Source organism: Podarcis pityusensis (genome assembly GCF_964106645.2).
Source record: "Podarcis pityusensis genome assembly, chromosome: 10".
NCBI lineage: Eukaryota > Metazoa > Chordata > Lepidosauria > Squamata > Lacertidae > Podarcis > Podarcis pityusensis.
The window spans coordinates 55,647,788-55,769,803 of NC_138035.1; the positions used below are offsets into that span (position 1 = coordinate 55,647,788).

Here is a 122,016-nt window from a genome sequence, read left to right on the forward strand (position 1 = left end):
GCACGACAGGGGCACCGAACAGTATCCAGCTCTCGCCCCCGAAGCACTGGAGCGCCCGGAACCCACACCCGGAGAGGGGGAGGGGGGAAGGGGGGCTTCGAGGGGGGGATGGATGTCATGGGCTCAGGGGCTGAGCCACAGGGGAAGGAGGAGATGGAGAGCGAAGGGGAACAATCTGAGGGGAGCTCAGGAGGGTATGCCAGTGATCAGAGAGATTCCATGAGTCTCTCCAGCGAATCAGAGGATTCCCAGAAGGGGGCCCCCAGAGGCAGGGCAAGGGGGGCCAGTGGGGAGTCTCCAAGCGGCAGCTGGAAATCAGGGGTAGCTTCCCCACCAGAGCGTAGCGGGGGGGAAGAATCCCAAGGATTAAAACAAGAGCCTCCTGCAGGAGGAGAGAGTGAGGCTGGACTGACCACGCCTCCGTCAGAGAGTGGGGGGGGCGGAGGGAAGAGCAGGTCCGGCCAGCCTCCCTGAAGGAGAAAGCAGTGAGGGGAGCAGTGTAGCCGTTAGGAGGAAAGTAGGCGGCTGGGCGCGCGCGCCAAGTTCAAATGTGGAGGCGCGCGGGCCAGCAGAAAACCCGGATTGGGAGCCAGGTCCTAAAGCCCGCCGGAAGGGTGGGGAGGAGTCAGAAGAATCCGCCTCCGAAGAAAGTAGGAAGGAGGTAACCCCAGAGGACAGGAGGACCCGGAGGAGAAAGGAGCAGAAGGAGGAGAGGAAGAGGTGGAGCAAAGCTCGGGTCTTGAACTGGTGTAGGGGAGGGGAGGAGTCAGACGGAGCTTCGCCGGTCTAAGGACTCAGACGTAGCGCTGCGCGCCACGGATGTCAAACCAACAATGAACCACAATAAAGACTTTTGTTTATAAAGAGCAACTGGCGTTGGTCCCCTGTGAGCTAGGACCTGAGGCAGCGCTGACACCTACCCTTCTGCTATTGCTCCCAGTGATATGATGCTGAACTTAGGTTACTTAGAATCATAGAGTTGGAAGGGACCCAAGGGTCATCTAATCCAAGAATAAGAATAATATTTTTATTATTTATACCCCACCCATCTGGCTGGGTTTCCCCAGCCACTACAGTGCAGGAATCTAACCTAAGGCATCCATGACTGACTGCTTAAAAACCTGCAAGGAATGAGTGTCCACAACATCCTGAAGGAGACTGTTCCACTGACGAACAGCTCTTATTGTCAGAAAGTTCTTAGTGATGTTTCGTTGGAATCTCCTTTCTTCTCCTTCAATGGCTGGGTCCTAAAGTTTTGTTGCATAAAATTGGTCTCTTCTCTCATGTTCGTTGGTTTACCTTAACTCTCATCTCAAAATAATTTTGATGCCTTTCACACATCCAGTCCTCAAGAAAATAATGGAAAGCCCTACTATTAACATGAAATTGATCGCTGAGTAGATAGGCTTAGGAATTTGGCCTTTGATGGTTTTTATAGGACTTAGCTAGCACATGCCCCTCAGGGCAATGATTAAAACAAAACAAAAACTTGTGGAATTTGGGAAGTCTAAAGGTCTGATTAGATAACCTTATGTTCTCCCCCCCCCTTTTTTTTAACTCAGGAAGAGCAAACAGAGTGGCAGTCACAGGTGTGCTTTCCATGGTGCCTGAAGCTCAAATCAAATAAATCCTGTTCCTGGTCTCCACAGCAGCCACAGAAGTGAGAAAAACTTGAGGGACTAGGCCTATAATGCGAAATGGAACTGGAGAAAGGCACATACATAATCAACCGTGCTGTCTCTGAGGCACATCCCCTCTTCTTCTCCTGGGGTGGCAAAACTGCAAATAAAGCAGCAACCTGTGAACCAAGAAAAATAAATGTGCATTTCTGATAAGCAAAAAAATCTGCCTTGGGGAACCACAAAGGCTTGCTGCTTTCAAGGCAAAGAATTGCCTCTTTCTAGGTGAATTTATTCAGCCTGCATTTCACAGTGGACTGACCTGATCGGATGCTGCCAAACTTCCTTGAAGATTTTTTCCAAATTTTGCAAGAAGTACACACAAAAATACGTATTTTTTACATATAAATACATATACAAAATGCTTACTTTAAACATGGCTGCATTGAAAATCATTGAAATGCGCCATGTGACATTTAAGAAGCGCATCTTTCATAATAAAATTTGGCGCCAAAATTTGTGCACACGCTTTCAAGAACTTTGCACGAAACAGAATGGCTCAGGCCTATGTTTCAGTCAGGGCCACCCAAGACATTTTGGCAACCGAGGCGAGCCACAAAATAGTGTCCCCACGACGACTGGGTCAGAAAGGGGAGAGAATATCTACATCAGGAACTAGGTAAGTGAAATCAAATCAACTTTACCCAATGGCTGAATTGGGAATCAAAGGCATCACAGAGGAAAGGGGCCTATGCTGAACCGTGCCCAGAAGACCCCACAAGACAGACCCCACTGTTTCCTTCCTAGAGGTGAGAGGAGACCTATTCGCTGAGAGGCTGCTACAGAGGTGGCATTGTGGGCGGCTGCTGAGGAGGTAGCAGATCCAGCCTCTAAGGAGCTTGTGGTGACAATTGGCATTGCATTCCTTGGAGGCTGAACCTGCTGCCCCTATGAATCCTGCTGCCTGAGGAGGTCACCTGACCTTGCCTCATGGTTGGGCCAGCCCTGGATTCTATACCAGTGAGACTTAAATGGACTGAGTTAAGCTGCACAGCCTATCCTTACTCCCCTCTGAACCACTAATGTCACATTCCAATTGAAATAAAAAATTTAAGGTCTTATGTTCATAAATGTACCAACCAAGCGCGTACATAGATATGCAGACCACATGTCTGGAACAGCACAGGAAGACCGTCCTGAAACTGACCAAATGTTTTCTCTGCAAGAAGGGAGGGGGTGAGGGAACCTTCCCATTGTCTCGAATTGGGTAATCACCATCTCAAAGGAATGGCCAAACTACCAGGAAAGGCAATCAGATAAGGCATTATCAGATAACCTGGCAGACAGGAAAAACAACAACATCCAAATCTCTGTTGTAGACCGCCTTTTCTGTGATGTAGGTATGATGTTTGTGGGGGGTGGTCTTGGGTTACATCCTTTCTGTGATGTATGGAGGGGTGGTCTTGAGCTCCAGGGAAGGCAATTAAAAATGTCTATATAAAGGCAGGCACACCTTTGTTCTGTGTCCTCCTCCTTTCTCCTGCATGTGAGGGGAGTACCCTGTTGCAACAGTTCAATAAGATCAGGCTTACTAGCTGCTTTGCTTCTCAATATTCTCTGGTTGAGCTCTGTTATTTTCTTCTACTGATGGATAACCTACAAAGGACTCTATAAGGGCTCTTCTGTCCCCCCCATAAGGGAATAAGGGCAGATTTTGTTTACTACACAATACTTGGAAGTGATGTATGTTTCTCCCCTCTAAATTATAAAACATTGCAGATCTCCGTAGCTCCCGCCCAGAGCACTCTGCACAGAGTAACTGGGGCTGCTCCCTCCTAGGGCTTTTAAAAAGCCCAAATCCTGCTGATTGACTGTTTGGCAGAGAAAAGGTAAGCAGGAGCAGGGAAGGAATCCAGTGCTGCTGTCTCCTCCCAAACGGATGATAAGTGGGGAGTTTTAAAAGAGCAATTTATGTCCAGCCTCAGCTACTGAGTCAAGAGGAAAAATGTACCGTTTCCACCAGCTAAGGATACACCCAGAGAAGTTTCTGATAGTCTGTTACTAGATTGGGATGTGGGTGTTTGTAACCACTGGCAGAAAGTGGTCAGATTCATCTGGCCGTAGGCATTCCTTACGGCTAGTTGCCCTTAGCTACAGATTCCTTCTTGGGGCTTCAGTGTGCACATGGAATTTTATTATGGACTTTTAAAATATTTATATAGCAGCACAGTGCTGTACAAAAAAAAAAATCCCCTCTCCATCTCTGTTTTCACTTCCCCATTCAGTTTAATGGAGAGGGTGAGCAGATTATTAGACAAACTTAGAAATGAATTAAAATACATAGGCCCCTATAGAAGCAGCATTTTATGTCTATTTTTGTGGTGATAGAACTGCATCTCACTGTTGTCAGGTTTTGTTTACCCATTGGTTTTAAATGTTTTTTTCCTACTTCCTTGAAATATTGGCTATGTTTGAAAAGCAGCCTAAATTTACTTGAATGTATAAATGAAAAATGCAGGTCACAATTGTTAATGGTTGATATATGTACTTCTGTCCTGTACATTCAGAAATGACGGTAAAGTATTTATGCTTTTAAAATAGAGCAAATTAAAAGATAATTAATTAACTACAAGCTGGTGAGGACAGACTTTTAATATTGCAAATCCAAGTATATCAGGACAAGTACAGTTAAAGAGACTGCAATTTGCTTTAACACTGTCTCATTTGTATTTATCCTTAAAAAAACAACTCTCCTAAATAGTGCTTCTTCTTGGAAGCACTAACAGAATGTGAATATTTATTAACAGACATTCCAAACTAAGCAAATATGCAGAATATAAATGCTGACCTAAGTGATTCATATGATCATATTAGTTACTTATCTTCCAAGTAGGTTAGATGTCTCTGGGATGGTAGGAAACTCAAAAAGATAAACATATTGCAAAAGCACTAATGATATCCAGCAGAGTTGGTTTTGCTTTATATTCCCTTTTTAAAAGCCTCCTAGTTCAAATATCTGCATGTGTAAAGTTTTTAGTTAAAACCTAACAAGATCAGAATAAATGTCATTTTCCATAGCAATATGGAATTTGAAGAATCTGAGGTAACTTGTAACCTCACTTCCCCTTTACCCACACAAATCATTCCAATAATTCTGTTACAGGATTAGTGGTTGAGTTGGATCGTGGGTCCCAACCAAACCTGTTATTTTATATCTGTAAGATTGTAGTTGGTAGTAGAAGAGACTGTTGAAGAGATGAGACTAGTTTCTTTGTTGTTAATGGCCTGTAAGCACCCTATTTATATGTCTAAAGAGCTGGTAAAAGCATGTGTGTTGTCAGTAGAGACACCTGATTGGAAGGGGTAAGCCACTTGGCTGGATGGTATGTCATCCTAGGGGTCAATATGCCAGGGAGCTAGCTTTTATTTTAGTCTGGGCTGAAGCTGGGAGCTGGAAAAAAGTCACAGAGGCTTGTCTTGCTCCATGCTGAATCCAAAGCTATGACCTTGAGCAGCCTCCCGTAGAGACCTAATGGGGATGCAACATCTGCTGAAGTGTTAATGCTGTGAATCATTCCATCTTATACAGTCGTACATCATGTTGCGTTCCGCTCTTGTTACAGACATTCAGCTTATGAACGCAGCAAACCTGGAAGTGTTTACTTCTGGGTTCACCGCCTGCACATGCGCAGAAGTGATTTGCATGTTTTGCGCATGCGCAGAAGCGATCTGCGCATTTTACGCATGCGCAGAAGAAATCTGCATGCTTTGTGCATGCGCAGAAGTTTTCAATCGCGCCCTGCACATGCGCAGAAGAGGCACTCTAGTTGCGGACTTTTCGGGGTGCAAACAGCACCCTGAAACGGATTAAGTCCGCAACTAGAGGTACCACTGTACTCAGGTTGTATGCATGAGTAAATAAAAACATCCTAAGAACACCACAGTCTCCAGTGACCTTCATTCTAAGGAAACAGAACCCTAAGTAAGTGCTGGTACCCCTGGAGTCTTTTGCTACTCAGAGCCTGGCATGCATGCAATGATATATACTGTATTGTTATGAACTGGGGAGCGGGCAGTAGGCAGTTTGCCGAAACCCATCTAACCCCTGGATCCAGCATATGTTACAATATAAGCCTGGCTAGTTTCCTGGTGAGGTGCTAGCCTAGGTAATGGACCACTATGGGAACAAAGGAAGTGGATCAGTGTGAGACAGCAAACGGGTGGAACCCCTTCCTTCAACTGGCTGGTGGTTAGAAAGGCAAAAGAACAGGGTTGAAAGTTGAGTGATGTGTGCTAGAAGCTAGAACAAAAACTGCAGACTGGGAAGCCCGAGAGATACAGAGTGATACAGATTTCTGTGTGAATCCAAGGCTGCAGCTAAGGGGGAAGCAAAGGGGGTGTTAATGTTGTGAACCTCTCCACCATAGGCTCAGGTTGCGTATACGTAAATAAACCATATATCATAGAGACACCACAGTCTCGGCTGCACCTCATTCCAAAGGAAACACAAATCCTGGGCAAAGTGGCTGAACCCCAGAATCCTGCACCATTTTTGGAGATTGTGCTGGTGTGCAACGATATCCTCTTACTTGTGTGCACTGCAATCCTACAAATCGTTTTTGAGAAGCAAGTCCTGTTGAGTTCAGTAAGACTTACTCTCTAGCAAATGTGTATTGGATTGTCGCCTATAGGAACCGCAATGACTCATGACGCAACAGGTGCTGGACTGCGCCATTTCAGACTGCAGGTGGTGAGGGTCACATATTTGAATGCTCCTCCTGCTATATAAAGGGTGTAAGGCCAAATTTTCTTGCTTGTTCCATTATGGCAAGAACCTAAGCAAACACTCTGGATTGATGGGGACATACACAGAAAGGTGACAGGAGGGTGATGAAGGGCTCTGTGCAGAGACAGGGTAGAAAGGATCTCTCAAGGTAGGAGGCTGGGGGAAGAAACAGAAGGTCCCAGGTGAGAGCTGGAAAGGTCTACTTTTATGTATATGGATAAAGGACATGATACAACACTGATAGTGAGTTTTAATATCTATTTTTCTATTTCTTTTTCTCTCACTCGCCTTTTTATTTTTTGCTTTTTATTCTCTCTTACTTTCGCTCCTCTTTATCTCTTTCTTTTTTAGATTAGATTGGTTTTTATTGTATCTTATGTTGAAAACTTTCAATAAAAATATTTGGAAGGGAAGCAAACACTCTCACATACTGTTGCTGAGGATTTTTCTTTTCTCAAATAATACTTTTTTATTATTATTAAGGAACATAATAGGATGCATCTTCTCCATCTGTTTCCTTCCCACCCAGACTTGCACTGAAGACATCGTCAACCCAATCTTGCAATGACGGTCAGAACAGAAGCGTATTTAAGTTAGATGGACTAAGAACTGGAAACCCATTTGAGACTGTCAGATGCCTTTTGACATACGTCAGTCAGCGAGTGAAGCTGTTATAGCAATGAGTGGTATTTTGTTTTTTGTTTGTTTTTTTACAAAATAGATGTTATAGCTACCACAACCCTTAAAAGCTTGTGTTTGTTTGTTTGTTTGTTTGTTTGTTTGTTTGTTTTGGACATCAACCAATTTACAGTCAAATCCATCTATGATTTTTTTCTAGCTTAATTTCACTTGCCTCATTCTGTGGTCCAGATAAACAATATTTCATATGCCAATTTTGCACTGTTTGTATTTTGTTTGTTAGCCTGGCTTTCAGGATTTGTTGGAATATAGCTTGAGATGGGATTTCCAAGGAGCAGCTGAAAGCTGCAATGTCATAATTGCAGGAGGAGCTGAGAATTTGAAAGAGGAGCTGAAAATTGCAATGTCATCAATGCAGACAAATAGCATCAACCATCCCCTTTCTTAAATCATTAACTAATCCTTGCAAGGTACATGATCAAAAATAAAACAGAATAAAACCTGACCAACAAACCCTGATGACCAACAAACCAAAGTATGTTTACTTCACTCTGTCATTTCATTTCCATCTAGAGTTGTGTACAAATACTCCTTGGGCAGGAGTTGGCGACATTAATAATGCTCCTATGCCAACACTTTTGTCACATTTAATTGCAATTTTATCTCTCACTTTCCTGGTACTAATCCTTGCATAGTTCCCATATATGTTGACATTTTCTTCCTAGAACTAGAAATTTGAGATGGTTTTGGTGGGGAGGGGCTGGGGTCTTAATAAAATCTGAAGTGCTACAGCTACACTCATAAACACTTCAATAACATTCATTCACTGATCCACAAATGGCATGGAATATCTGTTCTGTGCCTGCCTGCACAAGCCCTTCCACTTCTCCCTTACTTATAATAAACCCCAATGCAGGTACTTTCAAAGGTTATTGTGCAACCCAGGGATTCCATAGAATTAAGTAACAAAGTTGTGTTGGCTTGGAATGCTGGGAAGTGGAAACAGGTGGATTTGAGGTTTACACTGTGGGATGAGTGTTTTCTCACGTGTGGTACACCCATAAAAGGAGTGTCTGTGCCACACAGTTTTTCACTCAGTGCTATTTTTCTCGAAAAACTCTACATACATTAAACATAATAGAAACACCGCCACCCGACCCCACCCCCATCCATCTTCCCTCTCTCCACCCCCCCTTTCTTTTTTCTTTTTTTCTTTTTCTTCTCCCCCTAATGCCTCAACAAATGAAACGGATTTGTAAAAATGTTACATGAAAAAAAAAATACGAGGCACTACACTTCTGTAAAACAAGAAAATCCTTAATAAAATATTTATTAAAAAAAAAAAGAAAGAAAAAGAGGTGCCAGAACTCACCACGAACGCCTCCCTTGTTCTCTTATAATGGAAATGGTGCTCACCTTAGAGCTGCCAAAACAGAGTTTTGGTGAATTCCAGCTGAAAAGAAAGCCCTGCATCACAATAAATCTGTTGGGGTGTTTTCAGACCAAAGGGAGAGTTAATTTGAGATATCACATAAATTTTAGTTTACTTGGGGGGCTGTACAATAATTTCAGGTAGTTTTTAAAAAACAATTATCTGGAGGAAATCTGAACCTTGCCTGGTGCTACCAATCAGAGAAGCCCATACGGGGAATTTTCTTGAGGCTAAGACATGCACTGACACCATGAAGTCTTATTTTTCCACCATTACAGTGGTATCTTGGGTTACATACACTTCAGGTTACATACGCTTCAGGTTACAGACTCCGCTAACCCAGAAATATTACCTCGGGTTAAGAACTTTGCTTCAGGATGAGAACAGAAATCGTGCAGCGGCGGTGCAGCGGCAGCAGGAGGCCCCATTAGCTAAAGTGGTGCTTCAGGTTAAGAACAGTTTCAGGTTAAGAACAGACCTCCGGAACAAATTAAGTTCTTAACCTGAGGTAGCACTGTATTGTAAACCCAGTACTGTATGTCTGGATAATAGAGTTACAGATGGGTAGCCGTGTTGGTCTGCCATAGTCGAAGTAAAAAAATTCCTTCCTGTAGCACCTTAAAGACCAACTAAGTTAGTTCTTGGTATAAGCTTTCGTGTGCATGCACACTTCTTCAGATACACTGAAACAGAAGTTACCAGATCCTTCTATATATTGAGAAGGTGGGGAGGGGTATTACTTAGAAGGGTGGTGGGAATCGGAGATTGGCAGATAGCTGAGATGAGCCTGCTGACGACTCTTAACGACTGTAATAGGTCTTACAGGAAAAGGCAAGGGGTGAGAAGGTGAGAAATGGCTTAGTCATGTATAATGAGATAAGAATCCGATGTCTCTGTTCAGACCAGGTTTCTCCATTGTTTTAAGTTTGGTAATGAGTTGTAATTCAGCAGCTTCTCTTTCCAGTCTATTTCTGAAATTCCTTTGTAGTAAAACAGCTACTTTGAGATCTTGTATAGAATGTCCTGGGAGATTGAAGTGTTCTCCTACTGGTTTCTCTGTTTTGTGATTCTTGATGTCAGATTTATGTCCGTTTATTCTTTGGCGTAAGGTTTGGCCTGTTTGTCCAATATAGAGAGCTGAAGGACACTGTTGGCATTTGATGGCATACACAATGTTAGACGATGAGCAATTAAATAGTCCCGAGATGGTATGTGTGATGTTGTTGGGGCCAGTAATGGTGTTGTCCGGGTGTATGTGGCAGCAAAGTTGGCATCTGGATAATAGAGCTTAGCTGAATGTCTGCCCCTTTAAAGGCACACCCAACCTTTTAGGTTGGAAGAAGCCCAAGGCTGCCTCAGTAAGCAGAGGCAATAGGAAAAAGAACAAGTGGGATTACTAGTTCATAATAAACATAGTTTATGTATGTGTGTTGATGCTTCTTTCCTGGAGTGACAATTAACACAAACCATTTTTTCAGACCAATTCCTAGCTGAAAGCAGGATCATGTAGATTAGTTGATTGTGGGAGTAATTTAAATCCAAGAAGCTCAATTACACTTTTTCCACTGTTGACCTTTAATTGCTTAATTAAGAGTAGTTCTTCTGTCTTCAGAGAGGGAAATGTTTGCCATAATCACATTTTCCTTAGATGGCTCCTGCTGTTGTTAATACACAAAACAAACATAGGAGGAAAAAACATGTTATGGTAATATTTGTATCCAATGTTCCTAATAAACACTGTGCAGGTTACCTGGACTCTGCCCCTTGCAGCCATATAAAATAAGAATAATCCTTTGTTGCAAAAAAAAAAAAGGGGGAATTGTAGCATTAATGAGACCTTGGAGGTTTCTTTGTTGCCAATGTCCTTCTGCTTCTTTGCTGCTGCAGCTTCCTATTTCACCTGTACTTTGCCAGAAGACCCCAGGGCAGTTTTTAAAATAGACACAGAGAACATTGTTACTAAAAATCACAGTGCTCAAGATAAAAGATCTCATACAACATAAAGCCCTAATCCTTCACTTAAACATGCATGGGTAACCTCTGGCTTCCTCCTCCATACCATCCTACTGAGATAATACAATAGATATCTGAGAAAATTCAATCTGTGTACTTTCTGCCGAGACTGTCAAAGGTGAACATCTCTCCCAAGAGACCCAGACTTAAATCACCTCATAAACATCATCAAATAGCCATCTATTTGTGGGTATACGGCTCCCAAGAGAAACGGAGTACTTAGATATTAAAACACGTGGGCTGCTCTGCTTGCGACACTCTGTTGAGCTACGTTTCGTCTCGGGATACTGGCTCAAGTGCACCAGTGGTAAAAAAACCTGAAACCCTTGAGATTCGCAATGACAGCCATTTGATAATTGCATCCTTGCCAAGAAATGAGAGGGGTTGGTACAATATTGCATGGGATGGCTTTTAAATTTAAGCTGATATGGAAGGCTTCACTTCCACAGAGAGAAATGTGAAGATGGCCAGAATGAAGGGATGGCAGCATCGCTTCTCAAGCGGTGCTGATATCAATCCAGCAGAAGTTCCCCTCACCCATCCACACCTATTCTAACCTGTCCTGCCCCCCCCCCAGATCCCCCACCATCCTTATCCATAGAAATCTGTAGGAATAGCAAATGACTAACCGCATTATGTGTCAGTGTAAGAATGAGTAACAGCAGCTTGCCTCATATTAAATACCTCTATAGCAGAAAAGATTAACCTTATCTACTGTCTTGCTTCCCCTTTTCCCTGAGTGGTGAGAAGTTTCAAGAACAGCACTGCTTGGGTTTGGCTTGTTTGGGGATAACATTTTGCAATATTTTCAAACAAATATTATGCAAAGAACAGCATAGGCAGAGCTGGAGGAAAGCAATGTGCAACACCTACTAGGCAGCAAATCCACTGTTTCACAACAGATCCTACACTGGCACTGCATGCAAATGTGTTTGCAGTCTTTAGATCACTTTTGGTCATAGCTCTGTGTGTGTGTGTGTGTTTCTGTGTGTGTTTTTCTGTGCAATCCTGTATATTGGCTGCCATGTCACGAGCACTGTATTAAAGACACTAGTAAACGGCTATGAAAGCTGCCAAGAGGATTCCCTGATTGTCACATTTGGGGGTTAAATTTTATGTACGAAAGCTAGTTCCCAGGCTATTTATTAACAACTGCATTTGGGGATCAAATGTATTTGGGAAGGAAGAAAGTACAGGGGAGGGGGTCCCCTGTCCACACAAGACCTTGAGCCAGGCAGTTTACTTTTGGAAACAGTAAAGCATACCAAATTAATATAAACCTATTAATGTCAATATAAAGACCTGTGATGATTACAATGTGGTAACTGAAAATCAGTGGGACTTCCTTGTTCGCAGTACAGCTGCCAGTGCTTGCTTGAACAGGTTTTATGTGATGTGTGGAATGTGGATTTCAGGGGCAATGTGTTCAGAAGCAGTGGGTCTATATGAAAAATTAATCTAGAACATTAATAACTTTTGAGATCATATCATTTTTTTTCTTTTGCAGGGAAAATATTTTATGGGGCTTTGGGGCTGAGTATGACATTACAATCCTCTGCACATTTCTTCAGAAGTGCTCAATGTGGTATCTGCAAATTCACACACAACTGGTAATGCAAGACTAGCTGCACGTGGTAGTCCTATTATTCCAACCTTATTCCCCGGTTTCTCATCTCTCACCAGAAGAGGAAAATAGCACGCCCTCATTCTAGCCTAGACCATAGAATCATAGAATTGAGTCATCTAGTCCAACCCCCCACAAGGCAATAATCTTTTTGCCCAATGTGGGGCTCAAACACACAGCCCTGAGATTAAAAGTCTCATGCTCTACCCACTGAGCTATTGCATGGTTTTCTTCACAATTTTCCGCCAGTGTAGTTATTCACTCTACTGTTCCCCTCCTGAGAACTGAGGCTGAAAGAATGGAAGTTGCTTAAAGTTGGGACTATGAGTCTATGGCACAAGACCCTTCATGAATCTGCAGTACTGTGTGCTGTTAATTCCATTTACAGATAGGGAATTTGTGACGACAGAATAGAACTTTAGCAGGGACAGGCAGTGAATCCATGACAGAAAATAGTTTAATGCATCAGGACATCCCAAGGGGCAAGCAGTTCTAAAGTGGAAGAGTCAACCTCAGAAATTATTGGTATATACACACTGTGCTACCAAGGTACACATTGTTCCTTAACTGGCTGCTTCCCAACCTGTTGCTCTTGAGCTCAATAAATATTGGAAGAAAAGTAGCTGTGACAATGGTTCTGTTTCTGGTGGGGAGATTAGACCAGGTGGAGCAGAGGTAGATTTAGGAGAGGGCGGCCTGGCCTGGGCGCCAAGCCACAAGGGTGCTTCAGCGGGCACTGCAACAATGATGAACAATGGAGGGTGAGAGGCTTGGGGGTGCCAGAAATTGCCATTGCACAGAGCACCACTGAAATTTTAAAGCCCAAAGTCTGCCACTGGGTGGAGAAGGGAGGAGCCGGAGTTTTACATGCAAAAAGAGTAGAGGGAAGTGTTATGTACTGAAGTTCTCACCCTGGGCCAGCAGGGGGATACTGTAGATAGTTTTCACTCAGGTCCACATATGCAAATAAGGGATTGAAAGTGACGTTCAGTGATTGGATAGTTACAGAAAGTGGTTACTGTTGCGTTGTAGTGGAGCTCTATATAAGAAGGCTGGCTGAACCCTTCAGTTCAGTTCAGTTCTGGCCTGTGAATACACAAGAGCTGTTTGAAGAATCGCTGTGTTGTCTGATATGTTCACCCACAACTTAACAGGAAGGAGATTGGCTTTGGTGCTGTGCAACTTCCCCCACCTTCTTCTTTGGTGATCACTTGTAGCTGAGTAAGATTGCCTTCCATAAACACAGTTTTAACAGTGAGTCTGTAAGTGACTGTGGAAGCCAATTCTGGGTCCACATGTCCTTCCACACTCCATCCATGGCTCCCTGTAGCATTTTTAAGTCATAGGAACTAATGGCAACCAGTGATCTCCAGGTAGCCACCGTTTCTCCAGATGCAGCCAAAGTTGTGTGCCCCACTGAAAAGAAAAAAAACAAGGCCCCTTCACTTGGAGTAGAAAAGAGTGTTTCAGTAGATGCAGTTTGCCTTCCCCACAACTATTCCAAGAGAAGGAACTCTGACTTCTTCCTTTCATGTGGCTACTCTAAACCCCAAGGCCACATGCCATTCTGAACTGAGCATAGGAGCCAACTCTGAGGGGCCGTGGTTCCTCCCCCATTAAACATTTGAGGGGGCAGCCCCCAAAGTTAATGGCATTGCCCCTCATATGGTGCGGGTGCTCCCTGTCATGTGATCAGTTATGCAGGGTGGGGCTTGCTTGCCCTCCCCACTATGTTATTCAGGTTGGCACCCCTGTTCAGCAGCGAGGGTTTTGTCACTTACTGCTTTAATACGTGAAATGCACACAGCGAGCCCCCCCTCCCCGCCCCAGACAATGAAAGGCTTGTTAACAATTGAAGCGCTTCTCCGCGCGCTGACGGGAGCTCCTGGGAAACTGCTTTCGTCCTTCCCCTCGGCGGGCCCTGGAAGCCCCGCGTTTCCTCCCGAAGCCCTCCTTCCTCTCCTGGCTTGAGAAGGAAAGGCTCGGGGAGGAAACCACCTGAGGCCTGGCTGGTGTGCTTGGGGGGGGGGGCTGAGGTGAAGGAGCGGGGCGGAATTGGCGGGAACGGGCCCTGAGGCGCGTCGAGCTGCTCTGCCTCTCGGCGCGCCAAGAGAAAGAACTCGCCCCACGCTGTAGCGTCGTCGCTACTGAGCCAGCGAGGCGCGCTTTGCCTTTCTGTGGCGGCGAGCGCCCGCCCCGCTCCGGCTCCACTGGTGAGTCAGCGGCAGGTCAGGAGTATCGCGCGGGAAGGGAGGGGCGCGAGCGGCAGTGGCGGCGCGGATTTGCCGCTGGGAGCCGCCACCAGAGCGAGAGAGAGAGAGAGAGGGAGGCTCGGGCGAGCCCCGTCGGCGAGCGCCAGAGGTTGACTTTGAGGCAGCGCCGGCGGCGTCGCCGCCCTCTCATTTCCCTCCAGGTGGCTCAGGGAAGAGAAAGGAAAAGGGACGCTTGGCGGGGCGGCTCCTGGTGCGCTCGGTGGGACCGTCGGTGGCGGCATCCAGATGTGAGGCAACTCGCCGGCGGCGGAACAGCTGCGCCCTCCCCGCCTTCAGCGAGCAAGGTACGGCCAAAACTACAGGAGAGCCCCGCAGGTTGCAGCGGGGAAGGGGGGGAGAACAGCGGCTGTGTCGGAGCGGGGACACTTGCTTCGGAGCGCGGCACGGCCGGACCTCGGACGCCTTTTCTTCAGGAGCAGGTCCCGCTCCGTCGTGAGCGTTGTGTTTTGAGCGCGCTTTGGGCAGCAGGTCCGATCCTCTCTCGCTCCAATCGGGGATTGATTTCGGACCAGGGAGTTATTGGTATGGTTCAGTCTGGGCGCCTGGGAAAGTCCTGAGAGGTTGGCGCAGATGTGGACGGCCTTTCCTTGCCCCCACCCCCGCCATGAATCTGGATCCTAGGAGCCAACTCCTAGGGGTCGAGGTCCCTTCCCCCCCATAAAATATTTGAGGGGGCCGCCTCCCCCCAAAGTTGATAGGCATCGCCATTCCAATGATGTGCGTGCACTGTATCATGTGATCGATTATGTGGGGCGGGGCTCACCTTGCCCCCTCAATATTTTATTCAAGTTGGCACCCCTGATCCGGATTGAGGAGTCTTCCAGCCTCGCTCCTCCCCACCGCAAAGGATGTGACATTTCAGGGGGGAGGCTTGCTAGGCGCCTCGTTTTGCAGCTCAGCCCCACGGATCTCTTACTCGGGAGGAAATCCCGTGTGACTTTATCACGAGGCTGATTCTCAGGTAAGTAAAGACGGTATATAGGATCAGCCTGGGAGACATTCCAGCGGATTCGAGTTGGGACGGCGGCGCGATTTAAGGCGATTGCACTTCCTCGTAGCGATCGCTGATCCGGAGTAAGCGGTGGCTGGCGAGTGGCTGCTTGATAATAATCGTCGAGGAAATGAGTAGCTGGAATGTTTTTTTGGCTGCCGCTGCTCTTGGAGATCAGCCTGGACTTGGCAGGGCTCAGCCCCCCAGACCTGCGCGCGGTGCCAGAGCTCATTCCGAGAGCATGTGCAGTGAAAGAGATGAGAAGGCTCTTAAGCATGTGCAAGGTGCTTTGCCTCTTCGCCGAGGAAGCGCAGCCAGCAGGAGTGCCAACTTGAATTTAAAAAAATCGAGGGGGGGGGAGGGGAAGCCCCGCCCCACATTATCGATCACATGGTGCAGAGCACACACACTATTTAAATACCAATGCCTATCAGCTTTGGGGGGGCCGCCCCCCTCAAATATTTTATGGGGAGCGGGGCAAAGGTCCCTAGGCGGTGGCTCCTCTGGCAGCCAGCTTGGGTGCATTTGAGATGGTCAGAAACGTCACGTGATATCCAGGTTGGGGTTCTCTTCCCCAAAGTGACCCGGTATGCACCCGTGGGACTTGCATTTGCCTCCTCGCAAGGGATTCATGGTTTAGTCCCCCTCGCGTATGGGATTTAGGGGGAAAGAGCTTCCAACAAGCACCTATTTCTTAAAATCGATAAATGCTATCGCTGTTGCTTGGATCTTGGGCTTCGCGCAAGATGGTCTGAGATCTATTCGGGTCTGGTGCGGTGATTTGATTCCTAGCTGGACTGGAGCGCAACAAGGGAATCTGCGCTTTCTAGAGAGAGAGAGAGTGGGTGGGTGGGAAGAATTGCTGAGCTCACTGGAAGGAACCGAGAGTAAGCCAAAACCTTTCCTCGCTGCGAGGTGATTGAAAGGAGATCCTGGATGATTCAGGGGTGACTCGTTCCTTAAAGGGGGGGGGGCAGAAAGAAGCGAAGTGCCTGGAGGAGGCAGCTTGCAACGCGGCTTGCTTACAAAGAAGTTTTTGAGCCACCCGCAATCTGACTCAGAGCAGAGGCGCTGGATAAGGTAAGCTCACGGAGAGTCCTCGAGGCAAGGTAAAAGAGAGGCTCGCTTCCCTGCACGCCTGTTCCGGCAGCCTTGCCCGGAGGGAGCGATTTCTTCAGCCTGACTGCAGGTGGATAGTGCATCTGTTCACAGCCCGCCTAACTACCGAAGTTCCTCACTTCACCTTGAAATTGTAACTGGCGGTGGGCGGGCTGTCCTGCTATGAATGTAGCCAGCAGTGGTTGCTGGTTGAGCTTGGGTAGGGCAAGCCCAATAGCAAGTGGAGCCAGAGGCAGTTGGGATAGCTCAGTTGGTAGAGCATGAGGCTGTTAATCTCCGGGTTGTGGGTTCGAGCCCCAAGTTGGGCAAAAAGATTCCTGCATTGCAAGGGGTTCGACCTTGTAGTGCCTTCAAAATCTTTGGGTCTAATCTTGTCCCCATCCTCCCCGTTGCTGACTTCTACAAGGGCAATGCTGTGGCTATGGAGGAGGAAGTTTGTTGGGTGGTGCCAACTCCTGGACTGGTTGCAAGTAAGGAAGCAGGCAGCTGGGGGGCACCACCCATCGCTGGTGGTAGGTATAATGCCAGCAGTGGATTGGTTTGAAAACAAATAAATCACCCTTTCTTGTTGTTGTTTAGTTGTGTCCGACTCTTCGTGACCCCATGGACCAGAGCACGCCAGGCACTCCTGTCTTCCACGGCCTCCCGCAGTTTGGTCAAACTCATGTTCGTAGCTTCAAGAGCACTGTCCAACCATCTCATCCTCTTTCGTCCCCTTCTCCTTGTGCCCTCCATCTTTCCCAACATCAGGGTCTTTTCCAGGGAGTCTTCTCTTCTCATGAGGTGGCCAAAGTATTGGAGCCTCAGCTTCAGGATCTGTCCTTCCAGTGAGCACTCAGGGCTGATTTCCTTCAGAATGGAGAGGTTTGATCTTCTTGCAGTCCATGGGACTCTCAAGAATCTCCTGCAGCACCATAATTCAAAAGCATCAATTCTTCGAAAAGCATCAATTCTTCCACCCGTTCTTAGAAGGGCTTTATTCCTTTCCCCCACCCCACCCACATTTTTGGTATTTGCACTGGGAGTCTTCATGGGAGCCAGTTTGAGTGTTATAATTTTGAGGAAGCATAATCTGCCCATGGTACTCTGAATCAAAAAGTGCAGATAACAAATATATATCCTGTGGGTCTATTTTGGAATAATATGCTGCCTGAGACGTGGCTTGCATCTTTGTATTTCCAAGCTATCTTAATCAAAGTTACTTTCTAAGTGATGACCCGGAATACTTATGCAAAGAAACTTGGGACATAGGCAATGGTGTGGCAAGAAATACTATATGAATGCATTCCATCCCATTCTCTTGTGGACCCTATTCCATGCTTTTGAGGGTGGGCTTCTTGTTATAATGCATGCTGCAATGTGTGTGTGCACACTTGTTTTTATGGTCCAAAAAAGACAATATTAGCCAAGACTATGTCATTTACACCACATATTAAAACAGGGGTCAGCAAACTTTTTCAGCAGGGGGCCGGTCCACTGTCCTTCAGACCGTGTTGGGGGCTGGACTATATTTTGGAAAAAAAGAATGAATTCCTATGCCCCACAAATAACCCAGAGATGCAGTTTAAATAAAAGGACACATTCTACTCATGTAAAAACACGCTGATTCCTGGACCATCCGCAGGCCGGATTGAGGAGGCGTTTGGGCCAGATCCGGCCCCCTGGCCGTAGTTTGCCTATCCATGTATTAAAGCATGCTACTGGAATTCATTGGGTTCCAGATGATGCAGAAATTTAACTCTGATCAGCCCCAGCCAGCGCGACCAGTATTATTTATTCATCCATTACCCACCCTAAGGTCTCAATGGTTGGAGTTTATAGCAGTTGTAGTCCAGCAGCATCTAAAGGGATATCTACCCCTAGTGTAAACTTAAAGTGATCCATTAAGAACTTATAGTGCAAGCCTATACATTTCCACTCAGAAGTAAGCCCCATTGAGTTCAATAGTATCAGCAAAGTGTCCTTAGAGCTGCAGCCTTAAAGTAAAAGTGCTATACTACATTGGCTAGAGTAGTGTTACAAATACATTTTTAAAGAGTAAGACTTGGGTTTATAATCTGTACTAGTCAAAAAAGTTCAAGGAAATAATAGTAGTTGCATAGTCACATACTTTAGACCCTTAAATACTTTTTTTTGGGGGGGGCGTTAAGTTCTGTTGAAATCAGTGCTTCCAATCAGTGCAAATAAATGTGTTAGAACTATACATCTGGGGATAGTGGAGGCAGGTGGGAACACAAAATACTGCTCAATTCAAAGTTTAGAAGTGACCAAATTGTTTGCGTACAGCTGTTTGTAATGAATCTGGATATTGCACACTGCTTGTGCATCATGTGACTTGAGTTGATGCTTTGTGATCCTAGTGTGTGAAGGTGGATGGTATGCATGGTTTATGTATAGCATGCTTCAGCAGGTATGTGCAAGTGGTTGCCTGGCCTTCTCTCGTTCTAGTAAACTGATAGGGTGACATATTTTGAATAATTTTGCAAGAGCAGTTAGGAAGCTATGACTCTCAATATATTGTTGGACTCAAGCTCCCATCATCTCATTCCTGACCAGTCCAGCAACATCAGGAGTGCCCCAGGGTCTCCATCCTTGATAGTACGGAGCTGTGCTTCTGGTGTAGAAGTGTGTTTTCTACAAATTTAGTACTGGAGTTTGTTTTTGCGGTGTGAACTTTGCTGATGAAGATTACATTAATGGCTCCAAAATAAAAAAATCCTTCCAGTAGCACCTTTAAGACCAACTAAGTTAGTTCTTGGTATGAGCTTTCGTGTGCAAGCACACTTCTTCAGATACACTGAAACAGAAGTTGCCAGATCCTTCTATATAGTGAGAAGGTGGGGAGGGGTATTACTCAGAAGGGTGGTGGGAATGGGAGATTGGCAGATAGCTGAGATGAGCCTGCTGACGACTCTTAACGACTGTAATAGGTCTTACAGGAAAAGGCAAGGGGTAAGACCTATTACAGTCGTTAAGAGTCGTCAGCAGGCTCATCTCAGCTATCTGCCAATCTCCCATTCCCACCACCCTTCTGAGTAATACCCCTCCCCACCTTCTCACTATATAGAAGGATCTGGCAACTTCTGTTTCAGTGTATCTGAAGAAGTGTGCTTGCACACGAAAGCTCATACCAAGAACTAACTTAGTTGGTCTTAAAGGTGCTACTGGAAGGATTTTTTTATTTTGACTATGGCAGACCAACACGGCTACCTATCTATTAATGGCTCCAGTAGAATGGGTCACAGATGGTGTCTTGAATTAACCCCTCCAGATAAGAAAGAGATAGCTTGCCCTGGATCTTGTGACAGACTTGGGGATTCATAGTTAGCCACCCTGGACCAGAGAGATTCCTAAACTGGAGCCCTCAAAATTCAGCAGCATAGCTAGCTGCTCAGGTGTCCCGGGGCGGCACTCTTGCCCATTTTGGGCAGCAACCCCTTCTGATGGTATCATAACTAGTCTTGGTGCAGAAAGGTGGGGAAGCTTTTGATATTGCTACATGCACTGTAGATGGAGCAAAGTCATGTTGCAGCATGTGTGGGCATACATCAAAACAAAAATGGAGCAGCCTTAGCTAAGCCACTCTTCATCTTCACCCTTCTTTTGAGCTATTCCATCCTACACAGCATGGATTGTGGTGGCATTAAAAAAAAAGTGTTGACCTCTATTTCTTTAACACTGCAGTGGTACCTCAGGTTACATACGCTTCAGGTTACATACACTTCAGGTTACAGAATCCGCTAACCCAGAAATAGTACCTCGGGTTAAGAACTTTGCTTCAGGATGAGAACAGAAATCATGCTCCAGTGGCAGCAGGAGGCCCCATTAGCTAAAGTGGTGCTTCAGGTTAAGAACAGTTTCAGGTTAAGAACAGACCTCCGGAACGAATTAAGTACTTAACCTGAGGTACCACTGTATTACAAATTTAATAATGTAAAAACATGCTGGCAATAATATAGCTCTTTTGAACCTTTGAAAATACTATGTATTTACTGTTACGACACTGATGTTTGTTTTAAATAGATCAGAGATCATTGACTGCATTGTCACCATGCAGTGTAAATTGTATTCTAGTCACCACTTAGTGCGGATCTACATAAGGACTTGGTGGCCTGAATGTTCAACAAGTAGTTGGCTCTCTGCTCACCAGGCATTCAGCAAGACAACAGAGCAAAGAATTCACTGTGCTAAATAATTCAATTCCTTACAATGGACTGCTAATACTGGATCATATGGGGGAATTAAAAGCACCTTCATGGTTAATGTCACCTGTATATATTCTGTAGAGCTTAAGGGATGTGGGATTCCTTTATATCTCACCATGCATTTTTTTTTATAAATCACATTTAAAATTGCTTCTGATTCCACTCTTGTAAAATTATCTACCATTTAATCTTTATCTATGAGGTTAGCACAGCATTCATTTGTACCTTGGTGGGCTGATTACTGCCATCGCTGGTGAGGATTTGGGGGTAGGACATGTTGGGGGTGACAGGGGTGAGATGGCTTTGTAGCTGGGTCTTTATATGAGAATACTAGCAGAAGAGCAGGTTGGAAAACTGTAAACCCCATTAGATCAGGCTCATGAAGCCTGCAATTCTTGCTTACTAGGAACGATGCCCCATTTAGCATAGCAAAACTTATTTGCAAGTACACTTGCCTAGGATACTTGGCTAGGATTGTTCTCTTAGTGTCCCATGATCATTTATAATATGCCTTTGGCAAGAGGATGACACAACTCTTTATCAAAGAGAAAATTAGGAGAGGTGTTGTATCTAACATTGCATTAAATTCAATGACATACTGACAACTGCATTTCATCGCAGTTGTTTCCATAAATCTGACAGACTGCCAGAAGACTTGTTGAGTTGCATCTTTTGGCCTTAAAGAGCTAAGATGTGCAGTTATGCTCCTATTGTTCTCTTTCCAGCTTTGAGAAGGAACATTTTGGAGGCCAGTAGCGAGTTTTTGCCGTTTATTTACCGGCTTGGGTTCGAATGCTTGCTTCTCTTAGACTAGTCAACGAGTGCCTAATTACTTACCTGGGTTATTTGTCCGATGTGACTAGTTTTAAAGGAGGGTGCATTTGAGCAATTGGGAGGGTGATGGACCCAGTTCCCACTCATTCCCAAGCTATGGTAACCTCTCTGTATAACTCTCTGGGTTGGCAACATGAGGGGCCAGTGGTACTTGACAAGGAGGTTGGGTTTGCCTCAGAACCTCCTGTTATTGATTCCCACTGTACATAATTCATATCTGCAACAATCTTGTGTATCATCTTGTTTCTACTGTAAATAGAGAGAAGAATCAGAACACAGTTTGTGCCTTTTGTAATTAATTTCATTCTGGCACTAGTGGATGCAAATGACAAACTGAATCCAGGCACTCACCTACCTGTCAGAGGTGAATGGCCCAGACACAAGGAAATTTGCTGATCACTGAGGATTTGGTTCCATAAGCACAATCTGCCCTTTGATGCTATCTTTAGGTGGGCATTTTGACCAGGTTCACCTGGTTCTAACTAATGTCTCTACCTCAAGATTTGGCAACCATAATCCATGCTCTACTTGATAACTTTAATGTTCGTGTAAGGCAGACACCCCCAAACTCGGTCCTCCAGATGTTTTGGGACTACAGTTCCCATCATCCCTGACCGCTGGTCCTGTTATCTAGGGATGATGGGAGTTGTAGTCCCAAAACATCTGGAGGGCCAAGTTTGGGGATGCCTGATGTAAGGCTTCCCTTGGAAAGTACAGTGGTATCTTGGGTTACAGACGCTTCAGGTTACAGACTCCACTAACACAGAAATAGTACCTCGGGTTAAGAACAGTTTCAGGTTAAGAACGGACCTTCAGAATGAATTAAGTTCTTAACCCGAGGTACCACTGTATTCAGAAGCTGCAGCTAGTACTGCATATGGATCCCCATGTTTTTGACTTGGGAGAACCACAGTTATCTTACAAGTGCTGCACAGGCTTCCTATTGGCTTCTTCTGGGCACATTTCAAAGTGATAATGCTTCACTCTTTAAATCCAGATGTTTCTTAACTACTTGCTTGGGCTGATGGGAGTTGCAGTTCAGCAACATCTGGAGGGCCAAAGATTCCCTAAAAGGTAAAGGGACCCCTGACCATTAGGTCTAGTCGTGACCGACTCTGGGGTTGTGGCGCTCATCTCACTTTTTTGGCCGAGGGAGCCGGCGTTTGTCCGCAGACAGCTTCCGGGTCATGTGGCCAGCATAACTAAGCCGCTTCTGGCAAACCAGAGCAGCACACGGAAACGCCGTTTACCTTCCCGCCTGAGCGGTACCTATTTATCTACTTGCAGTTTGACGTGCTTTCAAACTGCCCTACTTCTGCCTTAAAACCTTCTGTTTGGCTCCAGTGTACCATGGGGAATAGCTCTTGCTTTATAATTGGTACTGTGGCTAGTCCTTTTCTGTATCCATTGTAATGCAAGATGCATCATCTTTGAGCTTAAGAGCAGGACCTTTCTGACAGTATCATCAGGAGAGTATCTATTCCTAGGGATATCTGGGCAGGCAGAACTTTAGACATGTTTCATAAATGGCTGGGGAAAAAGGACATTTTAGGAGGGTATTTGGTCACCCTTCAGTTCTGTGAAATAAGCTATGTATATATTAATTTGCACATTGTGGGACCACTTTGGTTTTAACAAGAAAACAAAAATTGTAGTATTGTGTCAACTCTATGTAGTGTGTCTTCATATTCTGCAAATAAGAATAACCTCTCATTCAAAGTGAGGCTTTCCATTGTGTCTGGATCTTTCTCCTAAACAGCGCTAGGCCTTTTTCCCCTTTCCATTGGCAATTATTTTAAAAGTATTTATAATTCATACATAACAGCTGACACAAGCATGTTAGCAGAAACGCTTTTAAAATCAATTTCTTCACCCAGGGGAAATGTTGTGTAGATGACACTTTAAAGACAAGAATAATTAAGTGACCTTTCTCTTACACCCCCTCCCCCACACCAATTTAAGCACAAATCTGGTCTCCTCTGAGCTCTTTGAAATTCCAAGAACATTCATTACTATGGGAATCTTTAACCTTGTTGTGTGTTGTTTCATATACCTCTTAGGAAATCAAATCAGCATTACAATCTAATTTCCACAGTCATCCCAACACAGAGCATTGGGCTAACTTGTTCCTTTCAGTGTTAACAAATCTTTGGAATTGTCAAGCTATTTGCCTCCAGGAAGGCAGTGTGTTATATAGGGTAATGATTACTGTAGGACCAAATTTCTATGGTCCACGTGAAATTAATTGGGTGTGGGATATAGTCACAGAAGGACTGGATTTCTTTCATTGGGTTGTCCATTTGACTATGCTGGTGGTCGCAAAAAACAAGTGAGCTAAAGTATGGAATGGAGCAAGTGGTATTATGATAGTTCAGTTGTTTAGAGCGTGGTGCTACTAACGCCAAGGTTGCAGGTTTGACCCCCGAATGGGACAGCTTCCTATTCAGGTTGGACAAGATGATCCTCAGGGTCTATGATACTATGATATTTGTATGTCACCAGTGTCAAAGCTTAGCTTTTTCTTTTCATGTTTTAAAGAAATGAGAAGTATTCTGGAGAGGTAATGTTAAGATATTGATATCTACATTTTAAAGTAGTGTATAACTGGCCACAGGGTTACAAATTACTTCTGTGTAAATATATGTTTTACTACCACAAGTCTTCTTCAACAAAGAGCTCATTGTGGAATGGCCTGCTGATGTCCTGTATTTTGAATAACCATTTGTGCTATTCAGAAGTCAGTCTTGTATCCTGTGCGCTAATGAATGGGATCTAAGGATACAATCTATAGGAATGTGTCCAAGCAGTTTCTTATTGATAGTGGTGGTACTGTCCCTATTTTGGGGCAAGTAGCAGGGAAAGTTGCCACCACCCACATGGATTTCCCAGGAGACTTCCTCAGCATATTCTTGCTATAGAAAAGGGGTTATATCCATAGCTGTCAACTTACAGATTTGAAAATAAGGGACCAGCAGCCTCGAAAATAAGGGATCAGCAGCCAAAATAAGGGATTTTCCGGGCACAGGTATGTTCAACTTCTGAGCCCCTCTGAGCCGAAGGCAGAAAGCCCAGCCAGCAGCCAAATGAAGCCTCATCAATAAGGGACAGCAGCGGGACATGGCGCTGGGATAAGGGACTGTCCCGCCAAATAAGGGACACTTGACAGCTATGGTTATATCAATGCCTGAAGAACTACCAGTCTTCTCTAATAGGATGGATAGAAGAATGACTCAAAGCAGGGAAATGTCATGGAATGGTGGGTCATGCAAGAGTTAGAGAAGACTTCCCCAAACTACTGTTTTCCAGTTGCCTGATCCAAAACATTTGGAGGGCACTCAATAGGCTGAGCTAGAGTGATCGTGGAGAATGAGACATAAGACAGAGAGTAAAAAGCTAATATTTTTTTAAAAGGCAACCATTTCTTCTAGTTCAGGATATTAAAGCTATTTTTTACTTACCAAATGGCTGCTTGTTCCAGCTCTGCTATCAATAACAATATTTACTGGTATTTAAATTATGGTGTTCAAGATTCTGGATTAGAAGATCTCTCCATCTCTGCTGACTTTGAATTATGCACTTGAGTAAAGATCATCCTGCTCTCTGTGGATCAGTATATGTTGGTAGCAGACTGCTTTAAGGAATGTTAAGGAAAGTCTGAACTTGGTGGGCCTATTGAACATTTTGGCCAGTGACCTCTAAGGAGACAGGACCCTGGAACTTCACATCCTAAAATTTGGCTGTGAAATACATTTTTCCAGCTTTGGCTTGTACCCTTGGCTGTGAAAGTCTTAGAAAATTGTTCTTCACATGCAAATCTGTAATATAAATATGTTTTGTGTGTTTATGCTTATTGAATTTTAGCTCTCATGAAGCACAAAAAATGTGAAGAAGTGTTCTTTTTAATTGTCACAATTTTCATATTGTATATTAGTCCCACCAACATTTTTATGGTTGCTTCTTTGCATCGTCTTTTCTTTCTCCTCATTGAAGTTTCACCTTATATGCACCAAACTTTTGTGTCCGTCCTGTGTCCGTCCTTTACATGAATATTTACCCCATTTAAGCAGCATAAAGTGCCCCAGAAACATTTTTCTTTCAGATAAGTTGATCCAGACCTATAAATTTTAAGAATTAAGCCTCGTAACTAGATACGTGACATTTATTGAAATTCATTCTTTGCCATTGAGCTCATTGCTTTTAGAAATATTGAGAATAGTACGGAATTGCAAATGCAATTTGATTAAATCTGCAGTTGTTACTCTTTGCCTTCTGAAAATTGATTTCCCTCCCCTGAGCTCCAGTTGCCTGCTGATTAAGAGCTCTGCACTGAGTTGAATAGGTTACATTTTGTTTGTCCCCCCCCCCCCTTTGTGCAAGTTTTAACTGGCTATGAAATGCAATGAGAACCTAATATAATCCTGCCTTTGCTGTAATGTGTAAGTTTACTTAGAAATAGCTGTTTTGTGTCTGAAAACTGGATGACACATCTTTATGTTCCATTGTAGGAAGACAAATACCTTCTTATTGTAGATGTTTCCTGTTTTTGTGTGTGTGCTGTGGCTGAACAAGCCTTCCTTCCCATGTGGACTTTTGTTAAAATTCCTTAATCTCAAAATGGTTAAATTGAATATTTAGCTGCCACATGCAACATGGCATGTTCTGGCAAAAGGGAGCCTGGCTGAAATTACATATTAGATCCATGTCTTGGAGTCTTGTGGCTTCTCTTTAACTCTGGATCTGTGGCTTGCTGAGTCTCACAGTGAAGTTTCCCTTGTGTGTTCATATGAATTCCTAGTTCATACATCCCTTCCTGCCACACACCCTTTATTTTGGACAATCTGCCTACTCACTCTTCTCTGCACTGCTTAGTGAATCTAAAAACCTCAAATCCTAGCATGGCAAGAGTCACTCCACCATAAGTGGCATCCAGCCAGGGGTTTACTTTGTTCTTTCAGTTCTCCTCCATGACATCAGGGCCTTCAGGCAAGCAGAGTGGCCACAGGAAGGGAGATGCAAGTCATCTGGTCCAGGGCTCCCTCAAACCTGGCAGCACCTCTGGCCATAGTGCAGTGATGTCACGATCCCTTAGTGCAGTGATGTCACGATCCCTCAGCTTGGAGCACATTTGAAAATAAATCCCATTGGTTATAATAGAACTTAAGTTAGGTATACTTAGAATTGTACCTCAAGAGCTGACCTACCTGGGAGACAAGCCCTGTGATAGCTGGGGGTTTTAGGGGGTGGGAGATGTGTACACAGTTATGTTTGAAGGGTAGCTAATGAATTTAGTGTGCTGCAAGTGCAAAGACTGGACAGCCAATACTGCTGTTTGATCTTTGGCAATTGCTTGTGGCACAGTTCAGGGACAACATACCGGTAAATGCTTTTTCTTTCACAGAAACAAATGTCACACATAAGCCAGCCCTGATATTTTTATTCAGAATTCCCATACTGGTAACAAAAAGAGAAGAATTTGCCCAAACAAGCCTTTGTCTTTGAATCATTTTCGAAACATTTTTTCGTAGAAGTCTTCAGGTATGTTGTAATTCAGAATTTCCCCCAGGAAGGTACATTGTGTCCTACGGAAGGAGTTAAAATAAAATATTTAAGTGAGTAATTCTTAATCAGATGGGTATTCAAATCTAAGAAAGAGATTTGAAAGTACTGGCAATTAACTGGATCTGTTTCCTGATCCCATTCATGTAACTTAGGCAAGAAACAGAAGCTGATGAACTTAACATTTGATTTTATCCTTATTTTTTAAGAAACATTTTACATTCCGATTAAACAGTATTAAACAATCTTGAATAAATAAATAGCTGCCAAATTCACAATTGATTTTATGATTATTCACAACTGACCATTTCGCGTAACTATCAACTAACAACAAATAATGAGTTCACTTCTTGCTATCTTCTGGAATGTGTTTTTTGCCTTGTAGTGCTAGCTGCAGAAAATCTGGTGAGAAATTCTTGAGTAGGTCACTTGTTGTTCCTGATAAAATGCTGATAAAGATCTTCCAGCTGATCTAGAATTTATTGGACCTTTGGCAAACCTGCAAAGCCTGTTCACTGGAGTAATGTGTTCCCTTTGTTTAGGACTTTTTAAATTTAAAAAATATTAAATTATATAGACGCCTGGTAACATTTAGTAATGCTCTGAGATGATTTGCGGTTATTAGACATGTTAATATATTATACCCAAGATACTTGGTGTTTTAAAGTTGAGAAGCAATGGCTTGTGTTCAGATATTCTGCAGGCAGGTGGCTTGTTCAGTTTTTGTCACTTTGGCAGCAAGGAGATTGTAACTTGATTTCACCAACTTTCCCTTGATTTATGAATTCCTTCCTGACTTCTCGGAATGGTTCATGGAGCAAATAAAGGCATGTCCCAATAAAAGCATGTGTGACCCTAATGAAAGAGGCCTTGGACATTATTTTGAAAATTAAAAGCTTTTATGCATGTGCTTTTTTATTTGTTTTTAAAGTTTACTGTTTTTAGGGGTAGACCCAGTTTTAGGGGTAGACCCAGTTTCATGGCTGGCGCATAGCTTTAGTGGAAGTCTGGAGACAGAGTCAGCCTTTCCATTCTGTACTTTAGGGGTTCCCAAGGAGGCAGGGAAGGAGAATGAGTAAAAGCAGGAACTGGTGTTTCAGTGGTCATATAATTGTAGAGCTTGGAAGGTATCCTGAGGATCATCTAGTCCAACCCCCTGCAATGCAGGAATATGAAGCTGTCCCGTACAGTGATCAAACCTGTAACCATGGTGTTATCAGCACCAAGCTCTAACCAACTGAGCTATCTATGCAGCAATACTTTTCAAAGCATTGGCCCTATTGGGCGCCATGCAGGCTTCACTTCATCCAGCAAAAAGTATTTGACTACCCTGAAGACACAGTGGGAAGGCATACTGTGTACAAAGCTCTGAGCTGCTTGAAGGAAGGTCCGATAACAATTGATACATGTAATTAACCTTATGTAAATGGGTAGAGCGTATACTTAAAGCTATGGTTTTCCCAGTAGTGATGTATGGAAGTGAGAGCTGGACCATAAAGAAGGCTGATCGCCGAAGAATTGATGCTTTTGAATTCTGGTGCTGGAGGAGACTTTTGAGAGTCCCATGGACTGCAAGAAGATCAAACCTATCCATTCTGATGGAAATCAGCCCTGAGTGCTCACTGGAAGGACAGATCCTGAAGCTGAGACTCCAATACTTTGGCCACCTCATGAGAAGAGAAGACTCCCTGGAAAAGACCCTGATGTTGGGAAAGATGGAGGCCACAAGGAGAAGGGGACGGCAGAGGACGAGATGGTTGGACAGTGTTCTCGAAGCTACCAGCATGAGTTTGACCACACTGCGGGAGGCAGTGGAAGACAGGAGTGCCTGGCGCGCTCTGATCCATGGGGTCACGAAGAGTCAGACACGACTAAACGACTAAACAACAACAAATGGGTAGAGAACTGGATCCAGCCAGCGAGTCAGAGACTTGTCTTCCCCACTTCCACTGGACAACTTGGATAGTTGGATGGGAGCATCAACTGTCAAATCACCTGGCATGATAATGACATCAGGTGACTGATACCCATCAAAGGACTCAAGAGGTTGCTGTAACAGCTTTCTGCAGTTCCAGCAACCTCCTTTGAAGACAGAATGTGCCAAAAGGGGATCCCTTTAACTACAGTGGTCAGCTGATTGTCAGTTACAGGGAGCAGTTTTGGCCTCTCTGCAGAGAGGACAATGCTCCTAAAAAAAACCCTGAGTATTTTGCCCTCGCCAGAGAAAGCAATTTAAAAACAGAACTTTTTTATGTCAAGAGGAAGCAGCTTATATGCAAAGTGCTGGAGGAAGTGTTTTGAATCAAAGTAGTTTCCTCTAGCCCATTTGGATGCACTGTGGAGTTCCTAGTGCAGCTGATCCCAACTGATTACTGGGGCTTTGGTTGTGCAGGACGCTCACACCCTGACAACCAGGTGACAGTGGATGCTTCATAGCACCTTGCAAAGAACTTTGCAACCCTGTCTGTGACTTTGCCACGGATAAGGAGCGTCTCCACCCTCATCGTTCAGCCCAGACACTGGGGTCCAGCGCCAAGGGCCTTCTGGCAGTTCCCTCACTGCGAGAAGTGAGGTTGCAGGGAACCAGGCAGAGGGACTTCTCGGTAGTGGTGCCCGCCCTGTGGAATGCCCTCCCATCAGATGTCAAAGAAATAAACAACTATCAGACTTTTAGAAGGCATCAGAAGGCAGCCCTGTTTAGGGAAGCTTTTAAGATTTGATTAATCATTGTATTTTAATATTCTGCTGGAAGCCGCCCAGAGTGGCTGGGGAAGCCCAGCCAGATGGGCGGGGTATAAATAATAAATTATTATTATTAGGCACGTTGGCTGTTGGGAGTGGCTTGGTCAAAATGAGCTTGGTGGGTCAAATGGTGAAGAATGGTGGGTCCAACATTTGACCCATAATGTTGGAATGCTGAGAGAAGACAGTGGTACTGGGATATTTCGCCTTTGCAAAAGGTTCCAGGAACAGCAGTTGTACGATGGGCCTCTACAAAGAAATGCACTTTTTAAAAGGGCAAACTTGCATGATGGGTGTTTGTGTGTGTGGATGGGAGGCATGCCATCATTAGGGTGGCCAAGACATTGCCCACTAGGTGGCTATGGCATTTACAAAAATGCAGGACAAATGGCTGCATTAGCAGTGGAAGCAGCTGCATTTTCCAAACGAGACCATGTTTCCTAGGTGGTAGCTGTTCCAAACAATGTCTATTTGGCTGGGGTTTTTTAAGTATAAGAAACTGATCCCACCCAACATAAATTCTATCTGAATGGAATGAAAACAACCCCACCTTTCAAAAGCAACCCTACACCCTAAACATGTGGCTTTTCCAAGCAATATGTTCCAAGATGCAAGTGGGCTTTAATGGATTTATGATGATGCATATAACAATAGGGATTCATTACAAATGTGATGGTCCTTGGATAAACTGTGGCCAAGAGGAAACATGGTAGTCTCCATTAATTGTACTAGAGATACCATCATGCCAAGAATGAGGTGAGCTGTGAGACAGGATGAATGGCCGTAGTAATTGACAATGTCAGCACCTGGAAGGCAAAACAGTGGTGCCTTGTGCTCAACAAGGTTGTTCAGAAAGCAGTAGTAGTAGTAGTATTTTTTAAAGCCTATTCAGGTCTTTATTTCTGTTCCATTAGAAATCGCTATAATCTTAATTAGAGTTTTAATCATTTTTGAAGGAGGTCGTATCATCAACTATGTACACCAGTCTGATTTTCGTACCAAATATTCCCCAAGAAAACCCTTAAAAATGGAGGTGGAGACTTGCAAGTTAAAACATTGTACATTAACTGAGAACTTTAATATACTGTAGTTCATTATTAAAAGTGTAGTTTGCACACAAGCATCAAATTCTCTCACACAATTCTTGTGATTTATTATTATTATTTTTTGATATTGAGCGTTTGGTATCTCAAGGATTAGCACAGACAAGAGATAAAGCAAAAGTAAAGATATCATATCAAAAGGAAATTAGCTCACCCCCCCTTTTTTTTTTTACTAAAGATAAATAGCACACTAACAACAGGCTCAGTTTAAAGAAATTTAAATCCAGTACAAGTGTTAGAACTTATTCTAAAGCAGGCAGCCGCCAACCTGCAGCCCTCCAGTTGTTTTGGCCTACAACTCCCAGGATCCCTAGCCAACAGGACCAGTGGTCAGGGATGATGGGAATTGTAGTCCAAAACTTCTGGAGGGCTGAAGGTTGGGGATGCCTGGTCTAAAGAATGCCTCTGCAGACATGGGAGAACTAGGATGTGGTCAGGAGAAAAGAAAGGGAGGGAAGGATGTTGGCTGAAGGGATGAAGGTGGCATCGGAAAGGGACAATTGGTGCTGATTACAGCTGCTTGTTTTCAGAAAGAGAAGGGGAGGTTGTCAGAGGAATTGGGTTTTGGGTTTTTTTGGATAGTGGGCCTTTGGGGAAAATCAGAAGAAAGCTGGTGGGAGACCTTAGGGTCAGTGACTGAGAGTAAAATGAGTCTGTTTTTGCAGTAGGTGGGTATGCATAGTCAGGAAATGGGGCTTGAAGGTGAAACAGCCAAGGAGGAAGAACTGGGCATAGCAAAGGGAAGAAAGAGAGCAGGTCTCCTCTCAGAAGAGGGACCTGATTGGGTAGAAAATGAGGGATAGGGGAAGGAGGGCTTCGTCAGCTAATCGATTTGCAGTGGGGCAGGGAGATTTGATACTTGTCCTTGCTCTGTAAGGTGGTGTGTGTGTTAGTGTGCTGGAGGTGAGCGTTCCTGTTCAGCAGCAAAAAAAAAAAGGGATATAGAAAGAAGGGAGAAAAAGGAGAAGGGGGGAGCCTGCAGGAAAGTTCCTGGGCATAAGGTTTGAGGCAACTTGGGTATTCAAAGATTCCTAACTGCTGAGTTGGAAACCGCTACCTCTTGATGCTCAAGTTGAGGTTAAAAATTAATATAAAAACAAATATTGCAAAGCCTCATCTTCCTGTTGGTGGATGGGTGTTACAAATCTTCAAATGGTGCCAGCCAGGAAAAGCTTGTCCAAAACATTTGCGAAATGGCTTCCAGATAGGCATCTTCTGCTGTCCAGGTGAGATAGAGTAAAGAGATTAACATATATTTGGGCTGTTCTGGAAGGAGCCTCAGGCTATTGAAATTTATTTGGATAGTGTTAGTGGGGGGGTGGGGTAATCTGGAAGGAGTGGTGATTAGCTGATACTACCTTTGGCTTAATGCATCTATTCTAGAAGGAGTCTGACATTCTTTTGCTTGATTTAGATTTGCAAATGATAAGGGAGGGACAGTCATCAATGGGTGTTGCAATTCAGTTTGCTTTTGAGCATGTATGCCTGACTTCCTGTAATGGAATCTTTTTTGGGGCCTCTCCAGGCCAGAGTGGAACCTTCCTTTTCAGGTATAGGCTACCATAGCAAAAGCTGGAGTGTTTTCAGGAGTGCTTCTTCATAAGAGGTAGCACGGAGTTCATTGGTGCCAATATCTGCAATGTTAAAGTGCATAATATCTACAAGATAGTGGGGGGCGGGGAGGCTAACTGATTCGACCAGTCATTTGGAAGCATGTGTGGAGACCATCTTGTCACAGATACATGGCCTTTATTCTTAGTATAAAAACTAAAAATGCTGCTTTTCACAGCTCCAGATTTGTAGACAATCAAGTCAAGGGAACTTTCTTGCAAGTCAGGGGAAATTTCTTCCTTCTCCCTCTGCCTTTCATTCAGCGTTCCACCCATTATCAGGTTTTTCTTAGCATTTTCAACAGCGTGCCTTAACTTGTTACAGTTAATCTGGAACTCTGCCTGTTTTGTTTTTCATGTGTGTTGTGTATATGCTTTTAATGTAAGCTGCTCCAGAATTGTTTAGGCAATGAAGAGTGGCTTAGAAATATTTGAAATAAATTTTTTTAAGTGGTGGGGTTTTTTTGAGAAACTGCTACTTCCTGGCCTAGCTTTCAAGCTGCTGGAGCACCTTCTTTCTTCTCATTATCTATACAGTGGTACCTCAGGTTAAGTACTTAATTCGTTCCGGAGGTCCGTACTTAACCTGAAACTGTTCTTAACCTGAAGCACCACTTTAGCTAATGGGGCCTCCTGCTGCTGCCGCGCCGCCGGAGCACAATTTCTGTTCTCATCCTGAAGCAAAGTTCTTAACCTGAAGCACTATTTCTGGGTTAGCGGAGTCTGTAACCTGAAGCGTATGTAACCTGAAGCTTATGTAACCTGAGGTACCACTGTACCAGCATCATAGTCATATGTTTTGGACTCACCATAGCCATAATTTTATTTCTGGTAATGGAGGTCAGATCCTTCCTCACTGGACATCTTCCACTGAATTGGTCCACTAATTGGTCATCAGCTGTAATGTTCTCCTATGGCATGAAGTATTTTGGAAGAGTCTCACAATTGGGGTAAAAATTACCTTGAAAGCAGAACTAATAAGTGCTGCTCATGTTGCTCAACGTGAACGCTGCAAGTTTTAAAAATTCAGCTCTGCAAAGGGTTTTTGTAAGCTCCTGGGATACCATTGAATCCTGCTACCATTTTTAGTGATATTATTAAGAAAAGCAAGGACTTTGTTATAAAACATAGGTTTGAATCCAACATCATGTAAATCCAACCCAAAACCTTGAACAGATTTTGGAGGATTGCAGTGTGGAGGAGAGGAGCTGGAGTTGTGTTGTGGGAGCAGAAGTCTTTTCTGCTCATTCATGGGCACAGTTGAAAGCAATCAGTGGGGCTCAGGATTCAATGGTGATGGTGTTGAGCCCCACTGCTGTAGACCATGGGGTATGGATTGTAGCCTCATTTTTAAAATTTTGTTTGAGTAATCCTATGAGGCAGCCACTGTTCTGTTCTTAATCATGGGAAACTGAAATCATCATCATCATTTAGCTGTTAATTGTCTTCTAAACCACTGTCACAAAGGAATTAGACATAAAGAAAGCCTGTCAGAACTAAAAATGTCTTCAATTGTTGGGGTGCCTGTCTTATTTAGAAAGCTATTTCAGAAGAACAAGGGCAGGCAGCCACACTAAAAGCCCTGCTCTGAGTTATTGCAGAGCAAGCTTCTGAGATCTCTGGAACTCTAATAATTTAGCGTTTCTCTGAAGTATGTGTGAAACTGGTCATGAGATGCTATTTGTTGAAGCTGTCCATTCTCCTCTCTCCTTTCAAGCACCAAACTTTTTTTTAAAAAAAAAGGTGCATTACCGGTTAGATTTCCTAAAGCAGAGCTTGTCAGCTCAGATCCATATATTGATGTTAGTCCCTATTGTCTGCTTTTTACTTCCATCTGTGTTCTTTTGTAAGTTTTGGTTCCTAGGCTTTCTTTTGGAGACTTTGAGCATTTTCAGCTTCCTTATTATGGACTTGATCCTTCAACCTTTAGCTCATATAGCAGCACACTTCAACAAATGTTGACTGATATTCCACATTCTTAGTTTTTAAGCAAAGTTATTGATCTGCTTTATTCTTTTGGAATACTGTGAATATTTTTTAAGGTTCATTTTATACAATCTTTTTAAAAGCCTGTAGTGCTATTCTAGCTCATCACTGCTACTTCCAGAAGCAGCAAAATAAATCTAGTTGTCTGACACAAGCCCAAGAGCTTCCCTTATTCTTATGGGTTTAAAGCACTACAGCAGGTAACAAAGGAGAGGCTATGATTTGTACTGCACTCCAGTCTGCTTGCTGTAAATTATTGTTAAATGAGTAAAAGGAATAATATATTTTCTTCAGAATGGATGCCTGTGTTTAAGAGCCTGTTAATATAAGCCTGGCAAAACAGTTGTTCCATGAAAAGCTGTTGTAAAATACACTAATATATTAGACCTATGAATAGGATATGCATATAAATGAATTACTTAATCGCTAAAATTCTGAATGCATACCTGGTGTTTTTTCCACTGCTCAGCTTAAAAAGAATACACTAAAGATCTTTCAGATGAGCCAAGAAGACTGTAACTTATTGTCAATACTGTTGATGACTCGCCCCCCCCCCCCAATAGCAGGCCAATTGCCTGAATTTATTTATTGCTCTTCCTATCTCCAGTTACCATTCTTTCTTCCTTTCCTATAATATCTGGTTATTGGGAAATGGTCATCATGTATATATTAAGTAACAAGGAATACAAATTTGGTTGTGGATCTTAGACACTTCAACCAACCATGGTTCTTATTGCTAGCAACTGATTTCCATGAGAAACTTGCTGGTTGTCCTCACCCAACTTCTTCAGTTGCACAATGTATTCTAGATTCTTAATGTTGATGCAAACGCATTCATTTTACTTAGTTATGGACTTGATAAGTTTAAAGCTGCATAAACAGTGTTTCTTGGGCTTGATGATGCACTGCACAATGGAACTTGGTAGCCTTAAAGGAGGGCAGCCTTAAATCATTCCCCCACTTGCATATTTAACTCTGATGTGAAAGTTTTTGTGTGGAACCATCTTCACATCGAATTAAGGCTGGTGCCTTTGCTGATGACATTTTGGCATCTTCTTAAAATTGATCCGTGTACCCAGGCTTTTGCTGGTGCTAAGCTCCAGCAGATGGTTGATTTTTTTATTCCTGCCCATTTTCAACTGCATAGTTTTTTGTGGGGGGTTTTCTGCATTGTATTTGTTATTGTTGTATTATATTTTAACTTTGGTACACCATCTCAAGAGCGTCGGGAGAGGCAGTACTGTAGAAAAACTTGTTAATAATAAAGCTGATAATGTAGCATTTATGCAATTAGAGGAATAGATAGCTCTTATTGATACCTCTTTCAAAATACTAGGTTGGACATCTAAGCCTCTTATTTTGCCCTCGGGACTACACCAGTGTGGTGTAGTGGTTAAGAGCGGTAGACTCGTAATCTGGTGAACCGGGTTCGCGTCTCCGCTCCTCCACATGCAGCTGCTGGGTGACCTTGGGCTAGTCACGCTTCTTTTAAGTCTCTCAGCCCCACGCACCTCACAGAGTGTTTGTTGTGGGGGAGGAAGGGAAAGGAGAATGTTAGCCGCTTTGAGACTCCCTAGGGTAGTGATAAAGCAGGATATCAAATCCAAACTCTTCTTCTTCTTCTTCTTCTCCCCAGGCCAGACCCCTCAATGGTCCTGCTCTGTATTGCCCTCTTATGTTTTTTGCCTTTCTGGAATGTGTGTGTGAACTACGGAGGTGTTGAGGGTGTGGAGGCAGAAGTGGGGAGGTGGAATATGTAGCCTGCTATACAAAAATTAAGAATCACATCTGTTAACTCCGTCCACTTTTGCCTCTGGACACCCTGCCTACCAGCGGCATGTGCCCCCAAGACTAAATGGTTCCCTACCTAGTGTAAGTAGATTAATGCTTTCTGGTTCTGAGTCAATATGACTGCTGAATTTTCAAAGTCAGATAGATAACACTTTGCAACAGAATTGACATATTCAACCTGAAATTCGTACCTGAGATGCTATGGTCACACAAGAGTTGGATTAACCCAAAGCACTTCAAACAATTTACAGGGTGATAGCCAATGTTGTCCAGCTAAGTCAGAGTCAGAGTAGACCCACTAAAAGCAACGAACTTCCATTGATTTCAGTGGGTCAGCTCTACGACTTTGTTGATTATCACCCACTATTAATCTGTGCTAAATCGTTGGATAAGGGAACAATTTCTGACACACATGGATACATGATCCATTGTTTTCATTTTTACTAGTATGAAATAGCTTTTATTTCGGTATTTGTTTCCTTGTGTAAATTTTCCTTCCTGCTGAACCTGAATGTCTGAACTACTTGGATTTACAGAGACAGGAGAATGGTACAGGAGTTGCTATGCCTATTCCTCCTTACCAGCTTGTTGAGTGGCTTTATCCTGAATATATTGTTGACCCTACTCCCTTAAAATAGCACAAGAAGCAATGAAGAGCCAATTCTAATATTCAGAAAAGGTGCATAGTGCAACGTTCCTGTAACTTTACTAGTGCCACTGCTAAATGGGAGAAAGGAATCTTTCAGTGCACAGCCCTATGTAAAACATAAAAGCCCCTAATTGCATGTAGAAAATGAGGCTTGTTCATTAGTATGAAGTCTACACGAGTGCAACCCACATTCTCAAGTGATAGTTTCTCAAGGGCTGTTCTGTGTATTTTCTGAATGCTTCCACCCCTTTTTAAATGATTGCCAGCATAATACAAGTACTGGGAGATATTTGTATAATACTGGAGTTTCCTAAATGAAGGTTTGGAGCGTTTCATTGGAGATGCCGTTTAACATACATCCTGTTTTTGGAACACTGCATTTGGGGACAAGATTATTCATTTGGAACCTTCCGATTCTGTTGTTGGGACCATAGGGAATTGCCTTATGCTAACTCTGACAATGGATCTGCCTAGCTTAGCATTGGTGACACTGATTGGCAGTGGCTTCCCAGTAATCTTTCCCAGCCTGACCTGGAGACACCAGAGTTTGAAGCTGTGGTTTTTGTTTTTATTTTTGCATGCAGAACATCTTCTTTGCCAGTGAAACACAGCCTTTCCCCTAATTCTAAAGGGACTGGTTACTGAGCAGAGAGCTCAGTCAATAGATCACGAGACTCTTACTTTCAGGGTTATGGGATCAAACCCCACCTCGGGTGAAAGATTTCCTGCATTGCAGGGGGTTGGACTAGATGATCCTAAGGGTCCCAACTCTACAATTCTGTGATTAAAGAATCATAGAATAGGACATGATGCTATGAGTGGAGTCAAAGATATCTGCAACCTAAATCAGGACATTAAATAAAATAAACAGGCATAAGATAGTCAGCAGGGATTCTGCTTACTTGCAGAGAGAAAATAAACCACACATTTGCAGCAGTGAATATTAGTCAGGCCACGTAAGTTTCCATCATCAGGATATCAGCCGCAACACTTATATTTGCACCTCTTGTAATATGACATGTCATTTCTTACCACACTTGTGGTGCCTGGCTAGTACTCATTTCTAAAGACTCACACTACACGATGCATCTTCCATGAAAGAAAACTGACATCATGCTGGCCAAAAACAGATTTACTGTTGACTTGTTCAGTTTTGAGGTTTCTGTTGTCCTTAACAGAGATTTCTTTCAAGTTCCTTTTATGTTTAATCCAAACTGGAGAAACTTCTACACTGGCAACACTGGTATTGTAGATCTGATTCAGCAGATCTCAGTTGCTCAGCTGTGACTGAATCAAAATGATTTGTTTAGGTAGACCAATCTGATACTGTATTTCACATGACCTTATAAAGAGTTGGGTATTTTCTTTTTTCTTATCTCCTTTCTCCCTATGCATTTTAATTCTGCTTTTTGAGAAATTGAAGAGTTTAGGGCCCAGCACATATTACTTCTGCAAAAACCTCCTGTCTGCACAGATTAATAGCACAAGCCACAGGGAAATGAAATGCAATATTTATTGATCTAAAGCAGTGGAAGGAACACAGCAGTTTCTTAGAAATCAATTACTTTTGAATTCTGTCACAAGTTATCCAAAACAAAAATATGTATTAATCCTAAAAGTATGGGTTGTATTCACAAAACTGCTTCTACAGTGAGGCTTTCCCACCCTCATTCCTTTATCCAGAGAAGCCAATGGCATGCAGGAAAGGTTCAGGTGATGGCAGGGGTTTCAGGCTACATTCCTACGCACACCCCATTGAACACAGTGGATGATGCCCAACAAAGCCACACTTAAGTCCAAGGATTCCAGTGAGTCTGTTCTAACTAAGGCTGCAGCCCTAGCCTCACTTATATGAGAGTAAGCCCCATTGAATTCAAGAGGACTTGCTTCTGAGTGGACATACCTAGAACTGGTTTAGGAGAGGAAATAACACACACACACACACACACAGAGAGAGAGAGAGAGAGAGAGAGAGAGAGAGACTTCTGAGTGATCTGAAGTGCCTTCCATTTGTGCAAGCGGCTCCTTAGATCCAAGCCAATGTATCTTTTAAACAAAAGCTGTGATACTGTTTCTAACGTAGTAGGACTCTTTGTTAACTTTGTTAAAGCCTTGTTGAACATTTCTAGAAATAAAAATAAATAAATAAATGCTTTGAGCTTGCTAGGAGCATTTGTATATTGGTAACAATACTATTCATCTGCAGCTAAATAACATTTCCCCGCAAAATCCTGTAAACAACATATGGCCATGATTCCTTTTGGATTGTTTAATTGTTTTCCTCCAGGGAAACTAAATTTAGCTTAGCAACTGTGCCTAAGTATCAATAGAACAATGTTTGGTGTGACTTAACAGTAGTATAATGTGGAAAACTGGTGCAAAACCCACTTCAACCACAATTCATTTAGTGCCCATATAGTCATATGAGTCTTTTTTTACTCTGCAAACCACATCAGAATGAATACAAAGGAAGAAATTTGCAAGGTTAGGCTCTTCACTAGCCTAATTAGCTTGTCAGTTCTTTGTCTGAGTGTGCTTTTTGCCTGCCTGTGCATTCTAAAGGCTCCCCAAAGTGACTTATTGCTGTGGGAATTAAAAAAAATGAATCCAATTAATCCCAGCAAAAAAAGTCAATAAGCAGAATATGCAGAAAACACATTACTCAAGCAGTGGTGTAATGATCTCCCCCAAATGCTCTTGGCATGTCAAGAACTATAAAAGATTTTTTAAAATTTCCCACTTGGTATGAAAACAAAATACTCTCTTGAAACACACACACACACACACACACACATACACATACTACTATAATAATATTTGTTACATATTGTTATTATGTGATGGGAAAAATATAATGAAGACTGGGTTTCTGTTCTGAGCTATATAGAATTATAGAATTGTAGAGCAGGAAGGGACTATGAGGGTCATCTAGTCCAACCCCCTGCAAAGCAGGAATCTCTTGCCCAATGTGTGGTTCACACTCACAACCCAGAGATTAAGAGTCTCATGCTCAACTGGCTATACTATCCAGGTGTGATGCTAGTGGAAATTCATAAATTTGCCACACTTTAACAATAGCAGTCACATTTTTTTCAAAAATTGGTGCCTTACCTATTTTGTGCATGGTAGGTTCGTTCTAAAATTCACTGAAATGAACATACTTCTATTACAGCAGTTTAAAATGAACTATCTGTTAAATCAAATGGCTGCCTACTATCTACATTTAAAAAAATGTATTCCTAATTGATTTTCTTGAAAATTTTTATCAAACAGTTGAATTAAGTTCCTTGTATTGGTAAGCAACTATGACATAATTAGCTTTAACTATCTATTTATCATCTATCTATCTATCTATCTATATGTGTAAAGTAGCATGTTTCAAGGATAAAGGAACATGAACATTCATTATCAGAAGGGCTTCCTCTTGTTGCTGCTTTTCATCATTTATATTCAATTTTTGGTCACCACCTTGCTATTGTTTGCATCTCATGGTGTTGCCTTCTGATAGAATAGCTAAAGTCTTATACAACTTAGGTGCACATTTCCCTTTGCTGATTGATAATTCGTTCTGTGATTTATTAACATACTGACTTCCTAAATGTTTTTTTGACAGGACAAATCTGCAGTAATGACGAACCCTGCTACTTCTGCCTCCAGGATTATCTTATTTCTGTTGATATTGGTACAGAGGAGCAAAGGTAAATGTAAAGAGGCAGCGTCAAGGCCGGAGATCAATCTGAATGTCAAATACCAACTTCCTAATTTCACTGCAGAAACCCCGATACAAAATATAGTTCTATACAAGCACAACATCTATGGGGGAGCGGTCAATAAAATCTATGTCTTCAATGAAAGCCTTCACAACATATTTGAGTACAAGACTGGGCCCGTTCTGGAGAACCCAGATTGTGCTCCCTGTAAAGAATGTAAGCCTAAAGTAAACCAATCTGATAACATCTGGAAGGATAACATCAACATGGCTCTATTCCTAGAAACATACTACGAAGGCCAGCTCATCAGTTGCGGCAGCGTTGCAAAAGGAACTTGTCAGCGCCATGTCATTCACCCTGATAATCCTGCTGACATTGGAAAGGAGGTCTACTGCATGTATTCTAAAAGGATGGATGAGGAATCAGACCAGTGTCCTGACTGTGTTGTAAGCCCTTTAGGAACCAAGGTTCTGGTAACAGAGAAGGAAAGATTTGTGTACTTCTATGTTGGAAATACTATCAATAATTCATCTCGGCAGGACCATTCGCTGCATTCGCTGTCTGTTCGGAGATTAAAAGAAACCCTGGACGGTTTTGAGTTTCTCACTGCTTACTCTTACATTGATGTACTTCCAGAATTCAGAAATTCCTACCCTATTAAGTACATCCATGCATTTGAAAAAGACCACTTTGTGTACTTCCTCACTGTCCAGAGAGAATCTATAGATTCTCAGGCTTTTCACACAAGGATCATACGGTTCTGCTCTTTCGAGTCCGTGTTGCATTCATACATGGAGATGCCTCTTGAGTGCATTTACACTGAGAAACGGAGGAAGAGGTCAACCAAGCGGTCGAATGAGGTATTAAATCTCTTGCAGGCTGCGTATGTTGGTAAACCAGGCGCAGACTTAGCCTCGGAAATGCGAATCGATGTCAACCAAGATATTCTTTATGGTGTATTTGCTCAAAGTAAACCAGACTCTGCGGAACCAACTCATAAATCTGCTGTCTGTGCAATCTCCATCAAAACCATCGACGAGTTCTTTGGCAAGATTGTAGACCAACAAAACATGAAATGTCTTCAGCATCTGTACAGAAAGGACAGCAAGTACTGCTTGAGCAGGGTAAGTGAGCGTGGTACTAATTAGTTACTTAAATCGGCTAATTATTCACCCATCCCTAGTCTCATTTATATTGTGCATTCCATTATTCAGTGCATAGCCCCATTGATTTCCATTGTTAGTAGTGTGTGGTTTTTTTTTAGGGCTACCATTTTTTGGCTGAAGTCCAGGGCCAATTATTTCAAATTGTTTAAGTTGTCTGTCTAAATAAATAACAATTAGTGCTGGTCACTACCAGAGATGATTCATCTTTGTAAGAAGCGGTTCCTGTAAATTGAATATAGAGGTCACTGGAGAGGCTTAAGAGGATACAGCATCTATTAGAAATAAAGATCCCTTGAAAAGCCTGGATTCATTGAAGACAAGCACCTACTTTGCACTGGACCGCTATGTATTTGTTAGATTTTTATTCAAACTTTCTATTGAAATAGGCTTCAGGGTGGCTTTAAAATACAAAAATTAAAACACTATTAAATAGCGACAACAAACCTGAATCCATTAAGGCAGTGATGGCCAAACTTGGCCCTTCAGCTGTTTTTTGGGACTACAATTCCCATCATCCCTGACCACTGCTTCTGTTAGCTAGGGATGATGGGAGTTGTAGTCCTCAAACAGTTGGAGGGCTAGGTTTGGCCATCACTGCATTAAGGCAAATAAGTGAAATCAAAGCTACCAGTAGGAAAACAGTTCTGGCCATTTGATGTTAACTGCTGTTAGAAAAGAACAGACTTGGTCAGTGGTCTAAAACATGGCAATCATAGCTCCAAGCAAATTTGCCTGAGAGAACACCACTGCTGCGGCACCAGTGCAGAAAAGGTTTTCTCTTCAGAGCCACCAGCCTAACCACTGAAAGGAAACACATCTGGAGCAGGGCCTTGGGTTGCATTTGGGCAGTTGGGAGAAGGCAATTCTTCAGAAACCCTAGCTCCAAACGATCTATGATTTTACAGTTCAAAAATAATCACTGTAAATGGCTTATTATTCTCTTACTATTTTATATAAGCGCCATATATTTTCTTTTATGTTTGTATGATTTTTGTGCTTCCTTTTAATGGGTCTGCGGCTGTATAATAAAATTTAATTGATTTTGATGGCTTTACCAGTCAAAAAGAGTTCTTTAAAGAGGCATGTTCATCACATCCACTTTTATGTGGCCCAGCAAACATTTAAGCTCTGAAGCAATGCACCCAGTTACAAACTTGCAGTGCAGTCCTGTGCATGCTTCCTTCAGAAGGGGCACTGTGTTCAGTGGGGCTTACACCCTAGTAAGCGTGCCTAGGAGTGTAGCCTTAAATTTTCACAGGCATAAGCCTTGGCAACATTACCTCATTCCTCTGCAGCTGCCAGCACTGCCAATGAAGTGATGTAGCATTTTTCATGTTGATGTCATCCCACACCTTAAAGGCTCAACTTGTCTTTGTGTGTGCATTTTATAAGTGAAATGCAAACTTCTCTCTTTTTTTCATTTTTTTGAACAAAAACTCAAATTTTCCCAAATATTTCATGGAGAATTTATGTGCTGCATATCTGTCTGCAGCAGTTCAATATCCAGAGAAAATATATTGCAGACCACTTTACAATTACCTGAGCGATCAGAAATTCTAGCTGTTGCAACATCAGTTTTCTAGATAGGAGGGAGGACTGTGTCTTTAGGAATTTGGTTGTTTAGTTAACATCAGGTGATGTGTGAGATCAGTGAAAGTTCAAGTTGACAAAAGGCTTAACCACCTTTTTTCACAACATAACTTCCTGGTGTTGGGCTACTAATTTAGTTTAAAACAAAACTTGCAGGAGTTTATAAGCATGTCTGGGTTTAACAAGATTTCACAGACAGACTGTATTCTGACACCAGCCTTTTGCACAATGTAGCTAAATCACATAGTTTTGTTTGTTAAATTGACAACATCGTTTTCAGGAAGATTCAGCAACTTCTATCAAAATAATACCAATACTTCCTGTACCCCACCTCTCAGCCCTCATTATTGCAGCACTAAGAAATTAATATTGTAGCCTCTCTCCATCATAGAAGTACCTGAAATAAGGGACTTTAGCACTGTATAAAAACTTTCTGCACATTATTTTTGCAGCTTTTCAAGTACATGCTTGTTTAATTGAATAGTTACCGGTAGTTGCAGGCACTGGAGTGTGTGTGTGTGTGTGTGTGTGTGTGTGTCCAATAGGCAAGGAAATCTCACCAGTTCACTTCTGCAAATGGATATGTTTCACAGAACTGTCCCCACAGAATGTAAATTGGATTATGGAAAAATGAACTCTGTTCATTATTTGTGTGTTCTGAGCTCTAAGACTCAGAAAAAGTGAAAAGCAAGCAACAAGCTTTGCATTAGAAAACAATATATGGATGCTTTTGTTGATTTTTGCTGGACAAAAACCATTAGCTATCAGCTTGTCTAAGACTGTGCTTAGGACACAAAACTAAGCTTTTTAAAAAGTCCTCTCTAGAGCTTACCAATACCAAACTAAGACATTTTAAAATAAAGTGTTTTCATTCATTTTTCAAACTTACCAGCTCAATCAAAAACCTGCTATGCCCAAAGTAGTTTAATTTAAGGTCAGTCTCACTGAGAATGAATGAAGCTCTTCAGCTAAAGTTGTTTGTGGCTTTCACCTGGTGGCCCCTAAAATGTGCTATAAAAATATATATTCTTTGCACTTCTCAGGAATATTTGTAATGTGGCGATTGTAAATTGCTTAGAGGGGTTATTGCAATCAAGCAGTATATAGATTTTATTAAATAACATAAGTAAATAAAATATTGCATAGTCACCTCTTGCCCTTTCCCTCTGGTATTTGGAACAAAATTCTTCTTCATCTTGAAGTTTAATTTCCTTTACTCATTTTTCATTCTAGAAAGAAGTGTTTAGAACAGTTTTCGTCCATAGCAACATATTAGTGTTTGGCCTCTCCTTTTTCTTTTAATCTGGATGTTGTTTTTAAATCTTTTAACTCTTTCAGATCAGTTTAATAGTATTCCCCACCAAAGTATTTCATTAAAATGTTGATGAAATCATTGGCCAGTTTCAACTTATCAGGAAAATGTTGCTTGCTTGAGTATACTTTTCAGATTCTGCCAGTGTTTTGCATATGAATATATTAGGGAAGCTGATGGTTTGATTATCTGAGCAAAATGCAAAATTTCAATAAATGCCATAAGATATGAAATCAGTGAGCAGGCTTTTGATGAATAACACTGATAAGATGAACTATGGAGGAAATAAAATGAAGATATGCTCCTAGTAGTAATTGGGGGAAAATGTGTGTATTTATTTTTCCTGATTTTTACCTCAGAGAAATAAGTGTTGTAAATACTTTTTATTAGAAATCTTAGAAAAAATGCATTGTGAGTTTTCTGAAATCTAACTCATTAAACACCTTCATGCTAAATTGTTGCTAACATACAGGTAGACTTAAATTTGTCTTGGGATACTTAATTATTGCTTTACATAGAGAGGGTCTATAGTCCCTTCAATAAGAGATAGTGTTGCACTGTGCATAGTATTTGTTGGAACAAATCCCCAGAGCTGATTGCTATGAAGTGGGCTTTGCAAAAAACAACAACCCCATCTCTTGCCTTCCATTGTTTGTCATTGTTGCAGTTCCTGCTGCAGCACCCTCTCAGCTTAGCACCCAGTGCAGGACCACTTACACTCCCCTAAATCTGCCTCTGCCCCAGCAAATGCAGTCAGAACATTGCTGTGTGCTCATGTTGAAGCCTACTCAGAAGCAGTGAAGGCAGCAAAAAGGTACAGTGGTACCTTGGGTTACAGACGCTTCAGGTTACAGACGCTTCAAGTTACAGACTCCGCTAACCCATAAATAGTACCTCGGGTTAAGAACTTTGCTTCAGGATGAGAACAGAAATTGCATGGCGGCGGCGCAACGGCAGCGGGAGGCCCCATTAGCTAAAGTGGTACCTCAGGTTAAGAACAGTTTCAGGTTAAGAACGGACCTCCAGAACAAATTAAGATCTTAACCCGAGGTACCACTGTATTTATTTTTCACCTTCACTGTGTCCTCTGCATGTTTTCCAGTGAAGCTTTTTAGGTGCTTCAGGGCCTTTTACACATTGGCCCAAGGAAGGTAATTGAACCATGGATATGATTGATGCTTCTTTAGGAGGAGGAGCGGTGAGAAGCCTTCACTAGACCTGGAATTTCTATACTGGTGTCAAATGATGCAGCCAACCATTTCTCTTGGCTGTTCAGAAACCGCTTCCGATTGGCTGCAGGTGCTTCCTGCATTCAAGTGGAAGCCGTGTTGGACATTTGGCTTCCAAAAAAGGTTACTTACTTACTTCTGAGTTTTTGGCATTCAGGAGCCGATTTGTTTGACAACTAAAAGGGTTTACCCCCATACTGGGCTAGCTCCCCTGTCAGTGAAGTTCGAGGTTCAACATTACCTCAAAACAACAATACATCTACAATCAATAATACAGCAACACACAACCTTTCACCACATGTGTATATAACAATACTGCCGCCAGACATTTGAAATCCATTAAAAACAGACATTAGATTTTGGGATTATGCTCTTTGTTGTAAACACTAGTTTTAGTCTACCAAGAACACTTTTCTATGCAGTCCCTATCAATTTCAGTGGGAACATAAGTGGGAGAAATACTCTTTAGGTTGGACCATTAAGGGGCCACAACCCTTGGTGGAATATTTTTGGGAGGGGGCACTGCAGTGGGGAGGCAGGGTGGAAAAATTAGCTTCTGCCACTCCTGTTATGTATACTTAGTTCTGGATCCAGTCTATTGATTTTGCTCTTTTGCTAGTTCTTATTTTAACTTCAATAGGAAGAGGACAAAGATTCAAACAATACCAGGGGAAAGGTTTAAAAAACCCAGCCACCTTTAGTTTCATTGATACTAGAGCATGGTTAGCAAACAAGCCTGGAAGCTTCTGAATAATTTCTCTGGCATTTTATTTGCCACACTCCTGGTGGGGAAATGAATACGGTGGACTGGGCACAGATTCAATTTTAGTCATTACCAGCATGAAGTAGTCAAATTGAGGATGCTAGGTCTTGCAATTTTATCCAGTACAAAACAGTTGAAATATTTCAAGACATGTGGCATAAACTGTAATTCAAAAAACAGCGACAAAGCCCACTATACAAAGCACCTAGAAGAACTTTTATCTTACTGACTTTTTGCCACACTCTATCATTCTGCCATTGCATGATAAACTGGTCACTATCAATGTCAAATGAAGATGCAAATAGAGAAAGAAAAGATTTAGGAGTGTGAAATGAAGGCAAGAGGCCCCCTGAAATGAAATCAAGAGAGACAGTGAAATAAACACACAATGATATTTCTTTACAAAAGATGATAGATGAGGGGAATTGACTTATGCTTATTTTGTAATGGGAGAAAATAATTACAGCCTTCCACCAGGAAACCACAAAGACATTTATTGATCTGTTGTCCCCTGGATATGTCTAGTAATATTTAATAAAATAGAGACAAATAACTGCTTCAAAGCTCTGTAACTATAATCTCTTTTTTTAGTACAATTTTTTGGCAGGATTAAAAGTATCACATCTCTTGATTGTGAGTAGCTATGTGACTTGTTTTAAACAGACACTCACCTTAAGTAAACGGATTGAACATTACAAATAGATACAAAATATACTACTTTTGTGTAAATACATATTATTTCCCCCATTTTTTCATGCTTTTGCAGTATTGCACAAAACAGTACAACACAAAGTTTCAAAATAAATGTGTTTTTATCTGAAAACAAATGGAACAAAAGAATATAACTGAACTGGTTATATGTCAAACTTAATTATTGTGTACAAGTAATAGGGACGGCATCATCATTAGTTTTTGTTCTTCATTTGTGAAAAACTCCCTCAGAAGGTTTGGACTCTTCTTCATTGGAGGTTTTTAAACAGAGGTAGGATCGTCATCTGTCATGGATGCTTTAGCTGAGTTTCCTGCATAGCAGGGGGTTGGACCAGATGACCCTAGGGGTCCCTTCTGACTCTATGACTCTGACACAGTTGTAGTCTGGTTTGTTAGGTTGACTGTGGTGGGTGTAAGAAGTGTGGTTGGTACTACTTGGCTGCAAGCAACTTGTAAGCACTTACAATTGCTGTATGTCTTAGAGATTAACTGTGTTTTCTGTGCCTTCTGCTTCCCTTAGCCGGAATCTGCCAAAATACCAGAAATGGACAAGCAGCAACATATTCTAACATGCTGTGATCTGCATACTAATTTTGCCAAATGAGTTATGTGAGGCTTGAAAATGTTCACATTCTGTAGCAGTTGGGCCCATATGTATGGTATGTGTGGGAAAGCAGAATTGCTCCCCCACCTGCCCCCTCCCAATGTTGCAGTGGCCTCGCATGTTAGTGAAACACATGAAAGGAGCCAACTTGTAGAGCTCCCCCAACCAATGAATGCCAGAGACCTGCCAGTTGCATAAAGGATCTGTAAGCCAATAGCTCTTTCATGCGTTCTATCAAATACTATTGTTGTCTAAGCTACAATTTAAATATTTCCAGAAACTTGTATTGATAAAAGCACTTGTTTGATCCTAAGTACTACCTCACATAAGGGACGCGGGTGGTGCTGTGGTCTAAACCACAGAGCCTAGGGCTTGCCGATCTGAAGGTCGGCGGTTCAAATCCCCGCGACAGGGTGAGCTCCCATTGTTCAGTCCCTGCTCTTGCCAACCTAGCAGTTCAAAAGCACATCAGTAGATAAATAGGTACCGCTCCGGCGGGAAGGTAAGCGGCATTTCCGTGCGCTGCTCTGGTTCGCCAGAAGTGGCTTAGTTATGCTGGCCACATGACCCGAAAGCTGTACGCCGGCTCCCTCGTCCAGTAAAGCGAGATGAATGCCACAACCCCAGAGTCCTCCACGACTGGACCTAACTGTCAGGGGTCCCTTTACCTTTACAACCTCACATAAATACTTTTAGATTTTATAACAGCTAGCAGCTTTTATGCTTGTGCTGTCTTGAAGCTTAATGCAAAGGAAATGGACAAAATACAAAGATTGCATGGATGCATTATATGGGTATCTGAATCAATACTATTTACTTAGTGCTAATGTACTAACCAGATTACAAGAACTGATGCAGTGGTAATCAATATCAAAAGTGAATAATACCATGAATGATCTCCGAAAAGGAAATGTGCGATGTTTTTAATTTGTATTAGCTAATTACATCAACATTTGTCTCGTTTTACGTTACGTAATGCACCACTAGCATAATCGTTCCCCACCCTCGCTTTATCCGTAAATTAGAATTGGAGTTTCTGGAAATGTAGAATGCTAAATTCATAGCTAATGTTTCTTATTACTGCTATTTCTTTTGACTTTTGAACAATTGTTTCCATTGATTTGAATGACTTTGGATGTCTGATATCTACTGAAATTGGGGCCAGCATTTTCCAGGCACTCCTATTGATTTGATATAAACGTAAATGTTCATAGATTTCATCCTATGTAGTATAGTGGTTAGAATGTTGGATTGGGACATAGAGACCTGGATTCAAATCTCTGCTTAGCCACAAAACTCTCTGAGTAACCTTAGGCTGAGAGTTGCTGACTAGCCCAAGGTACCTCAAATCTTGCGGGTAGAAGAGAGGAAGTCCATTTCACAGGTGGAAGCCCTTGCACTACTGGGACAACATTGTTGGATACAACCTGTCAGTTAAGCTTGGCGGGGGGGGGGGTGTCATACAACTTTTCTTCATCACAATATAAAATGTATGTTATTAAGCCAACAGGTTGAATTTGTGCAGTCCAAGTTACTTATGATAAAAATTTGTAGCTGTTTTCATCAGGTTCAAATATACCCAAATACCACCTATAGTATACAAATCCAAATGCATCCAAAATTCCAAACTGCATTGAATATCATAAACCCCCAACAACTATGGATTGATCACTAGTAGAAAGTTGATTTGCGCAAAGTGGCAAACTCAAGTTTCTATAACTAACTGAAATGTCAGATTCCAGCTTGAATCTATGATGAGAATTAGTCCTCCTATTATAGCTATATTATAGGTACAGTTCTTCTGCACTGCCTGTTCCATGTGATCCGTTTTGATTACTGTAGTCTGAGATCATAGACAAGCTGTCTGAAGAGGGCAGCCACCTCTTGCCCCTTGACCATCTTGACTTCCTAAAGCTAGCTATAAAGGATTGACTGGGTGTGTCCACAGAGTGATTAGTGATTCATTGCCGGAGGGCGAGTTACCATGTCTACCTTGAAAGAGGAGGTGGTGTCATGCATCCCCTCCTTAAGAGGGCCTCCCTAGACCTGGATGTGTGTGAATCAACTATTGCCCAGTTGCAAACATCGCTTTATGTGGCAGTGTGCTCAATATGGTATTGTTGGTCCAGCTTCAGGCAAGCTTGGTGGAGGTTAACTATCTGGATCCATATCAGTCCAACTTTAGGTCTGGTCATAACACTAAAGCTACCTTTGATGACATGCAATGGGAGAGACAAGGAGGGAGTGTGACTCTGCTCATGTTCATTAACCTCTCAGTGGCTTTTGATACTTTTTCATATATTTATTAATTGTTAAATTTATATGCCACCCTTCATTCAAGGATACAATCATATCCTTCTGCAGTGACTCAAGGATGGAGGCATAGTACTTCAGCGGTTCTGTTCCTACCTCCAGATCTGTTTCCGGAAAGTAACGATACTGCTTTGATATGTTTTGCAATTGAGTGGTATATAAATAAACAAATGACTTGGGCCCCAAATATCTGAGAGATCGTCACCTCTTTCCCTACATACTCTCTCAGAGCTTAGAATCAGCAGAGAGAGCACACTTGGTTGTTCCACCACAGCTCCACAAGTGTTTGGTTTTTTTTAAAAAAAAAACAAAACAAAAGACCCACATCATGGTACAGAGTTACTCCAGCTAGCCACAAATTACTGTATGAGCAAGCAAGATACAATTTGACTTCACACTAAGTTCGGACATGGATTAAATAATTGCCTAAACCTCATCGCATTCCAATTCTGATGTACATCAGATACACCCCCCCCCCACCGAATGAGTCACAAATAGACTTTGTACTTTCACTCATGTACATGGAAGAAAGTTGAAATGCCCAGTCACATACCAATAGGGCTCTTGCTGAGCTACAATATTTGTGAGATTTGTCACTGGAATCTGGCGTCAGATATATGAGCATTTAATCCAGAGATAATGACATTTTTCCATATTGTCAGCCAAGTAAATAGTAATTTAGTGAGTTAGAGGTGTGGTTAGGCAAGCTAAACTATGTCCTTAAGAGTTAAAGTCAGAGGTGCCTCTTAAAAATTTAGTAACACAATTATCCAGATTGGCTACCTCAGACATAGGCAAACTCAGCCCTCCAGATGTTTTGGGACTACAACTCCCATCATCCCTGACCACTGGTCCTGTTAGCTAGGGATGATGGGAGTTGTAGTCCCAAAACATCTGGAGGGCTGAGTTTGCCTATGCCTGGGCTACCTGATAAGATTATACAGTATATAAATAGATTTTTGGCCTTTAGGAGTTAGAGGTAGCTGCATTTTTAAAAATTGTTGTTGTTTTAATGATGTTTTTCTCTATTAAGATTTCTAACAATTTCCAAGAAAGAAAACAACAATAATAATATGTAGAGTCATAGAACTGTGGGGTTGAAAGTGACCCCAAGGATCATCTAGTACAAACCCCTGCAATTCAGGAATCACAGCTAAATAATTCCTGGCAGATGGCCATCCACTCTCTGTTTAAAAACCTCCAGTGACGGAAAGTCCATTACTTTCCCAGGTAGTCCGTTCCATTGTTGAACAGCTCTTGCTGTCTCTCTATACCAATGTTAAATATTATTAAATCTCAAGGGTTCTGTGCCTTAGTTTCATTTTTGGATGTTGTTGTTAGAAATCTTACTATAGCATGTAAGCATAATGCTTGAACACTTTTTTGTGCAACTTGCCTTTGTATTTCAGTAATGAGAAATGTAGCAGGAGGAAGTTAAAAGTGGTTGAACCCAAAATAATAGGTTACAATATGTCTTAGTCCAATACACAATGTTGCTGAATGCAAAAACTATTGCAAAAATATAGCAAATAGTTTGATAGATTTATCTCTAGCCTCCTGATGATCCGATGTCACCTTGCACTCTTGACAAGGTGAAGTAAGGTTGATGGAAATTAACATTTTAAAAATTTGATTTAAAAATGACAACATTTTTATTATCCTTATTTTGGCTTGTTATTTAAAGGCCCTTTGCAGAAATCAAAGGACACATCTCCGTTACTATTTCAATAAGCAGTCAGTCATGACATAATCTACCTTTAATTTTTTTTAAAACCCTTAAAGTTAATGTTGAACAATGAAGAAAAAAAAACAGCAAAGTATTGATTCTAGAAGACAACCATATTTTATTGTGTCTATTCTCACTGCGTATCGCTCCATTTAATATTATGCAATAGAAACCTACAATAAGCCATATTAAATTGCTTATTGACATCTAAATGGCCCATATTTATTATCTGATATAGAAGATGAAGCATCAATAGTAACTGAATTTTCAGTTGACAGATTATCATTGAACTGTCAATACAACATAGATATGCTGTTTCTCTAAGTACATTGTACTGGGAGCAATTCCCCAGAAAAGGAATACATGCATTTTCTCTCAATGAATTAGAAGATTTAAAATGAACCATCTATTTTTGGTAATAGTTATGAAGATACAAAACTGCATTGGCAAGTATAAATTTTAAACAATGGGACACCAAAATATTCTCAGCCTAATTAAATTTACTTAGTTTCTCTGTCTATTTTTGCCTCTTGGGACCCTAAGACCCTCTGAGTTTCATGTAATTTAAAGTATAATAGACATGTACAAATAATACATTTGAATATGTTGTTGCTACAGAAGAGAATTGGACTCACCAGGCAATACTGTAATATAGTAGTTCATATAGCCCAATATGTAATTGCTCCATATTCAGCACGTTACGTTATGTGTTTCTTGAGTCTACTAAACCCTCATCCAAGCCACACTTTCATGTAAATCAGTCTTCAGCTTTATTGAGAACACAACCTGAACAACTAACACTCATACACTCAGATGATCAAATACTTATATACAGTGGTGCCTCGGGTTAAGAACTTAATTCACTCCAGAGGTCCATTCTTAACGTGAAATGGTTCTTAACCGGAGGCGTGCTTTCGCTAATGGGGTCTCTTGCTGCCACTGCGCCGCAGGCGCGTGATTTCCGTTCTTATCCTGGGGTAAAGTTCTTAACCTGGAGCAACCACTTCCTGGTTAGTGGAGTTTGTAACCTGAAGCGTCTGTAACCTGAAGCATCTGTAACCCAAGGTACCACTGTATTACAGAAGGACAAATGGAAACTTGAACCAAAGGGACTAAGGTAAAACTAATGGGTTGGAAGACAATGCAAGGCTGCAACTCAACATGGCAAAGAACAAGTCCAGAGGTGTTTGAGGGAAATCTGGCCTAAACAGAATTTTAAAAATTTACCTAGGAGCAGCCAATCAATGGCTAACTGCCATCAAGGCCTGATCCCCTACTGCCAGATCTACAGAGGAAAATTAAAGCAGTTCAAAATGCAGAGACAAGTTCAATTAGGGCCCAACGGTAATAATTATTAGAAACTGTGTGAACAACACACAGTTCTTACAGCATTTTTGCCTGGGCTGAAGGATTTTAGGTGACAAAAGCAACACCTTTTCTCTTTTAAAAGCAAATGTCTAGGTCTAATGACATCATTTGCCATCTGCAGACATTTTCTAATAAGAAGCCATAGAAACCACACTTTCATTTTTAAAAATTAAAATAAAATAAAACCATCAGTGTTGGGTTTTTTAAATCTGCTAGGTAAGGTGTGCATAAACTTCTCCATGGGGTGTGTGAATGCAAAATACTTCAGTTTAAGCAGAAAATGGTATATTGGAAATGACAGGATGAAAATAAAATGAGAATGAGAATTGGTGTAAGCAGGGGTCAGCAAACTTTTTCAGCAGGGGCCTGTCCACTGTCCCTCAGACCTTGTGGGGAGCCAGACTATATTTGGGGGGGGGTGAATGAATTCCTATGCTCCACAAATAACCCAGAGATGCATTTTAAATAAAAACACACATTCTACTCATGTAAAAACACCAGGCAGGCCCCACAAATAACCCAGAGATGCATTTTAAATAAAAGGGCACGTTCTATTCATGTAAAAACATGCTGATTCCTGGACCATCCACGGGCCGGATTTAGAAGGTGATTGGGCTGGATCCGGCCCTCGGGGCTTAATTTGCCTACCCATGGTGTAAGAGATGCTTCTGTAAGAAAAAAATCCTTTTCTTGTTTTGCGTACTTGTTGCATATTGTATGATGATGCAAAGATGTAAGAAAACAGTTGCCCACTTTTAAAGTGACTTTTCCTTTCTGGCAATGGGGTTGTGTGTACATCTCCCGTGTCACTTGCTGAACACGTTTCTACTTTCCTTACAGACATTTTCAAGAAACACCACCTATTGTGGAGCACAGGATGACGAGTATCGGGTGGAGGTTACAATACCTTTGCAGCGGGTTGACTTATTTGACGAGCAGTTCAGCACAGTCTTGTTGACATCTATATCTGTCTTCACCCAGGGGGTGCTTACCATAGCAAATCTAGGCACATATGAAGGCCGCTTCATTCAGGTAAGGAATATTGATTGTGATTTTTCCTTCTCACTTGAACTTCACCTTGTGTGGTAAGGGTTGAGGGATGGAAGGGAAGGGAGGGAAGCTTCACTTTACTGGGAATGAAAGACAATGTAAATGAATGTCAAAAGAATATATAGATATAGGTTAAATGGGAATTAGAAGAAAACCAAGTGGAATAAAATCTTGATGCTAGGGTTTCTGAGTTGCTTTCTCTGACACCTTGATCTCCCTCCATGTTAGATTTGTTCCCTAGGGTTATGTTAGAATATCTACAATTAGCAAAACTGACGGGATCAGTTAGAGGAATATCAAAACAAAAAACAACTAGAGAATGGATAATATTTAAGAATTATGTAAAACTTTATTGTACAAATAACTCCATATTAGCAGAAATTGAGTGATATTTGTAAAGAAAAAGATCAAAGGAATATATACAAAGCAGAAAGAAATGATATTATACAATGTAAACCTGTGTAAAGAAGAATGTTGTATCAAACAGTATAATGAGAAGGATGGGAAGGATTGTGCTGATGAGTACTTTTACTATGTAAATAACTTTTTCTCTTTTTAAAAAAAAAATGATTTCTTTGTTTCTTATCTTTGTTACTTCTTTTTTCTTTATAAATTATCTATTTTCTATAATTTTCTTTTTTTTTTACCTGTTAAGAGATAGTACATAATGTTTGTATAGACATGCAAATCTTTTAATCAATAAAGAATTGATAGTTAAAAATTTAAAATTTGTTTCCTAGGGTTATTACATTGAGTGGAATCATTGATGCATCTAGCCTTGTAGTAGCTGTATGGTCGTCTCCCCAATGCTTTAACTCAGTGTTTCCCAAAATTGGGTCTCCAGCTGTTTTTGGACTGCAGCTCCCATCATCCCTGACCACTGGTTCTGCTAGCTAGGGATGATGGGAGTTGTAGTCCAAAAACAGCTGGAGACCCAAGTTTGGGAAACACTGCTTTAACTGGAGATGTTGAGAATGCTGCTCAGCTGTTTTAATCTGCTACTGCTATTATGTATGCTTTTCTTTTTCCTTCTCTTAAGTCTTTCTCACTCAATTTATAACCAGTAATTCATTTTGTATAGGGTGATGACTTTATTTTGTCTGTATTGTTTATATAGTTATTATCATCATCTATTCCAGTGCTTCTCAAGCTATCTGATGTTGAACCAGCAGTCTTCTCACTCCACACCCACCCATGTGTCAGGAACCAGTAGCATATCTGGTCCCTAAATAAACCCACTCAACCTGTGCTGTGGTGGAGCTGCTATGGAGAAACAGCCAATAGAGACCACCACCTTGCGTAGCACTGATCTATTAATTTCAGCAGCCAGTGCCTTTGCTGCTGGGTCATAAAGCTGCCTCTTATAAATAGATCAGTATCTCCTTAGTGCTAGAAGGGCCCCCTCTGCCGATTTCAGCACCCAAGAGGGTCTTTAGGGAAGGAGATGGTCTTTCAGATATTTCCGACCTGTTTCTCCCCCCCCCCCCCTCCAAAAAAAACATTCTATGATGGTACTCACTTATTTCATGCAAATGTCTAGGCCAGTAGCAAAAGAGAGCTTGAATTTCATTTTCAGAGTTTCTGAAACCTTGAGGTGAGGAAAATAGCAAAGGGTTGGCTATAAGGAAAATGTTAGTAATAGCAAAATCGTTTCTTTTTGCAAGTTCCTCTTAGCCTTCTGCAAATTTTTGTGCTTCAACATAGAGTGTTTTTGATAGGAGTACAAGTAGTTAGATGTTTCTGCTTTATAATGGCCTTATTATTCATTCATTTCTTATGCCAGATTGTTTCGCTCAACATTTTGCCCCCCATCACATGAAACATTAAAAAAAATTGTAGGACAATGCTTCCAGAACACGTTTCCTTTTGTAAGGCCAGCCAAGGGAGCAAAAGGAATGTGATTGTATAAAATACATTGTGCCATTAGTAGAAATAGTCACATCCCCTGAATTAGGCTGGGTTGAGTTACAGAGCAAGTTATCTTTAGTATCATATTGCAGTAACCCACAGAGCCTTCCCCCTTTCTTCTCGTTGCGCAGCCCAAGAGCTGACACGTTCAACAGTACAGAACACATGGCCTGCCTTTAATGCCTAGTAACAACATCTACATTAAAATTCTAATATATATATTTCCTTGAAATATCTTCTTTTTAAAAGGAGTTGAAGAGTTGCAGAAATGCTGTGTTTACAGGATATACAGCAAATTTAGAATGCAATGTCTATTTAAATTAGTTCCCTCTTTTAATTATGCAAATAGTTGCCTGGGAAATAGTGTCAAGCATGTTTGTTATCAAAATCCCTAAGTTTTAGCAGATGAGAAGGGAAAAGGGAGGTTTCCACAATTATTAGAATGTCTTTAATTTTCCTGGGATGGAGCATTGCCTTACATCAGATTATTAGAACAGTTACATCACTGAACAAATCTAATGTCCCAACACTCGGTTTAGAAACTCATAAATGCTTGGCATCATCTGGCCAAAGCTAAGTGTATTGAAATTTCATTTTATGTGGCTAGCAGGTAGAAAGGAGTGCTTCTTTGCTTCTGAACAGCAGGAAATGAGGCAACCGAACCAATATAGTTATTGGAAACAATGGTTGTGTACAAAGTTCAGCCAAAATTCACAGAATTCCATGTTTAAGTTTCCTTTGGGTAGAGTAATCCCAAGCCCTTACTGGTAGCATAATGGAGTGGTATAGCCACTGACAAGATACACAATTCTACCACTTGCTCTGGCCAGGTGAGGGTGAGGGACCAGGGGTGGGATGCACTTTTGCGATGCTAGCTCCCTGGTTGGCTAAATGTAAAAGTCCAGATCAGTCTCCTTGCATCATGTAAATATACCTCAACAATCATCCCCAGTGAACAACCTGGCTGCTGAATTCTGCGCCAGCTGAAGTTTCCAAACTGTATTCAGAGGCAGCCCTATGTATACTACACTGCAGTAATCTAACCTGTAGGTTACCAGAACATAGACAATAGTAGTTAGGTGAGCCCTGTCCAGATAGGGAGTGATATGTAGTTCAGATAGCACATAGTTTAATGATTATAATCAAATATGTGACAATCCATTGGGCTACAGTGAGACTGCCCTTCCCCCCCAAATCTAATCCACCCTCTGTTCGCTCCATCAGAATACCTAGAAAGCGGCTTTTGAAAAATAATAACAGTATTTAGTTGCTGTATTTTTGCATTGTTTTAAAACCTGCTTTTAGTTGTTTTGTTGTTGTAGGTCTGTAAATTGCCTTGAGATTTATATGAAGGGCAATTCATGAATTAATAAAATAATAAATACATAATATTTGCATAGAAAAATAGAGCATGGTCATGGAAATTCAAACAGACCATGATAGAATATATAAGTGCCTTTGGCCATGGCCCCAAAGAATATTACATATTTACTGCTCCCACCGCTCCCTGCAAATCAGGCAGATTGAACAAAGATTAATGCATCTGTTTGGAGCAAAACAAAAACAACTTGGGTTCTGTCTCTTACTGTTTTTCTATATTGGTCCTGAGGGCTTGTATACAGCAATGTAACACACACTGAGCTACTGAGCAGGTATCCTTTTCAATTACTGTCTTCTAGTTTATTTTGAAGATCAAACCACTTTATCAGCTGAGAAGAAAGTGTAGAGTTTATCATCCTAACTACTTCAGGCAATTAAGTATTAGACTTGGAAATGGATTTTGTCTTTAGAGTGCAGATAAAAATCTTAGTCTTTCCCCCTCTTTTAAAGAGAGTAATGATATGGGGAGAAGGGAATAATCTTGCTCTACTGGAGAACTTGCAGCCCAGTCAAACACATTGTTTTGGCTACACCAAAGTGTTAAACTTTGTGTTGGTCCCTGAATATCCTTGATTTCAGAGTTCATTAAATATTGTTGAGTTTCTGTTACAAAACAGACTGCTAATATTTTTTTTTTCCTGCTAAGACAGCTGTCACGCATGAGAAAAGAAAGAAAAATGGCTTTACTTCCTCTGAAAGCTGGATGACAATCTCTCTGCAAGTTTTTCTCCTCCCCCCAACCCAAGAGTTTGCAGCTGTTTCTGCCTCTTACTGTTGTGACTGTTTTTGATGTGTGGCTGGGAATACAGCCTTTAACTACAGCTGTTGGGTGCAAAGTGAATTGGGTATTTCTCAGCAGTGGTTTGGTTAGAAAGAATGATGCTGTCACAACTAGCAATATTATGGACATAAAGCTATATTATCAGTGGGTGAAAGTTGAGCATGGTTTATGGAAGTTATAGAAATATGATGACTTGCACCAGAAATAGACACCTTGAACCCTTTTTCCAGCTGGTTAGTCTGATACAAAAATTCCCACAATAAGCCAGGCTACATTTGAGGGCACAAGGAGAAGGGGACGACAGAGGACGAGATGGTTGGACAGTGTTCTCGAAGCTACCAGCTTGAGTTTGACTAAACTGCGGGAAGCAGTGGAAGACAGGAGTGCCTGGCATGCTCTGGTCCATGGGGTCACGAAGAGTCGGACACGACTAAACGACTAAACAACAACAACAACATTAGGCCACTAACCCACGCTTTATAAACCATGGTTTATAAACCTGTTTAACAGTGTTAAACATAGCCATGTACTTTATTTCCACCATGTTCAGGTTTTATCATGGAGATCTTGAGTTGCATGAAACCAAGAGTTCCCTGTTATGTCTGAACTGGGGGACTCCAGTTAATGTCGGTCAGATTCTGTACTACAACCTTGTTCTGTTAACCAACATTAAGCCATGGTTCCCCAGTTTGGATATAACCGGAAACTCTGAATTAATGCTAACTATGCCAGACCTGGCACGCCATGGAAGAAGAGGAGGAGAAAGGGAAGAGCATGTGTCCGTGGTACTCACTATGGCTTCATAAACCAGAATCTATTTTTTACAAGGTTATACACAATTTATTGCTGTCGATCTTGGAGAGCCAGTGTGGTGTAATGGTTAGAGTGTTGGACTAGGACTTAGGAAACTAGGGTTCAAGTCCCTACTTGGGCAGGGAGCTCACTGGTTGACCTTGGACCAGTTGCTGCCTCTTAACCTACCGTATCTCACAGGGATGTTGTGAGGAGGGGGGAAACCATGTGTACCACCTCAAACTCCTTGGAGAAAAAGGTGGGATATAAATGCAGCAACAACAATAATACAAACTAATATCACTGGCCTTTGCATACTGATACAAGGGTATTAATGCCATCAGAAGTTCCCACTGATGGAGGCTTCTTCTGGATCAAAGAGCCTTGCTTCTACTGAGTGGGCAGTATTGGATTCAACCCAGTGGTGGCAAAGTTAGTTCAAGTAAGTGGGGTATCGAGCAATCCAACAGGTTTAAGGGTATGTGGTAGGGAAACCAAGCAATTGTTTTGAGATAATTCCTTGTTAAAATAGAAAAGGTGAGAGTCTCCAAAGTGCATCTATTATAGTATATCTCTATCTCACTATCTATATATAATTTTTTATTATTTTCTTTTTTAAACATAAAATATATCAACATTGCAATAACAAGTCATATACTTTTTGCTCTGCCGAGCTCATGACTTCCCTCCATCCCTTCAACTGGTTTTTTTATTTCCAAATAGATTGTATGCACACTTTAACTGTCATGCTAATCTTCTCTGTATCGTTCCAATTTTAGTATATGTGCTGCCGAAGCGAGCACTACTTTAACTGTCAGTTTCTGTCCTTCTTTATACTTAAAGTCCTCTCTTCTCCATGGTCAGATACTATTATTACATTTCGTTGCAAGATTTATTTCAATCCTGCTAGTGTCTTCACATTTTTACAATGATCATTCAAATACCAAATAAATTTCTGGTTGCCTTGGTTCTGGATCCTACCAGTCAGCTTGGCCAACTCCGTGTAGTCCATCATCTTCATCTGCCACTCAATTGTTGGTAATTCCTGTAATTTCCAGCTTTGGGCACCCGCCCTGCGGAACGCCCTCCCATCAGGTGTCAAGGAAATAAGCAGCTATCCTATTTTTAAAAGACATCTGAAGGCAGCCCTGTTTAGGGAAGTTTTTAATATTTAATGCTGTATTGTTTTTAACACTCAATTGGGAGCCGCCCAGAGTGGCTGGGGAAACTCAGCCGGATGGGCGGGGTATAAAAAATAAATTATTATTATATTATATATATAAAGTTCTTGCCGCTGTTGTGGCATATATAATCTTTGATCTACCTTTGCAATTTCTTCTCCCATTAAACCAAGCAAAAATGCTTCCGGTTTCTTGGGGAAAGTATATTTAAACCTCTATCTATTATACTCAATGAATTAAAATGTTATACAGTATTTTAAAGATACTTACATGCTCTTTTTACAAGGGTAGGCTGAAAATGATGTGAAAATACAGCAAAGTTGGCTTTGGGCATATCTGTTCTGGATGACAGCTTACTACACCTGCCAGACAGCCGTAGAAAAATAATAAGGCAGAACTTGGTTTAGTTTCAAGCAAGCCTCCTGGTTTTGTAGAAATCATCTTTGAGATGCATACTGAATAACACAGCTTTAATAGGCACCAACGCTGACCCCCACTGTGATAAAAAAAAGTTACTGCATTCTTTTTCACGGAAATAATTACAGTCTTAATATGCAGACTTGGGTGTCATTTAACTGGTAGTTGAGACTTCTGACTATATTGGGATCAATTGGTAGTGTGAAAAAGAAATGCTTGACTGAATTTATCTGGTAGCCATGTACTTCAAGCTGAATACTCACTTCCAGTATAAATGAGACATTAATCTCTTGATCTTGTATATTCAGTACTTGCCATCGCCACAGACAGCAATTACTGAAATATCCTGAGTTGCTGTAGAAAGCCACTACACATTCATCTGTGATTATATTTTAATGTTAAAATCCATCTATCAGCAGAGCCAGCATTATAAATCTAACTCAGTCATTTAATCAGGAAAGTTTGGTCTGTATTTCTTGGCTCAAAGTGCACTATAGTATTTACTCTGAGGGCGGGGGCGGGATAATGAAGCTAAACTTCATTCCAGTGTGGTGTAGTGGTTAAGAGCGGTGGACTTGTAATCTGGGGAACCGGGTTCACATCTCTGCTCCTCCACATGCAGCTGCTGGGTGACCTTGGGCTAGTCACACTTCTCTGAAGTCTCTCAGCCCCACTCACCGCACGGAGTGTTTGTTGTGGGGGAGGAAGGGAAAGGAGAATGTTAGCTGCTTTGAGACTCCGTCGGGTAGTGATAAAGCAGGATATCAAATCCAAACTCCTCCTCCTCCTCCTCTTCTTCTTCTTCTTCTTCTTCTTCTTCTTTGGGATGGATGCTTGTCAAGGTCTTGTTTATACAATTCAAGAAAGGTTAATAGAGAGTCATTGTGGTGTGGAGAGATCAGGGACGCAGGTGGCGCTGTGGTCTAAACCACTGAGCCTCTTGGGCTTGCCGATCGGAAGGTCAGTGGTTCAAATCCCCATGATGGGGTGAGCTCCCATTGCTCTGTCCCAGCTCTTGCCAACCTAGCAGTTCGAAAGCACGCCAGTGCAGGTAGATAAATAGGTACCGCTGTGGCAGGAAGGTAAACGGTGTTTCTGTGCGCTCTGGTTTCTGTCATGGTGTTCCATTGCACCAAAAGCCCTTTAGTCATGCTGGCCACATGACCTGGAAAGCTGTCTGTGGATAAACGCTGGCTCCCTCGGCCTGAAAGCAAAATGAGCACCACAACCCCATAGTCGCCTTTGACTGGACTTAACTGTCCAGGGGTCTTTTACCTTTACCTTTTTTCAGAGAGATCTAGGTTTAGATCCCTGTCATGAATCTCACTGGGTGACACTGGGCCAGTCACATTGTCTCAGCCCAACCTACCTCATTGTGAGAATAAAATGGGGAGGGGAGAGAACACTGTATGCCATTCTAAGCTCCTTGGAGGAAAAGTGGCATATAAATATAATAATTAATAAAGAAAATATGCTGCACGTAACCAACCAAACTAAACCCATTGGTGAGAATAAAAAATGTGAAATGCTTCTAATTATTATAGGGAAATGAAGCAAAACTTTAATCCAACATGAAAATATGAAGATGTAGTCAAAATAGAGGATTGTAGAGAAGGTACAGTAACAAATTGACCTCCGTTCAGGTCAAAGCCTAATATGACATGTTTTGACCCAATTGGTCTTCAGAAGAAAATTATTAAATACAACTTGGTGCCGTTTTCTCCGATCCAGTAGTAAAATGCAGGTTTTCCCAGGGAAAATGCTAGGACAAAAAAACAAACCCCACCATTCAGACATTGACCTGGAAATCCCAGATCTGTGCCTAGAAAATGTGACATAGGCCCTTAGGGATGAGCCCTTATAACAGCTTCCCTAAAATGCATTTCAGAGGTTGTGGCAATGGCCTCAACATAGCGAAGGTAATAATGAGTTTATAGCACTTGCAACTTTTACTAGTAGTAAGGAATGTCTTCAGCCTGGATTGCCAGAACAAAGCTTGTTTACTTGCTGTGGTGTTCAGTTTCAGTGATAATGGATCCTTGCTGAAGTACTGGGCAGCTCTCTAGAACCATGGAAACAGGACCAAATGGTTCTGGCATTGTTTTGAAGATGCATCTTAGAAGCAATTCGAGGGTTAACGCATGCTCAGTCAAGAAATAACATTTGGCAATAAGAGGAAGCATTCTTGGCATTTCGTAGCAGTGGGCATTCAAGAGAAAACACAGCTAATGATCCATTATAAAGGTATTTGCAGCTGTGGATTTACCTCTCCCTAATACCAACATTAATCTGTTTTTTCACGCAGCTTTGCAGTTTATTCGTGTGTGTGTGTGTGTGTGTGTGTGTGTGTGTTTCACACTTTCTCCTGGTTGTAAAACCAAACCATGTCTGAAACACTGGGTCAAAGTTGCATGCCGCTTAAACTACACATCTCCACTGAGTTTTTGCTTCTTCCGCACCGCCAGACAATGACCACAAAATTGTAGTTAGAGTTGCCCATAAATGTGGCAAGGAAGCTTTTTTTTTTTTTTTTTTAAGCCATTGGATTCTACCCCTCTGAGAATAGCTATGGCACTGGTCTTTTAAAAGTTTATTTCAAAGTAATTCAAAGATGTTAACTGGGATTTCATAGAAATTTTTACTTGAGGAATTCAGCTCTGCCACAGTTGACTTTTAACAGAACACTATTGCACCCTGTAATAGCTATTAACCTTTATCTAAAAATAAGACATGCCAGTTTTGGTTAGCCTCATACACACTAAGCAACACAAAGTTAAAACAGTATTTCTGTGCATTTTAAGGGGTGGCAAACTGTTCCATCTTGTCCCCAATGCTATTTAACATCTATAGGAAACTGCTGGGAGCTGTCATCAGAAGTTTTGGAGTGAAGTGTCACCCATATGTGGATGACACCCAGATCTATTTCTCTTATCCATCTGAATCAGGAGAGGTGACTTGAGGTGCTAGACAAGTGTTTGGATGTGGGCAAACAACCTGAAATTGCATCCTGAAAGGACAGGTGTTACGTGTTTCAAGTTCCTTGGCCCAGAAGGTGGGAACACACTGTTCTGGATGGGGTTGTATTCCCCTGGAAGGAGCAGGTTCGTAGGTTGGGGGTACTCCCTGATCCAACATTGTCACTTAAAGGACAGGTGGCCTCTGTGTCTGGGAGTGGCTATTTCCCGCTCCAGCTGATTCACCAACTGCTGCCCCTTTCGGACAGAGATGATTTGGAAATGGTACTCCATGCTCTAGTAACTTCCAGATTGGATTGTTGCAGTGCATTTTATATGGGGCTGCCCTTGAAGACAACTCAGAAACTTCCAACTGGTCCAAAATTCAGTGTCTAGGGTTACTTTTAGAATTCATTGCTGTCAGTCTAAAGTCTTTTGTTTCCCAAAAGTGATACAACTTTAATAATATTTTTTTTTCCAGAAATGTTGACCTCTATTGTTTTCAAAACATTGTTGATTTTAAGCTGTTTTCTCATTGGTTCTTAGTGCATTTATAATGGATTGGTATTTGTATCCCCGCCCCCAAAAAATGTAATTATAATTGTAGATCAAGATTACTGCATAATATGAATATAAATTGTTTGCTTTCTAAATTTTTCTTTTTCAGATAGTGATTTCTCGTTCAGAACACTATGAACCATATGTAAATTTCCAACTGGATCACCATCCTGTTTCTCTAATTAAGAATTTGCCAGGCGATGATGGTTATATTCTGGTGGTCACCGGGAATAGGGTAAATATTTCATAATCTTTTGGTTATAGGGATACCTTTATACAGTGGTACTTCGGGTTACGAACTTAATTCGTTCCAGAGGTCTGCTCTTAACCCAAAACCATTCTTAACCTGAGGCGCGCTTTCACTAATGGGGCCTCCTGCCGCCGCCGCTGCGCGATTTCCGTTCTCATCCTGGGGCAAAGTTCTCAACCCGAGGTACTATTTCCAGGTTAGCAGAATTTGTAACCCGAAGCGTTTGTAACCTGAGGTACCACTGTATAAGGATTCCTCCTATTATCATTATACAGTCCATCAGTTGTATAAGCTGGTACCCCAAATAATGCACCCCAAAGCCAAAGCAGAACCTACAAAGTCACAACAAGGAGCTTGCCAGGATCTTGCAGCCTCTCCCCACTACCCATTTGGAGGAGGTTGCAACTTTGCCCCCTTGTGTTCCATGGTAAAGGTAAAGGACCCCTGGACAGTTAAGTCCAGTCGAATCTGACCATGTAATTGCATGGGCGGGTTGAGAAAGCTGTACCCTCCAAATCAGCTTCTGGGAGGAAATGCCCACTCACTGACAAAGAGCCTGTTGCCCTAAGGCAGTGGTTCTCAACCTGTGGGTCCCAGATGTTGGACTACAACTCCCATCATCCCTGAGCTCTGGCCTTGCTAGCTAGGGGTGATGGGAGTTGTAGTTCAACAACATCTGGGGACCCACAGGTTGAGAAAGGCTGCCCTATAAGGGTTCTTGGCCAGGAGTGGTTTAGCCCCCTCACTAACCATTTTTCAGGGATGCAGCTTCTCCCACCCCATGCAAGTCAATGGAGACATCACTCCATAGATATGCATGGGGAGGAAAGCGCTCTCTGTGTTATTGTTTTTTCAGCTGTGAGGAAACATGCTGCACAAAGCAGGGGGTGCTGCCTTACCATTGTGTGACTAGGTACAGTCTCAACCGCAGCCATTTTACCCAGCACATTTTATGTGGCTCAGCTGGGATCTGAATCCCAACTAACTATGTCCAGGTTTAAGGGCATTTCCACAGGTTATACAGTGGTACCTCGGGTTATATACGCTTCAGGTTACAGACTCCGCTAACCCAGAAATAGTGCTTCAGGTTAAGAACTTTGCTTCAGGATGAGAACAGAAATTGTGCTCCGGCGGTGCGGCAGCAGCAGGAGGCCCCATTAGCTAAAGTGGTGCTTCAGGTTAAGAACAGTTTCAGGTTAAATACGGACCTCCGGAACAAATTAAGTACTTAACCCGAGGTACCACTGTACTGCCATTGTATTCTGGAATATAAAGAATAGAAGAGGCCCAGTATAAAGATATTCTTACATTTGAATACAAATGTGGAAAGGCAAAAACCAATTTAAGAGTCACTCTGTGCAAAAGCCCATATTGGTTAAACTTTTATGCGCTCTTTGAGGTTTTAATGAGTTTGCCTTGCAGCCTTTCCATAATCTTGTATGCATTATTTGCTTCTTTGATTTTTTATTTTTATTTTTGCACTAAGAAATCAAGTAAATGAATATAGAGAACTGTTTGAGCAGAAGACCTGTGATGAAAACCAGTAAAAGAAAAGTAATGTAAATGTAGGGCTGACACCTTTCCTTTTTCTTTAGTGCAAGCTGTTGAGAAGAAAAATACACAATGACTTAAGTAAAAGAATGGTGTTTCGAATGACCTTTGTTGATAATGTTTTGAGCTTAAATGGTATTAAACATATTCTATTATTGGAAAGAGAGTTTAAAGCGAAGAAATGTTAGTGTAATTCATCATTCTTGATAGTTGTTCGCCCCATCCTTTTAGGAATTCTACAGGCACCAATTAATTGACACTGACTAGGAAGGTACCATTATTCCTGCCTTACAGGAGAGGCAAATTAGCCACCATTAGCCATTTAAAACTAGACTTAGGAGGTGGCCTTTACAATCAAGCATACATTACCCAAAGCTGTGCTTGAAGGTATGGATTCAGGTTCTTGAAAAATAACAGCCACAACAACCCCAGTCTGTTCAAGCAATGAACTCAACACATTTTTAATCCCCTATTTTAAGACAGCAACTCAATGCTGCTTTCAAGTATGCCTTCTGCTTCTTGCATGATCTAGAGGTGAAAAAGAAGTGAGTAAAAAGACTTAGCAAGGGATTTTTTGGAGGGGTGCATGAACACACAGGGATACTTCTCATGTGTTGTGGTTTAGATTTACTGATATACCTAGCATGGATCAGCAGCCCTACAGGTAGTGTGCAGCAAGAGAATCCCTTCCCTTTCTGTGATCCATCAGTCTTCTGATGGGTTGTGCTTTCAGTGTTTATTGAAGAATATGAGCCTGCCTATATTGTAAAAGTTAACAGCCATATCATTGGCAGGGTAACTTAAAAGTGTTTCTGGCTCCTCAGCTGTGTATACATGGTCTACTAACCTATACAGTTTTGGGGTGATTTTCATGTAACTTTCCTGTCACTAGATAACAAAGATCCCACTCATTGGACCAGGGTGCTCTCACGTCAATACCTGTAGCCAATGCCTTCGATTGCCTTCCTTCATGAATTGTGGCTGGTGTGGCGACCAGTGCGTGCGGTCATCTGAGTGCACTGTAGGAAGCTGGACGCAGGAAACATGTGCGCCCAAAATTTCTCAGGTAAAGCTATCTTTTTCTTTCATTAATCCCTGTGTAATGTAGACTGGTGTAATGATAAGTGTATACAATTCTGGGCAAACTCTTGGAACCTTTTTGGAGAAAAGCTTTCCAGATAAGAAGCAGCGATTTGCCAGTTCAACCCCAAGCAGGGAGTGGGTTGGAAGGATCTAGAAAAAAAAAAAAACTACTGCAGTGGGATACATGAAGTATCACTTCTGTGATTTCCTTTTCACAAGTTAAAACATGCCCTCCAATTATTTGAATAAGATGTTCTTACACTATGGCACACCAACAGAAAATCTCTTCAGTGGGGCTTTTCCCTGCCTGAAGGAAAAAGCATTTTCAGTCTCTCTCAAATTACATTTGGGGCTACAGCATTGAGGAGAGGGTTAATCCTCTTTTGCCGCCCTTCCACCATGTTTCTAAATGGAATCTCTACCCTCCAAACTTTTATTTGCCCATTAGGGTAAAATACAGAAATTGAGAGAAGGCCTTTGTCAAGTTTTGCCTGGACAAAAATCCCAGTAAAATTGGTAAAGCCTGACAGGTGCCTTTTCCATACTTTGCCCTGGGACAACTTACCATGTTAGAGTTTTCATTTATGCGAACTAATTATGGCTTTCGGCATCAATATGGGAATAAGTCAGGTGTGAACATGCTGAATGACTCCCAGAGTTTTTTTGCATACCAATTTAGGACTTGAAAGTTGGTGAATCTTTCTCACTTTAGATTTCTCATAATGAAGTGACTTCCTCATTCTTGGTAACAAGAGTAATTAATAGAGACTGGCTTTCTTTTCCGTTTAAATTTTTTTAAAAAATATCTGACACCATGGAAACTGGCACTGATATGCCCAGGAACCTCACCAAAATGTTGGAGAGGCTGCACCTCCACAGGCACGTATCTCCACTTGTGGTGGGAATGCCCCCAAATCCAACTTCTGGATAGCAGTCCTACAGCAAACGAGCAAAATAACTAAACAGCTATTAGAAGTCACCCTAGAATTAGCCCTACTAAACATCTTCCAAGATAATAATGCTCATGCACACTATAAAGAGCTCATAATCCACCTACTCTCAGCAGCCAGAAACACTGAAGAGACCTGTCACGAGTAAGCATGGACCAATATGGCTGACCTGACCCAACAATCACCCCACCCCACAAACAAACCTCACTGCAGCCAACTAAAGATAACCAACCACACCCTGCCTCCCCAACCTCTCTCACCACCAAGAAATATATATGTATGTGTGTATATGTGTATTTATACATATATGTGTGTTTGTGTATGTATGTGTACACACACACACACAAACACACACAAACAATAAATTAATAGAGAATCTACTCAAGTGACACTGGCATAAAACCACACAAACATACTAAATATTACCACTACAGTCCTCTCTTCCCCTTCTCCTTCCCCTCATTCTTCTTCCCCCACCTTACTCTGTATAATGTCTCACATCAAACGTAAAAAAGACTTTATGATTTGGAGGGGGCGGACGGAGAGAGACAATGCACATTTTTTGTGAACCAAGAAGATCTTTAATAAAATTTTGTTCAACTTTTTTGAACCTCAGTACTGAGGCTGGCTCAGCGGAGCCCTGTTCTCAATGGAAGCCCTATAACGGAGCTGTCAATTCTGTTGACACATTTGGGTTGTGTATTGTTGCCCATTAAGTAAAGAGACAGCCTGCAGATTGGCCCTTAGGAAAGGGAACCTCTCTAGAAGCTGCTTCCCGTTAAAAAATATTCATGAATGCAAAAAGTGTGAGCAAGAGTTAAATTACACAAATGAGAAAAGAGCTTAGTAGCCCATTGCTGTTTTCAGTTAGCTATGGTCATTGCAAGATTTGTACAGGCTGCCTCTGCATTTAACCAAATCATTTTGCATTAAGTGTGACATAATTATGAAGGTCTAGTTTTACAGAGCGGCCATGCCACTTGTAATCCCACACGTAAACACACCAACCGTTCACTCGATATATTTGTCTCTGCTGCTCACTGTTATCGGTGTTTTTAGATGGATAAATGCATAAATAGTAGAGCCTTTGAACTACCAAACATACTTCTGTTTTGCTTTTAAAAGTGCTTAAAATAGCATCCAAGTCAAGCCCAACACAGAAAACGAATCTGTGTCAAATTTGTACCTTATCGAACTGTTGTAATCTGTGTTGAAGCAAAAGAGAAAAAGCCTATGGTGACAAGACATAGCAGGATAATGGTAAATGCATCTTTTGTAATGGATTAGAACTCAGCTGTGAATTCAGGAAGGACCAATGAACAATCCTTGCACCCTACAGTTATGTATAGATGCACAACATGAAGGGAAATCTGTCTTCTCTGAAAGGGGGAAGCTTTTACAATCACTTTAAGCAAGTGCACATGGCTTAAATGGGGTGGAAAGCAGGCCCTAAATAATTTTTAAATTATGAAGTCTGATTCATAGTTACATTAGGCCTTTTATGCACTTCACGTAGTGTAAAACGGCCTTAGAGTGAATGTAAATCACATTTAAAACTACATTAAGGCCCCTTACCTCTGCCAGGGCAAGGGTAAGAGGACTTCGTGTGACTGAGATGTCATGCTATCATAGTATGAAATTGTTCAAAGCCGTCATGTGTAATTTGGGTTTTTATGACAAAATGCAGGCATGCTTGGTAAAGTCATGTTATTTTTACATGCAGGAAATGTTTTTAAAGGTATCTGTTGAGTAAGGAAGCCATTGGGGGGGAAAGTTTCATGAATACTGTATAGCAATTCTTTAAATCAAGTCCACTGTGCTTACTCAGGAGAAATTTTGCATAAAGTTAGTGAATGATGAGAAATTCTCAGAGTGCAATTGGATTGATATAAAGCTCAAGTTCATGTGCTGAATATATTATTTTTTTAAAAAAATGCAATAAATATTATTCTCTGGCAGTGATAAATGATGAAATATCCTAATAGCTTGTGCCACAGCATATGTGAGTTTGTGGAACTTATTTCTAAAAGGAAGAAAAATAATGCAGCTGAGAACCTAAATCTTTATGGTCGCTAGCTGCTAAGGGAGATTTCACGCTTTGGTAGACCATGACGGTTGGCATTACTACTAAAAATAAAAAAATAGATTATTCATCTTTGGCCTATTGCTTTACACCCATGCACATTAAATCTAGGGAAGAACCGTGTGTTTGAGGCTTTATGCTGGTACTATCAAATCAAAGATAACCTGCTTTGTGTGGCATTTGCAATAGAATCCGTAAATCCATCCATATATATGAGAGTTTTAAAGGAACAGTGTAGTTAAAATATGCTAAGTGATACTCTGGTCCTTAAGTTAAACACAGAGTGGTAATTGCAAAGGCCTGAGTTGATGGTAATGTCCTCATTTTGCCTTTACTATGATAAGAAAAATTTCCGTCATTTTGTGGTGTTTTGCCTAGTCACGTGGAACTGGCCCCAACAACAGCTATGGGTTGTTTTGGTCTTAGTGCAGTGGTCTAAGGCAATTGTGATCAAAATAAAATACACTGAAACATGCCTGCATGGACATAAAAACTGCTGCTACCATTGTAAATATCGCCCTGGGACCAAGCCTTTAGTTGGTTAAAAAAAAAAAAGATGGTAATCTATCCCATCAAGAGCAATTTTGTTAGTGTTTTTTAAATGCAAGAGTAGGACTCCTAGTTTGTATCCTTTGCTTTAAATAGGCCACACACTTTCTCAGAATTTTAGGTCACAGTGATCACATTCCTAGGTGTGGCAGCATTCGCAGTCAAAACGGTTTCTCTCTAAATAAGCAAGAAAGAAAAAAGCCCACAAAATATCTGAACTTCCCTGTTTCATGTAAAATAGAAATGTACAACTATGGAAGGCACAAATGAAATGTAATTCTATTGAAATTAAACTTGGGCTTCCCTATAAATGTTCATATGGCAGCTATACTTGCACCTCTATGAGCAGCTGTACTTGTTTGGCTTGGGAAAATCTCTCAAAATGTCTCTCGGTGCTATTTTTCTAGAAAAAGAGGTGCTGGAAATCACCATGAACGCCTCCTTTCATGGCATGATGGCAATGGCGCCCACCTGAGTAGGTGCTGGAACTGAGTTCCGGTGAGCTCTGGCTGGGAAAAAAAAAGCCTGACTTGTAATTATTTAGCAACAGTACTTAATATTAAGTACATACCCTCCAACCTCCTGGGAGGGAAGATTGGGACATGACCTCCCACAACATCACCCCACCGGCTGCCTTTATACACTGCGGTCGCTGCCTCTCCCCACCCCCACCCCTTCACCATCCTGCCACCAGCCACCCTTACATACCGCCTTCCCCCTCATCTTACCACTGGCTGCCCTTACTCATTGCTGTTCATCACCACACACACATGCGCCGCACACGCACCTACGTCCAGAAGCAGCACCAGAGGAATAGGAGAGCATGGCACAAAAACACACACACATCTTTGGGTTTTGTGTTCTTTTGGTTCCTGGGAGAATGCGGCAGAGGCAGTGCCTGCGGAGGAGGAAGCAGAGGGAGCCAAAAAGGGACATCTAGGATTGGCATCCGAAGCTGGGGTGGCTTCTGTAAATCCAGGATGTCCTGCTCATTAGCATGGCTAAATAATAACAATAACAACAATAATTTAAAATTTATACCCCGCCCATCTGGCTGGGTTTCCCCAGCTACTCTGGGTGGCTCCCAACAGATTAAGAACAGAATAAAACATCAAACATTAAAAACTTCCCTAAACAGGGCTGCCTTCAGATGTCTTCTAAAAGTCATATAGTTTATTTCCTTGACATCTGATGGGAGGGCATTCCACAGGGTGGGTGCCACTACTGAGAGGGCCCTTCCTAATTGTCATTGATAGAAGATTTTGCAGACCAACAAACTCTAGAGTCTTGTTTACACAAGGGAGAGTAATATAAGACATTGAGGAAATACGGCATATACATAAAGATGACTCTGGAGTAGATTCCAAATGGACTTTAGTAGGGTCTGGATTTAATTCATTGTCTCATTTTCCCTAGGATCAATTGTTTCACTATTTATATGGTTTAATTTGTGCCGCATGTTCACAATACCTACTTCGCCCTTGGCATTTTATTTCCTAAATCCTTCTAGCATTCAGCCAAGTCAATAAAGTTTAAATGAAATGTGCCAGTTCCTTTTGGATGTTCAAAGGATACAGTAACCTGAGTATTTTACTAGAAATGTCCTTTTCAGATGCAACATGAAGAGGCAGAATTCATGATGAAAGACACAATTGTGCTGCTTCTTAGGAATAAAATAACTCTCACTATAAAATATTAAGCCAAAGTCACTTTAGTAGTTCCATCACAAGCATAAGTTAATTCTTTTGTTCTCTAGCCCGGGGGCTTGAATGTTTGCAAACTCAGATGCTATTGTTAGAAGTCTATATATGCCTTAAAAGCATTGTCAGATTTTATTGACAGTGCCTTGCTGAAATTTGAACAACTTCCATAGTATTCATATATTTTTCCCACCATTGTTATATTTACAACACAATTTACAATATATCGAAGGTTGTGGGAGGGGGAAGAGCACTTCCTTTTTGGATTGTCACTACATTGCTGCAAGGTGGTTTATTTTTAACTTGAAAATGTAGAAGTAACCAAATGATATCAATTCAGCCAAAACATTGTAGAAGCCCTGCTAATTCTGTGGCTCCCAAGGCAATGTTTGATTTAGATGTCTTTGAAGCTATCATCTCCATGAATTCTTGACTTTTCATCACGTTGGTGAAATAAGTTACTGATATTCTTTTATTCACTATCTTACTTCTAATAAAATAAGTGCATTGTATTCTTCTACATACCACAAGAAAGACATAAAAGACAAGCTAAAGGGGTATTAAAAAGACCATTACAATGCAGAGCTTGTTCAGTGCCCCTAAACATAATAATTCAGAGCTGGGTTATTTATTGCTAGTGTCTGAGAATGCTCATACTGTGATGAATGAAAGGTGAGGAACAATTAAGATAAAGGGTAGGGTACTCTCCAGCAGAAGAAATTATTTTCTCCCATTATTTTCCCCTTTGAAAAACACCTTCAAAGCCCATCAGAAATCCTAAGTGTGTTACTATTTTTTTCCCCCTTTTCAGATTCTTCCAAACAGTGCAGCTTTTGATGGTGTAACAAGACTGACCCTGTGTGGGTGGGACTTCGGGTTCAGCAAAAACAACAAGTTCAATCTTAAAAAAATGTCGGTTCTTATTGGGGGACAGCAGTGCATTCTGGATGTCAAAGCTAGCGACAAAAACAAGTAAGAGATCAACGCTGTCTTTATAAGCAAGTATCACGAGGCACATGGGCGGTGGAAGACACCACCAAATAACTTGTGCCATGCATTCTTTGGCCGTCTGTCACTGAAGTGAGAGTGATATTCAGTAGTAAATGTTGGTGGGTGGCAAACCGTGTCACTGGAAGATGGTCCAACCACCAGCTCATAGCTCTTACTCTGTCAATAGTTCTCAGTAGCACTTTATTTTATTTATTATTATTTGCATGTGTTTGTTGTCTGTTAACCTAGTTCTGTATAGCATGAACTGCCTTTTCATATGAGTGCCCCTTTTTTATCTCAGTGGGGATGCAAAAAAGATTTAAAGGTCTGTTACTAACATACCCTGCCAAGTGTAGATTCCTAGCCAATTAGCTAGCCTTGTGGACTGGCTCTGCACCAGTCTCATTCATTAATCTGGTGTACCAATATGGGTGGAATCACCAATAAATCTAGAATGTGGAGGTAAGAAATGTTGACCGTGTCTACAGCATGGCAGTCCAACCTCTCAGACCAAAGGCTGTCTCAGTGGAGGATGGGCGCTGGCTGCCACAAACCTTGATCTGCAGCTCACATCTCTCACTTCTGCTTACACAAGCCGTCCTTTGAGGATGAAAACCACCAAGAAACTCTGGTTGTAGTACAGTGCTGGGCCATAAAGAGGAGAAATGTCATGCTCCATAGACCTTAGCAATTTGGTCTCTAGTACCCCTGCATAGTAGGGGTACTAGAGGGACGCGGGTGGCGCTGTGGGTTAAACCACAGAGCCTAGGACTTGCCGATCAGAAGGTTGGAGGTTCGAATCCCCGCGACTGGGTGAGCTCCCGTTGCTCGGTCCCTGCTCCTGTCAACCTAGCAGTTCGAAAGCACGTCAAAGTGCAAGCAGATAAATAGGTACCACTCCAGCGGGAAGGTAAACGGCGTTTCCGTGCGCTGCTCTGGTTCGCCAGAAGCGGCTTAGTCATGCTGGCCACATGACCCGGAAGCTGTACACTGGCTCCCTCGGCTAATAAAGCGAGATGAGTGCTGCAACCCCAGAGTCGGCCACGACTGGACCTAATCGTCAGGGGTCACTTTACTTTTACCTTTACCCCTGCATAGCAGTGAGAGTTGCTCCATACCCTGGCTCTCCAAGGGGGCATTTGGTTGTTTGGAAAGACTTGTTAGTTGTTTGGAAAGACTCACAGCTGCTTTTCTTCTGGGTGACTTCTGAGCACTTCCAAAAAAAGGTCTGCGAGTTGGACCACCTTGAACTACAGAGTCCTCAACAGCAGAACCCATGCATCTCCTCTTGGGAATAGATGTCGCTGCTACAGCATAGACAGTTAAAGCTGGCAGTTAAAAACATTACTGTGGTACCATTGGAAGAAACCCAGCACAAATATATAGTTCAGGTCCCAAACTAGTTCTGTTTGGTTCCTGTCAATTCTTACAGTTGGTTCCAATTAGTACTTTAGGATCACAGAAGATGACTATTAACAGCTACTTCTGAATTTACATCTTTAACATTTTACCTTTGGGGGTTGTGTTCTGGCATAGCTGTAAGGATGATGTCATTAAAGGACTCGTTTTCTTTGAGTGGCTCATACAAGCCTCATCATATCATTCCTTTAGATAAATCTCTGATAAAGCTGTCCTAACATGTACTTTTTGTGATACTCTTGGGAACACCCAAGGAAGTTTTTCTTACCACAGTAATATCTGTTAGGGCAGAGCTCTTGTAAGAGACAAGTTTTGTTGATCTTTCACCCACTGGTTGGAACAAAATATATATTAAAAAGCGAGTTTACGTAGAAACTGGAATGTGTTCTCATCTCTCTCCCCCTCCAAGTCAGAGGTGCATCACAAATTATTGGCAAAATATCTACAGCTTCAGGGCTATCTATAATTACTGGTTTAATAAAATAATAAATTAAAATTATGCATCAGGGAAAGCTATAACAACTTTAAAAAACAAAGATTATTATTATAAGTTTGGGTGATTCTTTTATATTTATAACATAATTAGAAAGAATGTCTTTGCTTTGTTGTTGAAGGTTGGAATGCACACTTGGCGATGTAACGAATGCACGTTTTAATGTATCAAGCGTCGTTTCAAATGGACAAGCTAATGCCACTTTCAATACCTTCTCTTACGTGGTAAGTGTTAAAAGCAAGGGCGAGAAACATTTTTCAGCTTGAGGACTGCATTCTCTTGTGAGAAACCTTCCAGGGGGCATGGATGTGATGCGTACCTTTGCTTAGCAAGGCCATGAAGAAGACAAGAGATTTCTATGCAGACACTCCTAACACTCATGTTGCTAACCTGCCTCCTGGTAAGAAAAAAGCTCTAACACAGTTTACAGTCCAGCTAGACAAAAGCACTAGAGTACGGTGCAGAGCAGGATTGGTGAGGGGGGGCTGCTGATGTAGGGTATGGCCTAGAGAGGGTCTCGAGGTCCAGTCTTGGAGGGACATTTGGCCCCTGGACCTCTGGTTCCCCATCCATGTGTTAACCGTTAAAAAAGTTACTTCTTATTATTAAGTATGATGACCTCATTATACATGTTTTCTTTTAACATGATTCTTAATTTTGCTTTTTTTTTTTTTTAATTAACAAGCTGCATTCTTTTTACTTGACAGGATCCCATAATAAGAAGCATCTCACCCACCTATGGTCCAAGATTTGGTGGAACGCTGTTGACTTTAACTGGGGAATACCTAAGCAGCGGGAACTCTCGAGAGATTTATGTTGGTAGTAAACAATGCAGATTGACAAGGTATAACCTGAAACAATGTTTTCAGTGTTGTTAATGTACAGGCTGTTGTTATTTTATTAGTGCTGTTCCATTAGATTTATTTTCCGCCCTTCAACCCAAAGTGACCAGGGTGGTACATGAAAAAACATAAAACATATAAATCAAAAGCAGCAATATAAACCGGTATCAGAACTCGGAAGCATTAAGATAGAAAGAATCAGAAATCTCAAACTTTATTTACTGAATTACTTAATCACATATTGTTTGTATATCCAAGAAGAAAACAGTGCATTATTATTTTCTCAACAGGAAGTTAACTAGTGAATATAGACAATCTGTGAGCCTGCAGTGTGTAAGAGAGGTCTGTGTATTGCAGAGACCCCAAAACATTGCATTTCTGTTTATCTCTCCTTGTTTTTCTTACTTTTTGGCTGATGGATGTCTAGCCTCACACACTATCTATGGTGGTAGAAACATCTTTCCCTCACTCTAGTGTTCTCTCCCAAGTGCATTTGTGGTGTAGTGGTTAAGAGCGGTAGTCTCCTAATCTGGGGAACCGGGTTCGCGTCTCCGCTCCTCCACATGCAGCTGCTGGGTGACCTTGGGCCAGTCACACTTCTTTGAAGTCTCTCAGCCCCACTCACCTTACAGAGTGTTTGTTGTGGGGGAGGAAGGGAAAGGAGATTGTTAGCCGCTTTGAGACTCCTGAAGGGGAGTGAAAGGCGGGATATCAAATCCAAACTCTTCTTCTTCTTCTTCTTCTTCTTGCTGCATCAAGCCCACCTAGTTTTGCATTCTGTTCTCACAGTGGCTGGCTAGATGCCTATGGCACCTGACATTATTTTCCAGCAGGAGTGGAAAAACAGCCATGCATTTGTGTGGAAGGTGCACATAGGAATATGCGGGAGGGGGCTACCTGTGCTTGGTGAACCTAGTGTCAGGGGTGAGGGACGAGTTTTGCCTCCTCGTAGTTGTGTCCCAAATTGCAGCCTGCTTACTTTGTTTCCTGAAGATGCTCTGGGTACCACCTTCCCACAGTTCCATTTTTAAGTCGGGCTAGAGCAGGGGTCAGCAACCTTTTCCAGCCGTGGCCCAGTCCACTGTCCCTCAGACCTTGTGGTGGGCCAGACTATATTTTTTTGGGGGGGGGGGAATGAACGATTTCCTATGCCCCACAAATAACCCAGAGATGCATTTTAAATAAAAGCACACATTCTACTCGTTCAAAAACACCAGGCAGGCCCCACAAGTAACCCAGAGATGCATTTCAAATAAAAGGGCACATTGTACTCATGTAAAACACGCTGATTCACAGACCGTCTGTGGGCCGGATTTAGAAGGTGGTTGGGCCAGATCCGGCCCCCAGGCCTTAATTTGCCTACCCATGAGCTAGAGTATGATGGTAGAGTCTGATGGAATGTTGGAACTATATTTACACACAGAGAAATGCAGTTCATACTAAGTGTGCTAATGTGTTTTAGCCTTCCTGTTCCACTTTCTTCCCCTTTCCTTCTGTTTGCTTCTTCATTTTGATTTCTGTTTGGGAACTGGCATTGTGTAATGGATGTGCCAAACTCCAAAAAGTTTCAGAGTTTAAGCCACAGTGTCATCCAAACTGGGAAGTGGTGGCTTAATTTCAGAACTAGGATATCAAGTTAGGGGGTTGTAGCCAATGTTATGTAATTTAATGACTAACTTAGGCCCATTAATTTCAATGAACTTACTCTTAAGTGGGACTTGGCTAGTTTTAGAAAATATGCAGCATGTATTTTCCAATAGCGATTATAGCAAATATTTTCCCCTGTGGATTCTTCTTGTGCAGAGTGTCTGATAATACCATAGAATGCTACACTGCTCCAGAAAAAGAAGTGTCAGAGTGTCATGTGAGAATGAAAATCGATTCAGCGGTTCGTTCAGCGGGTCATTTTACATACAGAGAAAACCCTACTGTTTCTAAAATTTATCCTGCCAAATCCTTTCTTAGGTGAGTGAAATTTCCAATAAATATATTCATAGGAATGAATGAGCAAAGAGTGGCACAGCTCACCAAATCTCCCAAATGGATGTGCATTTTTATTCCTAGGTAATATGCCAAGCAGTTTTATATAATTTGGATTCCACTACCTTCCCTAAAAATGAAAGGGGTTTTATTGACAATTTAGAAACCCTAAGCCCATCATGCTGTTACAGTCTCCGTTCACACATATTGGCTGCATATGGCTATTATGCTAACTAGTGCTTTAGTGCTATGTGAATTAGCCTTTTGAACTTGCACTCCCCCTCGCATGCCATGAAGAGGAAATACAGAGCTTCTACTTCAGTTTTAGCTAAACTGTAGTTTAGCATATCATCTGAATCCTAGACTGCGGTTAACCTGAGCTATGGTTAGTAGAAAAGAGGTCAGCTTCATAAACTACAGGTTGAAGTTGACTTGCTTCATCTAACCCTAGCTGAGATAACCACAGCCTGTCCAGGTTTGCACAACACAGTAAGATGTAGTTAATCTAAAAGAAAAGTGAATGTTTTCGAACATCTCATGACCAAGCTGGAGAGTAAGAGGAAGTGTGTGAGCCTAAGCCCTGCATAAGCTCAGTCTCATAACACTAACTATAGTTTAGTATTATGTCCGAATGAGGCGTCTCTCTCGCACTCACACAAACATATATGAGAGCCAAAACATTTTTCACCTGAAGTGAACCACAGAATAGTGCCTTACCTAGCCAGGAAAGAAGGGGTCAGTGAAGATCTACATCAGGAACAAGGTGGGGGAAATCAAATCAACCTTACGCAGTGGTTGAAGTGGGAATCAAAGGCCACTGTAGGGAGTAAAGGGGACTGCTCTATATAGGTAGGGTTGCAGTTTATGATTTCGTGTTCATTTCTTTCACAAGGCCATTTTTGATCTGTTGAGTCTAAATAACATATTGATATTTAAGAAAATGAAAATACTGGTGTGCATTTTGAATTGGTATTTGTTTATATGATTATTGTTTCAATTTCTTTTTCTCAGTGGTGGAAGCACAATTACAGCTCAGGGGATCAATCTGAATTCAGCACACGCTCCAAAGATGGTGGTAACCGTCCCTAAGCTTGGCAAGAACTTTACTGTGGTAAGTCTGTAGCACAGGGGTAGGCAACCGAAGGCCCGTGGGCCGGATGCGGCCCAGTCGCCTTCTCAGTCCAGCCCATGGTCGGTCTGGGAATCAGCGTGTTTTTACATGAGTAGAATGTGTCCTTTTATTTAAAATGCATCTCTGGGTTATTTGTGGGGCATAGGAATTCGTTCACCCCCCCCCCAAAAAAAAATAGTCCGGCCCACCACATGGTCTGAGGGACAGTGGACCGGCCCACGGCTGAAAAAGGTTGCTGACCCCTGTGTAGCATAAGTGCTAACCTTAGATTAATATGCGCATACCTTCAAACAGAGCATGCAGCACGATCCTGTGCAAATTTACGCAGAAGTAAGTTATACTGCGTTCATTGGGACTTATCTTCAGGTAGCTGAAGATGCATTTAAAAATTTGAATTGTTTGAGATGTTGATTTTTATTCTGCATATCTCTATATATCTTCTAGTTTCTGATTAACTGACAGAACGATGCAGCCTTTTGCATTAAAGATGACAGCAGCTAGTTGCATTGGGAGGCTTAGCTTTCTTTAAAGTCTCTAAAAGGGTTTGATGGTGTACTTGGGCAAACAGGCATCACAGTGCAGGCCTATATGCCAGCTGAGCTTTCAAATACCACAAAATATATTAAGACCAGCCAAGCATGTAGAAAAATTCTTTGTCATGTAGGCTGCATTTTATTCTTGTTGGAGAAGTGCCATTGTCGTGGAGAAGTGTGTATATAGTATAGGGAAGTTGAAGCCTGCATGTGTGGAAATACATGTGTGAAGTTGGTGTTCGTGTTGGCCTGACACCTGTTCCTAGTTTCCCAAACTATGTTTTAACAAGGCAGGATCATTAACATCCGAAAGAGCCCTTTCAGTGTGTGCAACCACCACCACCCCTTTTCTGCATTAGACGTCCACTTGTCGTCACTGTCATTTCCTTCACTCTTTCATTTCTGGTGAAACTGGAATGCTCAGGGTCACATGACAGATCTTAGCTTAGACATCTTAGCAGTTGGAGGCATCTGTCTAGGCCAAACACTATTCCTTTTTATTTCCGTCTACCTTTTTCCAAGTCTGTTATTGATCACCTAAATCTTCCCATTCACATTGTTAGGCATCCATGCTTTAGATTCTCTGTGAAAGGCCATTTATCCTCTGAGCTGCCATGACGGTTGAGATGCTATAACATGCCACCTTTTTACCCCTTGCTTTTATCTGGGTCAGCTACCAGCTACCCTAAAGCACACAGATCTTCTTCCACATTTATCCTGTTGTTGCGCAGGTTTCTTAAAAATCAAGTTAGATACTGGAGTTCAGGTTTTATCGGCCATGGCTTGCTTTCATTGCCTCATAGGTCACAATTAGGGTTGAGGCAAGAATACATAGGCCTTCATATTGTAAGCCATGTGAATTTTTGAAGGTTTCCTTCTTTCCTGCAGCTCACTTAAATGCTATACATATTTCAGTAGTACCCAACCTTTTGCATATATATATATATATATATATATATATATATATAAACAAAGAATATATATAAACAAAGAATAAATACTGCCTGAAATACAGTGGAAACATTCAAGGAGAACGTCTTTTAAAAGCCAGATAAAATAGGTGGTATGTTAATTTAGTCTTGATCAGATGGATTTGGATTTTTTTTTATTACAGATTATCAATGCAGTATTTCATGAAAAGCATCACATTTTTCAATTTCTAAAATCAATTTCAGAGTAAGAATGTCATGTCAAATTACCTAGCAATAAGGGCACAACAAATGCAATTTCTCTTGACCTTCCCAATCAGTCACATTGCATCACCACTAAAGAGTATTATTAGATTTATTTATTTTTTATCGTTCTCTGAAAGCATCCTTTTTTTTGAGACTGGCCTGATAAAGTAAAGAGCTATAGACCCTATTCTAATAGATGCCCACAAACTAGGTTATAAGTGTCACTGTTATTAATTTAAAAGACATTGGTACTCTGAAGTAGATTAGATGTGCAATGAATTTACGTTAATGAAATCAGTATGATTACCAGGATCTGTTCTGATGTATACAAATGCTTCTGTGTATAATCACCTGCATATAAAAAATAGGAATATAGGTATCTTTTAAAGTAGTTATTAATGAAAAGGGATATAATTGTCTGAGGCCATTGCAGCAAAAATGAATGTAGTTACATGCTTAATCTATGACTTGCTAGTATTACAGTGGTGCCTCGGGTTAAGTACTTAATTCGTTCCGGAGGTCCGTACTTAACCTGAAACTGTTCTCAACCTGAAGCACCACTTTAGCTAATGGGGCCTCCTGCTGCTTCCGCGCCGCCGGAGCACAATTTCTGTTCTCATCCTGAAGCAAAGTTCTTAACCTGAAGCACTATTTCTGAGTTAGCTGAGTCTGTAACCTGAAGCGTATGTAACCTGAAGTGTATGTAACCCGAGGTACCACTGTATTTCATTCTATTTAATGTAAACGGAATGCAACATATTTACATGCACACTCCTATGCATGCTTACTCAGAAGTCAGTCCCACTGTTTCAATAGGGTTTACACCCTATGTTTATGATTGCCAACACAAGCCTTTAATTTAAGCCCCTTTAACTTCAGTTGGTACCCAGATTGCACCTAGTGCCTGCAATCTGCATGTGCTCCCTTGAGGCATACATATAGCCCATCATAAAAGAACTGTGCAAGATTATGGAGCAATATATGTTTTCTTGTTAATAAGGCTTGGTCCACACATGCCACAGAATTGAGTGGGGGAATTACCTGCACTCTGCAGCTTGGGGAAAATAACTTAATTTTTAATAAATGAATGAATGAATTTCTATGATGGGGTTTTTTAAATGGCTTTCAGATAGAAAACCAGCACAGCAAACAGATGACTGAGCTAAACCTTATATTTCGGCACTAGCCTGGTAGCCATAAGCAAGAAGGAATTCTTGCAAGTGCATGGAATTCAATGCATCTGAGAGAACTGGCTGGCAAAGGAGGACCAGAGTACTCTGTTCCTACTCTGTGCCCAGCATAGAAATGCAGTCAACTGCTGCTAGAAGGACAGAGGTGTTTGTTCCTGTTCTGCCAGCCTGCAGTGGGAGTAAGAAGAATTGCAGGCTAGTAACTTTTATGGACTTATGCTTATATTTACAAAGCTGGCTAAGCTAGGATTTTTCTGGATAACATTAAAAAGTGATGACTCCTACCTGCAGGCTAAGCAGTACGGTCCTTTATATTACCTTGTTCTGCTGCACATGCAGACCTGACCTAAGGACAACACTGGACCTCTCAGAGATGCTGGGTTTTGAGAAGAAGGTGTGAGGGTTCCTGCAGCACCTCCGAGCCCTCGCACCTCCTTCCCAAAGCCTGGCGCCTCAAATGTATGATTTGCAATACTTTAGGTAGGACAGTGGGGAAGAAAACATTCCCAGCTGCTGCCAGTTTTGAGTTTGAGATGCCCATAGCATTTTTGGCAGTAGTCTGGAATGTTTCTTCCATTGTCTTAACTAAAATCCATTGCTGGGTTATTTTTCTTTCCGCTCCAGCCTTCAACGGAATGAAAGACCACAGTCCTCAGCCATGGACTATTTGTGCTGTTCTTTCACGTGAAAAATGATGCAACTGGGCCAGAATTTTCCATGGGCATACAAACCAACAGCCTCCGATTAATTCTAGAAATGCTTTTTGTACACATGAGTTTAGATAAAATGGGAGAGGTTTAGAGTTCTATAAGATAAACTGTGTGTTATTCTGGAAGATCTTGGTCTGATCTCTTGACTTCTTCTTTTTAAATAAATGCAACATTAGGGAGTGGCTGCTAATCTGATTGGACAGAAGCTGCAGGCATTTAACCCCTTTCCCCCATACTGTTTTCTTAATGCAGATCTCTTAGTCACAAACTGACATATGTGCAAACTGCTATTATCTCCATGGGGGGGACGGGACACAGGCACTTGTGTTTCCCTCAGCAGATCAAATAGCAGCTTGATGTGTTTGTGTGCTTTAGACTGCAGAAGGAGCTAAAACGCTCCACCCCTCCATGCTACTACTTCATCCCAGTAACTTAATATACACCACTGCCCACAATCCCTGCAGCTGCATTTAATAAAAAAAGATTGATCAATTGTGGTTATCCCAGCACAATATGTAGTTTGGCCCTGAGTCAGCCATAAAGCACACCATTTCTAATCTGGCAACAGAGTCTGACAGAGCTACTGCAACGTGCGTTCTATTTTTGTATGCATGCTTTGCATTTGTACAAATTGGTTATAGGCTCATTTCCCCAATTAGATTGGGGCGGGGGGGGGGGATATACATATGACACTTGACTGTCAACTCTTGACTATCGTCTCGGTTCCCTACCATTTATCATACATAAACAACTTCCGTGTGTATGTACTTGTGATCCAGCTTTAACTGTCAATAAATCAGTCAGTCAGTCAGTCAGTTTTATTGTACATAGCCAAAGGCTGCCGCAATGTACACAGAATCATTCAACAGTTAGAAGGAACTATGCTGGATTAATACAAAAAACTTAAAACATTTATGTTATCAAAACATTACCTACTCTAAACAGAGCTATAGAAGTACCTTAATATACAGGTTAAGACTTTAAACAATAAAATCACCACATGGCCACTAATATATTCAAAATAATGTTAATTAGTACAATGTACAATTATATTCAGAGTTTGGTGATAAAGATAGAATATAGCTTGATTTAGGTAGGGTCAAATAAATTCATCTCCTTTACAGAAAAAATATATAGCTACCTTTGGGTAAAATGAGACTAAAATCCTCTTCTTCCCCTTTCTTTCTTTTTTTGCCATGCCCATGTGTTTTAAGTAGAAAAGTACTCCTCCTTACCTTGCATACTTGGCCATTTGAGCAATTTCTTATGGGTGTACTTCTTGCAGGTGCGCGTTGTGCTATTTGCTTCTATGGAGCTGTCAGATCTTGAAATAGAGACCTATATTTTTTTCACATTGAAACAAATGTGGAAATCAACAGGTTTAGAAGCTCAGTGTGTACTGAAAGTGGGCACATGGTTTTGTGTTAATGTGTTGGATCTCATTTAAGCATCCATCCCTTGCACAAGGTAACCTGTACCAGTGGAAATAAGACCAGAATTTACAACTTCCCAGAGTTTTCAACGTAAGAACCATTTCCCAAGATGGTAGGAGTACTGGACACTGTAGCTGGACATAAGAGTAGAAGACAACACTGAGTGTCCAAGACACACATCCATAGACTTTCTCACACACACACACACAGAGAGAGAGAGAGAGAGAGAGAGGGAGAGAGAGATGCCCCTAATATAACTTGCTTAAGCCTGGTTTATGTAACATCACTAGGTGAGTGTTGCAAAGTATGTCCATGATTAGAATTAACCTTACAATTTTTTAAAGTGAATGTGAAGTTTTATAATGGAAAACTATATTGTTGCTATGTTTAAAGAATATGCAAGCTATAATTGGGACAATTCTCTGAAAGCAGAAATCAACAAAAAGTTGAAGTCATATAAAATGTTGTGATACTCAATTGTCTACTTATTCAGTTTCCTTTTCTTATTTTAGGCATGTAAACATCTAATACCTCTTTTTCCCCCTTATTATTTTAGGAATGTAATCATCGTTCTAATGCTGAAATGATCTGCTGCACAACTCCGATGCTAAGATCCTATAACCTGACACCACCTTTTGTGACAAAAGTATTATTCATATTTGATGGAGTCATCTCACCTGCGTTTAATTTTGATTACGTGAACGACCCGGTCTTTACCATTTCCTCAAAACCAGTGGTGATTTCCAAAGGAAACCAAAATATAGTGATTAAGGTAAGGGCTGTTTGGTTTTAAATGTGGTAAATGAGCTTGCCTATGTCGCCCCAAAGAATTCTGGGAAACTTGTCTGGAACCATTGAGGATCTGAAGCAAACAACAATGTGGATATAATTTTGACTGGCATACAGATGGGACAAGAGAAGCTTGGGTTAAATTTAGGTTTTCATGTATATTTAGTTTCTGTCAGTACCAGCACCATTTTTTTTTGGAAGAAAAGTACTAGTTTAAAGTGTGGCACTTATGTAACAACTTCATAGTGAGTATTGGTACCTTTTTTCTAGAAGAAAAGCCCTGGTTTCTGTTAACAGACATGCATATGCCTGTAAAACAGTAAGGAATTTGGTTATATTTTTACAAGTGCTTGCCCAAGAACTTGTGTTGTTGAGTAGCAATACATCTTTAAACCAAGACTGGGTCAGGTCTAGAACTCTGCTGTCAGTTATAAGGACCCACTGGCTTTTCTTTTCTTTTTTTAAAAAAACCACATTTCTTTAAAAAGGTTGCTAAACAGTTTTACATCCCAGGAAGCAGACTTTAGCACTGGGCAGGTCCACTAGTAATTGTGAGCAGGACACAGAGGCAGAAATGAACAAATTCAGACCATGTTGGGCAATTGGATAAATGAAGCCTGGTAGATTTCACTGAGATTTTGACATGTGATAACTAAAACTGATCCTCGTTTGTGTTTGCTTTCTTCCAACTCACTGATTCAGTTGGCAACAAAAGTAAACCTGGTTAAGGAGTAATGTCAAGCCTTACCCATGTTTGTGCCTTTGTCAGCAATTTTGTAGTTGTAAGCAATTTCAGCACTTAATCCTAAATAACTCCCTACAGACTTCCGAATATAGTTCACTTTGGCCGAATACAGTTCACTTCCAAATATAGTTCACATGTGAACAGTATGTATCCTGTACTAAGCTCTTGCACTAGTGTTAGGTACGTGTTTTAAATATCAGTGGTAAGTCCCTACTTAAAATGAGAAGTGCATCATAGGGTAAACTATTATAGTTATTCAGTATCCTCCCCCACAAATCAAACTCTTAAGTGAGAGGCACTCATAAACTATAGGCCAGCTTTTGAGAACTTGTGTTCCTTCTGTCAAAAGGTCACTGTAGGCCGAATTGGCAGCATTCTGAGCTTTATATACACACAAAAAAAAAAACAGAGACAAGTTTACATGCCTCATAATCACGTTTTGTCATCCAGTAATTAAGCAAGCACAGCATGAAATTAAATGAGCGCTTGGTTCAGTGAACAAACAGTTCTTAGCAAACCAAAATTCTTTTATCTGTTTTCTTAATTAGTGTCAGAAGAATAGAGGAGCCTTTATCACTTGGTTTTTCAGTAAAACTAATCTAATGCGGCACATTTTCCTTTCAGCAAGTGAACATATTCGGACCAAAAGGTTCTTTTTACCTCACTCAAAGAGAACAGGGTACTTTATGCCACCGCCACCACTTGAAGAAAAAAAAATCCCACAGCTCTTAGGCAACTTATCTGGACTGTTGTTTTGGTTTTCAATGAAGAATTGCAAAAAGTCCATGATAGACATCCCCATCTTAAAAGTCTGTCTTTGTGACTTCAGATAAAGTCAGGCTGACGTAAGGTTGCACATGGAACCCCAACATTCATCTTCTGCCTGTGCTTTAAAAAAAAACCCTGATCTGAATTGTTCTGTCCTCTGTCAACTTACAATTTGGGTTCTGAGCTACTCTGCAGAAAATAAAGCTCTGTGTTCCCCATTCACTCTTACGGGGAATCTAAAAATTGCTATAACTTTTATTGCTTCTGGGATAAGCAGACACAGAATATCTGCTCACATGGGGCTCTGTTTTTGGGGGGGTGGTGGATGTTTGCTGCACGGCGTGACTGCGATTAGTCCTGGGAGGCTGCCATCTTCCTGTGTGGCTGGGGGAGGGGATTGTCTCCTGGTGCCACCTACCCCGTCCACACTGGGCCTTCCATTCTGGGCTGGCCTCGCCTGCAAGGCCATTCAGAGGCAAGGACATGGGGACTGTGCCCTGCCTGCCCCTGGCATATTTAAAGCAGCGGCCAGGTAAAGGGTACTCTCTTTACCACAGCAGATGAAGCATGTCAAATTGCAGGTCTGGGGTTTCTGTAGGGGAAGCAAGAGGGATTTTCTCTCCTCCAAAATCCACAATATATATTTTTCAGGCCAACTAAAACTCCAAAATCCATATTAGTTTCACATTTTGAGGCAATGAATGACATCAAAGAAAGCATAGCTAGCCAGTTAGACAAAGAGAAGCATCCATTGTCTAGGCTAGGGATGGAGAACCACCAGTCAATGGGTCTACTTAGATCTCTCAGACCTACCCATTTGCGCCACAAAACCATTTCAGCCAGGCCACCGGGTATGGGGAAGGTAAAAGCCTGGCTCAGCCAAAAGGGGGTTATACAATCAGGCCTTCAGAAGGCCCCTTGCACAGCATCTTAAAGGACAGAAACAGTCACTGGAGATGTAATTGTAGCATCAGTTGACTGACAAGTCGATAACTGTGATTGGGGAATGTGTGTCAACTCAAAAGCACTAAAACCTGCAGACAGTATTTCAGGATCCAGTGCATTCCCTTTGCCAGTAAGAAGCCGGAGTATTTATCTGGATTTATTCTGCAGTTGTAATAAATGGAAAATTACTGAACTTCTTTACAGGATTGTGCCAAAGTGTTGCTATGTATTACCAAATTGAAAGAAAACAAGGCTCTCCCTGTATGTATCTGTGATTTACAATGGAGCTCCTGGCATTTCATCAAAGTTCAGTCTATCTAAGCCATCTCGATGAATTCCTAGGATTGTTTTACAACATCTGAAGCCCATTTGCCTGGATCCAAACTGCAGCAGTAATAATAATAATAATAATAATAATAATAATAATAATAATGTATTTATATGCCACCCATCTGGCTAGGTTTCCTATGGCCATTTAACAACTTGTTGCAATTGTATGCAGTTGAGAGTAGAAGTGGCAGATACTTTTTTGTTTAGCCATTTGTAGATGGTCTTTGGAATTTTGAAGACAGTCCCTAAAACCAGACTGTCAGCAAGCAATGATACTTGATTTAATGCATTCTAATTGCCATTCAGAAACTCAGTGTGTTTCTAAGTCTCAGGAAGGAATCAATGCATTTCAATGACCACTCACTGTCATTTGTTTTATTATATCTCCTTAATGAAAATGTTTAGCAAGGGGAAATGAGCCTGGCTTGGTAAAGCTTCCCTATTATCTTCTTTTTCTTTTGTAATTCTGTTTCTAATTCTTTTTATGTTTTTTTTTCCAGGGTAATAACATTGACTCAGAAGCTGTTAAAGGTGAAGTGCTAAAAGTTGGAAGCAAGAACTGTGAGAATATTACTTTGAAGTTTCAGTCTGTTTCCTGTACTGTTCCTAAAGAGCTGCTAAAATCCAACCATGAACTAAACATTGTGGTAAGATTCCTACCCTAGCATTGCATACGTGGTGTAGTTTGAAATGTCACTTATGTACTCATAATATTTGCACAATTGAAGTTCTAATTTGTTCCTTGTGTTTACACATCATGCTTCATCTGAGCTGTTTAAACATTTCATTGGAAGCAGCACTTGCAATTACTTGGTGGAAGAGCAGCCAAAGCTTTCCTTTAACCATACTGCCTTTGGTATGAATTGGGTCCTTCCAATTGGGTCCTCTTCCCTACCTTTTTTTGTCATTCTTGTTGAGTGATCAGGTGTTCTCATGGTCTGCTCAACTGTGAAGACTTATTGTTATGAAGGCAGGAAAGATCTCCCATTACACTACGCTGTTGCGTTATCATCTCCAGCTGAATGTGTGAATTGTCTGCTTTCATGGCCCAGTTTTTTTTTAAAGAACAAATTATCTTGATAGTCTGAAACATGGGGTTTATATTTTAATAATTCTTGATATTTCCATTGCTGAATCTGTTCAAACGTGGGCAGTATCCCAGGCTGGCTTTTCAATGTTTTGATTTCCAAGTTGAGCTTGTTCAGCTCGCCAGTTTGAGCCAACATGAGACAACCTTAACTCTGGCCTTAAACTGGCAGTTCCTTTGATTAAGGAGGGGTTGTCAACCTGGTCCGTACCACCCACTAGTGGGCGTTTCAGGATTCTAGGTGGGTGGTAGGGGGTTCTATGGCACAAGCTGAATCCTCCTTCCATCGACCACTGGTGGGCGGTAAGGAAATTTTACCATCAAGAAAGATACATTAGTGGGCGGTAGGTATAAAAAGGTTGACTACCCCTTGATTAAGGAATATACTGAGGTTTGGAAGGGTTGCAACACTCCTGCAGAATCCTGATGTTTCCCTCTGAATTGTGTTCAGTCCTCCATTTTCACAAATCTCCCATGGATAGATTTGTTGTTAGAAAGCGGGAAAGCCCATTCTGACTATTTATATCTGGAAAAAGCCATGGTGGAGGGAATAAAGAATAAACTCCCATTTCTCCTTCCAGTTCTGCTACTCTAATCAACACTGGAGCCAACACACAGCTGCTCTAAATTTTAAAAAGTTAGGTAATCCAACCATAGACTTGCACATATTTGGCCCCTGAGATTACACATTGGGAGCTAGGGGTTAACATATGGCTTTGTCTTCTGGTACTATCACTTCTTCTGCACCAAGGAGGAGTTGGTGTGATATTTTCAGGAACAGAAAGGATAACATGTATGCAGGTATGATGTCATTGCTCAGGCTCAAGAAAGTGAAGTGTCCTTTGCAAAAGTCAGCATTTAGCTATGTTTTTTGTTGTCTCTTATATTTTACCATATAACCCTGGCAAATCTTTTTTGAAAATTTCAGAATCCATGCCTTTATTACATAAATGCTGTAAATTATTTAGTTATCATATTTGAAAGCATTAGATGTTGGCACATTCACAGTGCTCATCCAGCTACATTTCTCAATGTGGGAAATTAATGGGGCCAACATGCATGGAATAATGCATGCAAGGTGGCAAGAGTTTTTGTTTGTTTACTTTATTATTTTTCTGCTTATTTGCAAATTGCTTACGCACCCAGCATAAAAGGGAGACTTTCAAATCTATCATTCCAAATTGGACTGGATTCCAAAAAAGACAGAAGGATTGCCAAGTGCATTCCAACTCACTGAGATACTGTCATATGACACTAAATACTTTGGATTTCCTGGTTGATTAGTGCTGCTTGTTGCAATCTTCTCACTGAAAGACAACAACAGAACTGGTAAGGCAGAATCATTAGTGCGATAGAAACTTAAAGGACATTCCTGAAAAGATGCTAGATTTCATGAGGAAGCACAAATGGCATTAGCTATTCTTTAACAAAGGGATGCAACCTTGGTAACTGCTTACTTACACAGCCAGAGTAAAATATTAGTACATATAGGGAGGCCAGGACAGTGGTACCTCGGGTTAAGTACTTAATTTGTTCTGGAGGTCTGTTCTTAACCTGAAATTGTTCTTAACCTGAAGCACCACTTTAGCTAAAGGGGCTTCCTGCTGCTGCCGCATCGCCGGAGCACGATTTCTGTTCTCATCCTGAAGCAAAGTTCTTAACTCGAGGTACTATTTCTGGGTTAGCAGAGTCTGTAACCTGAAGCGTATGTAACCCGAGGTGCCACTGTATTATAAAAAGTGTACGTGACAACAACTAGGATACCTGCTAGCAATAATAGACTAAATTCCCACCACCACTCCAGATGCCCCCTCCCACTTAACCTCAAGCATAGTCCATTATGAACTGATTTGAGGAGTCCTCTGGAGGAAGGCAGACTGAAGCTCTAGCCGGTGGCATTTTGAGTATAGCCAAATTTGTCAAAGAGGTATCTAAGCTACTCTCTAGTTTTCCAGTGTTCCAAATACCTCACTGCAACTGAATCTCTTGCTGGAAATGGCTGCTAAAGTAAACATTTTTGCATCCTTCACTCGAATGCTATTCGTGTCCCTCACAGCTTGCGGCTCAAGTGGCAGATGCAAAGGTGATACAAGCATCTGCCAATGCTCAGATTTTCTCTGTTGCTGAATCTCCTGAGCTGAAAAGGGCTACCCAAGAAGCCAGATGTTAGTTCCTCACAGGTCAGGGCTTCTCCACTGTGTTGCCAAGTCTGTCTTTTTTATCTCTCTCTCAGTTTCTGGCTAGTGCTGTAGTTAGGAGTTTTATTCTATTATTTCTAATACGGCATCTAATGTGACAATAGGCATTATATAAATTAATAAAATCAATCAATCTCTGGCCTTGAGAATAAAAAAAAAGTTAGGAAATGATGAGAGATAGGACTAGCATGTGTGACTTGCATGGATATGTTGACAGTGATGTTCTCTTATCAGTCCTCCAAATGAAATTGAGCTCTGTTATTGGGAGTTTTAAAAGCTAGCTATGGGTTCTTTGCCTTTTTTATCTTTCAGTGGCAGAAAGAAGTTTCATCAATGGTTATTGGGAAAGTATTGATTGTGCCAGAGAAGAGCTTCACAGGAATCATTGCGGGAATCGTGTGCATACCAGTTATTCTCTTATTGTTACTGTTTGGCCTCTTCCTGTGGAGAAAAAAGAGAAAGCAAATCAAAGGTGGTGGTGTTGTTCTTCTTCATATTTGCTGTTTCAGTTAGCAGATAGAGAGTTTCCTGCCCCAAGGAAGCTACAGGGGGACACGAAGCAGGGAAGAAGCAAGGGTGGGTAGCAAGAGGTGAAAGTGAGTGAATCTGGTTATGTCTACTTGGAATCTAAGTCTTTACCACAGTTGGGGAGGTTAAAGCAATGGCATTCTGCAGGTGGGTTTTGAAGAAGGATAGGAAGGAAGACAACGCACTACATAGGTGTTCTGAGAAGAGAATCCAGTCATAAGGGTAGCAAAAGTGTGTTATAACTAATTAGATTTTTTAAAGCTGGCTTTCTTCAACATTTACATCAAATATTGATGAGCTTGGAAGTCATAGATGGCCCACAACTCTCTTCTAAGCCAAGGGATGTTATAGATACACGTGGTTTGTTCAGAGTGCTTGATGATGGCTTATGTGGCTGCATGCATAGTTGTCATCAAAACTTTAAAACCAGTAGGGATGCCCTCCTGCTGCAAAGTATTCTCTTCTCCAGCACAGCAGTAGGAAACAGAATATCCTGCTGTGCCCTGATAAAATATGCAGAATGGGCAGTTGTCTGTATATGTCTGGCACCAAACTGTCAAAATATATTTCTCTTTTGCTATATGGAGGAATAGAGATACTCTACAGAACATCAACTGCTCCACACAATCTAGCAGTGAAATAACTGAAACCTCTAGGATAATGCAAGTTTGTTCAGAACTTGGTGCTGACATTCTCTTGTGTTCCCACATGTTAAGAATTAGGTGGAGAGATTGTTCGCTATGATGGACGAGTGCACACTCCTCATTTGGACAGACTTGTGAGTGCAAGGAGTGTAAGCCCTACAGCAGAAATGGTCTCAAGTGAATCCGTAGACTACAGATCGACTTTTCTGGAAGGTACTGTTTTTCTGATTAGTAAATATAGAAAAGATGCCATATTTTAAACAGCCCACTTCGTAACCCATCAAATGACAGCTACAATAGGTTGCTGGTGGGAGGGAAGGATGGAAAAGATTTGCCTTGAAGATGATCAGAGGCATCCCTATAATGAACGTAGCATGTGGTCCTGCTCTGTTTTTCCTTCCTTGTCTTTCCTTACATATCTTCCAATTTCCTCTGCTCTTCTTTAACTGATCTTCTGCTGCCATCCTGGTATAACTTCCATCTTTTTTCCTGTCTCTGTGCTTTTAGCTATCCTGTTAAGAGTCTCGCCTTCTCATCCATTAGGCTGCCTTGCCTCCCTCTCCATTTCAGGTCTATCCTTCATGTCTTCCTTCAGTTAAGCTTTTCCTGACCTATCCTAGCCTAATTTTTCCTTCCTTTCTCTTTGGTGTATTTCATTGTGTATCCAGTGCCTGCCTTTTGACTCTTGTAGGCCAGTAGAACCTTCAACTCCTAAGGAAGTTTGTACGGGCCACTTCCCATAGCTGTCAACTTACAGATTTGAAAATAAGGGACCAGCAGCCTTGAAAATAAGGGACCAGCAGCCAAAATAAGGGACCTGCAGCCTCACCTGTTCCAGGCACTCCAGTCTTCCTGTCTTCCTGCAGTCTGGTCAAACTCATGCTGGTAGCTTCAAGAACACTGTTCAACAAACTTTGTAACCAGAGGTTCAACTGAATAGAATCTGAATCACATGCACCACAAGGCCTATGCAGCCTCAGCTTAAGATGGCTCCCCGGCCTGGCTTTGCACTGCAAAGTTTGCAGCAGCACATGCAACAAAATGGCGTCCAGCATTCAAAAACCCCCTCAGCTTGCATTAACTAGCCACACACAAGGCATGCAAGCTCCACCCCCCAGTCGTTCTTAGACTCCTTATTGGGTGAGCAACACAGCCAAGCAACACAGTTGTAGCCTCCCTCCTCCCTGGCCAGCAGGGAGGGAGGGAGAGGAGCTGCTTCCTTTGAAATTTAAGGCACATCATTTAAGGGACATTTAAGGGACATCTATCAATAAGGGACAGCAGTGGGACATGGCGCTGGAATAAGGGACTGTCCCTTCAAATAAGGGACACTTGACAGCTATGCCACTTCCAAACTTCATACAGCCATTGTCCCTCCCATACAGCGGTCTTTAGGAGTACATGGGGCTGCTGGCAGGCTTCTGACACTTCAACTGGTGCTTGCATAAAATCTAGCCATAAAATCCAACGCAGGCAGACACAAATTAAAAACAAACAAACAAACAAGGGTAACATCAAAGATCACTAGAGCAACTGCAAACTATAGGCACTTCCAGACAACCTGTTTATTGAGCATCCATCCTGGTTTGCATTGAAACAGCTACTCAGAGTTCACTTGCCTCAGCTATAGCTATTCTTCAGGCTGGTTGGGATCACTAGCAGAGCAACAGATTCCCGCTGCTTCAACTCCTTCCTCATTTGGCCAATACCTGACTGAGGGACCTCCTTGCTGGAACACCTGATGCTTTGATTGCAGGTGGGGTCTGGTGCAAGGCAGGGGTCAGCCTGTGCTACTGCATTGTTTGCAGGGACGCGGGAGGGGCTGTGGTCTAAACCCTGAGCCTCTTGGGCTTGCTGATCAGAAGGTCGGCGGTTCAAATCCCAGTGACAGGGTGAGCTCCCGTTGCTCTGTCCCAGTTCATGCCAACCTAGCGGTTCAAAAGCACACCAGTGCAAGTAGATAAATAGGTATCGCTGCAGCGGGAAGGTAAATGATGTTTCCGTGCACTCTGGCTTCTGTCACGGTGTTCTGTTGCGCCACAAGCAGTTTAGTTATACTCAATGCTTTTGGGGGGCGGCCACAGGGGTACGCATACCCCTAAACATTTTGTGAATCTGTACTTTTGTCCATTTACTGTATTTTTTTCTCCTGATTTGAATTACAAAATGGTGATTTTCTTGAGTCAAAATAAGAGTACCCCTAAACATTTTTTTAGAAAAAAAAAGCACTGGTTATGCTGGCCACATGACCCGGCTGTCTGTGGGCAAACGCCAGCTCCCTCGGCCTGAAAGCAAGATGAGCTCCACAACCCCATAGTCACCTTTGACTGGACTTAACTGTCCAGGGGTCCTTTACCTTTACCTTATGTTTACTGCATTGTTTGGGCCATCAGAAAATAATTGGCCGGATTGTGCTGAAGTGAGGAGAATCTATCTGAGAGCATTATGACAGTAAACTAGCTAAAATGTTTAAATAAAATTATTTATCCAGGTTTCTTAATTGGCAAAGCTGTTACTTTTCATGTCCTTAAGGTACCACTCTCGTTCAGGTACTATAATTGGTTAAAATCTTAACTGAAGTCCAGTCACAATTAAAGCAGTTAACATTTAAAAAAAAAAAAAATAGGCGGAGAACTCTAGATCAAATAGCATCTAGTCTGCGGGCGAGCGGTCTGAGTTTAATTAGATCTCAAGAATCCTGGCTTCAGATATAGTAATCAGCTTAAGTTAGCCTTTCTGTGTTGTAAGAAACATTGCTGGTGAGGCGATGTGATTAAATATTGGCCCGGGTTCCAGGTTGAATATTTGGCATGGCTCAGAATGTATCTAAACATCACATTTGTGCTCCATTTGTGGAGCACCAAGCATGTAGGTCAGTTCAGAGCATAAATACAAAACCCTCCATTTATGCCAGTTACCCATTATCTGATGTAATCATTTGACAGCCCATGAATTGCTAGCAAGGTGGAAGAGTGCCATTTCTGTGCACTCTTCTAACAATTACTCGTTCTTCTATATGCTCCACTATGCGGTAAAACTATGTTGCAGCACATGTTCTCTCTGTGTGTATCTTGACTTTACCATCAGGACCACAGTTATAAAAAATAATAAATGCTTCTACGTCTTAGTGATCTTTCCCAATGAAAAAATAATTTCATACATTGTCCCTAAATGGGACATATTTATAACATTGTTCCTTAACTCCCCCACCTCCAAATTCATCAGTCACAACTAATACAAATATTTATAACAGTTGAGGAGTGAAATTAGAAATATGATAGCAATATTAGAATCAGATTGGTACTGAAAGGCTTCTCATTTTATTTACCATATTACTTTAGACTATTTGTAGCTGAAAAGAGCCTTGTAAATTTGGCAGTCATGTTTCTAGACATCTGCAATATAAATATAATGGATATTTCATCTGAATATGACCATAACAATTATTACATTATAGCTGCTTCCAGACAGGTGGCTCCTAGTGCTAATAAATCATTGCTCTTCTGCTCTTAAGCAGAATTGCAGTTTTCTGTGTGTTCATCCTGCTATGTCCCATCCATACTTAGTAGATGTGGCGTAGCATGCCCTCCAACACCAGAACTTACTTTTCTGTGGAGGATATGAATTGCAGGGTCTCCCTTAGAAACCAGACTTGACAGGGAGTTGCCACCAGTTTTTTGTGTTTGTTTGTCTATTTGTTTTGGTATGCTATACTGTGCTCACTTGTGGGTTTAAGCCGGACTGACTGCAGCTGGAAAACAATATAAAAATCAGAACAGTCTGTAAAGATCAATATCATATCAGTCACTGCTTTGAAGTGAGATATTTTATTTTAATATATTAAAAAAGTTACGGTCAAAGGTTAACATCTGCAGTACTTAATTTTGTTGCAGTGTAAAACTGCAGGAAATGAATCACTCAAGCTATTTTGCTAGTTGAATATTTACCATTAGATAAATATAGTCACAGGCACTTAGGAAGTATTCATCAGATTTTCAATTGCCCAGCAAATGATAATCTAACAATAACCTATGGACTTTGCTATATCCTCCTTTTCCACAAATGTGTCATTTCCCAATCCTATTCTCCCCCACGGATAATACAAGTACAGATAACTCTGGCTGCAATTTCTAGTTTGGGTCAAAGTAGAATTCTGCAAAATTCAAGTGGGGCCTTGACTTATGCTTTCTTCAGTCTAAAAAATTAGATTGCATTATGACAACATTGGTGAGACATGGCAAAATGGCATAGCTTTATATAAAACCTCTGAATTAAATATAAAACCTCTGAATTAAAAAAGCCAGACAAATGATATAATGGTCCATTTTGGCAGAGAGAGATATTGCTTTATTGCAAGTCACATCCTTGGACCCAAAAGCCTCCAGATAATATTTTCTTTGTTATTGGCTTCAGCATTAAAGGCCTAAGGCTTAGAATTCAGAACAGATTCTGGAGCTCAGGCCTGAATCAAATTACATTGCGCTGCCTCGATCAGTGGTGGGGAAATGGATCTGGCCAGCTGTATCATTATGACACCAAAATGATATCGGATGATTGACACTAGTCAAAATTCAAAGGAGGTTGCTGTAACGGCTGATCGTTGAAAAGCAGTTATAGCAACCTCTTTTGAAGATGCAATTCCAGTGCCAGTGAGCTTGGCTGAAATGGCCTGGTGAGCCACATGGGAGAGACCAAGTGTGCCTAAATAGAGATTCCACAGCTGGAGATTCCACAGCCCTGGCCTAGATTCTGGAACCATACCCTACAAATCCCGTTTTTTTCATGTCAGAGCACAGCGGCCATTTTGGACACAGCAATCTCACGCCCGCCCCCAAGTGCTTTTTTCAGGACCACAATATTGCGCACTGTCCTAAAACTCCCATTTTTGGGTGCTGTGCTCTCATCTGGAAAAAGCATGTCTTGGACTCCGCAATCTTGCACGGGTCACATGACTAGTGCAGGGGAAGACGCATGATCTGGTTTGGGGACTCATCATGTTGGAGGGTCTGTGAAACTCCACCCTTAAAAGGGTACATTTCATTCCCCTCCCTTTTAAGCTATAGGAATGCCGTTAAGATCTTGTTATTTTCTGATGTTTTGGCGTGATGTAATGTTTTTATCTTCTATCTTTCTAACTGAATTATTTTTAGCATGATCTTATTATAGGATACTGCTTTTTAATAACTTTAGAATCATTGTTTTGATGTGCGTTGGTGATTTTGTAAACTGTGTTTCAATCTACTAGCAGAGAAAAACAGGGAGGAAACATTCAAATAAATGAAATCCAGCCCCTTATGATAGAACTCATTGCTGATATATCTACTTCTATTTTTCTTATAGATCAGTTTCCAACTTTATCTCAGAATGGATCATGCAGACCATCCCATTATCCTCACACGGACCTATCTCCCATCCTGTCTACTGGAGACTCTGATTTAGCCAGTCCATTGTTGCAGACTAATGTCCACATTGACATAAGCGCCTTAAATCCAGACTTGGTCAAAGAAGTTGAGCATGTGGTTATTGGTGCTGATAGCCTGATAGTCCATTTCAGTGAAGTAATAGGAAGAGGTAGGTGTTGAGTCTGTCACCTCAAGCCACACATCTCCACAGTCGTGTATCAAGCATCAAAACATCTAATTGCTTCTTGGAATTACTCTTGCGAATAGTTGTTTTAACCAGCTGGCAGAATGCCATTACAGTAGATTCCAATTGTACCACTAAGGGAAAGTAGTTCCACAGTAAGAGGGTCATTTCAGAGAAGACCCTCCCTTCTCAAGTCCCAATGTCTGGCAGGCATGGTAAGGCCTCCAGTAATCTCAGGTCTGGATTTTACAGAAAGAGGTGCTCTCTCAGATAGCTGCATATCAACCACCAGCTCATGCAGGCTGTTTAGGGCCTTGAAAGCTAGCAACAGAACCTTATGGCTCAGTGGTGAATAGGCAGGCAATGGAATTCCATTTGTGTATGTGTGCAGAATGATGAGGATTCCAACCGAAAAGCGCATGTAAGATTGCAGCTTAATTCTAACAAAAATGATTATTATTTTTTACACTTGAGGTTAGCCGAAGAATCTAGAGAATATGTAGTGTTTGTTATAGTTGAACATCATCAAGTGTTCATCATATTTCTACCTTCCTCCTCTTCCACACATCTCTTTAAGTGGCTTCCGTAGGAAACTCAAGCCATCTCTCCAGTTGCTGCTGCTCAGCCCAGAACCCCTTCAGCTTTAGCACTTGAACAGCGTTCTGTGCCTTTGGACAGTTCTCTGAAAGACAACTCAATTAGCAAATTTACTTTAGAACTTTAACATGCAACACATTTCTGTAGAGAATTAATTTATCTACTTTACTTGTTACATGGCTTACCCGTTTGTTAAGCAAATGGCTAGCTTTAGAAACATGGAGAATTCCAATCATGTTCCTATTCAACCAGATTTTGAGCCTTCTATCCCTAAATTTCAGTTTGATCTAGACCACACTTTGGATTTAAGGGGGTAGCTGATTTTACAAAACACTATCTGACCATCAGCTATTTTTTCTGTGTCTGATGCATCTGATTACCTAGTCTCTAATAGTTTCATCTTGTTCCCCCCCCCCCAATGTCTACGTCTATTTTAATGAATTTGTTGAATCCCCATTTAAAGTCCATATACAGCAATATAGCTTGTGGCAGCGGTTTCATGATGCATTATGCAAATTATTTTTTTCTCTCTCTACCTGGAATCTGCCGCCAGTTAAAGTCTTGATCATATATTGCCATTGTCCTTAAAGGTGATGGGAAAATAAGAGTCAGCACTGACTTTGTACAAACCTTTATCTATGGGTGTAAGAAATAACAGAAGTCTGGACTTCCTGTTTGGCAGCAAACCTGGCAAGTTGTCCTCTCGGGCGCCCGGGAGGGGTTCCAGATGGAGATTAATGGGGAATAAGGGGCATGCCTCCCCTTACCTTTCAAGCGTATCGAAAGGGCATGACCTGTGGTCATCAGCTAGTGCCTTTTCTTTGCAAGTGGTGGTGGAAATCCCTGTCTCGCAGATGAAAAGGTGAGGGCACTGGGCACAATGGCTCTGTCCAAAGACAGCCCCAGTAAGCTACTGTGGTGAGCTGTGGAATACCTTTGAATTCGGACATAATTGGCAAGTGAAGAGGCACCCCCCCCCCCGAAAAGATCCTGATTTATGCTGCAGGAGAAAATAATTTGTTTGGAAAGAATGAAAGATGCTAATTTTTACTTTGCTTGAACGGTGGAAGGAGGGGAGGGGAGGCAATATTTTGAGTCTTTTTCTTTCTTTCTTGGGATCTGCGTTATCTACCCTCCCCAAAAGTAACAGAAGGTAAAGTTTTCGGGAAGAGTGGACTTTAAAGACACCTCTTTGCGATGGGTTTATTTTATAACTAAGGACTTTGCCTGAAAGAAAATGGAGAGTAACAATCTTGAGGGACTTTTGAGGGATTTTGACCACCCCTTGGAACTTCGTATTGTGATATAAAAATAGTAAATAGTAAAAGATTGGTAACAACTGGATTGACTGTCTGTTAAGCACTAGGAAGAGAATAAACTGTGGAGTCGGATGTAATGGAATTGAGGATCGGCAGGATGGACTGCAGAAAGATTTATTAGTTTAGGCGGGAGGATGGAGAGGAGATATGGATTTTGTTGATTGTTAATTACATCAGTCCACCCCCCTTGAAGGTTAAAGTTGGAAATGAGAACAGTGAAAGGGGCAGGAAGGACCACAATGTGTACCATCTTGACTTTCACACAGAGAAGAAGAGAGATGGATTATGTTTATTTATAAATGATTTATTAATGAACTGGTAGTATGTAAAATTAAACTTGGCGAAATGTGAAGGGTGGGTGACACTGAGAGATTGGCAGTGTTAGAGGGAGGCAATGTGTATTATACAAAAAAAAAAATTCTAGGGGTTTCATTTTCACCCTCTGCATGCAGCACTAGTGAGGCTGTTGTTTATTACTGGGGCCAGACATCAGGCAGCAATGTTCAAGGCCATGTTAGGGAGGAATGCGTGTATGTTGTCTGGGAAAAAGCAAGATCTGTTTTTCAAAGTGTTACTCAAGAGGTAACAGAAGGAAATGTTTCAGAATAGATGAATGACTATGACGGGTAGATAAAAGAGGATTTGCCCTACTCGACTATTTTGTTATAACAATGTATAAAAGCCATAGCAGAAATTGGTAACTGAACAGGTGATGTGTAGGGAGAAGGGATGAGTGTATACTGAAATGATAATCGGAAAAGTTATTTTATTGGGAGCAGCAAAGAAGGGAGGAAAATAGAGGGGACATAGGGGGTGGGGGTGGGTGGGAAGTCAGCTTTTGAATTTGTTTTGATTTTGTATTAATTTGGTGACAGTTTGTTCAAAATTATGGAAAATCAATAAAAATAATTGGCAAAAAAAGTAACAGAAGGCTAACCTTATTCTCAATGCAGGGCATTTTGGATGTGTCTACCATGGAACTTTGTTGGATACCGATGGCAGGAAAATCCACTGTGCTGTGAAATCCTTGAATAGTGAGTCATAGTTTTTCATAGCGAACCACAATGAATTTCAGAGTCAACAGAATCAGCTGCCTTATCAAAGTGCACTTTCACACCCTAGCAATATTAGTTGTATATATGGGCTATTTTCGGACGGTGTCTTGCATATAAAGTTCCCCTAACAATTGATTTGTCTCACCATGTCCTTGTGGAGGAAAATTCACATCCTCCACCCCACCCCCACCCCCCGGATAAATAGAAGATTAAAGGAAAGAAAGAAAACATGCTGGTATCATTTTACACACTGCTGGGCTGCTTTGTATTCATTTTTTATGAGTGAGACAGTTGGAAACTGCGGGAGCAAATTGGCACACACTAGTAAATGGCCTTCTTCTGGCTCTGCACTTGGGACATATCTATTTATTATTTCTAGTCTATGAAAAAGGAAGGGAGGTGTAATAAAAACAAGGAAAGAATTCTGGAACTACAAATGTATGCTGTGAATGTGTTAAAGTATATTCTGGCCATGATAAACATTCTTTCAGCTATGCAGATGACAATTCAAGTTCAGTTGGCTATAGATACAGAGTTCTGCCTAGTTCTGCAAACACTTAGTAATGTTTCTTATCTGATTAGACATGCTGGATATATTATTTGGAGGAGGCACTATTGACCTAATATTGAGAGAGAAATCAGATATCATTTAATAAATGTGTATTTAAAAGAGTTTTGTTTCGTTCTGAATGCGGGGAGGGGGGATGAGGTAAAGGGTAATATTTGACACTTGTTCCTGTAAATTTCAGTTGTGTTAAAATGTGCCAGAAATGATCTGTACTATGGTTTGGTTTTGCTACTGCATTTCTCAGGGATTACAGATTTGGACGAAGTATCGCAGTTCCTAAAAGAAGGAATCATAATGAAGGATTTCACTCATCCCAATGTCCTATCACTGCTTGGAATTTGCTTGCCCAGCGAAGGGTCTCCTTTGGTTGTGCTTCCTTACATGAAACATGGGGATCTTCGGAACTTCATTAGGAATGAGTCTCATGTAAGTACAATCCAGGATGTGCTTCAGTGATATTGTAAAGTTTGCTGTTATACTTGACTGCAGCTCTGCTCAACCTAAACACATTAATTGATTTGTTCAACCATCACTTTTAATCGTGGTTAATACAGTCTGGGTTTTTAGCAAATCTTTCTGCCATGGAATAATAATCCAAAAGAATGGTTTAAAGCCATGATGTTTTCCAAACAATAAATAATTTCCTCCCTAAAATATGCCACAAAACTGTCATCAAACAGCTTTAAAAATGCCATCTGTGCATATAGTCATTCTTATAAATTAAAAGTAGAACTGCCAGTCAACCAAGAAAAGCAACAACCCTGTAATAGCATGATATTATATAAATGTAATTATTACCTTTCACTCTTAAGCATTCACTGGCACAAAATGAGTTCCCAAGATCTGTCATCTAACTAACTTTTATTATATGATTCTGCCTTACAAATATTTTAGTAGACTGGGAATATGTAGCATTACTATTCCTCCTTACCTGGGAATAAGCCCCACTGAATTGCATTGAACTTTCCTATGAGTAGATTAAAGGTAAAGGGACCCCTGACCATTAGGTCCAGTCATGGCTGACTCTGGGGTTGCAGCGCTCATCTTGCTTTATTGGCCGAGGGAACCGGCGTACAGCTTCCGGGTCATGTGGCCAGCGTGACTAAGCCGCTTCTCGTGAACCAGAGCAGTGCACAGAAACACCATTTACCTTCCCGCTGGAGCGCTACCTATTGCACTTTGACATGCTTTCGAACTGCTAGGTTGGCAGGAGCAGGGATCGAGCAACGGGAACTCACCCCATCCGCCAACCTTCTGATCGGCAAGTCCTAGGCTCTGTGGTTTAACCCACAGCACCACCCATGTCCCTATGAGTAGATTAGGATTGCATTCTTATTTTTATGCGTTGCCATTAAAACCAGATGCTATGTTTCCTCCACTATGCAAAGTTTAATTTTCAAAAACCTGGTGGTAAGACATAGGACAGTAGTCACCAACCTTTCATGGTCCTTCCTTGTGAAAAAACCCAAACCCATCCACACAGACCCACACAGGCAACATTCCCTACCTCTCAAAAAAACAAATTCAGCCATACATCTTTCTCCCAACACACAAACTCAGCCAGGCAAGCAACAAGTCTCCACACCCAAAAAACCAATGCAGACAGGCAATATCTCTTTCCTCAGTCCTCAAACAATAAAACTCACCTAGGCAACATCCCTTGAAAACCAGCCCCACCCATGTAATTTAAAAACAAACAAACCCCCCAAAATCAGGAGGGAACAGAGATCTTGGTAGCATGTCAAAGGAGGTGTTTGTGGCTGGCTGATCATAAGCATCATGTTAATGACCCCAGGCATAAACCTAATGACATACTTCAATTGTATTTTGGAACTGACTTCTGTACTATGGTTTGTTGTCGTTATTATCAATTATTAAATGTTCTGTTGTATTATGTTATCTAATGAAAATTGCTGCCCATGTTTTATAGAACCCAACAGTAAAGGATTTGATTGGATTTGGTCTGCAAGTGGCAAAGGGAATGAAATACCTCGCAAGCAAAAAGTTTGTCCATAGAGATTTAGCAGCAAGAAATTGTATGTAAGTACAGCAGTCTGATTCCCACAGCCTGTTTGGCTAAAGTAATGTTTGAAGAAGGAACATTTCACATTGCACAACTATATTTGTTGCTCTCATGTCATGCCATTCTAGGGCAGAGCTCAGAAACTCACTTCCACTGATGTAATCGCCATGCCGAGAACTGCTGAGCTTTACACAGAAAGCTATACAGTGGTACCTTGGGTTACAGACGCTTCAGGTTAAGAACAGTTTCAGGTGAAGAATGGACCTCCAGAACAAATTAAGTTCTCAACCCGAGGTACCACTGTATATCACTTGTGCAGCACAATCCTGTGTGTATTAACTCTGAGGCAAGTCACAATGCATTCTGTGTTGCTTCTAGGGAAGTGTGCATAGGTTCGCAGCCTTAAAAGCATTTTTCTGGGCAGAATTATTCCACTGAAATGTTTCTACTTAAGAGATCATTCTCTCTTCCTAAAAATGCCAAGGCTTACCTTTGAAATCCTTTGCTTCCATGCTCCTGGCTGAATTGGACACGACAAACTGTAAATGTTACGCATTCACTTCAACCAAAATAAAACAGTTTCTGCTTGAAAAATGAAATGAATAAAACTTCAAAATCTATTATAAATATTCTTCAGCTCCCAAGCCTCAGTGAGTCAACTTTTGTATACCCATATAACATACAATGCATTGAAGGACATGAGAAAATTTGAGGGCTCACAACTACGGTCAACAAGCTGTAAAATCAATTGTCATGTGTAACCTGTTGTAGACAATGTTAATTGCCAGGCACATTTTGACTAAACAGTTGCCTTCAGTGACATAGATTCAAAAAGGCTGCTTTCAACATAAATCCAGAAGGTGCAGTGTAAATAAATACTCACGTTACCAAATGAAATAATGTCCTAGGGTCTTCTACTCAAACATTAGAGGCGTCCCTCCTTCAACAACAAAAATGTATTCATGCTTTTCTTCTGTGAACACATTTTTTAAGGAAAGAAAGAAAGACACCTTTGTCAGATTTTATTGCTGCTGGTCCATTTGACTTAGAGATGTTTGCACACACAAGCTCTCCAATGAGCCTAGTACAAAGGAGCTTAGGTACACAGTTCCTTCACTGTGTACCAATGAAGGAACTTTTTTGCCATAGCACAGCACCATTTTTAACATGTTTGCTTGTACACAACATTGTGAGCTGTTGCCTTTGGAGTGCTTGCAAGTGAATTAACTGATTCAAAAGCAATTGTGGCTTGATGTCACCATGATAGGTGACAAATTACCTGCCAAATTTGTTTTAGAGAACTACAATTTTCCTCTTTTAGTTTCATTATGCAGTTGCTAAAGTTACTCATCAAATGCACATCTTCCCTATGTCAAAATAAAAAAAATCCTTCCAGTAGCACCTTTAAGACCAACTAAGTTAGTTCTTGGTATGAGCTTTCGTGTGCAAGCACACTTCTTCAGATACACTGAAACAGAAGTTGCCAGATCCTTCTATATAGTGAGAAGGTGGGGAGGGGTATTACTCAGAAGGGTGGTGGGAATGGGAGATTGGCAGATAGCTGAGATGAGCCTGCTGACGACTCTTAACGACTGTAATAGGTCTTACAGGAAAAGGCAAGGGGTGAGAAGGTGAGAAATGGCTTAGTCATGTATAATGGGATAAGAATCCAATGTCTTTGTTCAAACCAGGTCTCTCCATGGTTTTAAGTTTGGTAATGAGTTGCAATTCAGCAGCTTCTCTTTCCAGTCTATTTCTGAAATTCCTTTGTAGTAAAACAGCTACTTTGAGATCTTGTATAGAATGTCCTGGGAATGTCCTGAGTAATACCCCTCCCCACCTTCTCACTATATAGAAGGATCTGGCAACTTCTGTTTCAGTGTATCTGAAGAAGTGTGCTTGCACACGAAAGCTCATACCAAGAACTAACTTAGTTGGTCTTAAAGGTGCTACTGGAAGGATTTTTTTTATTTTGACTATGGCAGACCAATACGGCTACCTATCTGTAACATCTTCCCTATGTTACTGCACTGAAATAAGCACGGCTGAGTTACAGAAAGAAAATAAACCAAAGTTCTGTACAGAGGGTCTTTCTGTATGTGGCTTTGCTTTGACCTCTGCTATGCAAGAATTTTTATACCTAACAAAAATTATGCAAAGAATCTTATTAGCGTCTGAGTGACCAGACAGTTTAGTTCATACAATGAAAGATTGGTACAATAGCTGTCAGCATTGTTAATACTGATGCATTGCCAACATTATGAATTAATGAGCTTAACCACATTAATTAAAAGTTCACTCTCAAGACATGTGGTGTTTGAGTTCAGTTAGCATAAAAATGTGACTGTCCCTTTGTAGATGAGTGTGCAAACTTTTCAAAAGTGTTATTTAAGTATTAAGCACGTCAGTAAAGCAGCTCCATATTTACTATTCAGCTTGCAGATTTGTTAACCCACTGGCTTATTTCACTTAGTAGTTTTTCATTTTGATGAGGTTCTTCTAAGATATGAAAGGGGAGAAAACATTCAAGTCATCCAAGGCCATTCAAGTCTGCTTTGCAGCTTCAGTTGCCAAATATAAAAGGGGGGGAAATTACCTAGCGAAGAACTAGTGAAAGTGCCTGTGGTCAGGGATTGCTGTAACTTTCCTGCCAACCAGAAATACATTATACTAGGCCATGACTGGCATGTGGGGATATGGTTGTGTGATTTGGATCACATTGCATGCTCAACTCTTTTTCCATCAGTCTCAAGAGACAAAGGAGTGCCCCTCCAGGGGTCAAATCAAACTGCTGGAGAATCACAGCGCCTGCTGTGGTTGCAGAGACTGGTAACTCAAAGCTGCTGTCTCCTATATTGTTTTTGCTGTGTTGGCAGCATTGAAATGACCTCTCTGGGGTGCAAGCTTGGGCAGTGTTTATGGAGGTCCTGGGCTACCCAGATAGCAAGAATCTTGGCCTCATTGATGTGGCCCAAAGGAAATCAGAGTAAGATGCTTGGCAGGAGACGTGCAAGGCACCACCCAACCACCTTAGGGACTCCACTCTGGATTTGTATAGGGTTTAATCCTTAGCTTTCTCCTTCAACTCAGCCCACATGTACAGAGCATGTTGGCAGTCTTTTTGATAGGAGCTTTCCCTCACACCTAAACAATTATAGATTTGTTCTGCCTATATCCATATTTTAGATAGAATGTAAAATACTGAGAATGAAAAATAGCCCAATAGTGCAGCAGCTACTAGGAATTTCCATGGTTGCCCTAAGCTTACAGGTGTGCTTATCCACAATGACGGTGTCCATTCAGTTTAATGGTGTTTATGTGGAAGCTATGTTTATTGAAAAACACACTACATAATAGATGTTGTGGGCAATGGTATTCATCATCTCCAAATACCAGATCACTGCATCTTAGTTGTGAAGGAAGTGCCATCATTTTAATGGTATTATAAGCATGTTTATTAAACAGATATTGCTGTCGTTTGCCTGTTTATTATTTGTTGAAATATGTAACATAGCCTTCCAATGCTACGTCCTCAAAGGCATTGTGTCGTTTCGTTTCCAGATAATGGTATTTATCATTTCTCTAGGTTGGATGAAAAATTCACTGTCAAAGTTGCTGATTTTGGCCTTGCTAGAGATGTCTATGATAAAGAGTACTACAGCGTTCACAATAAAACAGGAGCCAAACTGCCAGTAAAATGGATGGCTTTAGAAAGTTTGCAGACTCAGAAGTTCACTACAAAGTCAGATGTGGTAATATGTCTATAATTATTTATGTTGCTCTTACTGACTTTCCACATTTCAAAGCATTCCTGGAAATATTAAAGGAAAAGAACGACATGGTAGATTAATGCAAAAAGCTTGTAATCCTAAATCAGAACTAAGATTCAGCATTTTTAGCCTGAGGAATAAATCTTGACTGGTTTTCTTTTTTTTTTGCTTTTGGGCAAATATCCTCAAACCACAGAATTTTAGACATGACAGCCGTGGTTGGCAAAATTTTAGGACACAGCCTATCTAATGGTCACACCCTCAGTCATAAGCAAACCAATTTGGAAGAAACCTGTGACAAACTTGATCACATTAGCCAATCTCTGAGGGTTGGTCAGCTTAATCTAACCAGATCCATTTCCCACCTCCCACATCTTAAAATTCTGTTTTTCTGTTTGTGACCTCCATAAACAGTAGAGGGACTTGTCCCAGCCTTTTTCATCATCGGTCCTTGTTGAGAAGTGTTGTTGATTCCAAACTGTGTGTGTTGCTTTCCTGGAGTGTCTCTCTTCACTTGAAATGTTACTCTGTTCTGGGTAGAAGTTCCCTTATGGTAGACATGACATCATTCAGTGTTGCCCAGCCCAGATCGCCTCTTTCCTCAGCCAGCATTCCCTTTGACTATGCAAGATTGTAATTGGTTCTAGTTCCAAGTAGATACCCTTTACCAATAGTGAAGGGCTGTCCTGTCAAGATTCAGATTTCCATTTGACCTGCTGTACTTTGCCCTATATTCTCGACTAGTTTTGTTGGTGTAAATGCTCTCAAGACATTTTTATATTTTAAAACTTCTAAGAATTTTCTCCTAACGTATGTTGCAGCACGTAGAACTGAATAACCAGTGTGAAGACCAGCCTTCCCCAACACGGTATCCTCCAGATATTTTGGAGGCCAGTGGCTGTAGCCCTGGATATCTGAAGGACCCTAGGTTAGGGGTAGGCTGGTGTACATCATTAATGTTCTTAACTCTTGGTTCTCTCTATTGTTTACAGCACAAAATTTGATTCAGCCATTGCCAACGTGGTGCCCTCCAGTCCAAAACTTCTGGAGAGTACCAGGTTTGTAATGGCTAGTTTAATTTTTTGAAGGTTAAGCCCATAGTAAAATTTGTGTGTGTGTTTGTGTGTGCTATAGAAAGACCCAAGCTCTTCTTTGTTTTTTGTTAGTGGTCCTTTGGAGTATTACTGTGGGAGCTGATGACAAGAGGAGCACCACCCTACCCTGACGTCAACTCTTTTGACATCACTATCTACTTGCTACAAGGAAGAAGGCTCTTGCAGCCTGAATATTGCCCAGATCCACTGTAAGGAAATGGTTTATAAAACCTTATACAAATATTGCCAAGTTTTAGGGATAATGCTCTATAGAGGATAATTCACTTTCCTTGTCTTTCAACTGCAGGTATGAAGTCATGCTAAAATGTTGGCATCCAAAGCCTGAACTACGGCCAGCGTTCTCCGAGCTAGTTTCAGATATATCAATGATCTTCTCTACTTTCATTGGAGAGCATTATGTTCACGTGAATGCCACCTACGTCAATGTGAAATGTGTTGCACCTTATCCATCTCTTTTGTCATCGCAAGACAACATAGACAGGGAAGCAAATACATGACCAAGCACGTTTTTACCATCATGGGGTGGGAAACCATAAATCGTGGCCAATGACTTTTTTTGTCTGTTGGTTTCTGTGAAGGCACTGTGTTTGTTTGTGTTGTACAAATTGCACTACTTTGAGGAGACAATTTCATGTTGCTGAAAGCTATGGATTTCTGTGTTGTCCAGATAAGAATTTTCAAGTGTGATGGACAACCGTAGCACCAACAGTGCTATTGCAACACCTAATCTAATGCCAGCTATCATTCATTTGTGAGCAATCTAGCTGCTGCTATAAATTACATCATGTACAGCAGATGAATTCATCGATTCATCAGTAACTCAGACTTCCAGGCACTTAACAAATGAGCTAACACTTGGTCAGCAGTCTTTTGCTGCCTAAGGTTGCAAACAGTTATCTCATCTCTATTGAAGATTTGTTTTGCCTGCTGTAGCAATTTGGCTGTTTTGAAGGCATACAGTGACCAAATGGGCATTTATCACATAGACCAAGGACCACAATTCTTGTTTTTGCAAAAGGACACAGTATACTAATTGAAATTATCATGTGATAAAAATATTGCAACAACTGCCATTCCCATTCTGCAACGAGGTTTAAAACTTAGAAGTCTCTGCAACCAGTAGGTTAAACTAATTTGTGGCCAACATTGCAGAGGCTTAAGAAATCAGCTGAGTAGTAACTCTAAATTTTAGCAACAATGGCTGTGTGTTAATCAAAGGATTTGCAGCAGGAGAAAGGAGAAGAGCTCAAACAAAGGAAAGGGGGGAGAGATCAGCCAAACTTGAACCAAAAGGAGTGCAACTGCTGCTAAGCTGGGCATGCCGTTGAGAAAGAACTGAAAATAGATTTTGACATAGCCCATAACTGCTTGATATATTTGACTGATTCCATGGATTGTGACATGCCATATATGTCTTTAGAATAATGACCAAAAACGCAGGTTTTTAAAAACAGTAATTTAAATAATTTTGTAAACGGCTCTTGACTCTTGAGCATCATGTTTCGTTTCTGTTCCTGTGGAGTTCAGTGCATTCTACTGTATAGACTGTTTGACGTAGGATTGATAGCTAGTTTTGTTGGTGTAAAACCTTTCAAAGCATTCTATTTTTATATTGAAAAGTTTTATTTTTAATTAATCTATATATAAAGGTTTGCACTGTGAACACTTAAAAATATGTTACCAGCTTTTCATTCATAAGTTGTATAGAGGTTAAAAACTTTATTCTGTAAAAAAACCAACAACTGTAAAGGCCAGGAGTTGACTGCATGCCACATCCACCCCAAGTGTTAAAATCCCCATTGCTGGAATTAAAAACAACAACAACCCTGTTCTAAGACCTTTGAGGAGGCGATGCTTATAAAGAATCCAATTATAAGGGAGATTTATTGTTCTTGAAAAGAGAATGCTACACTGAAAGATTTATGATGAAGTTGGAGTGGGTAAGCAAACTACTTGCTGATAATACTGGATTGTATTAAATTGCCACTTCCATTCCAGCAACAAATATTTCATGCGCACTGAGAGCAATGTTAATTGTGAACTTAACACTGAAACTTCTGCTGCAGGCAAAAAGAAGAAAAGGAAGATCCTAAGGGGGTAAGGAACATCATGATGCCAAGGCTTAGCACAGCCATTCTAAACCTGTGTACACTTGCTTTGAGGAATGCAGGGAGATGGGGAATGTAACAGATAAGACTATTTATGAGGAGAAATTAATGTTGTGTCTGGGACACTTGTAAATAATACGTGATTCTTGTAGGGATTTGATGTTTGTACATTCATACAGTATACTTGCCAAAAGATGGATGGTACTTGCCTTTATAATTGTGATGGACCTAGCAAACTTAAAATAAACCTAGAAGTTTGTATGCTGGCTGTTTGTTTTAAGTATGCATATAGCTGTTAAAATGAGAGTGGCTTTCGTCTCGCCAAGACTTTGAATCAGTAGGACTATGGAGGGGATGTGGAATTATTCCCACCCCATAACCTGGACAGAGGAAGCGGATGCCTTGCAAATCGAGACTAAAAAGAAACAGACAACTTAAGAACCTAATACAATGGATTGGCTCCGAAAATGCTAAGACTTGCGCTAGAGCAGGAATGTGATCCTGAAGCCCTCCAGACATTGTCAGACAACAAATTCCCATCTTCCCTGAATATTGGCCATGCTGGCTAGGACTGCTGACAGCTGGAATCCAATATCTGGAGGCCAAACACTCTCCATTCCTGCACCAGAACACTGCATGAGAAAATGAAAGTAAGGGTGCTTCTAAAAAGGGGCCTCCTATTGCAAGTGAGCCGTAAGGATCTGATATTTATGTGTTCTGGTTTGCCATGTTAGCTCCCACGCTCTCATTTTTCCACCAGTTGTGGATATTTATTGCTTTTCCACAGTTTCCTGTCCACACTAGTGGGCAGAGCTTGACAGACTATCTTAGCTGTGTTTTTCTGCCCCTTAATCCTTCCCACCAGCAGCTTTTTCCATTCTGGGTATGCGCACAGGTGATTCTGCACAAACTCTTGCACAAGTGTGTGCAGAATCCTACTAGTGACTATTTTCCTTTCATCAGTGTTAGAAACTGAGATCTGATAGCTAGGTGCTAAATGGCACCTTAAACCTAGGTTATGGGTGCAACAAGAATACAAAGCTGAAAATGAATGAACCGCAGCTAAAATCTTATGTTTATTTTTCACATGGTCTAGTCATCATCTGAAGACTTTAAAAACAAAGCCTTGCTTCCCCTGCCTCCCCCTACCCCTAATATCCTTTCAGCTTCTGCCTTCTGGAAGAAGGTGCAGGGTTATAAAGACTAGGACTAGCTGCCTAAGAAACAGTTTCAACCCAAATGCGATTTTGGTTTTAAACTCAGTGTAAGGAGTCTCTAGGGATGCGGGTGGCACTGTGGGTTAAACCACAGAGCCTAGGACTTGCCGATCAGAAGGTTGGCAGTTCGAATCCCCGCAACGGAGTGAGCTCCCATTGCTCGGTCCCAGCTCCTGCCAACCTAGCAGTTCGAAAGCACATCAAAGTGCAAGTAGATAAATAGGTACCGCTCCGGCGGGAAGGTAAACGGCGTTTCCGTGCGCTGCTCTGGTTCGCCAGAAGCGGCTCAGTCATGCTGGCCACGTGACCTGGAAGCTGTACACCGGCTCCCTTGGCCAATAAAGCGAGATGAGTGCCACAACCCCAGTCGGCCACGACTGGACCTAATGGTCAGGGGTCCCTTTACCTACCAGGTTGGGATAGCTGGTATAGCAGGCTTGTTGGGTTTTGAAAGTTTTATGTAGATTTTTCAATTTCATTGTTCTGTATGGGACAATGACAATAAAGATTATCGTATTGTAGGGTCTCTTCTGCAGTCTTCAGAGAGTGGCTGGAAGTGGGGAAGGAGAAATAGGTCCTCCTTTCCTTCCACTATGCAGACAAGCCCTGGATTCTCCCTACACCCCCTTTCCTTCATATAAATATATGGCACCGCAATTAACACATATTAAAGGCCTATACAGCTAATGGCAGAGACACCCACCTTGAGTGTCCAGTTCGCAAACCTAAGACTTAAGGGTCCTTTAATGATCCCACTCCAAAATTTGTTTTGATTTTAAGCATCATTCTGAGAGTCTGAGGTAGAGAACACTTTATTTATTTGCACTATTTAAACCATCATAACTAACTGGCTAGTATATTTCAAATTAAAAGCACACCATACATTAAAAGTACATCAAACAAGGCAACTAAAACCTAAACAAAACATGTTGGGTTTAAAAGAAAAGAAAGTTTTCAGGTCCCCAATCCATGCACGTTTTACTTGGGAGGAAGCCCCTTTGACCTTGGTTAGGATTTACTTCCGAGTAACAATGGTAATTTTAATCTGAAATCTTAGATGCAGTACTGTGCCCAAAGCTCAGAAACTGCTTGTGTTTATGAAATTCCCTGTCGCAAAATGCGCCTAGAACAATGGGGAGTTTTGAACACTGCCTTTCATCCACAGTCCTTGGGGTCCAACGCATTATGAAGAATTTTCACATATAAGGTGGGTGTTCCACGTTGCCTATACATGCTTGTTCTGGGAGATAAATTCTAGAGAATCCTATGTAACAGGCCAGCCCTCAGTTAACAGATTAATATCAGTTAATATGATGTCACTAGCCACAATATTAGTTTATTTTTTATAATATTTTTTATTACTTTTCAATTACAGTCCAATAATAGTCTCATTATAACAATGCCAATTTATTATACTATTATTCATACAAATCGTTCAAATTCCGAATTATATAATTTAGATAAAAAGGAGGCCCCCCACGTGTTAGATTTGATGATTTGATTGTTTTCTTCTGCGTCCCAAAACCTTAATAATTTCCATTACATTGCGGTCATAATAATAACCCCTTACACAAGCACCACAATATTAATAACTTCTATTCGTGTTGACACATTAAATGACTTATAAATCTACAAGTGAGGAACTCAAACTATATTCTTGTTCTTCCTCTGTGTGGCAGTTATTCTGTCCATGGTGTTTCTTCCTGTCCTTGTAAGATGTTATGTCTTTCTTTCCCCCGGTTGTTGCTGCTATCCGTCATTCCTTGGGCGGAGCTGATATCCCATCGTTGAACATATTAGCTAATTAGCATAAGATGATACATTAATCTCTCGCAACTAAACACCTTTCCTTTTCACCGATCAGAAAACAGCACGTGAAGTGGAATCCTGTTGTAGACTGTGAACAGCAAAGGCCGTCAAGTCTTTCAATAGCGTACAGAACTCACGTCACCGAAGTGCAAGCATTGATTACTGCCTAAGGAATCACCATTCTTGGCAGCTTTAACAATTGATCTTTGAGTGTGTTAATTTAATTCAATTAAAAAATACCGTCTTAATATTGACAGGACTGAGTGACAGTTTACATTAAAAGGGCGTGTGTGCTGTATATTGACAGTGAGAAAAGATTAATTCAGTCTTGGTATTTCAAAGCATTGCTGATTTACATGTCTGTTTAGAAGTAGGTGAGCTCCCGTTGCTCGGTCCCTGCTCCTGCCAACCTAGCAGTTCAAAAGCACGTCAAAGGGCAAGTAGATAAATAGGTACCGCTCCTGCGGGAAGGTAAACAGTGTTTTCATGCGCTGCTCTGGTTCAACAGAAGCGGCTTAGTCATGCTGGCCACATGACCCAGAAGCTGTATGCTGGCTCCCTCGGCCAATAAAGCGAGATGAGTGCCACAACCCCAGAGTCAGCCATGACTGGACCTAATGGTCAGGGGTCCCTTTACCTTTACTTAGAAGTAGGTGCCATTGAGGTCAGTGGAGCACACTCCTGGGTAAATTGCTATAGGATTGTGGTCTTGTTGGTGCGGTTACATGAGAAGGTTTACACTTAGATATTTAGAGTACCTTATTCCAGAGTGTTTCAAGTATGGCTGCTTGTACTGCACACACATTCCCGCCCCCCGCCCCCCAGAACACAGTTTTCCAGTTGTTCAGCATATGCAGAATGGAATGCAAGTGGAAATCCCCCTCCATTGTTGGCACTTAATTACACTGATAGTTTCGGCCTGGGACAGAGGTGAGGAACCTGTGAGCCTCCATATGCTGTTGTACTCAGTGTCATGTCAGCTAGCATGGCCAACGGCCAAGGGTGATGGGATCAACATCTGAAGGCGTTCCCCACCCTTGGTATTTTACCACGAACTTGTAAGCAGCAATGAAGCATATTCTGTTATGTGAATAACAGAATTTCCTGCACTGTAAAAACAGATACAGGTGGTTATTCCTCAGCACCTAATCACAAAATGGCATCTGACTTGGCACATGTACATATGTGTTGTTATTCCAGCAAAGAAAAGGATGTAGCAAGGTGTGTTCAGACACTTTATATCCACGAGGCAATGCAATTTGAACAAAACTAACTTTGGGCATCCAGTTCTGGATTTTTCTGTAATTCTAAAAGTACCTCTACTAATAACACACTCCTTCCTTTTACTAATTTTTGAAATGCTTTTCCATTAAAAATGTAGCTGGAAACAGGTGCTTGCAGTGCGCTGATATGCACATGCAAATCCAAACGTACATGTCCTTCAGCCAGTGAACACATTCCTTTTTTTTACACATGTTCAGACTACTTCCTGATAGTATTTTCAGTATAGGGTATAATGTGCTTTTAAAATTATCTTCCCAATCAAAGGGTTGGGCTGCGAAGTGGTGACTTGCCACGTACCCTGTGTTTCATGTTCAAACAGGCATCTGAAACTGGGTGTTCCACATGCAAACCAAACACTCCTTGCAGTGTGAAAGGTGATGACGCCTACATACTGCTTAGGCAGCCCATGCCTATAGGTCAGCTTGCTCCCCATATAAGTAGCAAGCTAGCGTAGCTGGGAAAGAAGCCAGGGGAGAGAAGAGTTACATAAAAATAAAAATTAGAAGGCCATTGCATTCTCTCTTTCATGGTCCCCAATCACTGACTTGGGAAATGGGATCCCCAGAGGGCACTTGCTTTTACAAGGTTATCTGCTCTGTCTTTACCAACAGGGAATTATCCATTTACCAAAATGGTTGATACCTCTGGTGCCACTGTTGGTATTAAGAAGAGGAATGTGGAATTAAAGAATATTTCAGGACCATACGTCACTCAACGTTTTGATCTGCAGGTACAGATAATGTGAGGTTTTAATTTTTAAAAAAATCAAATTGGGTGTGAATGTTGCTTAAACTGCAGCTTTTCTTAGTGAAGTGTCAGAAGCAACTAATGTGAAAGGAGCACGGACTCCTCTAAAATTTACATCTTATAGGTGTACAATATTCTGAAGATGCATGCTAAGCAAGACATAGATACCCATGCACAAATTAAATGTTACTTGTGTAAGTTGTGAAAGGGATAGACAGGTTTAAAAGGCCGCTTTTCTGGATAGAAGAAACAAACGGGCGCCACCATATCCCAATTGAACTTGTGTCTATTTTATCCAGGAAAAAAGGCAATAAATACATCTTTGTGCCAAGGTACAATATGTCAGATGGCTTTAGAATAAAGGGAAAGGGTGGAAGAGGTGAGAAAATGAGGAACTCAAAAGCTTTTATAAACATAATTCTAGGAAACGGATGCTATAACAGATCTGAAAAGTAGGATTAGAATAGCAAAGCTATAGCACTTTTGCCAAAGGAAAGAAACCTCACTATTGTACAATTCAACCAGCAATATGTCTATTTTAAATGACTCCACTACAGTATCCTTTAATTACAGCCACACCATTAGTTTATCAACACTGGTGTTTCACAGCACAAGGTCACCTATAATAACCCTGGCAACCACCAGTAAGCTATTTTCCCCTTCCCTCAGTGAATAAGTATTGCGGTGGTGCTATCATTGCTTCAAAAGAAATCGCGTTTCCGCCCAGTAACTCCAGTGGCATTTGATCTGCAATTGGATTGAAGTTAAAAATTAATTACTCTTCCAACATATTGATTACATGGCTATAAACATAAAAGACGGAGCCTAGAACAATGTACACTGACCCTCTGTTGAAACAGCATGTTTGTTTTCAAAAGGAAACTAATTAAAAGCTTCAAAAACTGGTTTCCTTCAGGGATGAGGCAGAGGTGAAAATAAAACCAACAGTGCCATCTAGAGTATCTGATGCCCTCTACTGAATGTACAGCATCTGTCACAAATCGGCTCCCAACTCCAGTCTGTGCTTCCAAATATATATTTGATATTTAATTTGCAACCACATAAAATAGGAAGAGGGGTTGGGATATGGTGACTACAACCAATTTGTGTTAGATTTTTAAAAATCCCTTCCATTAACAGCACATCAGCAGGTGTTTCTGTGAAGTCTACATAGCATGTGTATAGGATTATAAAAAGATCAGACAATGGGTCTGCACAGCTGGTGTGCCCCCAAAGGAAATGTGCAGTTTTATTTCCTTTTTGCCACACTGGCCCCTATCCCGGTCTTCCTACATGCTGGACTCAAAGCAGTTTTTTTTCTAAACTGAGACAAGCTATAGATGAACCGTGCTAGGAAGGGAATGGCAAACAGCCGCTCTGCTGAGAAAGGAGGGGAAATTAAGCAAAATTCATTGTATTGGCCCATGGATCTGGTTTCCAGATAGGTACATAAAGTGGGTGGCGCTGTGGGTTAAACCACAGAGCCTAGGACTTGCTGATCAGAAGGTCGGCGGTTCGAATCCCTGTGACGGGGTGAGCTCCCATTACTCGGTCCCTGCTCCTGCCAACCTAGCAGTTCGAAAGCATGTCAAAGTGCAAGTAGATAAATAGGTACCACTCCAGGGGGAAGGTAAATGGTGTTTCCGTGTGCTGCTCTGGTTCGCCAGAAGCAGCTTAGTCATGCTGGCCACATGACCCGGAAGCTGTATGCTGGCTCCCTCGGCCAATAAAGCGAGATGAGCGCCGCAACACCAGAGTCGGCCACGACTGGACCTAATGGTCAGGGGTCCCTTTACCTTTACCTTTAGCTGAAAAGGGCACAGCTAAACCCTCATACTCTAATGTGTCTCTGCAGCTGTGGTTTTCCTGTGCCAGCTGCAATCTGATCCTATGTTTTCCTCGAGACAGTTCAGTGGGGCAGCCAAGAACACTGCATAGGTTTGCAACCTTAGTGGCAGGCAATGAGTGCTATTCCATTTGAGATTAGAAATATGCTTCTGCTCACCTCATTTGTATAGTCTCTCCTCCTTGGGACAATTGGTTGGTTGGCATTTCATCTGGGGATATCCTCTGGTGTTTTGACAGTTCTGCAGTGATTTAAAGTGTTGCAGACAAATCTGTAAAGGATGCAGCCTTATATATTGTGGGCAAGGTCCCAACTAACTTATTAGAATTTAGCTTGTACGGTACAAGTCCTGATGCAAGTCCCATAGATTTCAACAGGAACTAAGCTAAACTAAGAAGCTGCAATCCTCTACATATTTAGCTGGGTATAAGCACCATTGCATTCAACAGATGTTAGTTCTGAGTACAACAGCGAGGGATTATGGGAATTGTCATCCAAAACATCTGAAGAGTCCCACTTTGAAAGTCACTGCCCATGAAAAGCTAGCATGTAAGAAAAACAGGTTTTAGCCTAGCCTCTCCATTGTGTGGCTGCATTCAGAAGACATGTATACCGTTTGAAGATCGCAGCCCAAAGTCCCAGAGATGATGACAACCAAATGGGGAAATCATCAGGAATCTATTTGTAGCAGCTAAATGAGTTTATATGTATTAAAAAAATCTTTGTTGAAGAAAACAAAACCTATTGGTCCTTCAGTTGGTTGTTGGGCATGTTGCTGTTTCCATCTAATTATACTTAAAAGATAGGCAGCTTTTGCTTGCAGCTAGATCAGACACAGAGCCTTAACACAGCTAAAACATGAGCATGGCTGTGGTGATTTCTTTTAGTATTCATTTGATTCCTTTGTCTGGCTGCTAAAGCTGGCAGAAGCAAAATAAGCATCATTTGACCTTTCCACTTGGCACTGGCTTTTGTCCTAAGCTGCTCTTGTGAGCAAATGTCTCCATTCTTACCATTGCTATACAGTAATTGGTTTATGGCAGTCCTCTTTCAATTCACTCGCATTCCGTTGAGGACTCTTGAGTTAGGGAAGACCACAATCACACAACAAACATTTTGTGTTTTGTTTTTTTAACCAGCTATTTTGCCAAGAAAACAAGACAGAAACATCATTGCCTTCTCCTTTTTCTTTATTATTAGGCATAATCCACCCCAAATTAAGCATCTCTTGGCTCACAGATTGCACTGCAAGAACTAGGCACTTGGAATTTAATGCTCACTACATTTTGGCTACCTTAACTCAAAGTGATTTTTTTTGTTTGTTTTTATTTATTTTAAAACTTTCTATGTCACCCTTCACCTGAGGATCACGGGGAGGTTTACAATATATATAATATATTACAATAATATATATTACAATATATATATATATACATACATAACACAGTAACAAATGAAACCAATAAAAATCCCTCAATTTAAAAAGCCATGGAATATTCTAATTAGCCAAAGGCCTGGGAGAAATGTCTTTGCCTGGTGCCTAAATATACATAATGAAGGAGACAGGCAAGCCTCCCTGGGGACAGCATTCTGCACATGGGGAACCACCGCAGAAAAGGCCGATTCTTGTGTTGCTATCCTCCAAACTGTTAGTGGAGAAGGCACATGAAGAAAGGCCTCTGATCATAATCACAGGGTTTGGGTCAATTCATATGGGGAGAGGTCCTTTAGGTACTGTGGTCCTAAGCCATTTAAGGCTTTTTAGGACAAAACCAGCACTTTGAATTGGGCCTAGAAACTAACTGGCAGCCAATGCAGTCGAGACAGAATTTGCATTATATGCTCAAAATACACACATTTATTGTCAGTGGTTTTGTAGACGCTCCCTCAGCCATGTAAAGTCACTTAGGTGAGCAGCTGTCTGGCCGTTGGGAGAAAATATATGGCCCAATCACACGGACAATGGTTCTTTCCAAAAGAGTTTTCACCAAAAATGTCTGGGTCAACACCTATAAATGATAATAAATATATCTGGAAACACCATTTCCAAGGTATCTGCAGCAGGTTGATGAGCTATGGTGAGAATACACATCTTTTCTTCATAATCTCCACACTAAAATGTTGTAAATCATGAGCAGGATTCAAAAAGGGTTTCGGTGGGCAGCTGGGCTACATTCTATGGAATGTCATTTTCCTTTTTATATTTTTAGCAAAATTATATTTTCTGTAGGATGCAAAATGCCACTTTGATAAAGTATATGATCTGAAATACAATGGCAATACTTTCATTAGCACTGAACTAATCCACTAATGAAAACAAAAAGGAGTTCTCATTATCAGAAATTTTCAACAGTTTCACAATCACCCTCCTCCATTGCCCTCTTTATTTTTATTTTTTTAAATAATATTTATTAAAATTTTCAAAAATACAGAAAGTAAGAATTAAAATACATTCAGAACCTTATTTTCATATATCCACTTTCTGGGACTCCCCCCTTCCCCCACCCCTACCATATTCCTTTTTCATGTTGTTGGCTCCACAAGCTCTCGGTTCTAATTAAAAACTTAATTTGTTTAGACCATTATTCGAATTTAAAATAATTTCTTTCCCAGGGCCCACCCCATTTTTATTCCACAATTTCCCTTTTTTTTTTAATAATAAAGACACCCCAGATAATAGAAATATCAGAAATAAGAGATGAAAGATATAATAGATGAAACAAAGCCAGTTCAAAAAAAGAAGTTGACAAGCCTTTGGATTTTAGTTCTCCCCCCCTGTCCCCGGTTTAATTTCCCCCTGGCCACCAAACCATGTTATCCGCCTGGAATTCTTACAATCCAAAAATCGCCTATTTCCCCCAACTCCTTGCTGACTTTTTTTTTTTTTTTTCCCCTTCACAATTATTTTTAAAACACTTAACTTCAGGTTCTTTAATAAAACTCCCCCCATTGTTCTTTCCAAATTGTAGTCCAGTTTCCTCTTGTTCCGCTGCTAAAACGTTCTAATTCAGAAGCTTAATAAGTCTGCAGGGATTATTGTTATTCAGGAACAAAAACTTGCGTTCAGTCCCTTCCTTTCTTCAATAGAAAATTCTATTGTCTCCTTTAGCTGAACACCCTGTAGACAAAATATTATTTCCGTTTTGCAGCTTTCCCAGAAGATAACCAGTCCTGTAAAATTCCAATGGTATTTTTCCACTTACGACCATCTTTGTAATGTCCCGAAACTCCTCTAGGGGGATTGTTGTAACTTTGTTTTCTCTAGTCCAAAAGTCCGATTGTTATCCATGTTTTCGCCATTTTGTATCCGAGTTTTAACAAGTTGTAGCAAATTGTAACAAATTTAGCCAGCAAAGTTCTCATAATAAAATCCTCTCTGCTTTCCGACTTTGACAGCTACTTTGACAGCTGTCAAAATCTCCGACTCTTTTCACCAGGCTCTCTCTTCAATCACCCCGGTTCCCAGGGGGGGGGGTTACGTTTCTTCTCCCTCAGTTCGTCCTCCAGCACAGTTCTTATAATTCCCCATCGTGGAATTCTTAGTTTTTATCAGCAATACAAATCTTTTTGGACCTTGGTTTCCCCGTCCTTGTCTTGGAAGGTTTACAATAGGGGGGGGGACTGACTTCCTTTTTGGATCCCCCCCCGCTCGTGTCCAATTCGAAAAGAAATTCTTTTTTTTCCTCCTTTTAAACCCAGTTTCCAAATTACTCACGGGTTGTTGTTAAAAAGTCCGAATTTTCAATGGAAGAAGTCAGCGCTCTCCACCGGATGGCATGCGGCTGCGCTCGGCAGGGATAGCAGAGGACTCAAAGCACCACGCTTCTCCCCGGCACCCGATCCGTAGCCTTTAAAAAGGCTCCTTCACGAGTCGGGAGGGCGCTAGCGGTGCCAGCCGAGTCTCCATGTCCACGGCCCTCGTGGCCGTGGTTTTTAAGGGTCCCCGCATCGCCGGTGCGGTAGGACCCAGCCCCTGCCGAGCAGGCTCCCTCCGGAGCTCGGAGGGAGTCCGCCATTCGGCGATGGCGCCAACCCGGAAGTCTCCCTCCATTGCCCTCTTTAAAGGAGGATAATCAATAGTGCTCACCAGTAAATGATCAGGGCATCCAACATGAAATAGCTGTCAGTAGAGCATGAGGCGCTTAATCTATAATTCACAGCCTGAATCTCTAGAACTACCACATAGTTCTCTAACAGTTTCTGATACTGATTCACAAGCCACTGAATTGCTGAGATGAAGATGCTGTATGACTCCTTGTTGAGCTACCTGGTAGACAGACCTTATTCTGTTTGCACAATCTGAAAAACACAGTGGAACACAGAAAGCCATTGGTCCATGTGGCTGTCTCCAAAATTTCAGACAGGGTCTCTCCCAAAGAGCATGGGTGTT

The 122,016-nt window shown here is 41.4% G+C and overlaps 1 protein-coding gene and 1 long non-coding RNA gene across 3 annotated transcripts; both read left to right on the forward strand.

Moving 5' to 3' along the window:
* The first annotated feature begins 2,171 nt into the window (after positions 1-2,171).
* LOC308486754 lies at positions 2,172-7,298 on the forward strand. The gene is made up of 2 exons (XR_013991271.1): positions 2,172-2,298; positions 6,935-7,298. It is a non-coding gene; the product is annotated as an uncharacterized lncRNA (long non-coding RNA).
* A 7,105-nt stretch (positions 7,299-14,403) lies between these two features.
* Positions 14,404-110,989, forward strand: MET (MET proto-oncogene, receptor tyrosine kinase). 2 transcript variants are annotated; one of them, XM_081023458.1, is made up of 21 exons: positions 14,404-14,670; positions 40,586-41,806; positions 54,305-54,496; positions 64,595-64,720; positions 67,179-67,352; positions 73,463-73,623; positions 75,675-75,777; positions 76,261-76,397; positions 78,199-78,360; positions 79,387-79,486; positions 85,105-85,320; positions 88,626-88,772; positions 91,723-91,882; positions 92,655-92,795; positions 97,923-98,153; positions 101,038-101,118; positions 101,952-102,133; positions 103,638-103,747; positions 107,317-107,482; positions 108,667-108,803; positions 108,902-110,989. In XM_081023458.1, exons 2-21 carry the CDS (start codon positions 40,601-40,603, stop codon positions 109,110-109,112), a joined length of 4,143 nt encoding a protein of 1,380 aa, XP_080879584.1. In that variant the 5' UTR covers positions 14,404-14,670; positions 40,586-40,600; the 3' UTR covers positions 109,113-110,989. The 2 variants fall into 2 exon arrangements, with proteins under 2 accessions (XP_080879584.1, XP_080879583.1); XM_081023457.1 differs by lacking the exon at positions 14,404-14,670 and adding an exon at positions 32,142-32,162.
* Positions 110,990-122,016: the final 11,027 nt, after the last annotated feature.

Coding starts and splice junctions, on each gene's coding strand:
- MET (XM_081023458.1), top strand. CDS start 40,601: ATGACGAACCCTGCTACTTCTGCCTCCAGGATTATCTTATTTCTGTTG. Junction 64,721..67,178: donor TGGTGGTCACCGGGAATAGG/GTAAATATTTCA, acceptor TCCTGTCACTAG/ATAACAAAGATCCCACTCAT. Junction 85,321..88,625: donor ACCAAAATATAGTGATTAAG/GTAAGGGCTGTT, acceptor TTTTTTTTCCAG/GGTAATAACATTGACTCAGA.